Raw genomic sequence first — 144,179 nt, 5'->3', positions numbered from 1 at the left:
AAGTGTGCACCTTGAATGTGGCTGAGATTACATTTTCTTAGTGGCACACAATTCACATCTGACTCTTTGGGAGAATAACTCTCTTCTGTGTCCTCCTCCATTCTGCACTCTCACGTCTTTTTAAATATCTCTGCAGTTTTGCCAGCCCAGATTCAGTATTTTTCTGCTGGTAAGACTTTCAAATCCTAACAGGCCCTAAAGGGTTAAAGGATCTAAATCCTGTTAAAGAGATGAAAAAAAGCAAATAAAAGCATTAAATACAAGGCTTTCAAGTGATTCAAATGGTATTAAGGGGGGTGCGTACACTGGCGACACATAAAGAGCCTAAGGCACTTCAGATGGAGCCTTGCCCCCTGAAGAGAAATCAAATGGAAATTGTACTTGGATAAGTGATGTACTGCAAGGTTTTGAATTTTTTGCATGCAGTACTGTATTTTACAAAGTGGAAACTTTCTTGGTATTTCACAGATAAATTATTTTAATATTTCTTACATCTTTAATTAGATTAATCCCATTATCCTTGACACCGGAATTTTCAGAGCTCATTGTAATTACAGCCGTGGCACTAAGTAAAACATGCTTTGACAGGGGGTGAAGAACTTGTCTCATTGTACAGCAGGTGTGAGCCACCTGCCTCAGTTAGCATTCTGGTCTCCTCATCAACCAGCTATTTCCCTTTCTGGAGAGAGTCCATATCTAAAATTGTCTTGGGTACTGAAAAAAATATTGCTTTATATGTACCAGAAACTACAAATTCATTTTGAAAATATGTATTTCATGACTAAAAATGGCAGCATATGTATTATAATATCTTCCAATGATTCAAATACATTCATTTTTTACAAATGCAGATTACAAAACAACTGTTATGGATTTTTGTTATTGTTCATATGAAATCATGTTTATGAATTTGCAGGTAAATGGACCAGAGTAAGGAAAAAAACAGGAAAGGGAAGATCTGCAACACTATTTAAAATCACATTCAAGCACAATTCTGTATTTTGGAAAAGTAATGTTTTTCTTTGCAAACTCCATTTCATTAACTAATTTCAACCCACCTGACAGCTGACTTTCCACTGGGCAGAAGCATGAAACTTCTGTCAAACACAAATACACCACTGAGCACTTAACCATGAAGATGGTTAATTGTATACTGTATGTAATGGTTATTAAATCTGAGGAACAGTGGACCAGTGCTCATTATGTTCAGATTACAGCTTCATATTTTCGGTTTCAGTTTCTAAATACAGTACATGTTGCATGTTTGCTTCTATTTAAAATAGAATAAATAAAAAAAAACTTGACACATATTACACAGACTTAATTACAGAGACTGACATAAAGCACACTGATGGCATTTGACACAAGAAGGTATGAGTTTAAAAAAACTGCCCGTGTTCTCGAAATTTCCTGTGAACATGTTTCATGACTCATCTATTTCAAATGGCCGACATTACCAAGCTGAATACTGGGACAGAATATAAAGCATTCTTGTCTCCCTTCCTTGTCTTATATTGCAAATTGTCAGAAATGAGAAAAGGGAGGGAAAAATTCTGAAAGCCAATAGGTGATCCCCTTATTTTGGAAGCAGAGAAGGAGCAATATGTAATTTCTTTTTATCCAGAACTAGTGGACCGTTATGGAATTTCTGTAATGAAATCAAAGTTTAAACTTTACCTTGACATTTTTATCATTAACATTATTTAATTTTGGTGTACTATTTCCATCCGGTAGCTTACTGTATGTCTCTTCTTCATGGACTTTATCGAATCAAGGAGGATGCCATTAAACAAACGTAGTTCTAAAGAAATTATTTATCATTTCCTTGTAACCAATTCTATAGTTGGATTTTAACAGATTAAAGGTTTCCTTTTTATGTGTTCACATTCCACATGCATTGATCTGGATGACACACTGAGTAAAATTCCAATATGGTTATCTATCCTTTTTCTTCAAGGAAAGATAGGGATTTGCCATATTGATAACACACAGGAAATAATGACACAGGGTGATTGGCAGAGTATGATCAATTTATTGCCCAGGGTATAAAGCGACAGGAAAGAGAGAATGCCATGGTTAATGTAAAGCAGATGGTACCTACCTGGAGCTTCAGAAAGTCATTAGCAAGGAAAGATTATGCAGCATCTGCCACATTGGCCCCAGTTTAATACATGAGCCTTGATTGTATGATTTACAAAACACTGGATTGAAAAATGACTATGAGCACCTAGATAGGAAATGAAGTCTAATGTTTATAAAAGTGCATTTGGAAACAGGGATTATGAATTTCTGAATGTAAAGTACTGTACATCTACTAGTTCAGGTGGGTAGCTGCGTCAGCATTCGTAGGCTGGAAAGGAACAAGTAATAGATTTATTCCATGCTGAAAAGATTAGAAAGAAAACACAACGTTTCGGCCGTGGAGCCTTTTTTGGGTGTAAGAGTGTAAGGTGTAGCTTACACCCGAAGAAGGCTCCACAGCCTAAAACGCTGTGTTTTCTTTCTTCTCTTTTCAGCATGGAATAAATCTATTATTTGGTCCTGTACAGTACATATACCGTATATATTTTTTAAATAGATCTGTTCGTCATTTTTGTTATACCCATGATGTTTCATGTCTTGGCTCTCAGCTTCAAACCCTGCAACCCCACAGAGGAGAGAATGAGGAAGTCCGGGCAGACTTCTCTGATCTGCCCACCTTCAAGCCACTCATCTTACAACACATCAAAGGCTCATTGCCCATCAGAGGTTCAGTGCCCATTGAGCAGAGGTGCATCCCTGACTGACAGAACCATATCTGCAAGTGCCCAGAAGGCTGCTGGGATCACCGTCTTGTTGAGAGCCCCGAGACCCCCGGCCATCTAAGGCCCACAATTTAAAGTACTGTACATACTGTAGTTGATAACTGAGTTGAAGATTCCCAAATTCTTATATTTATGCAAAAGACTGAACATACAGCATGTTTCCTTTTCCTGTTCATTGCTTTTTACCCCTAACAATAGTGTGCACAGGGTCTGGATATGTGCATCTTCTACTAGCAGCTATAAGAAGACATTTCTTTTCAGAAGACGTCCTGTCTTTTCAGCCTTATGGGAACACAGTATAATTGTCAACTGTTTCTCACTAGTTTACTCCTCATTCCACAAAAACTATCAAATGCAATGACAGCAATAAACTGACATCTTATACCACATATGGAAGTGAACCCAACCTACAGTAGTGCTATGTTTCTTAATAGTAATTATTATATCTTCATGCTGACCCATGTCATTATTTTAAAGTAATCATGGACATCTGCATACTAGACAGTGTCTTTAGAGGTTTATGGTGCAAGATGGATGTACATGCTTATAAAGGAATTTGATGGAAAGGAACAGTTGAGCATTTTACTTATATGAAATTTATAAGAATTTGATTTTTCTCTAATGTAGTTCACCAAATCCCTATGCTTGGGATTCAAAAGGATCAACATTAATTATTAGGACAAGTATCATATGTTAGGAACAATGGTACAAGGGCATCCTACAGTACTTCCTAAGACACCATTAGTTGTTTAATAGACGTATCCTTTGTCCTATGCTGTAAAATTTAGTTAAAACTGCCTGGTTTGAAGCAACTGGAAAACTAACACAAGAACAAAGTCATCATCTTACTTTTTGAACAGCAGTGGTCCATCTGCTCTTCACAATGCTGTTTGTGCAGATAACATCTTCCTCCCTGAAAATGGAACAATAAACATTTCAGCTCTTAACCAATAAAGCTGAATATGCCCATACATGTACACTAAGTACAATGCAAATCTAATTACATCTAATGAATTATTAACAGGGTGAAACAGCAGCAGGATGTTGCTGGAACAGAATTGGCGTATGTCTTGCAGGTGCTAGACAGTGACTGTGGGGAGGCTAGAAAGGAACAATTCACACGCATCCACAAATTCAGATGAATTGATCTCATGCAGTTCATCAAAACAATGCATCTTATTTTTTTTAAATACCGTTGTGGCTTGATTTCAGTCAAAAGAGCTGCTTATTTTTACTGAATCAACACAGTACTGTATGTCATTTAAGCAATCACTGCCCCACAGCCTTGCTTATGCTTCAGTAACAGTTCAATTAACATTTTCCACAGGATCTTCTCTTAAACATGACTGATTAATTTCACACCATGACACACTTTCATCTAGGCCTTTTCAGTAAATGAGTAGATTACTTACATCAGTGACACAGTTCAATAAATACAAAGTTGATAAATACCAATGTGGACTATAATCAGACCTACTGTATTTTCACAGGGTTAAAGTATTCCTTCAAGATATCATCACCTCTGTGTAGCACACTTGGTGTGGCACTGAATTTCTAGAAGACAGTAGTTTTGACAGATTCTAAATCCTTGCCTACCCAGCTAATCCGCTCATCAACACATAAACAATTTATCCTGGCTTTCTGTAATCTTGGGCTAGCTGCTGTTGAGATTAGTAAAATCATGCTGGCTCTCCTTGCACTGTGGAAATTGTAACAGTACTGTACCTTTCGCCCACTGTTCACACATCACACCCCCTCTGTTCTCTGTGAAGCGTGCTCATTCTGCTGTTAGTAATGGCAGACCCACAAACATAATTACCTATTGTTCAAAATTATTTGTCATTATTTATTGTTTTTAAACACCCCTCTAAATCACGATTTGACCACAAACACCCCAACAATGAACAAAACACTCTTAAGGATAAAACTGACAGTACTATAGAATGGTTAAGAAGTCTTATTACTTCAAAAGCTCAGCAGGCAGTATTGCTACTGTATTTCAGTGAAAACTATTAAAACTATACACCACATTAACTAGTAGTAGATTAATAATAGAATACTTTTATTTCTACATTGCAGAAGTAAGTTTTGTTTATCCCAGGTGCATATTATCAGCTTTGACCCACACAAATTGAAAGAAACCATCACTGTTCTTCTGCTGTTGTATGAAGTGTGATGAAGTATATTATTCCTGTGGGTGTACACTTGCTATGGTTTGCCACAGTGTCAGATGGCAAAAATACAAGTTTGTTTTAAATGATTATAAAGCCGTAATCTGTTTTTTATAAGCGCATCCATTTAAAAAAACATGTCCTTTGGAAAATCTGCAGAGCTTTTTTTTACAGGCCAACCACTGGAGGTACACAATGCCAAAAGAAAAAAAGCATTTGGATGCTGTCTGTGCAGCCTGATTTGAAAAGCCATCTGAGGAATGAATTACAGCTGATTGAAAGGTTGCAGAAAGCTGCTCCGTGTTGATAACTTCGGCTTTCAAAAGAAAAAAGCTGCAAGCAGCTCTTGCAAGGATGGAGTAGAAGCCATGCAGAGCAACGAGTTAAATTAAAATGTCTCCAGCTTTAGTCTGATAAAGCAAACCTCCGCCTTTGAAACAGTGCTGCATAATTAATTCTACAACTATGAAATGAATGAACACCTGCCAAACAAAAATAGATGAGCATTAGCCACAGACCAAATAATACACCAAGAATATTTGTCAAGAATAATCATTTTCAGAGTGTTTTTTTTTTTCATTAAGGTCACCAATTTGTCCCATCACTGCTAAAATCATGTTGTTCATTGAAAGCTGCACTGTATCACATTTGTTTTCAGGCGCCTCAAATGATCACCAGGTTCTTATGATTCACCTCCCACATGGCTGATGTTACTGCACCGATCAGCAGTAGAACCACAGCACAAGTCACACACAGAAGCTGTCAAACAAAACCAGCTAGTGACTCAGGGGACATTCTGAACATCTCTACACCTGGACAGATACACAAATGCAAGCAGTGGGACACAAAAATCTGTATTTCTGTTTCTATTATAATAGTTTAACTTATAGAAAATAACCACCAAGAATGCCAAGTGTTTAAAACATTTGCAAAGCCTATCTCAATTTGTATTTTAATAGGCATTGCTCTGATGCCTCTTTTTTATCAGGTTAATATGCCATATAAGAGACATTTAGTACTTTGCCGCAGGATAAATCAGAGCCCGTGTTCTATCTGTACTCTCTTCTACACAGGGGCTGGATTTATAATGCCAGCCACACCTGACCATGCATCAGAACACAGGTGGAGTCTAGGATAGGATTCATACCAGTTTATCTGGGAGACTACAGAAACCGTCAAGAGCCTTCCTAGTATAACAACCCCATGTTTTTAGTTTGATTCCCTCCTCACTGTGTTTTCTCTCTAGACCTGAAAACAGTTCAATCATTCTGATATTAACCTAGGATAATTTTCTTTTTAAAATGCTTTTCTCTTCACACCATCAAAACCCTACAACACATTTCGATGCACTGCCATATTTTCAAACACCTTTTTATTGTTCCCAGTGAAAAATGTTTTTGCTGCAGTTTCAAATGATGATGAGGTTTCTGCGTTTTGGGATGAATGAAACAACTTTGCAGTGCTGGTAAAAAAGGAAATTAAAATGGGATTCTGAAATAGAATGGAAATTTATTTCCAGTAAATATTTTTTTAAAGCAAAACTTTGAAGAGATAAGCTTAAATGCAGACATACATTCTTTAGCTGCTGTAGTAATTAAGAAAGCTGCAAAAGCTTAATATCAATTTAATTTCTCAGGATTTCTTCTCCCCAGGCCCATCATTGCCAGTTGTTTGTGCAATGGATGTTGCATTAAATTCAAATAAAGATCAAGCAAAAGTAATGCAGTAGATGTGAACACAATTTTGTGACTTAAACAGGCAACATACAGTATGCCTTTATTAGAAGATGAGATCTTTTCATTATATACAGTAAGATCGATTTCTTCCTGCAGGTGCATCAGCAGAAGAATTTTGGAGAGCAGAGGAATTGGGTTCCATTGCTTTGAATTCTGGACTGATATTGATGTTTTTCAGTGAAAGATTTCACCATGGATATTCAAAAATAGTGTAAATTAGCTTCAAAGCCATATTCTTCATATTATCATATTCACCCATATTATGTGGCCCAAATAAATCATCTGAGAAATTTTAATCCAAAGATATTACTATAATTTAAGTGGTATAAACCACAAACTCAAATATTGATCAACCAGAATATTATTACTATTATCAATACTCATGTATCATAAACACTAGCATTTTGATGTCAAATCACATTAAGCAATTTCCAATACAGTGAAAACCTATTCTCTCTTAGGAGTTCAGTGATATGACAGCTTTGTATGCATAAGCTCTGTCTCCCTGCAGGCAGTTAAGGCAAATGGCACTTCTCATTAAACTGAAAGAGATTGGAGACTGTTTCTAATTTGGCTTTCCAAGCAAAGAAGAGGAAAACAATGGTGAATTAAACAAACTGCCAAATATATATCTAACACAGATAAATGTCCTCTCCTAAGGGATTCTAGAGCATTATTTATTCACAAGCCAAAAAAGTGTCAATAGAGCTTCATGTTGGAAACACACCAATTCTATAAAAGAGATTTTCACAAGTTGAGGTCAGAAATAGGGTGTGGACCTAATAGTTATGATAGGTGTTTCCATAAAATTGGATTAGCTTCATTAGTGTCAGAGCTGAGTTACAGTAAAGTTGGTAATAAGCTTCTTTTTGAGGGCAGAGTCTGTTTAACTGGTAAATTTGGGCCTCGGACAGGAACAAAGTCAGGGTCATGGTTAGGGATTCTGTTAATGTAAAGTTATACTGTACATTCTCATTTTTTACCTTCTGAACAGGCAAAAACTCCAAAGCACAGCAGACTAGGTCATGACAGACATTTATGGTTTTGTCATGTTTATTTTGAAGCAAACACTGGACATGTACTGTAGAAACCAAAGCAAAGTTAGTTTCCATATAAATATACTTATGTTGAACCTTAAACCTAATTTTCCCCCATTATGTTCACGTCCCGCTGTACTGCCTTTACACCACAATTTCTCTAATAATTTTACACATTAAATAGATTTTAAAATGGTGCAAAGCTGATGGCATTCTTCTGTCGTTAATGTGTTATGAGCACAGAAGCAAGAAAAATGCTCACAAATTAAATAATTTTTTTACAGTTTCAATCTTTCCGCTGCCAGCTGTTGTAAGAGTTACTGAGAATTAGAGCACCTTTCCCTCAGTACCTCACTAGACCGCTGTAGACAGCCTCATTGATACAGAGGACAGAAAATGTAAAATGCAAGGCTTATGCTAGATTGCAGCTCAGTGAAGGGACAGCGATCTTAAATGCTAGAAATGTTATTTCTTACTGGACCAGCAGGTAGTCAAATAGTAGGTTGAGCTACAGCAATGTAAAGAACTGCTGCAGCTCATTGAGTCCGCTTAACACGAGGAGCGATTAAAAAGGATAATGAAACCTGGTGGAAAACACCACAAAAAACACAACAAAACTACTACCCATGTGGAAAACAGCAAAGTTATTTCCTTGCAGTTTTCTTCCAACTGCACATGTTCCTATAAGTCAGTGTATATTGTAATGAATTCGGGTTTGGTGAGGACGAACACAGAGACTCAGACTTGTGGAGATAAAAAACAGCACTTTACTGTATTTCTTTCTCCGTCACCACCTGCCAGCCAGCACTCCAGCCCCCAGCCGAGAGGGAGACACAAGAGAGCCCGCAAAGAGAGCAAGCGAGCCAGAGACCGAGCCCGAGAGAGAGAGGAACACCCAGGGGTGCAGTACCAGGGAACTATTTACATGGAAAACGGGCGATCTCCCCAGACGGTACGCCCGTTTCACGGTTGGAGAGCTGCACTGGTCAGCGGCCTTCCTAAACCCCGACCTGACCACTTCCACTCCTGTCCTGCCCCTCACCGCGTACCCCAGCCAGGCGCTCTTCAGCCGCTGCCCGGGGCGAATGTGATCTTCTGATCAGCATGTATTATGCCACAACCTGTTGGATGTATTATTTCATATCCAATTGATCAGATCTAAATGTGAATTAAAGGCCCTGTTGTAGTCATTTTAAATCATATTAAATGTCTGTGCACATTTTTTATATAAACATCTGTTTATACAGTATATTACAGATGAGTTTAATCTGCACTCTCAGAATTATTTCACACCAGTACGGTAAAAGGCCATTGCACATCATGACTGCAATGCACTTAATTTCACATCCTGTAATTGCCTTGTGTTACGCTATAAAATATGATACAGTGAAACAGCGCTGCAGATAACTACAGTAGATGAAGCATCTGTTTGATGTTGCATAATACCAAACAGCTGGCAGAAAACAGAAAAAAATGGTAATACTTTCTGTATAAACTGAAATCATGATGAAGAATGCTTTGTGCACTCTTCACTTTGTATGTTTTTCTCTAACAAAACAAAATAAAAACTTGACCTATGTTATTTATTAATAGCTTTTTATTTGTAAAATGTATTATTTGTTACATGCACTTAAGAGAAACCCATGCTTATAATTTCTCAGCACTTCTAAACCAGGAATTCAATGTATTGTTTTAGACTTGGGACATTATGCACAGACTTGGAAATCATTGTCAACAAATTGTAAGTAGCAGATCCCTTTCAACCTCTATTGTGTCTGAAAAAAACTTCTCACAAGGAGTAACAGTTTAATCTGATAGCAATATCATCTTTAAACAATAACATAGCTGGTGGCAACCTGACAAATTTGTCTTCCAGGAGAAAAGTCAATTACAGGGAAGTAGGCTCTAAGCGGCCCATTCTTTTGAAATACTTACTAGGGAATAATTGCCCTTTTCTTTCCCAGCATCCAGCAGAGTCATCATGAACTAATTATATCCTCTTTCATCGTCTATTGAGAACGTTTATATTTACACTGTCCAACTTTTATTGCATCTTGCACTTCACTTTAAGAAATGTAGTCCCTTCCTACGGTAAATGTCGCTTATTTTTAAAAGAATGAATTAGGAACTTTAAAAAAAATCTCCATTATTTTAACTCCAGAGAAACTTTCAAACAAGAAATTCACCAAACAAATACATACAGTGTATCATCAACAAAAATATTTTCCACATCAAATCCTATCAAATATGATCCTATTCAAAAACATTACACATGAATCCTGTAAACCCCCCTCCAGTGTTTACTTACTATTGCTGAACAAAAGACTTGGAGAACAGATGGAAACTAAGAAGAATGCCTGGATGTGATTTTGAGATCTATTACTGTAGCTACTAAAACCAAACAGGCTAGATCAGCAGACTGGACTTGTATTTGTAAATTTCTTGTTTTATGTTGAGACAACAAACGCACATTTTACAAAGTAGTATTTCCCCAATCCTGGTCCTATAGTTTTCATTCCAACTGCAATCTCAATCAATTAAGCTTATTGAGCCCATAATAGAAATTATCAATTGATTATTCACTGTTTTCTGCACTCAGGACTCAATGTCCTTTTTAGTGACTTTTCTAAGACATGATGTGAGTCTGTTTCAATTTGATTTAGAATTGGAACTCCCCTGTAAACCCGTACTGTTTATCATTTAATGATGTGTATGTAGGTGGAAATGACCACTTCAAACACTCTCATAATAAATGCTCTGAGTGCTGTGTGGGCCTATAGGTTAAATTCAACTAAAAGTGTGCATCTGGCAAAGGTTTCACGCCTATCCCTAAGCTTATCCTACTGTTTAAGAACTGAAAAGGTTTTGAAACTACAAGCAAGCTGTTAGTCAGTTAGGCTCATCAGAGCCCTTATACTGAACAAAATTCAGTTGGAATGAAGACCAGGAGACACAGGTATCCTCCAGGACTAGTATAGAGAATATTTAATGTCTTTGTTACTATTCATTTTACTCTTTTAAAACAGAGATGGAAAAAAAATAAAATTTCTGAGGCTTATCAAATTTAGTACAGACTTCTTTTGTTGCTAATGATTATGAAATGTTCTGCCCTTTTCCTTGCCGAGGAGAGATTAAGCCCTGAATGGCAACCAAGCACATCAAGTACAGAATATGATTTTAAAATAATTGAACGAAAAGGCGTTCTCCACCTGAGAACAAATCTTTAAGTAATACAGGTATTGATTTTCACAGTAGGGGTTAGTTTGCTTATAATGCACTGTATTAAATGCCTGTTACTAAGTTGTAGTGTCTTATTGCTGGCCCGTCATTATATCACTGCTACTCTACAGAGAGACTTTCTTAACAGTGAATTGCTTATTGTCTGCTTAGCAGTCTCATTAATACCACAAAAATCAGGTCTGGTGTTTTTTTTAGCAATGTTCACTGGGAACCATGCTGTACAACCATCTCATTTTTAGAATGTTTTTGATCAATATCTGTCCCTGAATGGGATCAATCTAGTGACCTTCAAAATGTTTTAGTGTAGGCTGCCTACATCTTAGCTTATATGTCAGAGAACTTTTATGCATTTTGCTTGCATATGGTTTAGAAAAACTGTATTCATAAGATCACAACAGTTACTGTATGGCTGAAAAGCTACAGTATATGACCAATAAGTCCACATTGTCAGCTTCACCTTCACTGTATATCTCTGAACTTGCAAACATTTTGATTTTGCACCATAATTATGCCCTCAGGAGTAAATATATGAATATATATATAGAGCATATATTTAAAGTGCCCATTTTTGAAATGTCAAAAGAATGTTTCTTTATCCATTTTAAAAGACAAGTGCATACCTAATTAAAGGCATCATGACTACTTTGCTCTTATCACAAAAACACTATTTCAATCTGTATGCTGTTCACATTACATTAGGAAAATGTATTTGTATCTCTGTGATTTTCCATTGATAGGTCTGAAACACAAATTTGTAAGTTTAAGATTAAAGTCTTGTAATGTACAATCACCTTGGTTTTATGAAAAAACGTCAGTTTGATAATGTGTCATACAGTACATGTACAGTAGTACTACATGTAGGTTATGTCTTCGAAACACCTACATAACATCAGCTGAAAATGTGGACTACTTTCTCTGTAATATGACAACTGCAGTGCCACATCTCTGCAAAATGTTCAAAATATAATACAAAAAGTTACAGAAACATGGTAAATAAAAAAAGTTACAGAAACAGGGTATTTTAACAGGTATTAAACATTTGCATAATAGTGAAGTTGGCAGTATTTTTTTTAATCATGAACCTGACTAAACCTCAATAAACGCCTGACATATACCCAGTACAACTTCACATTGATTGATGTGGCATCTGCTTTAACCAATGATCAGGCACAGAAAAAAGTAGAGCTCCAAAGTATTGATTTAAAAGCAAAGATTAATGCTCTCATTAGACATTAGTTCTAAGCCATCTGTAAACATATCATCAGAAAGAAGAAGCAGCACGACTACCAGCAGCTTCATTATTTTTCAATTCTGAATCTGTTAAACTAAACTTCATACCACTAGCACCTACAAATTACCACACGCCAGTTCTTGATTAAGGACAGATGGAACATTCAGAAATGATTCCTTTCTGCTAATTTTAAAGCCAGTGACACAATCCAATGGCTACAACTATTCAGTATTTTCAGTGTTATTTGATTTTTGTATCTTGCACACACATCAGTGTATTACCAGTATAGGAACTCTCGCGAGCTGTCAGTGCAGGAATAAACAAACAATAAAACCGAGATATAAGAAAGAGTAGAACTGAATCTGGCAAGGGGACTGTTCATTTAAGTTAAATTCTAAGCAGTTCTGCCAGTGTCAGTGCTAGCAATTCTATTCTAATATTAAACAAGTATACGGTATATAATTGTGTTCTTGGCTAGAATATGTTCCAATAGAAACTAATTCAATCAAACCTTCAACTTTACATGCAGGGGCTGATGGGACTCAGCTTGGGCTGGAGTTACAATCAGATCTGATAGATTTTTTATAAAAGAGTGAACAGACAAATGGGACAATCAGAACTGAAAAGAAACTGAAGTTGAAAAAAACTGAAATTGAATTGTGCATACAATACTAGTGTTTCTCAAAAAGAGGCCATTCATATACATGTTTATACTACAAATAGAGTTTAACAGCAGTGTGTTGGTTTCTAAGACATTTGCTCAAAATTAGCTAATGACTCGATTAGGTGTTCAGTTAATTCCTGCACCTCTGGCATTCCAGTTTACATGGATACCTGCCAATATTTAAAAAGAGCTCAAATTGCCAATAGAAACTGATGGAAAACTCATCTACTGTATAATTTAGAATCTAAGAAGATATAACACAACTAAAAAAAAACTTTGCTTACAGTATGTGAGTGGAATTTTAACATTCTTCCCTTGAAGCCAGTCTCGAAATAATTAGTGCAACTAATGGCAAACCTATACCACTAGCTCATCTGTTTCATCAATAATTAAATGTTTTTTTGTAAATCACCATAATAAATCATTCCTTAACATGTTCTGTTTTTTAAATCTCTGTCTCAGTCTTGATTGTCCAATCTGAAAGTCTAATAAAGTTATCGTCAGTCACGTAGATTGAACAAAGCTATTTTGGGAAAAAAAATGTTCCGTGCTAACTACAGTGAAACACAGTAAGAAAGTAACGGACTTTGTTCAGGGATACTATAATTTTTTAAAAGACGCTGAGGATGCAGTTAATTTTTCTAGACAATGGCACTATTTAGATTCATTTTCCACATCCATTAAAGTTACATTAAAATTCTGAAAGACTAAAAATATGAACATGATAGGATTATATTTCTGTAGACTAACATGGATTATCACTGTCATGCTTTTCTCTTGAGATGTTCGAGTTCTTTGCTCATCATTATTTTGGTCTCTAATGGTTTTGTTCTGTCTCCCACAGTGACTAATTTATAAATCCTTTTAATGGCTTTGGTCTTTTCATTGGCCTCATTTTCCCTTCTATGTCTTTCCCCTATATCCTCTCCTCCCAAAGTCATAAAAGTTTGATGCATCAAGCCAATTCAATAACCAAGCAGAAAAATAAAATGCTAGGGACAGCAGATTAATCCTGGTCTCACCACAGCATTCATTTACTGTTCAATGCTAATTCTTTTATGTGGAAAGAGTGAATTTGTTTCCATTCTATGGGTGTAATTTAAAAATGAAATCTGTTGATTATTGACAAAATAAATTACAGAACTCATATATCACTGCCTGAATGAAACCATTTTAATCTAAAGTAAATAACTCTAATTTTCAGTGTTAAATAACTTCACTGGATTTATTTTAATGAAACAAGCAATAAAGGTGAAATTTGCAGTTTTATGGTTATAGATTTTTTTATTACTATCAATCAAGAACAGATAAATTGGTTTATCTTCACAACCCTCAACAAAGCCAGTTATTGTAAAATCTCTGTATATAGTATTACCTAGGAATGGCACTCCTTATAGATACACAGTAGAGATGATGTGGCTCCAGGAAGATGGTGTGTATTCTAATGGTTATTCAGTACCAGGAGGGACCCTGTTCAAATACTGACCTGGACACAAATGCTCTATTGCAGCAGTTTTAATTGAACAATTTGTACTTATCATAACACTGCTCAAAACATTTTAATCTCTTCATAAATACCAAGCATGTTACATTTCTTCTAGATCCATCCATTTTTCACCTGCTTTATTCAATACAGGGTAACAGGGGAGCTGGAGCCTAACCTGGTAAGCAATGAGCACAAGGAGGGACACACCTGAATGGGACGCTTGTCCATTGCAGGGCACACACAAACACCCACATGCAAAAATTAACTTATTAGCATGTCTTTGGACTATGGGAAGAAATTGCAGCACATGAAAGAAACCCACATGAAAACAGAGAGAGCATACAAACTTCACACACATACTATATTTCCTCTAGATAGCTGAGATAAATGCATTTGATGCCTATTGTGACTTACATGTAAATGTTTACAAACTGGTTGCATAATTTATATACAGTAGCTTGCTTCGATGCACAGGAATGCTACTCTGTAAACTTCAGAAAAAAATGCTCTTTAATTGAAACCTACTAAAACAGAGCCATGTTCTCTTTCGATGCCAAGGTACAAGAGGAGCATGAAGAAAAAGTCCACGAAGAATAAAGATCGTTTTTAGAATAACAAACAGCTCCAGGGTGATGGGAAATAAAGGGATCAGACTTGGGTATAATATTGAATTATTGTACTGTATATGAATTATTATTAAGATTCTATATCCTGATCAATTAGATATTGTATATGATTTACAGTAATAAGCCTATACAATAAGTCAAATAAGAAAATATACTGTATAGTACATATTGCAGGCACATTCTGATATAGTTTTGAAATACCAAGATTATTTTGCACTCTAATATACTTAGTACAATCTTAAAAACAACCATTGATTGAACTGTTTTATTAATATCTACTGTAATGACAACATTTATAGTCTAAGGCTTTTTTGACCTTCCTCAGATTTATCTAACAGGCACAAAGCCACTAGAAAAGGGGCAACACGATCAACACGAACCTACTGTATATGAAACAGTTTCCATTTTAAAAATATTATTTTGAAATCGAAACATTTCAAGAAGTAAAACCATTCCCCATGTCAGTGCCACAGTGCCCATGCACATACAGGTACGTACTGTAACTAATCATTTTAAATGCTTCTTTTAAACTTCCTACTACAAAATACTTGGAAAAATTCACTGCATTGCACTCTGCACGGATATTACATTGTATATATCGAATCTGTTTGTAAAACAATACAACGCTTATCCAGACTTTTTACACTACACAGCAAAATGTGAAAGGACAAAGCTAAAAAGTTTAATAAATGGAGATATTGTCCAAACTAATCAGCACTCTCAGGCTGTAGTGTGTGAGCGGCGCTTCCTGCTTCTTAAGTAGTTCAGGTTTCAATGCAAAACCTCATTAATGTGTTAACAACTTTAAAATTGTCACATTTATTTGATTAATTAAGAACCAGAGAATTATAGACAGTAATGGTATTTAAAAAATGATACATATTACACATATAAAAAAATACTATCATTATTTTTCATTATATATAAAATGTACATTCCCCCCAGTTTAAGAAAAGTGATTAGAAAGAGGATGTAAGCTGATTTTCTGAATTTCCTGAACAATTTATTTCATAGGAATTTTTCCATGTGCTATGGCTTTTGAAAATTACCAAAAAATATCACATACTGCAAAATATACAGGAAGGAGTGTAAAGAGTTTTTCAGCAGTAAATAAATCTATTGAACCTATTGTTCATGCAACAAGACTAAAGACCTTTTTCTGACCTTCAAACCTCTGGATTCAGCCATTAGATTATAGCCATTAAAATGAGATTACTGAGATCATGAGGACTTATACTGTATCTTCATTGCCGATGAAAAATTAGATGATTATTTGTGATATTAATCTTATATCGACATTTTATTTTAATGCTTTTTCTAAAATGAACAACTTCAGTAGGTAATCTTCTAAAGTTTTTTTTAATAATGTTTGCTACATTTAAAGATTAGACGTAAAGTGATACAAATTAAGTATTTGTGTACTGTATTTCAACTGTAAAACTTTTTTTTTCTTTTCACCAAGATAAGAAGAAAAGACACGAAGTGGCTTTATTTAATTTCTTTCTGTCTGATTTGCCCAAATTACAGTAAGTCATGAACTCAGCAGCAGCTCTGGGAAAGTTTACAGTACATCTCAATATTGAACCTGTTGTCAATAAAAACAAACACAAAAGAAACAGCAAAATGATAAGAATTTCTGGACAGCTAACTGGTTTCCCTTACCCTTGGAGAGTATGCAATAAAACTTTCTCAAAACTTTTTTGAAACATATTTGTTTAGAATATGTGTCTAAAAATCGAGATTTGCTACTGTATATTGAGACACGAAACCTCAGGGTTACTGGTGAGACTGACTTACTTTTTCACCTCCCTTGACACCCCATTGCCATACGTGACCTCGTCTTCTCCACTGAACGTCACCGGGTCCTTTGAGGTGCAGCTGCAGCTGGAGGAGCTCCTGCTACAGCATGTGCTCTCTTCATGGTCACTCTGAGGCTCAGGGGAGAGGGGCAGCAAGCTGTAGCTTGTAGTCTGAGAAAGGTGGCCATGGTCAGCCACATTGTTATATGTGGAATAACTCTCGCTTGCTTCTGAGAAACTGGCTTCCGGGGTGACCTGACTGAGAGTCGCTGAAGAAGAGGCCCTGCTCTCCAATGAACAGCTGAAGAAACAGAAAAGTGGTGTTCAGTGCAGGAATTACAGGACCAAAATGACATCTTTAAAATATCCCATGTAAACAAGCATACGAAACCACCGCACTGAGATTTTGGGGAAAAACGTGGACCCTTGTTTTGGCCTCTTTAAGGATACCACTGTTTAGTGTGATGAATGTAGGCAAGAAATCAAGCTGAGGTGTGATAACATGCTGCTCACCCAGCTGACTCTGGAACACAACCAGCTTGATACCTCTGAACAAATGACTACCAGTGATTCATAGACTCCCTAACTGCTGAGGAAAGGTGTCACTTCCCATTAGAGAGTTACATCTCTACAGGGATGGGGAAATGTGGTGCAAATGCTGGGTGAAACAAGTAAACCTGAAAGAGTGCTACGACATGCCTACTTAACTGGTTTGTCATCAAACAAACTGCACATTACGTTGGTATAAAAGCATGTTGTGACACAGAAGTACTGTACACGAAAAGATAGACAACTACTGCCACACAACCTGGCACATATTAAAATTCAATACCTTACCTCCTTCCTGCTATGACCAGAGTTTAAAATAAACAAGAAAAGATTAAAAGCAAATAAGAAGTAGAATGCTGGTGAACAATGAAGACAAAACCAAAAAGGTAAATTACTTAATTCCTTTAAATCAATTTTGACACCAGTAAACCACAGCCCAGGAGAGCTCTAGTTTTACAGTCAACACTAAAGCACTGATTTCTAAAGACTTGGAATGATTTCACTGTGAACAATAAAGCATAGATTTGTTACATTAATAAGTTAGAGATGCGCTAAAATCTTAAGGACCAGAGTTCTCTTAATTGAACAGATTAGATAATAAAGTATTATCTATCTATTACTTTGATTAATTTAACCCCAGTTTGTTTTATATGACCTATAAAACAAACTGAATTGGGAGTCTCCAGGACAAGGGTTGGAGACCCAGGATCCTCTGACTTGTATAAAGAAATCAAAACCAAGAGACAGAAAAGAATCTGCAATACAGTACTTATTTGGTCTTCATTCCTCTGGAGGTGGTTCGAAAAAGTACTGTACTGTAACTATATATGTACAGTAAAAACACCAACTAATTGTAACCATGCCTTCAAGTCTTCTCCTGAGGCGGTGATGACTTCTATCCAAGCACAAATATATTTTACCATTTATTTTAAAGTGGCAATAATACAAAATAATCCAGCAAGCAGCTCGAGAAAACTCCATTCAGAAAACAAGTGACAACTGGGTTCTGTCAGTAATTAATTCTCCAGTGTCACACTGGAACTTCATAAGGAAAACAATGCATTTTCTTCAGTACTGAAGAAATTCTAAGCACAAAATACTCTAAAAGAATATATAAACTTAAATTCTTTACCAGTTTCTTCTTACTGTACATCATAGTTACTTTAAAAAAATAGAAATCGGTATAGTATATGCAAATATACTGATGGGAAGCACACTGGCACAGCGGTTATTATTACTACCTAGCAGCACTGTGGCCCTGGGTTCAATTCTTGACCTTGGGTGCTATCTACATTGAGTTTTTTTGTTCTGTCTGTCTTCGTGTGGGTTTCCGTCAGGTGCTGCACAGTTCAAAGACATAGTGGCAAGTTTATTGGCTTCTGGAAAAATTAATCCGAATATGAGGACCCTAGTATTGTGCATCCCACCTGTGTAGGCTCCAGCTCCCTTATGACCCTGAACTGGATGAAACTAAATGGATGGATGTATACTGATGTACAGTGAAAATGTAAAAGTCTTACATCAGGAAACTCAAGCTGGGCAGAAAGTGGATGCTTCAACAAGACAACGATCCTAAACATTCAAGTAAGTCCATTACAGAATGGCTTAAGAAGAAGAGGTTCCGTGTCCTGGAATGCCCAAGCCAAAGCCCTGACCTGAATCCTATTGAAATGCTGTGGCAAGACCTGAAGTGGGCTGTTCGTGCAAGACATCCTTCAAACCTCACAGAGCTGGCGGAGTTTTGCAAAGAGGAGTGGGAAAAATCCCTCCAGCAAGATGTCAGAGCCTGATAATTGGTTATAGGAGGCGACAGTGTGAAGTTATTGCTGCTACAGGAGGTGCCACAAGTTACTGACTACATTTACTTTTGCACACAAGAATATCTGGTGATTCGTTAAATATCACATTCAGTCCCGTTCAAATCCCTTTTTATGTTTTGGAAGTCTTTATTTAGGATATTCATTCTATATATTCATTAAGAGTTCAGGTTCATATAATATCTCTATTATATCTAAAATAATGACCACCTTGAAGGGTTCAAGCATGACTGTAGCATACTGTATAGAGGCATAGTGTACCTTCTTTACTAATGGATTATAATTTAGACTACATTCACACAATCTATGAGAATTTAGTCAATCGCTGACCCTCAGCTATGCTAACATTGACATATTGTTCTTATTGCTTTTCAGTGCTAAAGAGATAGTGTTTAATAAAAAAATGGATTCCTTCACAAGGGAATCCATTTTTTATTAAACGCTATCTCTCATGCCAGTAAGCTGAAAACGTACCATTTCATAGAAGCACACCTCTTAGGATTTTACAAAAGTGAGATTACTATTTTATTATTGAAATAAGTTTTAAGTGCTAATAAATATCTAAGACATGTAGCAATACAAAGATGGCACATTACTTATTGCTGATGAAAGGCAATAAGTGCCCAATTAGCCTTTATTCTGAAGCCAAGATGCCCATCATTCATTAAGTGTTAGCATATCAATCACATGAAACATGTCTTACATGTGTCTTCTGTCCTGAACTTATCAAACACTACCACACAGAGCCTTGGTTACAGAAGGGGTTAGACTTCACTGCTCCGAAACAAACATTGTAAAGGCCCCTTTAATGCTTAAATGAAACCCAGAATACTTCAGATTCATGCCAAAACTGTCAGTATCCTGAGAAAAATCACTCAGTGCACAAACCCTAGTTGAGGAATCTCATAGAAAGAAAACAAGTATGCATAACACAGACATAAGCTCTCCACAGCAAATCGCAACAGGAATTTGATTTCCATAAAATTCTTAAATGGAATCATCACAACAACTGATCATCACAACTCAGCACCTATATGTATTTGTTCGTATCACATCTAAATTGTTGATTACAGTATACTGCTTAATAAAGCCATATTACACTAAACACCCTTGAAATATGTATTTCACAAACACTAACTTCTTTTGCATTCATTCATATTCTTTTGTCAGGGATGAACCATACCTTATCTTCTGAATAACACTTAATGAAAGCAACTGTACAAGATAATCTAATTCATTATAAACAAACATCATCAGCTTTTAACCATAAGTAATATCCCAAAATAATACAGTAAATATATATATATACTGATCTGAATTTAAAATGTTGAAAAGAAAGCAAACTGGTGAAAAAAGAATCCACTACTTCATAGAGCCTATATATTAAATTACCCTTAAGATAACTGTACTAAGAGTTAAAAATACATACCTCATTTTCAGACTGTCAAGGGTAAGAGAGCAGGGATAAATTAAGCTGATTATAAAATGTAGCAGATGACAGACTCACCGCTATGAACCTAAAACAACCCTGACAATGGATTCCCCTGCTGAGAAGGTGCCTATCTTATGCAAAACTCTTCCTGAGCCAGCTGGTTTTTAACAACTGGAATGACAGTGTTTTGTTTAACTTTGAACATTCATTTGCATAGTTTTAGACTGTTCATTATGTTTAGTGCAGAACATGAAGGATAGTAAGAAATTAAAAATGTAGAAATGTAGAAGCACAACACAAATATTGCTTGCAAGACATCATCATTATTGTGTATTTATACACAGTTGTTACTCTGATGTGCGGCATGGGGACACAGTATTGCTACCTCACCGAGCTGGGGCCCCAGGTTCAATTCCAGACCTGAGGTGCTGTTTGTGTGGAGTGTGTATTTTCCCCATGTGTTTTCAAGGTGCTCCAGTGTCTTCCCACAGTCCAGAGACATAAGGGTTCAGGGAAAATTGGACATGTGAATGCATGTACTGTATGTCTGTGTGTCTGCCCTGTGATGGACTGGCATCCCATTCAGGGTGTACCATGCATTGCTGCCAAATGAGGGCTCCGGCTCTCCTGCAACCCTGAATTGGAAGAAGCAGTTAGAAATTAGATGGATGTTACTTTCATAAGTAACATCCATTCAATATGTTTCAGGTCTGTTCATAATAGGACTTCTAAAACCATAATTTAAAGTGTTTCAAGTGGGTAGCTGTATCAGCATGCGTAGGCTGCAGAGGAACAAGTAAAGGTTTATTCCATGCTGAAAAGAAACGAAACACAATGTTTCGGCTGTGGAGGCTCCAAGGCCGAAATGTTATACAGTAATTGCAGTATTTTATACTGGTGATCACACAACATACAGTCATTTTGCATATTGCTATTTACAGACACTCTCCACTGAGTTTTGGGTTACATTTTTGTCTGTCCATACTGTATATGCAATTGCCTTTTCTTTGCAAACAAGAACTCAGATATGTATTTATGTGTCACGATCAGCTGAAAAAACGCTGAAGCAGCTTTATCATTAACTGCTCCCATTTACAGCTCACACACAGTGCTGAAACAAGCACAAATTTGTAGAACTGCTTCTAGTACAGTAGAGGATAGTCCCAATATGTGACTATCTGGGTGCAGATTAATATAAAAATATCAGCAGGGGCTCCAAAGCTCCAAAGTAAGTAAGAACGGGCAGCTGCAATTAATTTCTGAAGAGTGGATGATTTGTAAGAGATCAGTTTCACAGAGGGCTCTCCCCACCACCATTGAGCCTTGACCTGCAGCCATCAAAACTGGAGGTTACAAGGATGATGGGCTACCATGATCAAACAACCTGAGTGTTCGGCATGTCCCTGGGGATTTCTGCCGGGCAGCAACAGAGCAGATTTGGTCTTTTATGCCTCTGTTCCGACTCACCTGTCTGTCAGCCCCAGTAGGGGCCTGTTCTCCAGTGACGGCTGAGAGCTGGGAGTCAGGCTGCAGGTTGAGCAAGACTCCACATCATTCCTGTGGTTCTGAGCCAACTTGACATGATCTGGTTTCCTGTCAAGTGTAGAAGTGTAACGCCTTCATCTCCAGATCATTCTTTACCTTAAGAATTTCAATAAGGTTTTGTGGTCCATTCATATACAGTACTTCCTCGGCAGAATTGATTTCAAATATAAAAATCAGAAAGACTCAGTGGCATTTTAAACAGCTGATCTTGTTCCACTCTACATCCTTTACACTGACAGACTGTAGCTGTGCAACAGAAATGTAGGACAAATACTGTATATCAAGATATATTTTTATATCTTTGAAATCTTTAAGTCTTTGTAAGTATGCAGGCTTTATACTTCAAATTCCTGTATCTCTTCTTTCCCTTTACAAGTCTTTGCCACATCATTGTCGCAGAAAATTTACTTATCACCTGGTTATGACGGATGTTTGCATTTTTTAAAGAAAATTGCAATGGCCTTATTACACAACATTCCTTCCGCTATCTCATAGGGGCAGTATAATGTTGTGAGTAAGCTTCTGGACTCATGACTGGCAGCCTGAATCCATGCCGCAGATACATTTACTGCTGTTGTACCCCTGAATCAGACTACCAGACCCAGAGAGAGTTTTTACCCCTGCACTATCAAACTATTAAACTCCCAGCCTCTCTCACCTAGGATCTGAACCCTTACAGTGCCTTCTCTATCAAAACTCAAACGCACATTGAAATCTACTGTACCTCTACCTCACATTTCAAGATGTTCACTCCCCATAATTTTGTACCCTTTATTTCATTCTGTTGACGTATGATTTTGCAAACTGTTGCTGTTTTGCACATTACCTGTTACCTGCTACTGTTTTGCACATTGCCTGTTGTCCCTGTCTTTCTTTTCTTACACAATTGTATTGTTGTTTTTTGTACTACTTACTGTCAGAGAGCTAGCTACTGTAAATAGCATTTCGTTATACCATATACCTCTGTATGAGTATAATGACAATAAACTGGAACTTGAATTGGGAACTTTACCCCAGTAACTACCAGCCCACCCTGCTGTATGACTAGAGGGACTAGAGGGGGTAACTCCTGCAATGCACTAGAGTTCCACCTAGGGAGGGAGTGACATTCTCTACTGTTCATTTAACAATATGGAGCCCAGGATAATCTCTGATTTCATGAGCTGTTGTGACTCTGGTATGGACTTTAACATTTTTACCACAGTTGCTCTGTACTAAGTAAAAACTTCTTACTGTCATTGCTGGTGTAACAACACAACATTCAGTACAAATGAACAAGTAACTCTAGTGGAAAAGCTATCCAGCTCTTCCCTTATCAAACATGACACTACATTGCCCAAAGAAAACCAATGAGTGGAATTTTTTAATAAGTCCTGTCCTGTGGCAAACAATTTGTATCTCTGTCTGTGAATACAGCACAGGAGTGTCTTATATTCAGACAAATATAAAACCAGAAAAGCAATTATTTCAATGAATGCCCTGCAGGGGACTGCTTCCCTTTCAATAATATTTTAGCTTGTCCCACTAACAATAAAAGTATGCAGAAAAGCCAAGTCCTCAAGAGTCAATTGTTACATTCCAGCATACAAAATGTTTCAGTTGGACATCACAATTGTAATTAGCACATTATAAAAACCATTTAAATATTCATTGGGCTTTTGGAAAAAAATCCAGAATTAAGTTTTATAACCAAAGCCTGAAATAATTTGTCATGTTTGTTTAAACTTTGAAAAAAAAACTCAGAAATATAATAGGAATTAAAAAATTGTCTAAAAGAAATCCATACAAAAATTGTTTTCCTTTGCTATATATTAGATATTTCGTACGCTATACTGAAAGACCTGTGGATTCAAATAATTAAATTAAGCAATAGTCCACTATGTTCCATTAAGTTAGAGTTGAAAAATGCATCTATCAATGTAACAATGCTGTGCTTCTATTTTTTTATTAAGCTCCTCTGTTGTTAAATACAGTCTTTTGGTGAGGAAACAACTACAGTATAACCCATGAACATCTGTACAACAGACCACCCACAAAGTGACAGTTGCTGTGAGTGTACTGACACAAATTGTCTTTTGCGGAGGAAGCACTTACTTATCCTTAATGAACTACAGTGACATGCTGCGATTTAAGTTTTAATTACAAAGCCATAAAACTATTTTAAAAAATAGCATACTTTAACCAACCTCCAAGCCTGCTGACAAATATGCGTAGATCAGTCCCTAATGCGATATGCAGTTACCCAGCTGGTACCTCTGTTTACAGTTTACTGCACCAATAATCATATAAATCTTGAAAATTGAAGTAAAAACATTATTGACAACAATACAATATTTTTTTCAAGACTTGCTCTCTGCTTGGACTCACAGTGTGGTAGATTAGGATATATTTAAGATCAAGTCACTTCTGCAAGCTTTCTTCAATTGTATTACCGACATTAAAACTTCAAAGGTATATAGGACAATATTAAACTAGTACAAAAGGAAAAGAGTTCTAGATGAGTGATCAAGCTGAGCAGTTTTCTGGTCCACTATAAGAAACTGAAAGCTCTCTGTGGATCACTGGAGCATTTAATTTGCGCAGAAAGAATTAGGTAACACATATGGGGCTTTGTTTTTGCTTGGGAAACGTCTGTAGTTAGTATAGCTTTTTGCAAGCTTTTGATGTATGGATTATATTGTGCCTGTTTTGTAATCTCAACTCCAGATGAAGATCAAAGATTGATTGTGGGAAAACCTGTATTAATCTGTGCATCAAAGAGACTGCATTGGAACTAACTTACATTAAATGCTCCAGAGCTATAAACATAACAACAGACTATCTCTAATGTGGAGCAATGTTTATAGTCACAATAAAAGATTGCGGCTATAATGTTTATAGGCACAGTATTGCACATTGCATTAGTAATCTATTTTTTTAATTGTTTTTAATATGAACTGTGAACTCTAAGGTAGCACTGGCTAAAAGACAATTACAGCATACAAAAGCATGTCCTTGCACTGCTATCTATAGTTGTAACTGTCTGAGCTACAACAAACCTTTACAATTTTTCTGTTACACTGCATTTGAAGACAGGACAGCTTTGATCTTATCACCAGAAGGTTCTTCCATTCAGTACTCATATAGTACTTCCACAACCAAGTGCTGGGATATACTGAAGACATACTGTATGATAAAAGAAACTACATTCTTTCTTCTGGCCTTTGCATGAATCCTTTTATTTGCTTTATTCAAAAGCCTTTCACCTTTCAACTGATTTCCACTACAAATATATCTGTCACACAGGCAAACCCCAGAATGCTTAGAAGTGTAACAGCACAGCAGTAGTTTTTTTCATGGAAACTTTGAGGGAGGGAGGAACAGGTAGCTCCTCTCCATTTATTTTGTATTTTATAGAGCACACCACAATTTAAAAAATGGGTTTACATCCGAATATCACACCACAGTAATTAAGAGTCTATCTTTTGCATAGAAACCATGAAGTGCAATATAGGTAATGTATACAGTATACAGTATAAAAAGGTAAAGCAAAAAAGGTACTGTATCTTTCAGTCTAACCAAACTGTATACAGAACAGCAAAACAAAATCAAAAGCAAGTCAAAACTATCCATACTGTATCCACGGAGAGTAGTTACCTGTTATTGCTGATGGTGGAACTGTGTTTCAGTATTGGGGTTTCACTGTCGAATACTGGTAAATGCTGAAGATTACTGTGGAGTGCTGTTTGCCAGTTTTGCACAGCAGTACTGTGAGCACTGTGATACTCTCTGTTCTGATCTTCACAAGCGATCTTGGATGAAGCTGCAGGATAAGGGGATGGGAATACAGTTAGGTGCAGCTATCTTATAAGGAGATATACAGCACTGCTTGATAAAGGTTATTTAAAACAAATTAAACCATGAAGGAATTAAGATGGAATAAAAAGTTTAATTTCTTTGAGAATGTTGCTAGTGGCAAAAGAATATTTATCTTTGCAGAGAAATCATGATAATCGTGTTCATTGCGTCTCATGGTTAACCTCGAAGGCAAATTGTGTTCAGATAATTTTGAAACGGTGCTGATAATGAAATTTAAATGTCTTTCAATCCAAGATGAATAAAACCAAAATTAGTCTTTCACTGCATACACGGTTATTCATTTGAAGTGAGTAAAAATTAGGATTCTAATAAACAACCAAAGTTCTGACACAGGCATTAACTGTATTGACAATTAAGCAGTTAACTAAGTTAAGGAGTTTAAATTCTGATCATTTAAACTTAGCATTCTACAAAGCAAAGGCCTCAGTTTATACTCATACCCTTGCAGCAACAAACTCCTATGTTGCTTGGTCTGTCATGATCAAAGTGACTTTCAAATGCTGGTTTAGCTGCAGTAAACAATTTTGCAGTGGGGAAAAAAACAATACAATAGAGATGATACAGAATAAAATTTTAACCGTGGGATCATACCTAATATTGACTGAGGGGACAAATACAATTAAAACAACCACTCTTCTGCAATCAAAGAGAGGATGCAGAATAAAATTTTAACTGTGGGATCATACCTACTGTAATATCGACTGAGGGGACAAATAAAATTAAAACAACCACTCTTCTGCAAGCTTTCTGGAAACATTACAGAAATGCCAACAATCTATTAAAGTTCCCTTGGTGCTTGTCATGTTTTACATAATTTCTCAAGCTAATCAGGCCTGAAGATACAGATATACAGTGAATTCATTTCCCCAATGTGGAGTGTTTTTTTGTTTCTTTTTTTTCTGTTTTTGTCAGTAGCCTTTCCTTTTTGTGTATTTTCACTGCACACACCGCGACTTCCGAAAGAGAGGAAACCCAGCCGGCAATCCGTCATGGCAGGTTTCTCCATGAAGACACACTCCTAGTTGGAGCACATACTGTAGGCTGCCAGGGCACAGCAGAGCTTGTTATGGTGTCCAGAGCTGAATCCTGGGAGCTGAATCCAACACCCTTTGGGAATCAGCAGACCTTGTGGGATTTACCCCTTTTCCAGCATCCCTGCCTCACAGCTAAAATACATATTTTCCAGTAAGCATGATTGTGACAAATGGTAGAATACTTTTCTTGCACTTTTTTTTGTAGAAATTAAATATTTGAACAAATCTCACGAAAATATTAAATGTGACAAGAACCACTCAGGATATGGAATCAAATATTTGACTCAACTCAACCACATGATACAGCAGACAGGAGAAAAAAGTTCCAATACTGATTTTCTTTGGTCTGAATAACCATTCTTCTGGTAACAGTAATTAAAATTCCAGGATATTATAAGGCATGGAGAAAAAAACATGGTCAATGCTCTGTCATGCATATGCAGTGCTTTAGTGGCCTCTAGTGCTAAAAGATAAGAAAAGCACACTGAATTAAGTTTTCATAAATGAATTGCACATTTCTAATGGATCTCATATGTTAAAATAAAACTTGTAAAGGAGATTAAATTTTATCTTCCAAATGTTGATCCTACCAAGAGGCAAAAACTTTTCCTGAAATTCATCTTGCCTAACTTGTTATACTAGTACATATTTTATGGAGTCATGGTGTTAAAAAGAAAGCTCAGCAGAACAACTAATCATTTAATACATACAGTACAGTAAACATAGCATCTGTTTTCCATATGGCAAACATAAACTAAAAATACAAAGCATGAAGAAAGCTCAGAAAGAAAGTTCAGCTATGTGGAAAAACAGCTTACAACATAAGGAGATGGAGCCTTCAATGTAACCCATTTGATTGCTTGTGGATTTAGTGATATTTAGTCTCTCTTTGGAGCCCTACAGATAAAAAAAAAGAAAATGAGATTATGAGTTTCCAGTTAGTTCAACACTGATTTCTTAAATCTACAAGTGTAAACCGAGAATGGTCCTCATCCTGACATATGCAATGATGTTATAACAATAATAATACTGTAAAACAAACATTTTAGAAAAATCTTAATCCAAAGAACACCCATTTCATCTCAACAATTGCTGCAATCTATAAATGTTACAGAAAAAAGAACGTATTTTATGAAAATCAAATTCGTCTCACACAATTATTTATCAGTCTCTAATTCTCTATCCTGTTTCTTAAGAATTGTTTTGAACACAAGATAGAAAATCATGGGCTACTACTAAATTAGAAACCTCTGAACAAGCAAACAGGTATCAAAAACAATGTTGTGGTCCACAAAGGAATAAATAGTTTGTGCCTTTGAAAAGAATTAATGCAAAACAGAAGACCACATTAGCAAACCACAAGTAAAACATGTTTACCAGTACCGTATTTCACACTTCAAACACTAACATACCCAATGTGTATCTTCATCTGTGCCAAATGTTTTTAGTCTTTGTACTAGAAAATGAGCTTCATCTTCAGGGATTTCTGAAAGGTATGAATTAGAAATCCAAAACAATGCATTTCAAATTTTTATCAAAGACATTGCAAAAAGATTAGAAGACATATTATACTCATAAGTATTTAAAGTAATTTGAATTATTATAACAAACTGAAGGACAAAATATACCAAATGCTGTAATTAAACTAATGAATTCACCATTTCCAACAGTGCTAACTGTCTTATATTATTATATTACACTATATATATCTTTCTTAAATCAATGTGAATTGCTTCAACAATATCAGACCAGTGTATGTTTTAGCACTTTTTTAGGATTGATCCTTCTCTACAGCATCAGAGTTTTTAAAATTGTGTGACCACAAACAATTACTGAAGGGCACATTTTTGCCCTTCATGTTTAGATTCAAGCTCAAAAGAGATTGATTCTTTTGAGCACACTACTACGAAACATGAGATGGCACTGGGAAGCAGCAGTTAGGGTTCTGCACTCATAACTTTGGTGGTGATTGGTTCAAATCCAGGTGGAAAACTATTGCTCTATCTTTGAGAAAGGTACTTCAGCTGCTGTGTACTGTGAAACACTAACATTTATATACAGTAAATCGGCAGAAATGTTTGCTGCTTGAATAAAAGCATCAGGCAATCAGTATCTAGTATTAAATTAGTCATGGATAAAATTTGCAGCCAACTTTGTTCTATTTGCAGTGCAATAAAATATTTTTCTAAGGCATTGACATGTATTATTTGTATAGACAACTATTGGTGTAAAGACGCTGCCTAATCAAAAGTCAGGCTTTTTTCAGAATCCATTTCAGAAAAATATCTCCTGAAGTTCTTGATTTAAAAAAACATCACAATAATGTCAAAACTAAGATTAGCTGCGGATGAATCTTCAGATTTAATCATTTTAATGACTCCTTTTTGCAAATTTTGTTGCCATGTTAACAGTTTACTCTAGGTGTTATTCCTGCTGAACTATGAGAGCAGCTCCAGAATGTAGTGCACCTCGTGTTTGAAGTTGCTGCTCAATCAGTAAGAAATGAGTGGTACCAATATCTTTCTTTAATTGCCACAGCTTGCAGAATGAGTACTGTTGTTCCAAAATGCCACAGCCTACTGTACATGTTAACACTTCTAAGTTTTTGGAACAGGTTTATTTTTGCTGTCCCTTTTAATTAGCCCATTTTTTGTTTTCTTGTACATTACTCAGTAAGAAGGGTACAGCGTCTGAACAATGGAAGTGCATGTTTTCAACAAAAAGGAGAATTTCTTTAATGCTTTGTCGCTGTTTAGCTGTAAGCTGTCTCAATTAAGGAATGAAAGCAACTGTCACCATTATTATCTGCTTTAGTTCTGATGTACAGTACTGTATGCATGGGCATCTCAATACCATCGCAGCTCCTGGCTGGAACCAGATTGAAGAACAATTTTGGCAGCAATAATGTGTGTTCAATCCAAGTAATTGTAATACCAAGATTAAGATCATTTAATCTAGTGATTTTTTAAAGGCTTCTATCCTGAAACACAGTTTTCCCTTATGAAGGATTAGTGTGAATGTATATGTGCTGAAAATAAGAGGGTTTTTGGTATGATTCCATTAACAGCATTAAAAGACACATTTCATTTCCTATAGAACAGTCTCTGACTTTGTATTCCATTATGCAATAATGAATTATTTTTACAGGCTTTTCCATTACCCTTCGGATTATTTCATTTCCCACACAAAGGCCACAAATCATGTACACCATACTTAACAAGAAGATGTCAAAGTGATTAAGCACACAGAAATTAATAATTTCTAGTGTTGACAAAACACAATTAACCGTTTGTAACCAGAAGATCAAACGTTTTCAAGGAAACTACAATTACACATGTTGTGGTAGAAATAACCCATAAACGGTGTATGTTGAATACAGAGCCCACCTGCAGGTAATTCATAGTAGACATCTAGCAAGATCTCATGAAGAGTTGGGTTTTCAACACCACAGATTTCACTTCCTTCCATAAGGACATCAGTGTTTAATGGCCACCACTCTCCAGGGCCTTCCTAATCAAATTTGCAAAAAGGGAACAGAGCAACAGATAACAAGAAACTGTTTTTTTTATATACTGTATACTGTATGCAACACTTTACAAACAAATTGACAGCATCCAGTATATTCCTGAAGCTGTTTTTTTTAAACCATCACTGTTTTTTTAAATGAACTGCAATTGTCATACTGTATAAAGCACATGCAATTTACCTGTGCTGCAGGCCCAACACTTGTCAGAGGGATCCACACAGAGCCCAGAAGTGAGTCCCATAGTAATCGTTTATCCCAGACCTCTACTATCAGACCCCTCTGCATGTCATTAATTTCACTGGAAGAACAGGACACGACCACTAACACATTTGATCACGTACAGTACAATTTCAAATTAAACACTACATTTTCACTTTCTTTATGTTAGTTTTCTATTTTCACTTGAAATATCGAGGTCAACTCAAATAAATATTTATTCTGTAGTATGTTATGTTTCCCTGTAAAGCTGAGGTTAAGACTAGGCTTTTAGGCCATTTAGGGTGGAAGGAACACACATCAGCACCTCACCTCATTGCTCAGGTGAATTGTTACCTGAATTATTTAACTTACTATTGAAAATGATGGAACAAACCACTGGCCTGTGTCTTGTTCCTACAGTATGGGATTATTACTTATTATTGCTGTTTCCCCAGCAATAATGAATCATACAACAATACATCAGACCTCAGGTGTAACTAATAAAACAGAATAGTCCAGGTATTCCTTATCACTGTCTGGAATGCTAACATTTTTTAAAGGTCTGTGCCAAATAACTTCCGGATTTGGTTGGGAACAGCGGACGTCACTGTCCTGCTTTGTGATGTTGTGGAATAAAAAGAGACAGAGAAAAATATTTGATATAATGGACCTGATGATCTGCAATGCAGGCTTACTTACAACATGTAGTCTTGTTCCCAGCATGGTTCGTTGCCTCTTCTTGTTATGGTTGTACTCTTTAAATTCTGAACTTTTAAGATCACATAGGTATTGAATTTATCTAGGTGTCATAGAAAAAAACAAACGTTTTATATAAAACCACCCAGCAGAATAAACACTATCACAGACTACAGGTGCAGATGAGTTCTTGTAGAGTACTCTACCAAGTGGAAAAATATATATTTTTTGTTGAAGAGTACTTCATCACTGTAATGTTTAACAGACCGCGGAAGAACCTCAAGCTTCTTACATTTTCAGTAATGCTGAAGGTTCAGGATCAAGTCTTCTTCAAATTAGTCTACCCTCTTGACACTTGGCAATTTTGTTTTACTGTTGCCCTCCAGTGGTCTTTCCGCTTTAAACAACTCACTCAAGTCCTACAATTCCTTACACACTTGTAAAGTTAACTTCACCCCTATGTCTCGGCAATGTAGTCAAAGAACTTCTACAGTATATAAGGGACAGATTATTAAAGAACATAGTACAAGGCTACAATATTTATCTGAAATCCTTTTCACATTCTCAGCGAGTTGCTTAGTGATTCTGCTCACAGTAGAAGAAGATTCAAGAGCCAAATGTCTTTGATGTTAAATCTTTCTGTCCATCAACACACAGCTTTGTAATTAATAGCATAACCATAAAGTAGCTATGGTCTCAAAGTGAGAAACATAAAATATTAATCACACATTTCAGTGAACTTTGATTCACTTTAATATTTCTTCCTTCCGTAATCAATATTCTAAAAGTAGATTTTAAGAAAACATTAATCAGCAGCAGAAAAAGAAAAAAAATGGCTTTTTTCCCTTCAAAAGCATTTTAAAATCTGTTGTTCTTTATATATTCCAGTTTTCATCAGTTATTTAAGAAAATACAATGGTGTGCAAAAGCATTAGACATTTTAAATTATTGTACAGTTTTCTTTCAGTTATTTCTTCTTTATGCAGAAACGTGTCTGTGTCAATCTTCTACAAAATTCCTTAAAATCTACATACTTTAGTGTCCCAGTTGGGAAATTTGCTTTGCAGGCAGGTAAAAGACATAACACATTAAACAATACATTTAACACAGCAATGAACCCAACAGTACATTTAACACTTCAATGAATCTACGCTCCAGTATTTTTTCTTTTACTTTATCAGTGTACACTGGCAGATCTGGATGTGAACAGAGGCGTAGATGAGGCCGATGACAAGGTACAACTGACAATGAGCCAATTTGATTTGATTGGTACTGTACATATGATGGATCTGCTTCTACAACACTTTGTTTGGCCGTTATGTAAATGTTACCGTGAGTTGAAGCAAACACATTTTGAAGAGGCAGTTCAAGATGAATTCAAATTCTCTTTAATTATAGATTTTTATTGTTAATTTAATACATTTAATTTCTTCTTACCCAAACCAAGCTGTATTAATAAGTCAACTTTGCTATAATGGTAAAAAATACTAGTGGACACATTTGGTGTTCATGTCAAAAACATACTGCATGTACAGTATATTGTCTCTAGGGCATCTATGGTTTCTGCACAGCAGTGTATCACAGTACATGGTATTTGACTTGACAATTTTATATGCCTAGCAGGCATGACTCAAGATCTGCTTTTCTTTCATCTTAGTCTCTTAACACTAAGCAAACAACTCACAAGGAATTAAACCACAATCATTACTTACATACTTGCTTCTTCTAGTCAGCCATTTCTCTCCCACTTTTAGCTCACTTTGTCCCGTACACATTTTAGTTAATGCTCTTTGATGTTCAACATTAATTAAATTGAATTTATTTTGGTAAACTATTTGAAATAAATCTCAAAGCTGATTTCATATTTTGATCCCAAAGCGAATGTGACACATTTTACTTTGGCTCATCACAGTTTCTAATTTCTTTAGAAGGCACTAGAGCCCTAGACAGGCTCCATTAAAAGCCACAGGTTCTTCTTGCTCAGTCCCAGGAGGCGCAGATGCATATTTCATAAGTAATTAGACTTATTTAGAATAGTGTTGAGCTACCAGCTGCATCTGGCATGTCACCAAACAGTAAATACAAAGGGTTTTAATCTACTTGATTTTATACTTACTCAGGCTAAGTAATATAAATCTAAAAGTCTTTCACTTGTTCAAATAAGATTGTGTTTGCATATTGACTCTGGGAAGTTTTGATATAGCTCACTATCATTTATTTTGCTTGAGTTGTAGTATGACAGACCCACGATAGAGTGTTATTTTTTAAATAAAATAATAAGGATAATGTACAGTATGCACACATCTAGAAGTTAAACTAAACTAAAGAAGTATCTAATGAAGATTTTAGATTTCCTTCTTTTCTATAACGTGGCATCAATATTAAAGATGATCCTTTAGAATTTATTGGTAAAAATCTTCAAAAGGCCTCTGTTTATCATAATACCTCCTGTAGATCTTATCTTTTTGTTACAAAGTCACCAATTACAGAAAAATCTGACAATATGCATTTTAGTAATTAACTATAATCTAATTATACAATCCTTAAAGTTAATAATATACAGTAAATGGAAATAAAATGCATCACACCTACCTGGTGGTCCATTCAGTTTTCCTTTCTTCACTACAAAAGAAGGAGGAGTCTTTGAATTACAAATCCAAAAGTTCAACACTACAACAGTGATTTACAATAACATCTGTGTGCTACCAGTAAATAAAAGTTAAAAAACTTAGGGACAGAACAATTTTATACCTAGTAAAAGAGACCCTTTAACTTACACCTCGCTGAGACATGCTTCAAACATAATTTTTTAAGATTGTTGAAGAAACAAAAAAAACATATAATAGACAAAACACCTTTCATCCAATCATGCAGAATGATAATCACTTTTCTTATTTTCTCTTAAATCAGGATCTAGATTTGGCACTAGAATGAAAGGAAAAAAATATGCAGCACAAGACAGCCCTTAGAGTTTGAAGGTTATTTTGAATGCGTCTGGTTAGTCTAGGAGGCGTGAAATATTTTCTAAATATTTCCATATTTCCCAATTATTACAATACTGTACATGCAGTGATGCGCAAGAATCCGAGAATAATTAAAGGATTGTATGTAAGAGTTGAGAATACACTCAGTGAGCAAGTGTATGAAACATGCTGATAACCCAAACTTCAAAAGCTTTCCAGAATATCGATCTGGCATTTTTGTTAAATGTCAAAAACGTTATGAATAAAGCATAGTTTTATAAAGTTGTCTCCAACAACCTTGAGGAAACTCGAATTCGATATTCTTTACCTTAACTAGACAAAAAGTAAGTTATATTAAAGTCAATAGCTTTAGAAATTAAAGCTACTTTGTGTGTGAATTATGAAAATACTGTACATTGTTTCCAATCAAATGAGAAAAAAAACGCTGCATATTTTATAGCTCATAGAGTTTGATAGTCATCTCCTTTAACAGGATACAGCAAGTTACCACCTCGAAAACTAACAATTAAAGGCTTTTGAAGGAATCCTTTTTGTCTGTATCTCAGTCGTTATATTAGTGTTGGCTATAGTACGTTTGGTTTTACGATTATAAAATAGGTCAATCAAAAACCATTTAATTCTTAGCATCCACGTCATTCGTTTTTCAACCGGACAGAGCGAACTCGGGAGTTTTTACCTTTTACGCAGAGCAGCGACATCTTCACCTAATCCACGCACTTCCCCGGTTCCTGGAAACTTTATATTGCCCAATTAACAAAACAGTTTCTCTATCTTTCCAACTGTTCTCCGGAGTCGATGGCACAGAAGGAAGGAAGAAGTAATGAATTTAATCTCTTTAACAAAGTGACATAATCTTCAACTAATCCCAACAGCAAGCGGAGAACCCTTGTACGCAAAGAATACAGTTTAGTTCATCAATCCACCCGGCGCAGCTGTATGCGTTATCAGTGATTCGCCGATCGGCGAAATCTTGAGAGTCCATTTTTATTGGTGTGCGTATCCGACATGACCTTTTTTGAAAATACACACGGATGAGTACACAAAGCAAACTTTATAGATTATTTTTTTATGACTGGAGATTGATTACTTTGGATATTTCTTCTGCAAAGCATAATGTACGACTACTGGCGAGTCAAAATTATCCTCAAATATTAGTGATAAAATACCATATACTGTAGTCATACACAAACGTGGTATATCCTTAAAACAATACAGCAACATTTTTTCCACTTACTGTATGTATTGTAGAAGTCACATACTGTATCAACTCCTCCTTCAAAATACACACGGTCTTTAAATGTCAGACCAATGTAAAATACATAAATAAAGCCACTGCTGACAGTGTACAGTATAAGTTTAGTGCTTGCTTGACTTTTAGTTAACGGGGAAAGAATTTCGGTTTCAACAAACTATTCAGTAAATAGTTTTGATAATTTCACACCCGAAGAACGCTCCACACCCAAAACGTTGTTTCTTTTCTTCTCTTTTCAGCATGGAATAAACCTTTACTTGTTCCTTTGCAGTTTACGCATGCTGACGCAGCGACCTACTGTACTGTACTTGAATTATATGTGATAATGTCAAGCAATCGTGAAGACGTTTCTCTTTAACACAAAGTCCCAGATTAGTATTTACCATTAGATCAATGTGTGTAAACCGTTAATATGAACATTACATTACAGAGACCATTTCATTTTTAATGGTTAAAGGTTAAATGCACTGGGTCAGTGGTTCCAGTCTCTATCCAGCTAAATGTACTGCAAGTGTGCTTTATTGTACGTACATACTGTAAATTCCCAAAACCAAGGTGAAGAAATACAGAAGTCTGGTTAAAGCATGTTTTATTATATGCAACAATGCCACAGAGAGACTGCAGCAGTATTGCAGAGGTTTGTACTGCAGCATTGACTCTAACAATACATGGCTGTTGTATTTGCACAAAGTTTACAAGACTAAAGGGCAAAGGTACTTTAATGTTTTTAAACCTGTAGTACAGAATATCATCCAGATTGGAAAAGTAATAATAATATCCCTTTAAGATGCTCTGGCTATGAACATAACCATCTACTGTATCAGAAATCTGCTCATTCATGGACAGGGTTGTGGTGTTGGAGAGACTATGATTGAAGCACAGGGCCTCCTGGAGGTGTTATACACTTGACAGAATGCCATTCAATCATAACCCAATACAATATATAGAGAATTCTTACAATATCAGCAATTCCCACTTAATTGTCAGCCTTGGAATGTATGGATTTGCTCAAAACGTCAAATTAATTTAGTTGTATTTATGATTCCAGCATGCAACAGATCATCTCAGAATTGGCATGATCACTGCATTTTGCAAGTTCAGAATAATAACCACAAAGTCCTTAGGCTTTACTTGCAGCAAGGCAACAAAGCAGCCATCACCATGAAATACAGTATATTTGGGATTGCGGAATTTCTTCATACTGAATGAATATTGTTTTTTTATGAACCTGTTTTGTGGAGCCACAAAATCATGTCAAATTCATTTGAAAGATTTCAATAACCATAAGCTTCAGCCAAATCAAGTGCAAGACTATAAAATAAAAACATGTTATCAATCCTGTCACTATACCACAGTCAGCTCTGGGAGCTTTTACATTTTTAATGCTGATATACTATTATTTGTTCAAACATTTCACGGTTGCTGAGTAAATAGCCTCTTACAAGTAAGGAAAGATTTCCTCTAAGTGAAAGAATGATTTTGGGTTAAGAAACTGGTATCAAAAATCTGCTCAAGAAGGACTCAGTGTTTAAACATAGCAAACTAAAACAGGAGCTTAACAGAAAAGAAGTGAATATTGTGAAGAAATATTAGTTGTGTCAAGAAATATTAGTTGTAGTCAAAAATAACTACAAGCTCACAACTGTGTCCAAGAGATTGTGGCACACCAAGCTGTGTTTTTTTAAGTTTACTTCCAGGAAGTTAGTTTTCGTTGTTTTCCTAGAATAGCTGATCAAAACATAACTGACTAACATTATTAGTAATATTTCTTCTTGGTTGATGGCTTGGCTATTTTTATTTGTAATTTAAGAACCTCATAGGCTTGGTAACAGCCATAGTTTTGCCCAGCTGAGTTTAATTAATGATTTCCTTCAAGTTATTTGGCTTTCAGGGGAGTGAAAACCAGAAAAACCTGTGGCTCTGCAGGACCTGGAGTTGGTTTCCAGGACCATGTTACTGTTCAGGAATAAAAATGGGACTCATACCAGATGCTCACAGTGGGTTAAGCAGCAATTTATAAAAATCAACAGTACTGATCCAAAGACATTTTAAACACCTGAATTGGGAGTCAATATTCTAGCAGTTTCCACCTTCATATCTGACTTCAGCTTTAATAATTAACTGTGTATTAACCTATAATAAAATTACTTAAAAGTTATGTTTTGATCCATTACTGACATAAGAACAGTTTCAAATCAAGTTTCCTTTGGTTACCCCTTTGTCTTTGTTCCCCATGCAACTTCCTTTTGGATTTTCTATGCTCCCCACACATCAGAGTGATGAAGCCAACTTCTAGATGGGGACTATTAGGAGGCCATGATTGGTAAAGACCAATGGGAAATTTGGCCAGGACGCCAGGGTTACACCCCTACTCTTTTTGAGAAACGCCCTGGGATTTTTCATGACCACAAAGTCAGTACCTTTGTTTTACGTCTCATCTGAAGGACGGCATATTTTTACAGTATCGTGTCCCCGTCACTATACTGGGGCATTAGGACCCACATAGACCACAGCGTGAGTGCTCACACTATGGCCCCACTAACACCTCTTCCACCAGCAACCTTAGTTTTTCCCAGGAGGTCTCCTGTCCAGAAACTGACCAGTCTCACACCTGCTGAGCTTCAGTGGGTTGCCAGTTGTGATTTGCAGGGTGATATACTGTAGCTACTGGCAACCTACTTACTAAGGTGGTCACTATCCCTGTCACTCACTCAAACCAAAATAAACTCTTTCCCTTCTTCCCTTCTCAATGTAACACCCACTTAACCTTGATCTTGTTCAGTATCTCACTGACAGATTTTTTGTGGTTCACTGTGGCAACTAACAACAACTTGAGAAAAAAAATCAAAATAGTTCAACTATTGAACTAAGTGCCTTAGCTCAAAGTTAATATTGGCCAGTTTCTTACAAAACTGAAAAAGAGGTATTTCTGCCCCGGAGATCTTCCTTCTAAGGATCTTCTAAGGATTCATCTTACCTTGTAATCAAGATTTACAGAAAAAACTTTTTATACTCATACTTTAGCTCTTAGGCTATAAGAGAGTATTGAAAATGTGCATTGGATTCTGGGTTTGAAAGGAACCAGTTCCCTTGGTTTTTCAATCATTCATCTTTGCAAACAGTTAAATTGAACAAACTGGTTCTTTGTCTATTGGAATGATTGGTGCTAAAGCCCAGCCCCTTGTCGTAAGGTGTTCTAGGATTAGATAATAGGTGTCGGTTTCAGGAAATCCCGGGGGGGGGGGATTAGTTAGGGAGGAAAGCTAGAAGTGGTGATATATTTTTTTAAAAATCAGTGGTTTTTAATATGCATGTATTTATTAAGTGAATATGAAACCATGACCATAAATAAGGAAGAAAGATCAAAATAATAGAAATGCACTGAAGAATGATTTAGCTACAGCGCACAAAGATTTAGATTTTTTAATATATCGTAATCCTGGTCAGCAAGCTTTGATAGAAACAATGCAAGATTATTTTTAAATACTGCAAAAAGATCAAATACATGCTTAATGCTCAAGACTCAACGCATTTCTAGGTAACCACTATGGAGAGATTTAGTACTTGTGGCATCAGACAGATGTCTACACAAAACACAAATAACTAAATGGAAACAAAACAAATGACACAGCTAAGTAATTCCTTCCCTAATGTTTTTCCTTTCATCCACTTATGAAAATTTAAGCTGGTGCACTGCAGTCACGCCTTCCACCATCAGCTGTTCTACAGGAGGTTAGGTGTAGCCCAGAGACCAGCTTCAGTGTGACACAAAATAAACCCAAAACAGCAAAACAAATTCTCAAGTTACATAAAACAGGAAATGAGCAACGTGAATGATGCAGTGCCATTTGTGTCTTTTCTTAAATAAAATGTGAGTTTTTTTTAAAAGTTGCATAATGTAGAGTGACTATTAAGAAACATTCTGCTCACTATTTTTTATGCGTTTTGTACCCAAAAGCATCTGTAAAGATGAGTATTGTTTACTTGTATATCGGAAGAGACACAGAGGATGTGATTTTGAGGTGTTATGACTAGTGCATCCTGACCAGGGTGTAGTCATGCCAAACCCACGTTTCCAGGATAGGACCCCTTGTTATTGGAAACCCATAACTCCTGCCAGAAATAAAGGTTGGATGGAAGACCAGTGCTTCATGAAAAATATATACACCACATAAAATGCAGAAAACAATGCACAGTAGCTGCATATAGTTACAAGGTGTAAAGGTCTGTATGTTAGAGTTACTAAAATATCAGTGCACACCTCCATTATGATTTAGCAATGCTGAAACCCACAGTAATAAGACGGCAGGTGCTCAGAAATCCCTTAAAACACAGCTTTCCAGTGGATCTCTTCTCCTGGCCATCAGATGAACACAGGATCACACCTTTAACATTCAGAATAACCACTTCCAGCAATGTGACCCAGGGGACCTTGGCACATGAACTCCTTCACAAACTGATGGAACTGAAAGGTCTAGGAGCAGTACCTGGCATTTGTAACAGCTTAAAAAATATTCTGAAATCACATAACTGTCACGAGTGTCGGAAAGGACGAACCGTGGAATGGCAGGAGAGCGAAAATAGACCCTATGCGTGGCAGCGAGACGGGGGCTAGCCCGGCTCAGCTGTTCAGGAAATGCCGTATAGAAACCTATGCCCTCAGGCCAAGGCCAAGGCCAAGGACAAGAGTGACCTGGTGCTAGGCAGGTCTCAGGACATCTAAACCTCAATGCTGAGCGAGGAGTAGAGCAGAAGCAGGAAGTAAATAGGCTACACAACAAGACACACCAGAAACACATGAATAATCACAGGGAACTACTGTAGGAACAGGAGAGAAGTAGAGCGCCCTCTAGGTGTACTGGGCGTGATAATAACAATGACTTCTGTAGAAATGGGTTTACTTCAAAGTGGCAAGATAAAGACAGCCCTTAGATACAGTACAACAAATGTGACAGGCATCACGGGGCAGACAAACAGACATGCACACACTCACACCTAGGGCCAATTGTTCCCAAAAGCCAACTAACCTCAAACTATGTTTTTGGACTGTGGGAGGAAACAAGAGCATCTACTGTATACAAAACCCACACAAACTACACTCGGATAGCATCGCATGTCTGGAACTGAACCTGGGGCCCTATTGCTGCAAGGCAGCAGTACTAACCATTGCGTCACCACTACAATTAAATAATTAGCAGACCAGTGAACGATTTGTTGCCCATAGTCTGAACTGCAGCTCTGGCGGCCAACTACAGTAGTGGCAATCTTTGTGTCACTGTAGACCCTCAATTATCAATTCATTACTTTTAATTATCAGTTACTATAAATATTATAAATAACGCGTTTTCTGTAAATTGTATGACGACATATGAATTGAGACAAAACTGTCCGTATTTGACTATTTTATGTTTTTTTTTCTTGAAGTGATTGAAGGATTACAAAGAGATGCAGCTAATGAAACAGACTACCATATCTCAGAAAACTAATTCTGCTGCAAATAATGACATGACAACGTGGTATCTGATTATGCCTACTGTATATTTACACTGGGGAAAAAGAAAAGGCACTATGCTTATAAGAATATATGGACATGACATAGCAACTCACGAGTTAGCTTTATTATTTAATCCATAGTGCTTTCCAACAGCCTCAGGAATATTTCGCATTCCACAAAACTGACGCTGAAAATATCCGCAACCGCATTGCTTCGCTCTACTAAGCAAAACCTGAAACTCACTTACTGTAGATGAGAAAATCCCCTTCTGACCTTCATGACTTCCAGCAAAGCCAAGCCATTTTTTTATCGGTTCAGTATACCTGAATGACAATTACACTGAAAATTATAAATCGCCACAAGACTATGATACAATTTACCGCATAAGGATTCGTTCCAGTATTAATCGGTACTAGGAATTGAATCATTGATTCAACCCTATAAACGAGTATGGCTTATAGACACATTTTATTCAGAAGGTTGTGTTTTACAGGTAAAAATAAAAGCACTTTTTGTAGTTCTAGTATTGTTCTAGAACAATTTCTTTCATTTTAGCCATTTTTAGAATAGAGTGTCAGCTAAATCTAATTGCATGTTCGATCATTATCTGTACTCCTGAACACATACTGTACAGTACAATACAATATGTGACATTAAGTAACTGATCAAATATTAATTTGCCACGGGAAATCTAATGTACGATTTCTTACATGAGAAGGTAATTCAACATTGATACAGTAGGTATCCCTTATCCCAATTACATACTGTAGGAAACTCGTCTGGCATCTTAAATGGCGTGTTCGCTTTATAAGTTATAAAATACGAACTAAAGAATAAGGTAGAAAAAAACAGAGCTTCCGCAAGTTAAAAGAGCAATTCCACAGCTGGTGCCTCTAACTTCAGGGTGACCTGTTCTGATTGTGGACTGGACTGGATCTGACAAGGTCGTTGTTATTACTACTAACAAAAAGTAACATGTTGTCTGTTGTGCTGCATGAACTGGTTTCACAGGTGGTGAAATCGCCAAAATATCGGGATATCGGGATCCGTTGGTGTTGCGATTTCAGAAGTATTGTAGGTACTGAACGTATTTTACTTTTTTTTGTCGTCTTTCAAACTATAACATGTATTGAAAAAATATCCATAAGACAAATGGTGGACTGAGATTGAAATGCTATCAAAACGTTTGCGAGGAATGTTTTAAAAAAGTACCATCATTTTAATGCAAGTAGAAGCTGTGTACAATTTTTAATCTTTTTGTTATTCCGTATTTAAGTGATTTGGGAAGTATAATAATCATCATAAAATATTCTATATAATAGGGGAGAGGATTACGCTATGTCAAGAAATACAGTAGTATTGTTTTTCTATTTTCTAGTTTTTAACTATTTTCTATTATTTAATTCTCACAAAATAAAAAAATATGATCGCAAAAGCTATTTACGGCATACGCACCGTGGGACAGGGTGCAGTTACATAAACGTATTCTTTGCTTTCTTTGAAATACATTTTAAATAAAGTATACCCACAATTCGCACTTACTGTAGGAAAGCTCTTTGTTGACAGAAAGTGAACTGAGGCGAATTACTGCCACACTCCGGTGAGTCTAAATAACTGCACGCTTCCCTGTCAGTTTAAAAATACAGTATACTGTATCAGGTCATTTTTAAACGCCAAGTCCATTGAAAAGAAAAAAAAACACTTCTGTGTTAAACCAAGTCTTTGAGACTTTGATATTCGCAAAGTCATCTAGCAGGTTAATCTAAGTTTTTTACACTGTTTTTTTTACTGTTTTTTTTTCGGTTGATCTTTTTGTGAAAAACAACACAACTGCGGAAATTAATGCAAGTTCCAAATCTGCAATTGTATTTACCGGTTTAAAAGATTTAAAGATTAAGCATGCTTTCTGTGTGTCAAAACGTTATTCACAGGACTCACCAGAAAATTGATGTTCATTTTACTCTAGTTCACAATTCAGTCACCATAATCATTAATCTGGGTAAAACCAGTAATTTCTCCATGACCAACCAAAGAGACACTCAGCTCAAGAGCTCTGCTGACTTTATTTATTGCTGACTGATTTCATCACTGTTTTATCCTAGGATTGTCATTTGAGGATCAGAGTAATTGTTTGTTTTCCAAAATGATTATCATTGTTAAGCAGATTAGTACAAGGCTGTACACACTGTGTACCGTATAACACAGCTAAATGACAAAAAAACAGCACTATTGTTGTTTGGTTTCACAAACTAAAAAGTTTGTTTTAAAAGTGTTGCACCTTTTTTTAACATTCATAGTGTAGAGACCACTATCCACAAGGCTTGGATTTGCAGGCTGCTACGATCTTAGGTCTGGGTAAATTGTATGGCTGTACAAGATGGTTCAAGTATCTTTGATAAAACAAATCATTATTATTAATGTTTGCTTTTCTCTTTGATTCCACATTGTTTCGTGTTAAGAAAGCTAGCCTTTGGTGACAAAACATCTTTAGAGCCCTCTGAAATGAGCTATTTGTAATCATATTCCTACCTATCAGACTAAATAATCTGGTTTGAGCAATTGTACCCTAACAGAATTAACCATTTTGTTGTGCCATTTGCCTCATTCAAACAAAAAGAATGCTAGAAAGTTTGTTCAACAGTTATTGCTTTCTGAATGGCTCTAGCGTCACTGTCCTTTTCTTTCTTGCAAACAGTGTCCAGTGATGAAGAGCTCAGAGCAGTACCTGACAATGTGGAGCAAAAAGCCTCCCTCTCACTCCATCACTGCCATCATGTTGGCAGATGACCAAGCCACCATTGTAACAGGAAGCCGAGAGGGGCAGATTTGTCTGTGGGACCTCTCCAGTGATTTAAAGGTCTGATTTCTAATAGGAATATTTCATGAAAATGTTTTTTGGAGACCAGAGAAACTGTTTGAGTTTTCAAAAGCGTTTCCCTTTGTTAAAGAGATTAATGTAAGGCAGGGCATGCTTTATGTAATGGTAGCTACTGTATGTGTACAGCCTACTCAAAATGACTGATTTTCTTATTTATTGTACGATATACTATAATTGGATTCAGTGCAAAACATCCAAACTTGTGGTTGCATAAAAGGGGTTGTATAAAACTGAAGCAAGACCTCTTCTTCATATCTGGTAGAATCAGTTGGATATTTTAGGATTAAGTGCACAATGTTAGGCTTTGATTTCCTCCCACAGTCCAAAAACATACTGGTAAGTTAATTAGCTTCTGGGAAAATTGGCCCTGGTGTGAGTGTGTGTGTCTGTCTGCCCTTCGATAGTCTGGCATCCCGTCCAGGGTGTATCTTGCCTTGTGCCCATTGCTTGCCGAGTTTCGGGTTCCCCGCAACCCTAAACTGGAAAAGTGGTTAGAAAATGGATGGATTTACAAAGTTTGCAGAATGCAGGGAATAGAAGAAAACCACTTAGCTGAGACCAAGTGTTATTGCTGCATTGGAATGGCAACACAGCACAATAACCATTAGAGGTGATATGTAAAGCAACACGGTTCTTGTCTCATTAATTACAAAAAAAGGAAGTTGTAAATTGTGGATCTTCACTTTCTAATTTTCTGCACATAGTCTTGAATTCTCGCATTCTAGATTGCAGAATCTGTATTTACAGTGCAGTACATTTTCTGCAGGACTCACCTGTCTCTAAGCAGAGGTTAGACAATGAACTGAGGTGACATGTCTTTTCCTCTCATCATTTGTACTGCAGTGTTAGCAGAGAAGTAAGTAGCCAAATGAAGATCACTGGATACCAGAAAAGTAAAAGGAAAATAATGTCCCTCTTCACATGTTTTTGACTGTAGCACCTGTGTGTGAAATGTGCTTGTTCTTTTTTTTACTAGATTTCACCAAAAGCACTTCTTTTTGGCCACACAGCCTCCATCACATGTGTGGCAAAGGCTAGTGAATTCGACAAGAAGCCTTATGTAGTCAGTGCTTCAAACAATGGGTAAGTTAAAGGTGTTTTAAAGCCGTAGCCCTGCATAGTACCGTCACAGTTAAGCTTTTTCCAAGTTTGGAAAGAAATATATTTTCCAGTTGGCCCTAATTCGAGTATGTAGATCTTACTTAAGTATAGTCCACATCCATAGCTATTAGGGTACAGCTGTTTCCCAAGAAAGGAAGAGCATTTCATTCTGTGAAAGATAAAACATGTAATATAAGCAATTGGTGGTGCAGTGGTGTGCATTGCTTCTTCAAGTCACTGGAGTACTGGGTTCAGTTCCTGGGGTGCTATCCCAGTTTGTATGTGTTCTCATGGGTTTGCACCAGGTGCTCGGGTTTCCTTCCACAGTCCAAAGATATACTGTACTGATAGGTTAATTAGCCTCTGGGAAAACTGACTTTACTGCTGTAAGTGTGTGCGTGTTTGTGTTTGCGTGTACCCTGCAATGGACTGGGTGTACCCTGCCTTCCTGTTGCTTGCCAGCAAAGGCTGCGGCTCCCCTGTGACTCTTGGGTGAAACAGTAAGAAAATGGATGGAAGGATAAGCAAAAGGTCTTGACATCTGTCTTTCTTTTACACAGGGTACAGAAAACAGGAGCAGTCAGTGGTATCTGTGGTGGATACTGGTTTTGTTTAAAAGCCGTTCATATTCTTTTGTGAATTTAACTTCTAAACAAAACTAAATTGTTTCATTATTACGTAAGAAGGGGCACTGTTAGGCGCATTGTTGTGCAGCTGACTTCTCTTTGTCAGCACCCCAGGTACTGTATGTTAGAGAAGACGTCCTCTAGGTGGCAGTGTTGGTTCATCTTAATGGCAAAGTGTCCATAGGGATCCAAAAATAGTGGGATGAAGTGCTTACTAGATGCATTATGGGTTCAGGATTGTGTTTACTTTGGAAGAAATGAGCCATTTTCAGAGGATGTCAGTCCAATAAATGATTGCTAGGGTGACACTTTGACTAGCTGTAATGGCAGTATCCTTACAATTTGTTGTAGTCAAAATGTAGGGGAACAACCAGGCCTTAAAGGGAGGTTTTCTGCCAAGCGGCAGGGAGCAATTACCTCCCACAGCAAGAAACAGAAATGTCATTCCTCTCAGCAATGGCCACAGTGCTCTCTAGCCTGACAATTTGTAACAATAAGTCACACAAGTGAACAGGCTGCACTTAAGTAGGCAATAGCTTGAGTAAACAGGACACCTGAAGGCAGGTTATTATTGCACCCAATCTGATGTGAAATTATTATGAATAGTGCTGTGGTGTCTTTGGCAGGGAGATGAGCCTGTGGAATGTCTACAGCGGGGAGTGTGTTGAAAGCACTCTGCTGCCCTATGTGCACATTGCTATCTGTGTAAGTATTTCTGGGGCTGGATGTGACTGTAATCTTTTGAAGTGTGCTGTCTTTATGTGCACAGTTCATTAAAACAGATTGGAGACAAGTGTTCAAGAAAGAAAGCTTCATGTTTATGTTTCTAACTCCTTGAGAAAGGTAACTGTTATGAACATGCATAAAAAGCTACGTTTTATGCTTCGGAGGCACATACAGCACTACAGTATGGTTTGCTTTACTGTTTCACAGAAAGGCACAAAAAACATATCTTTTCATGTACTGTACATAACGCAAACAACAGGGCGTAGTGCTATGAAGGGATAAAAAAGACTGGCCTGTAAAATTATTCCAGGAATGAGCATTTGTTCTGTGAAACCATTATATAGTAACAGTTTCACTGCTTATTTTTATACATGTAACATTGAGAGAGCTGTTTTTATCAGCTATGTCATTTTTTTCAGGCTTTAGTTCCATAGCTTGTTTTCTAGCTTTGAGGATAGCTCAGACGTGGTCACTTTAAGGCACTGAGGTCAAGAATGAATGACACCTGTTCTTCAATGATAACCTCAGTTTCTTCCAGTACATTGTATTGAGCAGTGCCTGGTTGCCTGTTATCGAATATAAATCAAGTACACTGAAGGTGCATATAATCTACTGCTGAAACTGTTTATACACACCTTAGATTTCATTAACTGCTAATATTGCCTAGCAATTTTTCACCACCTACAATCTTTCATCATGTATTGATGTCTAACAGGGCGATGCCCCCGTAAAAAAATATTTAATTGTCAATCTCAAATGACAAAAAGGGTATAAAATAAGGAGTATGATATAGGTCAAAGGAAGGAATGCTCTAATAATCTGTGTTTTTGGCTTGTATGGGATAGTCAGTGTTGGTTTTTTTTTGTATTTTGTTCCTGACATTTTAGTATTACTACTGCTCTTCACGTGTGGCAGGGGATGGGTGGCTCTTGTGCTGTGGAGAGTACCAAGATGTGCTGCTAATTGATGCCCAGACACTGCAAGTTCTTCACAATTTTTTTTCACGGGATTCCTCTGACTGGATCAGCTCACTATGTGTCGCCCACTCACTGAAGACTCAAGGTACCAAAACTAAGGCAAAGAGTATTAAATGGCATATAAAGGATTCATTCTGTAATTGACTCATTGAAGAATTGACCCAGTGCCTAAATCCCACTTACCTCTTTCTTTTGTGTGTGTGTGTTCAATAATGCATCAGAAAGTGTTCACGTTTGTAAGGAATTTACTTTGGCTAGATGTGCCATTGTATCAGTTGAATATATTTGCTTTGGAAACAGTTGGCTGGAGACTGCTGGAAACATATTCATTTTTTATTTTGTTATAAAGAAATCTTTAATTCTGAGATGATGCATCCCATCAAATAGTGCTGGTATGGTTTAAAGGTAGGTCATTCTGATGAGAGTTACAAATGACTTTACCTTATCAGATCAGGAATATCAATAAAATAACTGCTCAAGCCAACAGCTATACAAATTTGCAAAAGTAAACAGAAAAAGTGTACAGAATGTCAATGGCTTTTTGTTTATAAACTTAGTGATTCCATTCCTACTAATTTGGTAATACATTATTTTTCCTGTAATGATTCTTTTATAGAAGATTCACTGCTAGCAATATCGGTGACTGGGGTTTTAAAGGTTTGGAGCTTATCTTCATCTGGAAACAGTGTACAGGTTGGTGTACATGTATTACAAAATAAAGGTGTGCTCTGTTTAATTTGGCTGCTGTGCATGACTCCTGCGCTGGCAGCCTGTGAGTAATTTCCATCATTAACTGTCTGACACTGGTACTGCCTGACACTAGAATGAAGAAGTACAAGTGCGCATGACACATTGTTTAAGTTTTGCTGAATTACTTATTTCTTTTTAGGAGAAGAGCGCAATCTATGAATCTGAGTCCAGGAGTCTTCAGTGTTTCCAGTGTCAGGGGGTCTCCTTCTGCAAATACACAGAAAGACGACTGCTGGTAGTTTGTTCAGACCGTTGGCAGGTACTAAAATTGTACATCCTCACTATACACTATACACTATACACTATACACTATACAACGTGTATATACTGTATATAGTATACTGTATATACACTATAATCTTCATGATAGTATAGTAACTAGACAAATATGAAATGGACAAAAGGAGCTTTACTAGTTGCAAAATGCCACTGCCAAAGAGAGCAACCCTGCATTTCCAATGACTGTAAAAAGTGTAAAATCTTATGCTATGTTTTTTTCAGAAGCTCTCTAGAAAAAAAACCCAATATACTGTACTTTAATGAGGCAGGATGGTGGTGAGAGCTTCTGCTTCTCAACTTCTGTGTTCAATATGTAGGTCCGATTCCCAGCTGGGCTGCCTTCTGTTTGGAGCGTGCCCCTGGTGTTCTCATGGGTTTTCTATGGTTCTTTAAATTCCTATCTCCTTCCAAAACACACTGGTTATGTTGAGTTCTAAGTTGCTCTAAGTTGTGCACATGTGCAGTACATGAATATAGTACATATAGTATGTACTGTATGTGGATCCCCCTCAGGCTGTAGTCCTGCCATGAGCCCGTTGTTTAGGGATAATTTCTGGGTTGCTACAGCCCATGCTTGGAATAAGCTGCTTTTTAGCAACGATATAGAGTACTGTATTATATTTGAATAAAATATAATTACACCAGCAGGGGGCAGTGTTGGGTTGCAGATTTATTTCAGACGGGAGTGGAAAAAGAAATGGACGTTGAAAGAGATGTCATCGACCTATCATCAACTCAGCTCTTTCATGTGCCAAAAATTTAACTTGTTGATTTTTTTATAATCTCATGTCTGTCTTCCTGGAGATACTTGTGGCCTGCCTTACTAATGATTTTTGATAATCGCCTATGTGGTGAGGATGTTGCAAAAACAACTCGGTGAACTTTGCTGTGTATGCACAGAAGATTTACATACAGTACCTTCATCCTTTGTGCTGCAACATCAGCAGTCTGAGCTCTGGACTTGCTCACAGATAAGCCTGTGATAGCAGGAAGAACACTGTGTGCAACCAATTGATTCACATATACGGACAAGACCGTTTTTCATCCTCTATGACAGACATGGTTGAATCTGTGTAAGAGATTTTTCATTTTATTTTCAGTCTCCGTTTCCTGCGTTCGACCCTCCAGTATTCTGAAAAGCTTAGAAAAGCCCCGTGTTTGACCGTTCTGCCTCGCTCTGTATCAGGAGATGAGTTTTTGTATGCAGAACTGTAAACAGTTTGCCTACTGGATCTCACTGAATTGGGTGCTTTGTTGTGGCAGTGGAGAAATCCAGTCTGCTTTCAGAGAGAAACATGTTAAAGGTTTTCTATGTTGGCCTTGACCGTTGGCTTTGCTTCAATGCCACTAGGTGGAAGCTTAACACCACTTCTGGACACTGCAACAGTATTTGTTATCTTACATACTTCTGATTCAACCCTCATAGTATTTGCATGGATTTTTTGGGCAGGAATTCTCCTCACTTCCTTTCATATTATTTCTGTGCCTTATACTGTTAAAAACAGCTTTGATTCAACCACCTTACTTTTCAGAGTGATTGGTGAATTGATTTTTTGAAGAAGATTTAATACTCTGTATCTCGCTCCTTCAATCTAACTATATAATTAAGTTATTCTGAAATTCAATATCTGTTTTAAATGTTTGAATAGTATTTGATGATACTTCTATGCTGAAAATGTAAACCTGATACACGGTATAATTTTTCTTTTGTACTCTGTTTTTGTTTTAAATGTAATTTTGGTCAGAATTTAGATTTTAGTCAGTCTTAAATTCCCTCAGATGATTTTAAAGAAGATTTGTTTTCTGTTAGTTGTGTTGAAGTGATTGTAGAGTACACTTAGTTCTATACTATGATCATGTTCCTGCACAAATTTCGGTCTGAGAAATCCTCACCTCATTCATATTGCAGCAATTAACATTTAAGACACTGAACTAACACTTAACACTTGTATTTTCTAGTCTGTTGCTCTGTGATTGATGACAGCATACATCTACTGTGCATATCAGGCTTATCACGGTGGAAATTTGAAAAAAGGACCTTTTATTTTCTAAATGAATGGCACATTACTTTAATGTTTCCGTGCATACAAAAAAGTAAATTATTGGACACAACTTAAAAACATTAATAATTTAAAGAATATAATGTAGTGGAATCACCACAGGAAACAATTACAGAATAGAAAAGCACTAATTAGAACTCCTTTGGAGAATGAGCCGTTGCATTACTGAAAGAGTGAAGGATCATCAGAGATGAAAAACTTCTTCATCAGCAGTGCATAAACCTTATCAAAATATTTTTTCAGGAATGCCTTTTTTTTCCTGTTGTGTGTTGTAGCATTGTGTACTTTAAACAAGATATACATCTTTTCATTGGTACTGCCTGGACACTATTCCACTATCTGCACCTCATCCTTCAAGTATTTAATTCCACATTTTACATGTTTGCAGCCATATTAACCTTACAAATGCTTTTTGTAATTGTTTTTCCTTGAAGTGCAACTAAAGTTAAATGCTTTTTTTTTCATCTACAGCGGTGTTTGTATCTAAAGATGATTATCTCTCTCTAATTGCTTCTGTTAGTAAGAATTTGGCTTTGTTACTTTTTGAAGGTGTATGATTACAGTGATTTCTCCTTGCTGTGTGTGGTATTGAGCAATGCTGGGCAGTGCTTTGCTGGTGGAGAGCTGCTGCCAGCGAACAGACTCATCGTCTGGTCCAAGGACAGAGACAGTTACATCTACCAGCTGTCTGACAGGTGGGCAGCCCTTTTAAAAGTGCAGGTACAAGATGAACTTTGGGAGGTTTATTAAAGGAAATCGCACCATGTCACACATGATCAAAAGGCCGAACAAAAACACTTTAGTGCTCAAAGATTTGTCTCAAGCTTGGTAGCACCAGTCCTTTGTATAGAACAGCAGGAGATGAAGAAATAAGATTATCCATGCAGAACTGGGCAGCTGGGACTAGATCTTTTTTTTTTTGTAAAAAAAGGAGAAAAACATCATGAGAAATTACAACCTACCAATTATTAACATGCGGATTAAAAGTAACTGCTTTTCCCATAAACCTGTAACGAGATTCAGATCTTTTAGATTGACAAAATAATTTCCTATCATTTAAATGATAGAATTTAATGACTTTGTTCATATGGATTGTAGAGGCTTTTCTATGTAACCAGGGGTCCCTTAAAACCTAAATTCTTTATACTACAGAAATCTGAACAGCAAGGAGATCTCTGCCCATATCCTGTGCTACACATCAGAGAGAAAGGTAATGCTCTCACAAGTGAAAAGAAGTCTGGAATGTCAAATTCATGATGTCTGGCATTGAAATTTGAATGAATAGTAAGGGAAAAACTGCATGTTTCACTTCTTTGTAATTATAATACATTATACTTCAATTTGAACACTTATTATCAAATCAATTCTATGTGTATGAGTAGAATTTGTTTAGGAATGGTATTTTTCTTTCTATATGAATAATTGTTTGTTTTTTTTAGTTTACTTCTGGTATTTTGGTATTTAAATCTGTGGCTTTTGTGTATTTTCTCTAGGTTTCTGCACCAGTAATGGGATTTTTAAGCGAAAGAAAGGAACCTTTCTACCAAATTCTTTTCTGTGGTGACGAGCAGGGAAAAGTAACACTGTGGCATCTCCCTGATGTCCCCAGGTTAAATTCTAATGGCCTTCCAGAAGGTAAAAATACCAGATTTTCTTTATCAAAAGGAAAACTACTGCAGATCTAAATCAGATGAGTAATTAAACCATAAGGTTTTGTCAAAATCTGTTCCGGATTGAGGTTTATAACAACCTATATTTTAACACTGTAAAAAATATTGTTGCTGGATTGTTTTCTATGATTTTGTTAGTTGCTTGTTAATTTTAAATTGTTTTATGGTTGTATTGCACTGGCCACTATTTTCAAATTCTCCTCATGGCTAAAATGTTTTTTCTTGTTCTGATGTTAGGCTGCAAATATGGGATGTTGCATTACCTGTAAAGAATATCATGCTTATACAATTGACAATTGTCATCCGTTTTTAGCTCTCTGTCATATAATTTCTCGTAATTTTTCTCTGTATCTTCGGTGACAAGCACATTTCTTCATTTGCAACAGAAATTACAGCATGGCTTTCCATAATCAGAAATGAGGATTTTTCTGCTTCATCATTTTGTTTTAGAAATAGTTGAAAGTGCAGAGTGTCGTTTTGAGGGCTGCCTGGAGAAGAATGTGCCGGGAGAGATCACAGGGCCACTCAGAGGGCACTCTGAGGGCCTGGAGATGATAACTGTGACCGCTAGCGTTAGCATCCCCAGCTACCACCAGCTGGTGTGTGGCTGTGATAATGGCAAGATCATTGTGAAGCTGGCTTTACAGGCAGCCCAGGCACAACTGCTGGGGGGAAGCTCTCAATTAAAAGGTGAGTTATGTCCTTTAATCCCTGAATAGTTGTGCTGCGACACACGAGATTTTACAAGCTACAAGTTAGTTTTTTTGTCTCGCATCCATTGATCACTTTTGTGAAATATATTCTCGAGTGCAGAGCATATGTGGACACACGCCATAGTGGATGTTCGTTTCACAGTATATTTAGGGGTTTCCAGTCCCTTGGGAAGAGCTGAAAAGTACATTGAAAAAATGGGAAAGGAAAGTAGAAATGTTTGCTGGGAGCTCTGCCCCTGTTCTCACAACAAACTCTATTCATTGTCATTACTAACCATACTTGCTCCAAAATGTTCTTATACCACTTATTAGAAGTACAATATATTGTATAAACAACAATTCAAAAGCTGCTAAATCATTTTTTCTTCTTTTCTCTTTGTACAATATTTAGCATTTTATCTTTGTCATCATAAAGCATTGCCATTTTTCACTGCAGGTCTCAAATGTGTTTCTGAAACCATGCAGTGATTTGAGCCACTGCAATGCTCCTGTGCAGATAATTGGTTGCCTGTTCTCATTTCCTGACGTTAAAACAGTCTCTGAAATGTCCTGTAACATCTAAAATTAACACAGGCTATACAGTAATTGTGAGGAAAAATCTTGTAATGCTAATTCTTTTTATAGCTAATTTATCATAATTTATCAATAAAATACAAAAGGTTGTGTACACTTACATACAGTACTGTTTAATATATTGTGACATATAATATACAATCCAAAAATAATCAAAAATATTACTGAAATATAAAAATACAGTTTATTTACACCATGAGACGTTTTACTTTAACTTGTGATGACAATGTCTCTAGCAGACATTATTCAGTGTAACATGCAGTCTTAATATCTTAATATTAATATTAATCTTAAAAATTTTATCCTCATGCAACAAGACTTTTACCCCAGGCCTCCTCTGCCCCCTACTGGCAATATGGTCTGTATGGTATACAGTCAAAATCTCCATAATATATGTGAGTTATTATTATGAAAAATATAATACTCCATAAAAATATATGTGTAAGCAATTATTATTATTATTATTATTATTAATAATAATAATAATATCCAGGAGGCCAGGAGAGGGAATGTGGAGGCTCCCGATGTAGCAGAAACGTCTTTCAGCTAGACACTCAGATATGTTTCTGCCACTGTAAGAGAGCTAGATTAGTATGTTCATCCATCCAAAGAAATAAACGCAGACTATCCCTATTTAGAATAATGGACACACCAAAAGATACCTTTTTCCAAAACGTAACTTCTGTGTACTCCCAAACCATGTGCACAAATGTGCCATCATTGCCCTCATGACATATGGTAGAGGACAAGAAACTGTCTTTGGAAGGAAATTTGAATGATACGACGTAAGAGTTTAAGAGTTATACATTTGTCAATCACTGAAACTCTCTCAATTTCTCTCTCTTTCCACTGCAACACTTTAAGAGAGGTTAATATGGATTCCCCTCTCCTTTTCTAGGAGATTTTATTTTTCAGTGTAATCTGACTGATTTTTGGATCTGTATTGGAGGTAGCAGCTGGCTTGATAATGCCTCACTCTACTTTTTCTCCTCACATTTCAGATGATCAGCCTCTTAAGACTCTTCAAGGCCACATTGGCGCAGTCACTTCTCTCCTCTACCCCTACTGTAAGTCTGAGAGGTTCGGTTCCAGTTGGCTGCTCTCGGGAGGTCAAGACTCCCGTGTCATCTGGTGGGATCTGTTAACAGGAGAGATTCTGCATACGTTTACACTGCAGGCCGGACCAGTGAAGAAACTTCTTGTACTTTCAGAGGAATGCAGTGTAAGTTCCAAAGAAACAGAAATGATTTGTTTTGATAGTGGAAATTGTTATTGATTTTTCTTTTTTTTCACAACCTCGCCTCAGAATGATTTAAATGTTGGGTGCAAATGTTTCTTTTGCCATGACGCACAAAAACCTTGAGAAAAAGGGTAAAGCAAGAAAAAACTAAAAGGGATAAAATACTAGGGAATTAACCCAAAGCAGGAAAGAGGATAGATATGTATTTTCTTTAATTCTTCAAGGTCCCCTTTCCCTTTTAAAATATTCTTCTAAGTTAGATTAGCGGTTCACATAGACATCATGCAGAATTCACTCTTTAATTTGGTAGAGCTGTTAGCTTATCTCAGGTTGTACTTATCAGTATAATTAAGAACTCTATACAACAAGTTTTAATAATACTGTGATTTTTTCTGTTTTAAATAAATTAAGAATTGCAAACTATATTTTACATGCATTGCCGCGAAGGTTTGTGTACCCTCAATGGATGTTAAAATGTCTTACCATGGCACCCTTGTCAATCATAACCAGACTTAAACAAATTTTCTTTCATTTATCAAACATTTACCAGAATCAAATGTTTATGATCTCAAACAAAACTTAAAATTACGATTAACTTAAAATTAAGAATAAGTGTACGGTATGAGAAAATTAGCATTATTAGCACATGTGGGACAATTAAGGGCATAATGGGAATTAAGGTAGTTAAATAATTGAGTAACATTAAAACAAGGAATACATTTGAGTACTCTGGTCCTACAGTATTTTGCAACATTCAGTAATAGTATTCCAAAAATGAGTCAGATCAAAAGTTGTACAAAAGCTTGTTTTTCTGGGTAAACAGAAAAAGTGCAACAAGAAGTATCACTGCACTCAACATTACTTGGTTCTTGCAACCCTAACCCTACACTATCTTGAAAGGTACTGTCATTTAAATACAATTTAAACAGTTTTCAGCTGATTGAAAAATTAACTTAAGATGACACATGATCGAAGAAGTTAAGCTTCTGAGAGCAGATTTTAATGGTTTTGATCATTTTAGGCTTATACTTTGTGGTTTCAGAAACATTTTCAAATCTGATGATTGGATGGCTTTAGGGACAGGTTGCAGAATTGCTCATTTGAAACCCAATCTAGGGATAGGGGTAGAATTCCCACATAACTTAAACATTTTTTTATGCTAAGTGCTTGATTATTGGCCCCGAGGGAACTTTAGGACGAGTGATAATTTGCTATCTGCAACTTCTTTTTCGAACAATGTTGGTCCCCTTTTTGTATATTGCAGCATTCAGTAATTGTATTCCAAAACTAGGTCAGATCAAAACCTCTAAGACCTGTTCTACTGGATGAACTCTTTTAATTTTGTCATTTCACTTGCAACTAGATCTATATCCAGAGTCAACATTTAATGGTCCTTGTAACCCTGACCCAACATTGGCCTGAAAAGCATGCGTTTTCAATACTGTATTTTCAGCATTTTTCAGCTGATTGATAAGTTGCCTAAATAGGATATATATTTTAATCCGATCAATATTCACAAGCTTTTTTCAGTATTTTTCTTTGTTTTAGGCTCATATCTTTTCATTTGAGGAACATTTTCAAATATGATGACTGGAGGGCTTCTGAGACTTACTGTAGGACTGCTCTGTTGAAACCCCAGCTTTGGTTAGGGTTAGCGTTCCCACACTACTTAGACATTTCTAAGGCTCTGTGCTGGATTTTGGGTCCTGAGGGAACATTAGGAAGAGTGATAATTTTCTGCTTTCTGCAACATTTTTTTCGGACACTTTTGGCTGCCTCCTTCGTACATTGCAGCGTTCAAGAACTGTGTTCCAAAACTGACTCAGATCAAAAGTTGTAAGAAAACCTGTTCCACTTGGTAAACGCTGTTAATTTTATCATTTTATGTGCAACTAGATCTATATCCAGAGTCAACATTTAATGGTCCTTGTAACCCTTACCCAACAGTGGCCTGAAAAGCTGGTATTTTTAATACTGTATTTTCAGCATTTTGCAGCTGATTGATAAGTTGCCTAAATAGAATATATTTTTTTAACCTGATCAATGTCCACAAGCTTTTTTCAGTGTTTTTCTTTGTTTTAGACTCATATTTTTGCGTTTTAGGAACATTTTAAAATATGATGACTGGAGGGCTTCTGAGACTTATTATAGGACTGCTCTGTTTAAACCCCAGCTAGGGTTAGGGTTAGTGTTCCCACACTACTTAGACAGTTTTAAGGCTCAGTGCTGGATTTTGGGTCCTGAGGTAACATTAGGTGGAGTTATAATTTACTCCTATCTGCAACCTTTTTTTGGACACTTTTAATTGCCTCCTTTGTACTTTGCAGCGTTCCATAATTGTACTCCAAAAATGACTCAGATCAAAATCTGTTCTACTTGCTTTTAATGCTTTTAATTTTCTCACTTAATGTGCAACTAGATGTACTGTACATCCGGAGTCATCATTTAATGGTTCCTGTAACACTTACCCAACAGTGGCCTGAAATGCACACTCTTTCTATTCTATTTTTTCAGCATTTGTTAGCTGTTTGGAAAATTGCCTAAATAGGATATATTATTGAAGCCGATTAATTTCCAAGAGCTTTTTTCAATGGTTTTGATTGTGTTTCGGCCCCAAGTGTCTAGGGGTAAAGGGGTGTAACATTTAGGATACTTTTTGGAAGCAGGTGGGTTCTGGTCTGGGACTTAGGAAGCGCGACAACAAGGGTTGGTGCAAAAGTGACAATTTTAAGGTCAATAAGTGACTGGTTTGTAATTGGACACAAGAGCACACTGGGTAAGGGAACTAGAGCGGAGCCAAAGGAAAGAAATTAACAAAAAGGAGCTGACTAAGAAAGTGAGGGAAAGCTGACCTGACTACAAAAGAAAACCCGAAACACATGGTCTTCGGCATCTTCAAACGCCCTAGCTAACCTTCACTGACTACCCAAAACTATACAGGACAAATTGCACTCACCCTTACTAAGTAGTGTTACTAATACAAAAATCAACTACGTGTGTAGAATGTACCCAACGACCTAAACTAATCCTATACACAAAGGTTCACACAAATACAGAAGTGAACTACGAATACAAAACGAGAGTAGACACAAGTAACAGGGTACAAAAGAACACAGAGGTTGAACACATAACACGTTAGGGCAAAGTAATGGCAAAATAAATAATAAACACAAACAAACAAAAGTACAAGGAAAACACAAACCAACAGAGCCAAAGCTATACGAAAACACACACACACACACAAAGCCGAAGCAAAACCAAAAATGAAACTAAACCAAAGTCGAGCAGAGCAGGACCAAAGTCAAATAAAAGGTCCCTTCATTCAGAAAACCTCCAGCTTATATACTAAATAAGCTGCAATCTGATTGGCTGAGAAGCTGATTGACGACGTCACAGGGAAACAATGATGTAATGATGGACCAATGGGGGAGGGAGAACAATCAAGGTCTGGAAGTGTGGAACATAGAAAACACACATGGACCACAAACTGGGACATAGCAATTGTTTTAGACAATTGTTTTTTTCATTTGAGGAACATTTGGGTCCCAAGTGAACTTTAGGAGAGTGATAATTTCCACCTATTTTCAATTTTTTCCTAATGTTTTGGCTGTTTATATTGTACATAGTCAGAAACCTTTTTTGCAGCTCAGGGTTTTCTGTACAATTTAGTGGAATCTGACTATCAATTGTCATGCTGCTATCAAGAGAGATTTCATAGGTCCATAGAAAAAAGTTAGTTAATGCTTTTTATTCTGGACTGCATTGCAAGGCCATTTATAAGCATCCAGGGCTCCAAACATCTCCGATCAGTGTAGAAAGAGAAAATATTTAAGACTACAGAGACACTTGGATGTCTCTGTAGGATTTCCCCTGGAGCAACCTGGAAATAATTAATTGAGCTATAAAGTAACATTTTTCTTCCTTTGGGTAATGTCAGTATCCATGCCTCAACCATCAGGGTTAAACTGAATAGGGATGGTTTTCATGTGAGGAATACCATCAACAAATCAGTGCTCTTTGAAACCCATCTCAAGTTTGCCTAAGAACACCTGGAAAATCCAGAAATGTATTTAAAAATAGTCTACCTACATACAAGTTAAACGTTGTCAGGTTTGGGCCACAAGAAGAAACTTTGTGCAAAAACCAAACACTGCCTTGCAACAGAAGAACCCCATCCTGACTCTCAAGCACATTGGTGGGAATATCTTCGTTTGGCTTTGCTTTGCTGCCTTTCATTGACAGGGTCGTGACTTTGGTGTCGTATCAGCAAATTCTCAAGAAGGAAAATGGGAGGTTATATTATTGTCAGCTGAACTTTAGCCCACAGCAAGACAGTGATCCTACACATACAAGAAGACCTACAATGAAATGACTGAACAACAAATTTAACATTTTAGATTGTCTAAGTGCAAATACAGACCTAAACTCCATTGTACAATTTATGCAAGGACCACAAGCCACCAGCTCATGCAAGGAGAATTTAAAATGTTACCTAGTTGAAGTTCTGCATAGAAGAATGGTCCGAAATTCCTAAAAGCTGCTGAGCAAGACTGATAAAGAGTTACCGGAAATTATAGTAGATAATGATACTGTACTACCGCTCAAGGAGTTGCCACCATGTACTGAATCTGAGGGAGAGATTCACACGAGGACATTTACTGTTGGATTTACTGTTTTTGTTAATAAAACAGTTTATAACTTATGTGTTTGTGTTATATTTTTAATCAGATTGTCTTTATCATTTATTAAGACTATCATGAATATCTTACTATGTTTTATGTGTAATATTTGAGAGAATATATACCACCCTAGGGGGCTTGTAAACTTTTTCTCTGCACTTTAGTTCACTCAAAATAATTATGTTCACATTACACAATGTTAAATCTGTTAAACTAAACCCAGCAAATTCTTATTAAGCAAAGCAAGGTATATTGTAGAAGGAATATTTTCTGGTTAATTATTTCTTGTGTTTCAGCCTAAAGTCCATTTGCGTGTCTGTTGCTTGGCAACTGATAACTCGATCGCCATCTTGAACCTTGACGGTCCCGCCTGTATCCTGCATGTCAGGAAACATCTCTTTTCCGTGAATGCAATTCTGTGGCGCCCTGTTGAAGACTTTCTTATTGTTAGCTGTGTGGATGGATCGGTGTACGTCTGGGAAATCGAGAGTGGTGAGTAAACTCTAACAGATTCATGTTGGCGGTTTTTGAGTTTTTGTCAGTGAAATATCAGGAGCAAAGTAAACATTTCCCCCTTTAGACTGGTACAATATCTTCAGTATCTCAAAACACAAAGGCATTGCATGAGCATCTGTACTGTACATGTTGTTCTGTTAGGACCATGCTAGCCAGCACAGTTGGTATAGTGTGACAAACTAATGTTTAACTAATGTTAACAGGCAGCAGCCATATTACCCTGCATTTCATAACTGGTCAGTACCTGGATGGGAGACCTCCAGGGAAAAACTAAGGTTGCTGCTGAAAGAGGTGTTAGTGGGGCCAGCAGGGGTCGCTCACCCTGCGGTCCATGTGGGTCCTAATGCCCCAGTATAGTGACAGGGACACTATACTGTAAACAGGTGCTGTCCTTTGGATGAGACGTAAAACCGAGGTCCTGACTCTTTGTGGTCATTAAAAATCCCAGGGTGTTTCTCAAAAAGAGTAGGGGTGGAACCCCGGAGTCCTGGCCTAATTTCCCATTACCCTTACCAATCATGGCCTCCTAATAATCCCCATCTATGAATTGGCTTCATTACTCTGCTCTCCTCCCCACTAATAGCTGATGTGTGGCTGCCGTTACAGTATGTATGTTTTTTTCATTTTTTGTTATAGGAGTTCTTGCAGAATTACATTACATTTACATATAATAAAATGCATCATTTGTATCTGTATGAATTACCTAAACGTTTTTAATAATATTACCACATAAACTTTGTTTGGTTAGTTATGTACTTGTAACAGAGCATGTGCTGGGAGCATGGGTGACCAAGGGGTCATTCATTTCCTGTTGGGTCCTCTTAGTTTCTTGCTGCACCACAACTGCCCGTATCATTGCTATAATAGCGGCCTCCATTTTCCTAATCCAGCAAAAATTATCCTCAAGCCCGAAGAAAAACGTAAGCGTCACACCACTGCCATCAGACATGAAAGATTCCCCTTTCTGATAGCACAGTAAGGGATTTTCTGTAATTGTATAATTCCGCTGACAGCAGTGGCAAGAGCCTCATTCAACAGTCTTCTTGTTTACAGGCGTACCAACCCAGAAAATCACAGAAGCTGCTACTAATATTACGTAGCTATAATCTTTCCGTGATTAGTTGTACAAGAAGATCTCTAATTTCCATATTTTCCGTATGGTCACTGTTCTTCCTAACCATAAGGATCTGTGTAAAAGACAACCCCTGACTGCCTCAGGAACTGCTTTTATAGTGAGTTAGAGATTCCAGGTGCAGCCAATTCAGTGACTTTCTCGTGAGAACTTGACGAATACGGCTCCCCTAAATAAGATGACCCCGCCCCTTGGTGATTCACCTGTGCTCCCAGCAGTTGCTCTGCTACAGAATTGTGTGTTTTAAAGGACATATAAGATAAGATCACTTTATTGGCCATATACAATTTCTTGTATAAGTAATTCGTCTTTTCGCATACCCCTTGAGACACACAGACAGGAAGAGAAGCCTGGGGTTAGAGTGCAGGGTCAGCCATTTATACAGCGCCTCTGGTGCAGCTGGGGTCAAGGGCCTTGCTCAGGGGCCCAATGGAGTAGGATTCCTCTGCTGGCCGTAGGCTACGCATCCGGCAACCTTCCAGCCACAGGTGCAGATCCTTAGCCACAGAGGCACCGTACTGCCCCCATACAATCACACAGCACCCCTATAAAATCACATTTATAGAATGTGATTGACAATGTAATGGTGAGTGTAGAGGACAGTGGGATAGCCATTAATCATATTGATTATTTAAAAAAATACTTGCTTATTATACATTATAACACTTTACATCTCAAAGAATCCCAAAGAGCTTTACATTTAGAAGGAGATCTGATTCATCCCCCATGAAGTGAAGCCCCCACTCAGGGGGCACAGCAGCCAAAATATATCAGCAGCCCCACCGGACAGCAGCTCAGGTGGAGGAGTGACATCACCGACTGAATTATAGGAATGATTATCTTTAGTTAGACCAGGTTGTGAAATATTGTCCAAATACAGGAGATAGAACCTCAGCTCTTCTTCAGTATCATGCCATATTGGACCAAGAAGACAGGAATTCATTTTAACATCTAATCCTACAGAGTGGGACGCAATCTAAGAGTCGGACATCCTACAGCACAGTGTCCAGGTCTAGAGAGAAGAGAAATCACCTGCTGGTCCACTTGCATCATTTACAGCACTGACCGTGTTTATCTTGGTGACCTCCTATTCTAATAGTGATCAATTCTAACCCTTCTTAGCTTCTGAGATCTGAAGAGATCAGACTATAAGATGATAATGTAATTTCTTCCAGGTCTTTTTAATTAATTTTTTGTGTGAAAAGGTAGACCTGTGCTGGATATGGATCTGAATACTGTATGTTCTACCAATGTAGTTTTTGTTTGCTGAACATCATGAAAAGCACAGTACACTTTACATCAGTCTCTCCGTAGTGCAGTTTTTCGAAAGTGTGGGGCAGCTGTGCTGACATTGCATGAAATAAAGAACAAAGATGTTTATCGTATCCATAATAAAAAAAACTAGCTCCTTATAATTAATTATTAAGTGGAGTAAAATTTACAGCCCTCCCATCTTCAAATTATATAGTTAAATTCTGCCTTGTTCAGCGCACTTTAGTTTCTGTAGCTCTATTTCATCCTAATTGATGAATGTAATGTTAATAATGGACTTAAATTAATTGCTTGGCACTTGTTTCACCAATGTGTTAGACAGGCAAAACAAAGTACAGTCCATAGGCAGTTGTTTTTTAATGTGCAGAAGCAGCCATTAAATAGCTACTTTTTATTATGGGAGAGATTAAAGTAATATATTTTTGTCTTTTATATTAAGACATGCTTAGAATGCTTTCCTGTGTATCCTGCTGAAGTTATGTTCCAGTAATGCCTAAACTACACTAAGCAATCAAAATATTACCAGGTCCAAGAGATTTTACAGTTGGGGTTTTCAGCCTCTAGCTGTGCTTAGTTTGTGAATTTCAAGGTGTTAGACCTCAATGTGAAATTGAGGACAGAGTGGATGGAAAAGGGATAATGGAGGTACTGAGTACTTGACTCTTACTTACACATTGCATCAACATTGTGCACTTACAAATTGTCAAAACCACCACTTTTACACTAACATGGTAACTTAAAACATTTTCAATTAGTAATTTCAAATACCAGATGTGTTTAGGCCTGCACTGTATTTGAAACAGTTCCACACTGTAAGACCTACTGTACCATCTGATCAGTAGGGTTAGCATTATGGTGATCTGCCACTAACCTGTACTGAATGTATAACAGAGCTCAGTGCAGTCATCTCCCACTAACCAATGCTGTATATGAAACAGTAGCCCAGTGAGCTCAGTGCACTGAGCATGTTACAGATCTGACATCATCCCTCTTGAAACCTACTGTAGATGTGTGGAACTGAGCAGTGGCAGAGATGAAGGCTAGATCATCTCTGTCTAGACTCTGAGCCCGTGAGCAACCATGATTAAAACTCAGCAGGTGCAGAGCAGAGGTATACTGTATATACAGTAGCTACTTATGTAGTCCATGGGTAACAAGATTGACAGAAACATCTAAGTTGTAGGATAAAATTAATCTTTTAATTAATCTTTTAGGTATACGTACAGTGTATTCACATTTTAGGTAAAAAAATTAAGATACCGTATAAGCAGGTTTCATACATGATTTGGCATTACCATGCCAAATTTTTGGAGAGTACTGTCCTACATTTTGAAACAATCTTCTAATTTCTGAGGAATTGTGTTGTTAAGTATTTTAGCATATTCAGCACTGGAATGCAGTCCATCAATTTCAGTTCCTGACGATCTACACTGACAGAATGCACAGCATGACAAAGTGAGGTGCTCTGCCTCCTGTTCTAGTTTTTGTGCTTCAAGTCTATTTTTAAGGTGCTTTCAGACAGTGAGCAAATATGGATTCACACAAGGGCCAATTTTCCCAAAAGCCAATTAACCTCTCAGTTAGTCTTTGGATTGTGGGAGGAAACCAGAGTACCCAGAGTACACCCATGCAAACACAGGGAGGCCATTCAGACCTCACACAGACAGGACCCCAGGAATTGAACCCAGGGCCACATCATTGTAATGGAGCAATGCTAACCACTTTGCCACCACCAACTTATTATAAGAGCAGAAATAAAGGTAAGGTAGATGTGAACTAAGGTTACTGTAAATTCAGTGATATCATTTTTATTTTGTTAAAGGAACTTTCGTAAGAGACAGTACCCTGTACACATGACTTTACCTGCTAGGACTAATCAATAAAAGTGTCAGCCCTAAATGTTACACAAGGTCAGTGTAATCCTAAATGAGGTCTTTGAAAGAATGAATTTGCCTTCTCTTCTGATCATCAGTTTTGCCATTTGACAGAAATCCGAGGTCAGTATCCAGCAGTGTATACTGGCAATTTATTACCAAGTGTCAGAGCAGTTTGGCTTTCTCTAACTTTCACTGTTTTTCTTATACTTTGAATGTTTTAAATGAAAGTGATATTTTATCGTGACATACAGTACAGGGCAAAATTCTGGTTATATGTGCTGGAGTCCTTCCAGATTGTGAGGCCTTTCATTTTTTTTAATGTTTTGGTATTAATGTCTTTAATATTATATATTGCCTAACTCCTGGAAGGGTGAATGGATTGTATCTCTGTGCAACATACCAAATGGATTCTGTTGCAGACGACAGTACTGAGATTCTATAATTTCACTGATTTTCACATGTTTTAATTTCCAAGTTCATTCTTTTCTCACTGTCCCTGTATGGTGTTTGTGTAGACCATTGCTTCAAGAGAGTGAATAGCTCAAAGTCAGACTAGTTGCTTTTATTTTAAGCTCTGCTTTTTATATAATGCACAGAATCCTTTATTTGCTACCATTTTCCACTTTATCTTTGACTCTGAAAATAGCGTTACCTTTTTTGATTCCATGCAGTTGTTGTCAGCGCAGACACTGTCATAGTAATAATAATAATAACAATAATAATAATAATAATAATAATAATAATAATAATAATAATAATTGCTTACACTTATATAGCTCTTTTTCTGGACACTCCACTCAAAGCGCTTTACAGGTAATGGGGACTCCCCTCCACCACCACCAATAGTGTCTGTGTAGCTTCCTTGGGCTCCACTGCTTCAATCATACCAGCATTTACTAAAGGTTAACTTGCAATGGTCAACCATCTTGTCCTTTGTGTTTCTTTAATACTTTAGGACAAAGAGGGTGAGCCTTTTGTGCTCATTAAGGGTTTTTGAGTTAGTATGCACTTAACTCTTTTTTTCCTTCCACAAACTATATGGGAAACCTACAAGCTTTCTAAAAGCCTGCAGCTTTGGTCTTTTTTCTGATATTTCAGACAACATTCTTGACTACTTTAATAAGACGAACCTAAACAAAGCTCTAGGGGTGTCATCCTACAGTAAATCCAGACAATATGGGGTAAGCAAAACCTCTGTCTCATTCTCTCCATTTCTGCATAAGTTCTTGATGCAGATATTTACTTGATGTCCAAAGCATGCTGTAGTAATTCCAGCCTTGCCATTATAAGAGGAGCTGGCCTGCTTCATTCCTTCGATGGCATTAAAAAGAGCTGGCTGTCAGTGCCAGACAAATACATAATATTAGGAGGCTGTGCTGTGTATGTGAAGCCAGTTGTTATGGAAACTGAAATAGATCCATTTATTTGGGTCGATCATGTTAGACAGCAGGATCCTTGCTGTTTGTTATATATACCACCTACCTGTACATGTGTAGTGTTGAAGGTTTTGTGTTACCATAGATTTTTCTTTTAATTTTAGTGATGTGTTACATGAAATATATAAATTTCTTCATAGCATGATGTTTTAGGAGCATTCTTCAACTTGTCTTTATAAATTAAATTTGCTCTCAAGTGATTTACAGTATTTAATTAGATATGCAGTTGATTTAAGAGAAAATGGATGCATCTGAGTGGACAGTCCATCTTAATTTATGAGTTCTGAAATAAACTAGTAAAAACACTGTTGGTGATGACCGGATTTATTTCTCTGATACAACATTTCATTTGGCACTCATTTCAAATTGTATGTGGTGCTTGCCTGGGTATTTAATTGCAGTTTTATAACCTTCAAGCATTTACAGTCAGTCTGAGATTTTCATTGTGTATTTAACTTACCAAGTAGGAAAATTGGAACAAATTAGTGGCTTCTAAGCTTCAAAGCACTAATACTAAATGCTTATCCTGAAGATAAGAGTGCATTTAAGAGGGTTAAAATAGAATTCATTCATTTTTTTAAAAAAGTTAACTTCTAAACCATAAACTATGTAGGACTTAAATTGTTTAATTATTTTAACAAATCTAGGTTGTAGCACTGGACACAGTCCAATTTGTTTAATTATTTGGTTATGGTTAACAATAAAAATCTGTAATGTCCATGTTGGCATTAGTATTGGGACATAACAAAGGGAGACATACTGTATAGTGTCTTGCAGAATTGTAGTTATATACAGTAAATCAAGTTTTTCAGATAAAGTTTTATTTTTTAACTGCATGACTTTTAACTATGTTTGACATTTGAATTTTAAACACAATTTGCATTTTTAAGGGCAGCTTAAAGCTGACGTGATAAGGAGATCACAAATCTGTTGATATAGCATTATTGCTTCCTGCTTCGTATCTGGCCATGTCCTGTAACCAACTTGTAAATGTCAACATGATAAGGTTTAAATTAAAGCCTACCTATTTAGCGTTAAGCATTTCCTGAATGGTTTAGATCTATAGTGTGTGCTTAACATGTTTAAAGCTAATTTGCTAAAATAGCACAACCTGTTAGTTGTTCAAAGGTTCCCTATCAATTAGTCTAATGTCTCGAGACCAGCTGTTATAGGTAAGAACAAATACTTGAGTCTCTACACGTTCAGTGATGGTGATGACTGTACATCCTACTGGGTATTCAGAATACACTTGTGCCTTGAAAAGTAATAAGTCATGAAGATGCATAAAAGCTGAATTTTAGGTTAGGTTGCTTTCAATTAGGTTAATGCAATTAAAACGTTTAGCTGTCCTTTATTAGAAAAATATATAAATCATCAAGGTTATTTGACTATGCTGAACCAATTGTAGATGTATCCTCCTTCAACTGCATTTTATTTTACATAAATGTTACATTATTTTACATAAATACAATGTTTCTCTTGACTCCAGAGTTTTCAGTGACTCAGGTAGCTCTGCACTGTTTTTAAAGATCTATAATGTTGCCTGTAGGCATGGTACAGTTTGGAAAACAATGAAATCATAACTTATTAAAAAAAAAATATGTCACATACTGTATGTGATGTGTAGTCTAACTGAGGAGATCAGTTATCACTCAACATAACATTAAACTAAGATGCAATTCTGTCTGAGAAGTGGGAGTTGAAATGCACAGTGTTGTAGAGTATAGAACATTAATGCAATCCTTTCCCTTATGTAGAAAGGCCAACTTTTTTATATAGTTATTGGTTTAGAATTCTAATATTTGTTGCCTAATAAGCAATTTTTTCACTTAGAATCAGCTACCTACTCAGTACTAAATTCCTATTTGTACTGGATGTCCAGTTTAAACAAGCCCTGTTTCATATTATTCTTTGCTAGATCACTCTGAATTAATTCCTCCCTCCCCCCCGTTGTTTCTTAACTTCTTGAATCATATCTCAGTCTTTAGAAAAATGTTTGTTCAAGGTAAATCGCCAAATAGATGATGGCCTATAAATAATTGCTTAATTGCTGAATAATTGTTAATTGCTGAATTCTATTTGTAATACATAATCCCTTTACCTGAGCAAATACTGTAATTGTATTTATATCAAACACCATCAAGTTAAAACATGACATTTACAACATCTTACCATAAAGCTGTGTAAGTTAATCAATAGCAACATATGATTTATTGCCAACCTCTATGCATTGCACCCAGCCATGAGGAAATCACTTAGTTCAAACTAAACAAGTGTTGTTTGGGTTGCCTGATTTTTATACAGGGCCAAGGAAAGGCTTCTGAGTGTCATCGATTGTTTTCTTTATTTATCAGCGCACGTTTTTAACCCATTCATGTATCAAGCCGTGGGAGGAATCGAAAAACGCAGCATTGAAATTTCTTTTTAAGCACCAGAGTGAACTACACTACTATGGGTGTTTTCTCAGAACACTCTAATCTTTTGAATTGTTTGAAGTGCAATATTATTACTATTTAAAACTCTAGGGATTGTAAGCTTTGTTGCATGTTGACTTCATACTTTTCTTCTCTTCTAAAACAGTTAACATTTTCCTTCATTATGGAAAAATATTTTGTGTACTACAGTTCAGATGAGTGGCTTATTTCACCTGGAACCTTCCATTTGAACTATTATCACTAAATTGAGCGTAGACATTAAAATAAAATGTGAACATACTGTACTTCTCCTTGTGGGTAAACTAGCCATATAAATAATAGTAGTCTGAACATTACTTGAGAGTGCGTTACCTTTTTTGCTCCCAGTTTGTTCAAAGAGAAGAGGTGTCCTATGAGCTCTTCCTGTTTTTTTTTCTTAAAATCGGGTTTGGGACACCACAAATAGTGGCATCTTCAGTCTGAATGTACTTTGAATGTGATTCCACCACTGTAATTTACAAACATTCTTCCTTCAAAGGTAAAACAAAAAAATAAGGGAATGCATTACAACCTTATTAGAAACATCAACGGAATGCCGTTTTTTGGGGGGTTGCAGGATTATTATAGTTTCAGAAATGTAATTTCATCACTTTGACCCCTTTGTCCTTGCAAATTTTAGTGATTTACAGTCTCTATCAGCTGATCCCTCTCCGCCCATCTCCAGGTCAGCGGTCAGAATTATATTTTGAGTGGGTGAGTGTGGCCCAGCTGATAAATCCTGCCATTGCCATTTATGTGCTGGAGGCTATAGTGAAGCTGGGGTCAAGGTCGTAGTGGTCACTGCCATCTTTAAATGCATTTTTCATAGCCTGAAGGTTTGGCCGCATGTAAAACTCATTAAGAGCTTATTAATCTGTTTAGGATCCCATGTTTCCATGTAGGGACTGGAGAAAAGCAAAAATAGGTCCCAAAGTGTAAAGAATTTTTAATGCAATATAGATACTTAATCTTAAATATTAAATTATCCAATCTGGCTTCCTTTTATCATTTTCTGTTCTTTAGAGTGCTTGACTATTTAACTAGTTATGCTACCTTTGTGGGTATTGAGACTAAGTAATCTAAAATGTTTTTTGAACTTAGATGCAGAAGGCAAATGGATTTCATTTAGAAGGGCACTCTAGGTCAATCAGTATTATTCTTCTAGTCTGACAATGGACTTCATCTGCAGCTGATGACAAATGATAGCCATTCCAACAGGGCAAGTGACCAGTCACAATGACTGACTGATTGACTGACCCAGTGTGTCTTCCTTCGGTTGCAGTTTTGTAGCACTATTTTTAACAAAAAAATATGTTGTGTTCTTCTTAAATTGATGCAGTATAATATTGTTTTAGATAATTACACAACAGCATCATAGAGATAACCTAAGAGAAACTAGATTAAGTGCTCATATGGTTTGGATCCAAAAAGAGAATAACGTTCATCATCAAAAAGCCAGTTATGCCTAGTACCAGTAGCAGTACCCCAGGGTCTATCCCAGAAGGACAGCAGGAACTACATCCTGAACATGACATAGTTCAATTGACATACTCAGTTTGTTTTTGGGAGGTAGAAAAAAGAACAGAGCAACTACAAGACATCCATGTAATCCATGAAATCCCGGATCCCCAGGCTGAAATTGAACCTGGGACACAAGAGTTCTGAGGTGGCAATGCTGCAAGAGAGGGTCAAGATTATTTAAAAAGTGTTTTAGCATATGTGACAAAGCTTGAAATGTCTTTCATCGGATCATACAGTTGTGGGGCATGAATGCAGCTAACTGAAGTAATAGTATTCAAGATGCTGTATTCAAGAATAGACTTGAATCATCTTCTTTCAGTTATTAAATTGATTACCTACAGATGAGAGCCATAGTATGAAAAAGATTCTTTATTCTGTAACCTTTCAACAGCTCCTCATATGCAGAAGCTGTACACTTGTTAATTTTTCAACCTTTAATACTTTTTAAAGGTTTTTAAATAAAACAAGCTTTTTCTTAAAAGTTACTTGAGCATCTCAGTCTTCATTGCAGCACCCTCACTTGGTATGATTGTGTGATTGTGATACAGACCAGTAGCTGTTTAAGAAGGCAGAATAGTGATGGGTCTTTGGGCTCTCCCTGGTCCTGTCCTAGATAGTTTTAAAAATGCAGCATCGCCTTTTGAGCTGTTTTAAAGAATTTGACAACTGAGAAAATGTTGTAGTTTTTGCCACAGTAGGTAATTTCCATATCCAAGCCACATCAGCTCACAGGGCCAGAATTAATTTTATTGTCCATGGTGAAAAGTGGATCGATCATGAGACCCAACTGGATGGAACACCAGTCCATAGGAGGGATTATCCCCCACCAGTGCTGGTCCCCCTCTTCCAACTGGGCAGACTGGAGGAATCTCTCTGGATACAACAGAATGCTATCAGTGGGGAGTGGAGCCCACAATCAACCAATTACAAGACCAGAGGCCTATCAACTATGCTATGCTGCCCTCATTTTCAATGTTATGGCACAATTTTTACCTTTTATTTTCCAATTAATAACGTAGTGCCAGAAAAGGCCTTCTCCCTCCAACCCACCTTCCAAAACCAATATAAACACACTTGCATCTAGATAACATTTTGAATAATCAAAAGAACAATTGAATAAAAAAACAGAGTGAAGATGGCAGCAATACAATCAATTATACAGTATGTACATGTTTATTAACCACCTGATATACTTTTTTTTCCCCCAGACTTGTGGAAGTTCCACCCTAAATAGTTGTGCTGAATAATAATGTACTCTTAGAATAAGCAACAAATAAATGTCAATCATGGTGGACAGGCTGGGTCAGGTGACCACCTATAACCCTCCAAGTATTTTAAAATGGGAAATGCAGAATGGACACATCTGTATCAAAACTGTAACTACTACCCTGGGGTGTCCTGTGACAATACTCACTTCCTTTCTAATGTTAGTATTGATTGATTTGGTAATAAAATTACCATCGTGTTTCACAAGCCCCAATGTAAAGTGAAATAAATGTTTAACTTGAGATAAAGGTGCAGTGTATGTAATATGGACAATTACAGAGAGCTGTAAGTGTTGTATTTCTGGGAAAGGAAACATGTGGTTGATCAGCATTATGTTAGTTGGCATAATTCGTAAAAAATAGAAATCCCATTGAAGATATATGCAACATTTTTACATCAGTTCAATTTAATTGTTGTCTTTTTGTTAATTAAAGGATTCAATGTAAAGGCTGCTGTACAGTATCTTGTATGTGACATTTGAGGCCGGCAAACAGAGCACGGACGATTAAAATGCAGGTTAATTATCTCATTTCACAGCAGTTAGAAACTCTTATAGACATTCAAAAACCTGTAAGAGGTTTACAATCCACTACAGTTCAAATCTTTATGGGTCTCTGGCTGGAGCAAAGAGCATCTTTCATAAAATATAAAGAGCCGTACAAAGTGAATGTGATTTCAGTAAAGCCTTTGAAGTTACTGACATTTTTCATCATTAGCAGTGTAGATGAAAAGGCTATTGACGTGAGTCTGGGATTTTAATATTTTTATTAAATAAAAAGTCACTCAAATGATTTTTTATGTTTGGTCAAGGGAAAAGAAGGCTGAAGTAGAACATTTAGAAGGAAAGATTTTTTTTACATCTGTAAACCAAAATGTACAACATAAATAGTTTGGTCTGTATTAATTGAAAAACACGACATTGGTCAGAAATGTGAAAATCCCTGGTGGCCTTCATAACTATTGTGCTCATCCCCTTGTGACCTTTACATTATTTAGAGTATTTTGATTCCAATATTATTTACTGAATTTTAAATGTCAGAGAGGAAACACTAAACTCCCCGGCAGCCAACTGCACTTCCTCTGCTCCCTCTGGATCCTGTATGAGAACAGCCACACAAGTTTGAATGGAATCTGGATGCTTTGGCAGTTTCATTTTCATACCTGTTCAGATTAGCGGGAAGAACTTTCAAGCACTTTGATTCAGCTTCCTCACTCTTTAGTTAAAGCACAGGCCTGCAGCTACATTGTCATTTTGTTCATTTTATGATTTAGTTGTTTCCTTCACGTGGGTCAAACCCCGTTGTCTCCCTGTCTGCTTCTAAAGACTGTTTTGTCATAGCTATTTTATGTCCATGTTCTCTTGTTTTTGTAAGTTACATGGATAAACATTGTAGAAGGTTGTCTTTGCATTTTGTCTGATTTATTTTATTGTAAATTTAGTTCTGTCATTAGGAGTACAGTAATTTGGATGTACATACACATGTTGTGTTGTGACATGACTACATCTGGAAAAGTCTGGACAACTGCTTTTAATTTTAAGACCTGTATTTTTCCTTAAAATAAACAAATGTATGAATGACAGTATACAATATGCACGTGGTATAGGAAATAAAATTAATGCATGTTATTAGTGCTATAATTTTAATTTAAAATGCTGCATTTTTAAATGATTTGAACATTTTCACCTGCAAGTCACATTCACATTTGATGTGTTGCTGCCAATATAAAAGAAATTTGCCCCTCTTAAAACAAAAGCTTCAGTTCTTGCGTGTTTCATACTTTTGCTCAGGTACTCTTGATCGACACGAAACGGGAGAAGTAGCCAAGGCAATCCTCAGCTCCTGTGATGAATCCCAGGCATTGCTAATTGATACAGGGGTTCCCGTACCTACAGCAGCCAGGCCTAGCCATCTGCATAAAGCACATCCTGAGGATCATAACCCTGCAGCTCCATCTCAACCAGAAACACCAGCTGCAAACTGCAAACATGCTGATACTGATCTTGATAAGGTAGGTACAATACTTTGTCCACGTAATCAATTTAGTTTCATTTGCATGATTAAGGGATGCAGTAATAATAAGGGATGCATAATAAGTAATAATAAGGGATGCAACTGAGCAAAACATCAACACATACTGTACACTCAGGCATGTGTTTTTCAAAGGGCTGAACAGCAGCATGAGGCACTGATGCAGATCAATATTATTTTCTTGTGGTTTCTGAAAAAATCCAGTGCCAGAGCCTGTGTCCTTTCGGTATGTAGATCCTAATACTGCAATGCAGAATAAAGATTTTGGCCACTTGTGCATTGCACAATAGTGCACCATCACTGTGGAGTTACTGTATGTAAGAAAGTTGTGGAATTGATTCATGTGTGAATATTAGTAAATGGATGAATGTGCTCTGAACAAGATTACCATAATTTATGGTGTTATATGAGCCTTGGATCTGGCTATTAATTATTATGTGGACATTCTTAAGAATTCTGAAGAATTCTGATTATTTATGGAGCATTTTTTTTACATTTAATTTCATTGTTTCCACCTGTTCTTAAGGGGCCGACCCAAAATTCTCTACTGGCCATTTCTGGTTGACATTATTATTGTACATTTATAACTTTTATACTTACTGTAGCTCTTTGTTTGTACAGGTAGTTGCATGATAACAACATAGCAGCAGTACCTGTCATAAAACCATAAATATATAGATTGTGTTTTATGCTTTCACAAACTAAAACAATGTCCCCTTTTAACTGGTAAATATCCAAGTCCACAAACTGCTCAGTTTCCCTTCATTCAAATGAAATAAAATACAGTATTTTTCCTGAATTTCTCACATTATTCTGTAAGTAAGACATTTTATAAAATATATCTCCAATGATTGCAGATCCAATTTAGTTATACTGTATATACAGCACACTAGTTTTATGCTAAAATTTGGATATCGATCACTTATAGATTTGTCTGTGCTACTGTATATCATGAATTGTATTAATTGGGAATCTCAAAATCATTAAATTGTACTACAAATTGCATTGCTGGTGACAAATTGTGGTAAGACAAAAGTATAAAAAACTATTTTAAAAGCTTTCATGTACAGTATTTGTTCACCACTAACTCTTTTCTCTGATCCACTCTTTGTATCATTCAGATAGTCTCCATATTACTATTTCCTGCTCTTAAAATGTTTGTCTTTTTTATCTGTATACATTTGTGTCCTGTTATTATAATTATTATTATCATTATCATTGTTTTTGTTGCATTATTCCAAAATTATTCCTCAGTCTGGCGATGGTATGTGAAGATTTTACTTGCTAATGTAAAGTAAAGTTATTATCAAAATTAGTTTAAATATCATAGTTTCCTTTGTTTGATGGTAACTGTATGAGTTTGTCAAATTTTTAACGCGAAAAAGCCAAAATCTTTTTAATAACTGTATTAAATAATACATGTTGAAAAATATTTTAAATCATTTCAAAATGGAAGCTTAATTTTTATACTACACCAACCTGGGGAACACAGTTCTGACTGTGAAGTTCCAGTCATCTTCATGGGTTTTTATGGCTTATTCTGCATTCTTGACAAAGAAAAAGAAACACTTACTGTACATGACGTGCAGTATACTGTATGTCTAATCTAGAGTATCAAAAGAACAATAATGGAAAATTCCTGCTGTGTAATTAAATCAGAATTTTCAATATTTTTTCCTACAAAGTCCCTCATGTCTGTACGTACTATTCATATCTTTTAACACCTTAAAGAGTCATTTAACTTCAGATAATCGGTCAATATCCCTGTCAAAGCCTATAGCTTTAGATAATGAAGCCCTGCTCTTTGCTAATATTAAGAAAGAGGTTAACAATTTTGTGAGCCTAATGCTATAGCTCAGCCTTGTATTTACCTCTATTTACCATTTACAAGATTGGCCTGACCTATGATGTTTTCAGATATGAAGATGTACTGTATGTATTTGTTTTAACAATGAGCAAGTAGTTTAGCAATATTATTTTTTGTAATAATAAGAAGAACGTATATTACAGGAAAATTGTCATCTTAAAAAGGTAACGTTTCAGGATTTAATTGCTCTGGCTTTAAGGGCTTGAATGCTGGTTGTTATAATAATCAATACTGCAACTGATTAGGATAAAGTAATATTCATTTCTAAAGGAAAAAATGCAAAGAGCCTTTGAAAAGCCATTTTATTTTATTTTCACTTTGCTAAACACATTGGTTTGTATTTTAAAATATTATTGTTAAAACTTTAAAATGTTTTCCAAGCATGAGTTTAAATGCTTGGTCATTTTGTTGCACTGGTTTAAAGAGCTAAGTTAAAAGGACAAAAATTCAGCAGTCAATTTGTAAATAATGTGAAGACATTAATGGAATGCTAGTATTTATTTGTTTATGCAATAGAAGGAAAAATCATTCTGCAAGAATTTGAGATTCTCTGTGCCCTAAATCACGATGTATTTTTTGTGACAACCCAAAACCAAAAATATTGCAGATGTTTGCAAACTTTGAACTTTTATAAGCAATTTCATAAAAGTATATAAGCTGCATTTGTTGGTTTGCATTTTATTACAATCTCTTTAATACGTGGAAAATTGTTTTTTTTCAAATCACACCATAAAAACAGAAATACAGAATATATTCAAACTGCAGCACATCACATCAAGCTGTCTGAAGAATATTACGAAACTATTTCATTATTGTCTGCTGCACTAGAAATATTTTTTTACCGACTTCCACTTTTATTTTATTCGATATTTGCATGGTGTGAAATTATTTGTCAGCAAAACTTTCAAAACCTAACAAACAAATTTCCAGTTCCAAAGTCCCAATAACATATTCATCATTAATCTCGCAATGACCTCACTCATGCTGGAGCCATTTGTTAAAAATTATTACTGGGGCATTATCCTGCTAAGCATCTTGGAAGGCAGATGGTGCTCTGATAGGGCACTGACACAAAATTTGATCCCACTATTACCTTATCAGCAAAGCTTATTTCTCCCTAGATAGTTAACAAAATTGATTGTAGTGTGCATCCAGAGCAATGCTAGGTACTGTACATAGCCACAATGAGATTCAATGTGTGAGTGCATGTGTGGAAGCATTTCAATATGTAAATGTCCTGTTATCTCTTGCCATGGCTTAATTTCATATTAATTTTGCAATTAGCTTTGTGAAAAGAGATCAGTTCTTGTCATGACGAAAAATTGAGTAAGTTATATTACAGTTGTGATTCGGATTACAGTTATGATGCTCCAGTAAAGCATATTTATGTAATAAGTGTTATTGTCCATGTACCAAGTGTTATTGTACCTGAATCCATATAAATATTTTTGTTTAATATCTGTTTTTAATGATACAGTTCCACGTCTATAAAATTTGAAAGCCAACACTACAATGTGCTTAAATTGTCTGGATTTATTTAAAAGGGTTGTAATTCCCAAAAGAACATAATTTAACTTCTTAAATACTAGAAGTATTTTTAATGTATTTTAAGTGAATTAGTACATAAAAGTATTCATTATAATTATATATTTAAAATATTAAGTTTTATTAAGTATAAATTGTTTAAAATAATTAGAATAACTCATATTCAGGAATCCAACTAGCTATGACCTGAAGTGAAAAGTACAAATAGAAAAAAATAAATAAATGTGTGAACTCAATTTTATTGTTGATGTTTTGGCCAAAGTTAATGTAATTAGCTGTGTTTTAGTTTGAATAGTACTTTTTCAGTTAAGATTATTTTAATGGTTCAAATTTAAAGTCTGCTGGTACAATTGTTAAATATGTTGTTATGAAAGTCATTGTCAAAAACATTTTTTTTATAAATGTCTGCATATGATGAAAAATGTTATAGATAATGTGAATGTTTGTATTGTTTAAATTAAAACAATGCCATAAAATTAGAACTCTCAGTAGAGTAGTCACAGACATGTCAATTTCATGTCAAAACATTGCCAAAACCCCTCAGTGAAAGTAAATCTAACATAAATTCTAAAATAAATATTATAAATATAAAATAAGTTGATCATGTTTTCCTTTATTTGTGGTAAAGAGATTTTATGTTAGATTTACTTAGATTTTTTAAAGCGATCATTTATAATTAATGTTGGACTTCAGCTAGTTGAATGTTTACTGGTGATGTTTGTTCAAACTGAAATTTTAATGTTTTTTTTTTTATTGCTTCTGCATGCTGTACGTTTGTTCATGTTGCAGAATGCCTTTCATTTAGAGTCTGTAAGACTATTATCACTGGTGATGGCTTCAAAGACTTACCAGTAAGGAATCATTTGTCGTGAAATAAATCAGAAGTACAAAGGAAGAATGCTTTGATTTCATGCTGCTCTGGCAGTTTAGTTTGCCTTATTGTACTGCACGTGCCGGGCAGAGCGCTGGTGACAGAGGAGTTCTTTTTGGTCTTGTGTGACAAATGCAGTTGACACAGCGTGCATGTTAATTATGGAAAGTTTGCAGGCATAAAAAGCATTTTGTTACTTTAAAAGCCAAAGGGATTGTTCTGCTGACCAGGCAAAGACATGCATGCTCCAAACACATTATAAAGATGAAAACTTTGGATAAGCTTTTGTTGTGGACATAGGATATTCATCAAACTGGTGATTTATACGGCAAGATGCCATTTGAATAGTGTATTGTTAGAATACTTATGGTCCACTTGACAAGGGCTCTTGCTGTAAATAGTGCAATTTGACTCCAGCTGGTGCAGAGTGGCTTTGACAGCAGCCAAATAGCACTGCACCACAGAAAAATCAATATTGGGCTCTTGTTCGTGGCAACCTGCTTTTCTCTGTTCTGATGATTTATACAAGAAAAGCTTTAGTTTATCATAAAAGAAAGGCTCTGTTTGTATTCATTTAAATTTTAACTTGATGCTGCATACTTGAAATACTATAATCTAATCTGAAAAAAGACATAGAAATGTTATTATTTTTTAACAGTCATATATTTTGTCCTGAAGACTGAAAGGCTTTTCAAATGAAAACTGTTGTTAGCTGACTTTATTTAGGAAAATTTCATTCTTAATTTTACATATTTGAAAGTGTCTGTAGACTTCAAACCTTGCCTGTATTTCCTTGGTCATGCTTGTGAGATTTGATGTGGTTAACATTCTCTGATTACCTTTTGCACCACTGTCTGTAATTGCTACATCACATTGTCCCTCTGGTTTTTCAAAAAATATTGCTCAAATATTATTTTAAAAGCTTTTTAGCATTAGTCAGTTAAGAGAACTTGTTGCTGTGGCAATTACTTAGGAACAGATTTACCTTCTTTATTAAAGTTCTTTATTAAAGAGTTAGTCCACTAAATCTTCAAAAGTACTTTAATAAAGAGTCTGGCTTATATTAGCTCGTAATAATACAGTAATAATAGAGTAAAGGCCAAAAGCTTGCTTTTTAAACCTTGCCTGTTTCCAGTATGTAAAAGACCAAATGTCAATATACAGTATATATAATCAAATAGTACTCACAAAGAAGCATGCCCAAATGCTAAAAAGATGTCTCTCAGTTATTATATATTATGTATTATATACCCAATACGTTATATCTAATACAACAATTTATACTTGTATTTTTAGGTTTCAGGTGATAGAATATCATTTTCGAAGAAGACCATGCAAATTTACTTTAAAATCGATCTTGTTGATGGATTTACCTGTACTGTACAGGTATTTGTTTTTATTCAGATGAACAGAGCTGCAGCATCTCATTAATACACTTTTTTACAATGACAGTGTTCATTTAAGGCAAAATAAGAAAAACTTTGAAATCATGACAGGTAGGTCTATATTATTGTACTTGAAAGCCTGTGTTTTGGGGATGGAGAGCAATGAAGATACAGTAACTAGTCCATAATGAAATTATGTAGTCCAGCTAATTAGTCTAGGATAATTTTAGCACAGAATTATGGTGTCCTTAAAAGGGGTCTTTTTCTGGACAGGGAAGATTAGTAACAAAATAATGCAATGGCTGCAAGTTGTTCTAAGAATGAAGGGAGGGAGATGGTGAAGAATATTGATTTTAGGGGCTCTCTGAGGCTTTGAAATGACTATCAAGCAAAAGACAAAAAAAGCAAGGAAAATCTAAAATGAGGCGATAATGACTACCGCTTTCACATCACCTCTGAAAAGAACACCTTTGGCGTTCTACACTGTCAAATAAATAAACTACACTGGGGCATGCAAACCCCTTTTTCTTTCTAAGCATGCAATAAATTAAATTTTGCATTTAACAATAATGAACATCCAAAGACGATGGATGCTTTCCTTCAGCATCTGTAAAGCAAAACAGTTTTTCTTTATCATTATTGTATTTTGATTTTGTGAAAAATGTATCGTTATGACTAGGCAAATTTTCTTTTCTTTAAAGTTTTATAGCTGTGTATATAACACTAGTAATATAGTTTCATTTAAAATAATTGTGGGAGATGATTTCTTTGTGTGTAATTCTAGGATTAAATTAGCTATTTATGAATAAATGCATAGAAAGTGACATCAACCTTAAACTGCAGGTAAGAAAATGGCGTTCTTTTCATGGCCAGCACTAATTAATAATGCCAATGTTAATATTTATAAAAGAAGGAGCTGCTTCTGTACCAATTGCTTTTTTCAAAGGTAAAAGAAAACAAAAGCTGTAATGGAAATTTGTATTTGGAAGCATTTGCTTTTTGTAATCAGTTCATATAAATAATAATATTGTGACTGCATGCTTATGCACACATTATTTTTAAAGGAATTACTTACTAGATCATATATAACGGATTCATAATTTTTAAATGCAATAGTTTTGAGGCTATTGAGCTGTCAAAACTGTAACATGCTAGTACTTTCTCTTTTCTTAATACAGCTTAATATGTTTCTTTATCGTGTGAATAATATTGTTGAACTAAATGCTGAACTATCCAACAAAACACTAAAAACTAATTTGATAATCAAATTAACTATATAAAACATTTTTTTCCATGTTACTGCCAAATAAATGATGCATTGCTATTGATATTCTCTATAGCAGTCTTCCTGTACAATTTTACAGTTAATAAAATCATCCCTGCAATTGTCTTGTGTTAATTTATCTTTCATGGGAAAACAAAATAAGTGGGCAGAAACCTGCTGTTTTCTGAGTAGCAGGTAGGTGGCATCTAAATCATTTGGGGAATAAACAGCTGAAATATCAAGCTGAGTCAGTCGTTGTTCAGCTTTTAATTAGTGCTGGGAACAAGAGTCTGAGAGCAGGGGATAGGACCATCATGCTGCAGGTGTGTGCTGTACTGTATGTTCAGGTTCTGCATAAACATTTACCCACCTGCCGCAGACCAATAAGGTTTACAAAACTGTCCTTTGTGTGTCCTGTGTGTCATGCTATGCCTTGTGAGCATGTGCTGTGCAATATTATTAGTCTAGCTTGCATTTTGTAGTGGATTTTCTCTAAAATGAAGCTTCACACATTCTTGAAAAAAAAGCTTTTTGATTGCTTCCCAGCCAGGACAATTTTTCTGTTCATAATTCATGGACATGAAATTTTGTTACTCAAAAGACACCAAAGAAAGTTAAACAGTTTTTGCGGACAATCCTCAGACAAACCGACGAAGCATATTAACTACAGCATTCTTGTTTTTACTTTGCTTGCAGTTCATTAACATGGTCAAAGAATATTGACCCCTGAAAAGTTTGCAATAGATATATAACATATGCAGTTACTGCAAAATTATTGACCCTCTCCAACAACGACCCTCACCCATTATCTAAAATGTGAGGTGTATTTCATTTTCATCGTATGGGTAAAAGAAGTCAGCAAAAACTGAAAAATCACACATCAAAAATATTTTGATCATCTAAATGTTTGCCAGATTTTCTATGGCAAACCTAAATTAGTTCTGGTACATAAATTTACTTTAATACAATTGACTCTGTGAGCGATGATAATGGTTCAAATGATTTCAGAAAAAAATACATCTGTCTTTTGCCACTTGAATAACATTTAAGGCTTATTTGCAGTATCATTATTGCTACTAAGTAAAGGTAACTGTTGATGCAGATTAAAGAAGTCTCAAACTCATTAACCATTCAAGCAGTAGCAATACAATTACTATTTTTATGAATGTTAATCTGGTATACTGCAGCAAGAGACATTGATATGGTTTGGAAAAAAATAGTTTTGAAATTTAAAGTACGTTTGTCTTGGTAATGGTTAACTGTTGAAATGATCTTTTGATCATTTTCTTTCCATACCAATTTTAGGAAATGTAACTCACATATAAAAATAAGACTTCTGTATTTAACTCATATGTAATAGCAGATGATTTTATTCCTTTTTTGTAAAAAGTGTTCAGCCTTGTTTGTATTGATGTAAGAGTCATGTATTTAAAATGTGCTAGCCAGGAAACATACATATATTTCTTAACAGAAAGGAAAATACTTCATTTCACTTCAATGGCACTTCAGGAAAAAATTCAAAGTGCTGTGTGCATATAGACAAACATCTTAATTAAGTGCTGTAATTAGATGAATGCCCTTTTAAGATGAAGTCAATTAACTGGTCCCTGAAGTGTTCATTTATATTTTAATGAACATAAGATCCACTTAAAGTGGTCATTAGAAAAAGATTGTAATGCTTAAACTGTAATCTGTAGGGAAACCTAGTCAATTATTATATTATTTAAAAAATACATTAATACAACCCTTCAAATCTTGTCAGTTATTTTGTGTGTTTAATGACAGAAGTATTTTCTTCATTTGTGATCACTGCCTTTGACTTCCCAGTAGTCAAAACAGCCCTGTGATTTCTGATGTACGCTGTACAAATGTTTCATACACAAGCATTGGTAAATCGTTGTTCTGGCTGTGTGTCATTAAGACAAACCCTTCTTTATTTCAAAGTAATAGACTTTACTGTTAGCCCAGTTAATGATGAGGAATCCTTAATTATCAGTGCAATATGGTATTCATCACCTAAATCATTCTGCTGTTCTGTTTTTCTTATAATAATTATTTACTCCTGAGAGGTGAATTTTGAACTGTTAGTGAAATGTGCAAGTGAAAACAGTGAAACTATGGGAACATTTTGTGTTTTGAGAATTTTATCGTTAATCTGTAACTGTTAACAGTTTACTCTGTAAAAAAAATCATTGAGACCTTTATGTCCCTTATGTATCCTGAGGCTTTATATTTTTGTATGATCCAGTGTAAATTTACAGCAAAGATGCAGCAAAGATTTTTTTCCTAGCCAATGTTCACCATAGCAATGTCATCGCTGTCCTGTTTTCATGGGGGATTGCAAATGAATATTAGCTTAGCAGGCAATCTAATTGCCTGGCCTTTCAGGAATGGATTGAAAATATTGAAAATATCCTTATTAGATAAGTTGACCTCAGATGCAAATTTTATTCCGATGCATATTTTACAGAAACAAATGTCTGAGTACCAAAGAAAGGATAAATTCGTATTTGTCTTATGATGAGAGCCTTCTAAACTAGTGGGGTACGGAAAATGTGCGCTACATTATTATTATTATTATTATTATTATTATTATAGAAATGGATGTGTGTTTTCCATAATGCATAGGAATCAATTATGCTTATCAGGCTGGCATGTCATTGTACAAATGTCTCTGGGAGTCACAACTTCATTATCAAAGATTTTCTACCAATATTGACTCCTGTCATATTCTTCAGAGTAGAGAAATGGGGATACTGATATTTTTCTGTGAGTGGGGATTCTATTAAGGGGGTCACCGAACCATATTTTACCCTCGTAAACCAGTTTCAGAGCCAGGTCCCAGTTTCATTTATCTTTAATTTGGAGGGTTTTATGGAGAGAATGGAAGGAGTTGTCCATCTGTTCACCTGAGATTGCACTAAATAGCAACTGGCCAGGCAGCCTTAACTGACAGAGGTCAAAAGAGCCTCTTGACCCAGTGGGTGGGAGCTGTGGTGATCGGAATGCTGGGGCTGAGGTGCAGCTGCATGGAACTGACCATACTTTAATTGTCATTGATAGCCAGAGCTAGCCACTCGGTCATCAGGAAGGGAAAACAAAAAGTATCCAATATAGTAATTTATTACCAGGCACACTCTAGGATGTTTTACCCCTGCTGTGGTCAGAGAAAGCAAAAAGGTACTCTAACACTTAACTGAAAATGGGTGCCCTGCTGCTCTCACAGACGCATGGTGGTCATATGATTGCCTGCGCCATTAGCTTGGTAATGTTTTCCTTCATTGTAAACCCCGCTCTCTCCCTCTTCTTCCTGTGCATCAGCTGCAGATTGAAGGCTCTCTCGTTTGTCTTCTATTTGTGCTGCCAATCACTGAGCTGCTGTCCAATGTGTGTGTTTGGAGGAGGCAGTTTTTTACCTATTGTCAGGCATCTCCAGCTCACAGGACACATAGGTTTCAAAACAGATTACCAGCCCTTTCAATCACAATTGACAATAAGTAGATTTTTTAATACAATTTTGAATCTTTTTCTTTCACTGGAAGGAAAATCTATACATTTTTAAAACCCAGTTGAACACAGATTGCCACTGTAGGAAGTATGATTAGAATATGTGAGTTTGAATTTAACTAGTTAGGTGGTATTAATAATGATTACAAGGACAAGAATGTTTGGTCCTTTTTGCAAAGTGTAAATATTTTGATCCCAGTTCATCTTGTGAACTTCAAAATGTAGTCGGTGAGAACTCGTGATATGCGTGCTGTTCCAAATGTCACTGTCTTTTGGAGTTAGAAAATAAGGGTTAAAAAATCAAACCAATATTTTTATGGCCTTCCATGCTATTGTTTGATTTCCATGTTGTAAGAAACAACAAAAATGTGTTTATTGAGATTTAAAGGAAATGATTTTTTTAAATTACTTTGTTACTTAAGCTGAAGAAGAGTGCTGAATGCAAGCTGGGGCTCGTCTTTCTCTTTTGCAGCACTGGTGTGGTAGCGAGGAAGAATGCAGTTTATGGTTTGGGGGTGGAGGTGGAAATTGCAATGCAGAGAGAGAACGTGAATTGATGAAGGCATCGCTGATTACCAGGAGTCTAGAGCAGTCATAGATAAACTTGCTCCAAAAAAGAGCGGTAAGAGACAGAAATGAGATTTATGGAGAATAGTTGATGATAAATGTGAGGCATTCAGTAAATGTGACGCCTCGTGACTTGATGCCTGATAACCCAAAAGATGCAGTGTGTTTCAGGTACGTTGCATGTGTCTCAAGTATCCCACCAAAGCTCTCTGATTAATGAACAGCTGTTTGATGGAGTGGGCTGGTGGGAACTGGTACTACCTTTCCCACAATGCAGTTTCAAGCCCTGTTTGTGTGAGGTGGTAGCTGCTCTGAAATGCGGATTGAAGCCACCTGAAAGTAGATCAGTGAACCTTTGCTGTGAACAATCAAGGCATCATCACTTAACTGGAAAGTTTTTTTCCAGATTACTGTAGCTAATATTGTGGCCACTGTAACCTTACAGTGGAGTCAGCTTCTTACACTGAGCCTACGTTTTTATTTCTTGATGTTTTGTTGTTTGAAGTACTTTTTATGAAGTACATTTTATTACATTACTATAGTATATAAAGATATAATTCTTTATTTTTGAAGATAGTCTACAGTATCCAGTATCCAGTAGGCAATGCTTTTGTTTTACACAGAGATGCTAAATTGTTTCCTTTGGTGTTGGTATTGTTTTAAGCTATACCCAGCACCTAGAAATAGCATAATGTAAGGTACAGTCTGCAAGCCTACCACAGTTTTCAAATTATTAAATGCCCTGGAAAGCCATTTGTAATACAGGATTATAGGCATGTGTGCTCTGCTACAAATGCCAAGCATTTTATATCCAGTGTAACTCTGCACACATTTTCTTTCAAGCCAAAACAATGGAAGTGTGTATGTTCCTGCTGTTTGGATGACTTGCCTTGGCTTGCTTTTATGTGACTCATGTTGCTGTAACCTTTTTTTTTTTGTTAGGTGCCATAAAGGGAGGAAGACAATGCAGCATCTGCTAATCAATATTTTCGTTTTGTTCTTACAACCATGAAAAGGCACAAATTCAGCATCTTACCTGGCTCGCTCTATGTTAAGCCCTTTGTTTATCCTTTTCCACGTCGAGATTGCAGAGCAAACAAGTTACAGGTTCTGGCACAACTCTTTATTTTGAATTGTGGAAAAGGGACAGATGTCTGGAATCATAAACATGTAAATACCACCTGATTTTACATTGTCGTTCCCTTTTTATCCCTGAACATTATCTCTAGGAACTATTTTATAAAATCAACATGTTTTTTCAACATGTTGCCCTCTTTCTTCTATTTCTTGTTTTGTTATATTTAATGGACAAAAACATTTTGGATGTTATGGAAAACAAGTTACAGAGGAGTGATCTTCATAAGTAAGACTTATCCCTGCATGAAGCTGCAGCTGTTTGACACTTCTACTTTGTACTTTGTGATGAACTGTGAGACTGACCACAAGGATTCTGAAGTCCTTCTTGGTAAACTTCACTCGGTGACCATGCAGTAACGGAGCTGCCTGTATTTTTCCAGAGAGAGTAGATGGCAGCTTGATGATGGGGGAAGGGTGCCACTATGATAAAGAAAAGCATCTTTGAAGCTGTGATCTGTTTCGATTACGTTTAATAAAAAGAAATCACTGTCCTGCAGTATCTATTGTGGCTGCCTATAGACACCCAAATGGGAAAAGTGTTTCTTCTTGTATCGAGGCCTGTGTCATAATAAAAATGTGAAAGAGCTTTTAACTTTCTTCTATTTCCTCAGCTGCTTTCACCCTAATCCCTGCACTAGGACTCTACAGGTCAGGGTCAAAAGATGGCACCATTACGGTCAAATGGACTGAATCTAACAGATTTTGTTAATTTAATTGCAAAGAGGAAGAATTACATTTCTATCACTGTGGGCCAGCTCAGAAAAAAAGGCACAAAATATCATAAATAGCTTGTGGTGAGGGCCAAAGACAGCAGGAAAATACCGTTAAAGGATACCTGCAGAAAATCATTTACCCTGACATGGAGATGTGAAAAATTTCTCCTGATACAGCTTGACATCCTCTAAATTTCATTGAGAAGTTGCATAGAAAGAAACAATTTTCAAAAGAATTTTCTTTACAAAAACCTGGCCTAAGAATAATATTTTTTGGAACACAATAAATGTTCCGATGCTGAAGCCATTCAGTCCATTAGTCAAAGAACTCATCTGGGATTTGAACTTCTCACTCTCCAGGTGAGAATCAAACTTCTAGAAAAACAAGTCTCAGCCAACTTTTTAGTTGACTGATTCCTGTGTAATAGTTTAAGAATTCTTGTGCTCAGTAATGCTGATGCACATTTACAATGTTCAGGATCGAACAAATTCAGCCTGTCAGTGTAGGGTATTCTCTTAGCCTGGGAATGTATACAATTGCTCATCTGTGGACGAATTCCAGAGCAGCAATTTCCATTTCCTTGCTAGCATATTGTCAAATTTTAACAAAATAACACTTGACTTAAAGTTTGTGTGTCCTATCTTCCTCTTCTTTGTAACCTCTCTTGCTTAACCAAGTATCACATTATGCATGTTCTTAAGGATTCTACCCTTTTTTTTATAATTCACAAAGTAAGCCAAAGAAAAGTTAATGATGGTACTAGAATACAGCATAAATGCTTCTTATTCACCAGCACATCAAGGCCTTTACTCAAAGATCTGAGTCAAATGCAAGCCGGTGAATTAATGTCTCATGTTCAGGTGTTTAATAAGATGCCACCCTTGCTAATGTGGGTCTATAGCTGAGCTGGAGAAATTTGGCATCTTGCCTGAGGTGGCCTCAGAGCACGTAGTCTTATCTCTAATAACGGACCTCAGTATTGCTTAATGAACAAGCCAACACACCTTTTAAGAGAATTGTGTCAATTAAGCTTGAGCCTGCAAATGTTTATGCATTTTCCTTGTGTGCCCTGTTGAAGTGGGCATTCCTCTGGGTGGTTCAGAAAAGCTGACTCATTAGTGAGTTCCTTGGGCTGGGGAGTTAGTGGTCATAATGCTCTCAGCATAACAGTAAAGGTGTTACAGGCTAGGCCCGGTGTTGGAAGGAAGCTGTTGGTTATTGTTTGAAAATAGCTGCGGGGAAGGTGTGCACATATGCCAGGAAGCTGTCAGAAGAGTCTTTCTGTGGAGAAGCATCTGTTCTTTCTGACAGTTTGGAAGGTGCTACCACTGTGAGGGCAGCTAGGAATTCAAAAGAATCTCTGGTCAGTTAGAAAACTGCCAGTCTCCTCACAGAAAATTCAAACTATGTGGCTTTTAAACTGTCAGATGTGTCATATTGTTAGGATTGCATCTCTAACTGAATCAAGCTGGCTGTCATCCTGCTTTCATTTACAGAGAAATCTGTTTAACTTTTCCAAACAGTAACGGTTTGGAACTGATTTTTTTTTTATTTCTTGAAGGTATTTAATGTATTTTTATTGCATTACAAAAACCAATAAGAGCACACAAGACAAATGATTCACAACTGAGTAGGACACATCCTGAAAATATATCCATGTGTTTTAAATCTAAATTCAGCTTTTGCTCAAAACATTTTGTGGAACACTTTTTTTACAGTAGGTTTCTAGATTTTATTTTTATATTACTGGATTCTTCAAATAAACATCAGATTAAGCCAAAAAAAACTCTGTTTGAGATTTGCAGTCATTCATTTTTGGATTTTTTTAAAATTACAGTACACTCTTTTTGGCTGTTTCTGATGCAAATAGCCAGCCTATTTGAAGTCCTTAGAAGTCGTACAGCTTGGAGCAGACTTGCATAATCTTTGAGGTGATCATTTTTTTTTACAATCATTTTAAACTGGTTTTATACCTGTTCAGCATGATACAGAAATGACAGGTGAGAGAAGATGTCAGGCTTCGGTTTATCCCTCATGCTTGTCAAACCACAGCAGACTTTTTGCCAAAGCAGTTTGCTATTCCTGGAATTATTCTGAATATATATACTGTACAGTGTGTTTGCCTTCTGATCGCCTTCATGGGAGGACAGGTGCTCATTATTGTCCTAGGCTAACAGTAAATGCAGTGACCTATACTGAGAATTTACTGTGTCAGTTTCCCATCATTATTTTGAATTAATTTAAAAAAGGGCAGTGGAACTCATCAGCACCCCTTGGTGATCCAAGCTTTTCATACCATCCCCGGCCGTCCCTGCACACCTCCTTTCTTCTAAGTGAAGACCCCTGCTTATCTGTCTGAACTAGATCCCAACGGATTTCCTGTTTCAGTGACCCTGGAGTGCTTCATGTGGAAAAATCCTAAATCTGCATCCTGCAAGGTGGATTTCAGCCACTCCAGATGGATTTCCTTAGTGTCATGACAGTGTGTGCTCTGATTGTTGCTTCCACTGCTCACTGCTTTTTCTATAGTTTATGCTAACTATAACGTCCTATAACTATACCTTCCTTGCATTTTCCAAAAGAATAGCTTAACTCTGGGTCATTTAAGGATAAAATACTTTAACCCAGAGGACAATGCCACGAACTTAAACCTTGACAGCTTTTCAAGTGGAAAATAAATAAAGGCTAATGCCAAGGTTACACACAAAAGACTTTCTTAAACTCTTGATTAGAGTTAATGGACAAAGTTTAACTTTAGGTAATAAAAATTGTTTGTATCATTATTATTTTTTTTCCATCTCACTCATCTCAGCATATATTAATTGGTACATGATGAAAGGAACATCTTTTCAGTGTCAAAAATGGTATATAGTACTGTAAATATAAACAATTGTGACAATTTTCCATCCAGTACTAGCAGAAAATTTAAAGGAATCTGTCGTTTTTCCATTTTAATTTTACCTGCTGTAATTTGCATTTATACACTGATGAAAATGTTTTAACTTGTTTTTAATGTGAAACTGTATTATATCTTCAAATTCAAATTATGAAAAGCAAGCAAACAAGCCATACATAAAATATTTTTTCAAAATAGAAATAAATCAACAGTTATTAAACCCTGTTATTTATAATATGGAGGGAATTGTGATATGGCCATTAGCCCTGCTGCCACACAACTCATAATTCGAAGTTTCAAAACCTGGGTTTAACTCAAATCCTGGATGCCTTCTGCATGTGATTTGTAGATCTCCTTGTGTTTGTGACACTTCCCTCCCATGATCCAAAGACACAAAGCCGTGCTGACTAGGTTAATTGGTTTGTCTCAAATGTCCTCATGTTAGTGAGGCATGGATGGATTGGCATCCTTTCTAGGCTGTGGTCCCAACTTCTGCCCTGTAATGAACCGGCGTCCTGTCCGGGGTGTATTCCAGCCTTATGCCCTGTGAGGGACTGGTATCCTGTCTAGAATGTGTTCCCACCTTGTAACCTGTGATGGACTGGCGTCCTGTCCAGGGTTTAGTTCTGCCTTATGCCTCATGTCTACCAAGATATGCTCCAGGTTACTAAGATCCTTACTGCAAAGTAATTCTGATAGTGGACAGATGTTTTAAATGTACATTATATGTCCTATAAACCACATGTTTAAATATGGGGATGTTGTAGTGTACGTTTTAAGTGTGATTTTCTTTTTGGACTTTCTATTGTGAAACATTCTAATTGGGAAACAGAAAAGAAAAAAAAAACTCCAGAAATTCTGTATAAGGTTTGGTATCCAAGGAAACTAAAAACCCTCCATCTCTAACTTGATTGAGAGTTTTCTGGGCTGAGGCTTACCTTCCTACCGGTATATGACCCTTAACCCAAACATGAAGAGGCATCCAGCTTTTAAAAAGATAGAAGAAGCTACTTATAATGGAATAGCTGCCCTAGTTACCCATTGAGAGTATAGGATGAACAGGATCAAACCTTTTTGAAAAAAAATCTACTAATGGAACCCTTCAGTGGAAATAACAGCAACAGAAAGACATTGGAGCTTGTTGAAAGACCTTTATCTTAAAGGGCAAAAAAAAATAGTTCAGTGGTTAAAATGTACAATTCAAGAGGACATTATGAAACTGAAATATTGGACGCAACAGTACTGTTTCTGTTAGTTGCTGTGCAAACAAAAAAAGGCAATCATTCAAAGGCGAGATGAACTGTCAATTGTTTGGTTGTTTTTTGCTCAAGATCATTTTCAGTTTTTTTCTGTCTCATTTATGCTGTAGAACTCTAAAAGCAAATGAAATCTAAAATGGCAACTATATGATAAATAGTATTATTTATTGCAGTATTTAAGGGGGAACTGCAATGCTATTTTTATATTTGGGGTTTAACAAATCAGCATTGATGAGTGCATTTCATTTCACACAACAATAAAAGTAAAATATACACTGTAACCTGTAATACCTCCAATTTACATCACAAAATAGAATACTTTTCCATGTTTGTGCAGCCCCATATTCTGTTATTCAGAGCGAGGTAACAAAACATCAGGTGACGTGAAGAGACCCTATTATATGGAGTTTTTAATGAAAGTTTGGGAGGAATGAAGGCAGCCGTGCTCATTTGACATGGCTACTGCGATTCTCACTAATCCTGACGTAAGCAACCGGTCTTCATATATATCAACGTCACCCTCTCCTCTTCCTCGTTCGTTTTCTGCATCCCTCTTCCACCCCCTCTCCACCTTTGCAGCTACCCAATTGGTCACATGGGGGTCCTATCCTCCCCGTCCAACGGCCGGGAGGTTGGCCCTCAGCCAAGCGGGTTACACCAAATCTCCACATCCCAATAAACGATTCTAATTTCTCCCAAGCTTTCGGCTGCTGTCATTCCTCGTGAAATTGTAAACAAATAGGCTTATGAATACATCTCTTTTAATCCGATAGAAGTATCGTTGACAAATACTACTTACTTGTTAATGCATGCAGCTTACATTGGAACATTTCTGTGGTGAAACGTCTGCTGTACAATCTGTACTCTTTTGCTCGTACATGGAATTACATTAGTCATTCCAGTGACTAGTGAGCAGGAAGGGTTGCTTCACATCACAATTCTCATAATCTCTTGCTCTCGCTTATGGCGAGACCAGGTGTTTGTGACAACATGGCAACTTGCAGTACATTCACATAGTTCCCAAAAAGTTTTCAATAACGTCAATGAATTTATTTTGTTACCAAGATTTAATCTCAGAAATTGGGACTGTGGTTCTCCTTTAGAATTGTATCTAAAGAAACACAACAAATGGACTTTGAATCCTTTCCAGCCTCAAAGATATGTAATGATCTCAGTTCTGTATCAGTCTTTAAAGTATGTCCTGCAGGTTTCTCTTCTAAATTTGATTACTGTTGAATCCCAATATAACTGCATTAGATTCAAGGAGAAGTTCTAAAAACAGGTTAAAGTTGTATATTCTTCCTTGCAATATACTGTAGCAGTACTTAAAGGTAAATATTTTGGATCCTTTCTCATCATAACATAAGAGGCTACAAATGAGAGGAAAATATTCTGCCAAGCATCTTTATTTGGTTCAATTTCTAAAAATTTGACTGTTTTGTTTGTAATAATCTTAATTCTGTTTTTCCTTCTGTTAGTGTGATTAACTCTCTGTTAAATCTTTCTGTGTTTTCTAGATCTCCTGCCATGTTACTGCCTTCAATCCTTTTTCACTAGTTCCACTTGAGGCAGGACTGCTAAACAGTGGTACCCACATTCTAACATTTTATGTTGAGGAAATTCTGGAAAAACTGGATCAAGCTTCCCAGGACGGAACCATTGCCCTAAACACATTCCATAGCTTCCGAAAACCGAAAAGAGAGCCTGTCTTTGATAAACCTGCCACTTCACTGAAGAGGAGCAAGACTATTTTCTCTCTTCAGCATGTCAATGGGCACCTGCAAAGTTTTGTCAGAGATCACTTGTTCCAGAGTGAAAGGAGCTTGGATCACTTTCCCACAGGAGAGGTTCGATTGGCAAGGCAGGCATCCCAACCAGTCAGCACGAGAGGAAGAAGGCAGCAGCCCAAGAGAGTAGTAAATATCAATTTGGCTCGAGATTCAGCCGGTCTGCTATTGTCCGGCCTCTTTCCATGGGGTACCGACAAAGAACTTGATGACTGTTGTGCAAGAGAACTGGGAATCATACCACTGCTGACCTCCAAGCCATTCTGTCTAAAGTCAAAGAACGGCCACATGTCCCTGATCTTACCAGGATGGCACCCAGGAAGACTCGGCCATATTGTAGAGGGCCAGCCTTCAAATTTAATTGCATACAGAGTGGTGGAACTAGGGAAGCAGTATGCAAGCAGCATCACCGCAGAGATTCCACTTCTAGAAGCCTTTGAAGATGCAAAGAAGGATGCATTCAGACTGAAAGTTGTTTCCTATTTACTGTCTGTTGTGTTGGTAATGGACAGTCTTATGAGGCTTACAAGCCCTCATGGGCAAGACAGGTAGGGACTGTAAATGATTAAAATTCATATCTAAGATCAAACACAACACCAGCTCACACCAAGGCTAGGGAAGTGTTTGTAATTCTTGACACACGCCTGCCGTTCCTGTAGTTTTGATCATGCTTGGCTGAATACGTATAGATTGAATGATCATCCTTTTTCCCCTGCTCATTAAAATTAAGGATGCACTGATTATTATATCTAAATATTGTTTTTTTTAAAAAACAGCAACACAAAGATGTTTGTAGTTAAATGGTCTGACATTTTTTGAGTTTACAAATCTCTGTATTAATAAATTCATGATTATCTATAGTATTATTAGTTACAGAACTGTACTGTATATTATTATAGTATTACATGCATAAAATGTATCCTGTTTAATGTCTATTTACTGTATACAAATATTTCAGAACAATAGTCTTATTAGCCAATTAATAATATAATTAATGAATATATACAATGAGATAATTAAATAATATACTCAATCATTTTTTCCTGTCTGTGAGTTCACCTTTGCATCACATTGCCAGTCCTGAAAAATCCTATTAATAATATTCTGTTTATGTAGGACAAATGAAACAGAATGCACGTCCTAGTTGTCACTTTCTTTAAAGCTGTAATATGGATTGTGCGATGTTTACTGATAGATATACACAAAACCCAAAAGTGTTGTGTCATAGTCTGAATGTAATGGGTTTAAAATTAGCAATGGTTGTTGCAAACCCATGTATGTTTTAAAGAGCTGAAATATATTTTCTGGAAAATGTGTATATTAATGTCTGGGTTACATTAAATATACAGTATATTTGGTAAACATTCAGTCTATACAGAGAACATAATTAACAATGCTTGGGATTACTCAGTATGCTTTGGTAATAATTACATTGAAGTATTATTTATTTATTTTTACTATTTTACATTAAAGTATATTAAAATACCTTTTTTAGGTGACATTTTGTTATATTTTTCAACTGAAAAGACAATGTAGGTTCTTGTAATTGAAAATAAGTATTATACGTCTGTGAAATAGCATAAAATGAGATTATAAATAGATTATAACAGTACATCTGAGTATTTATGTTCAAGTCTTTCCTGTATACTTCTTTCACATTGTCTTATGACTCTAAATTCATATTTATTTTTCAGTCAGAGAAATGGACCTGATTTACAAATGGCGAATTACCTGAAACCAGGCCATTCTACCTGTGTGGAGTTTATACACCAGCTGCTGCAGGGTAAGAGAAAAGTAACCTATTTAATAAATTCAAGAGTGTATATTTTAGCTACTTTTTAAGCCTAGTAATAAATTCTAATATACTTTGGAGGGTCCTTCTTTCCTCTAAATATCACTAGAAGGGCAACTTCATTGTGAATTTTCCAATGCCATCTGTTCAAAGTAGCAGCCCAATAGAAGTCTCCCATTTGATCATTAAAACGTCCTTTGTCTAAAGGCATTGCAGAAACCTGAAAATAACTGAAGTTGTGGTCTTTTTCACAAGTTCAGTGTCTCATAAATGAATTATTATGCTAATTTGGTAATGTATATTAATTGCAGGGCATCATGCTAACTGATGTGCTTGTTATTCTGTAGCCAGAGAAGCTGCCCAGTACCTTGTTAGAGAGGCATCGTCCTTGGAAAAGCTGGTTACTAGTTGGCAAAACCAATCAGTGGAGGTAAGAAATGATCCATTTTGCCAGCTAGACTATAATGTTTGAAAGCGATGACACACTGTGACAGCTTGAGATTTCACATCAAAATAGAATATGACATGAGCTGCCCTCATGTCAGGGTTTTCCTTTTTGTGTTTTTTACACTCTATCTTGGAAATATTCAGAAAAACAAACATCTATCATAACATATTTTGATACCTTGAACCTATTTCTGGGGCAACATGGTGGCATAGTGGTTAATATTGCTGGGTTCAATTCCAGACCTAGGGTGCAATCTTTGAGAAGATTCCCGTGTTCATATGGGTTTCCACTGGGTGCTCCGGTTCTCTCTCATAGTTCAAAGACGTACAAGTATGTTAATTGGTTTCTGGGAAAATTGACCCTGGTGTGAATGTGTGCATGTTGCATGTCTGTATTTGTGTCTGTGTGTGACCTGCGATGGACTGGAATTCAATCCAAGCTGTAGCTTGTATATATGAATTATATATTATTATATAATATATGAATAAGTGGTTTAAGCAGAATATACCCAAGAATGGCAAAATTTGAATGATATCAAAGCAATACTCCCCCAAAAAAATCAGTTCAGATATTTTTAGGCCAGGCAAAAAATGTCATAACTTGCTTGTCTAGTGATTAAAACCATGGACAAAGAAGACCTGAGAGGCAATAACAATAACGATTCCAGTGTAGTTTTACTAGACAAAACAAAGGTAAACTTTACAAGATAACAATTCACCAGTTCTTCTGGATCCACAGGTTTCACCTGCAATGGGTGAGACTGCAAATGAGGCAATTTCCTTTATCACTGTAATTTGATTTTTTAAACCACATTATTACAGTTTGTACCGTGACTCTCACGCTAGTGAGAACCAGTAATCAGTTGTCAAAAAAAGTTATACATTGAGCAAGACTTAGATATCATTACTGTACATGAAGAACCTACTAAGATAACTAAATAACAAAGGTGATTCACTGAAATTATATCATTCTGGGAAAGGGGTTTAGCCCAAAAGACATTAATTCCTACACTAACAGTTGTCATTGTTATTGAAAAAAACATTTGTCACCATTCAATTCTCCCAATTAATGTCTCTTTTTCTGATACCGTCCCTTGAATTAGAGCTAGACTTCTGATTTCACCGTTACATTAAATTTGAGAATGTTAGAAGTTTTGCTTATTCAGTTCAGTTTAATACACTTGCCTTGTGCTTCTTTGACAGGTTCTAGAAGCAGTACAAGCTGTTCTGTTGGCGGAGGTTCAAAGGATTATAAAAACCTTGAGAAAGACATCAATCAGTAGTCAAACACCGACTGTGGCAGACAGTGGAAGTTGTGAGATGCAATTGCCCAAGATTGAGGGCATGGAGCTGCTGGAGTTGCAACACACTCAAAAAATTGCCCCACAGAGTAAGTGCAAAATTTATAGATTTATTTTTCAACAGTTCTAATGGACAAAGGAGAGACAGGGGTGGGGGTGGGGGAGACTTCAATCATTTCTATGAGGAATTTTACAGTATGCCTATCAATGTATACTGTAAATTGAAAGACAAGAAGCATTGAATACCATATAAAGCTTCAAAAGTTTATTAAGCTTACTTTACCTCTGTTTGGAGGAATCACCAATTAGGATAAGTAAACTACATACTGTATAGAGGTTAATTTCCATAAAAGGAGAGTGCTTTATCACAAAGGAAAGCAATCAGTTATTATTAATTTATTTGTTTGATGCTTTTATCCAAAGTGACATTCAGAGCTTTCAGCTATGTGTTAATGTCTAGATTTTGTTTTGATACCAATAGCTACATATTAACAGCTGGGTTTGATGGGTAAAGCCTCTAGCTGAAGGGCACAACAGAAGTATAACCATATGGAATTTAAACATGCAACCCTGTATGTAGGAGTCCAGAGCCCTTATCACTGCTTTCTATTGCCACTCATTAGTGCATTATCACTGTAATTGAATTTAAAAAGGCTCGGTATTGTTTAAGTTACATGTCTAGACATTTTGCATTGGAAAAGAAAGATTTATGAATGCTTGTCAAAATGTCTTTTAGATTCCCACACAATGAACTTGAGTTTTCAATAGTTGAATCTCTAATTTCAACTGCGAGTTTCATATGACAATCAAAGCATGGACTCTAACATATTCATTTCTACTTGGGCAAAGTAAACATTTAGATTTGTCAATTGTCTGCCTAGTCAAGTTGTATTTTACCAGACTAAACATCATATTGATTCATTACTCTTCACAATGTCAAAAACCAAATCTTTCCCGACATCAAAAGGTTCATGCATTGTACAGTTGTGTAAGTTTACTCTACGAATCCAAGCTTTGCAAAGATGGAGGAATTTTCATATATCTAGGTTGAGAATAGTAATATAAGAATTGTAGGTTTTCTCTTGTGTGTCCCAATAGAATCTTTTTAATACTATTTACCCTTTTGTCACATTATAATATGTAGCTGATTCAATATATTGTTGTAGGATTTCAAAAGGATGTTGTTTCCAGTAAGGGAAAACAAATCAATTTATCACTATGGCATGGTGTAAAGTTGGCTTTTATATGTAATTGATCAATTAAGCTTTGATACAGCATTCCTTAATAATGAGGATGAAGTGCTGAAGGAAATCTGAGTGCTACGTATTTCTAAAACTGATTTCATTCCTTCTTCAAGTTATTTTACCATATAATCCCTTAATGCAACAGAAATCAGATTTGATGCGTATTTTTAAACTAAATTAAATTGAACAGGCGCCACCTCTGTCTTCCTTAGACTGTTTGAAAGGATTCTGTTCCACCAGAACACAGTTCAAGGAAGCTGAAGGAATCCTAAAGCACATTATTAATATGAGGAAAATTCAGCTACTTAGGTTCACTGAAATAAAAGGCCAGGACACACATACTATAATATTACGGCATTACTTCTAACAGCATTTACCACTGCTTGCATTAGGCTGCAGTTAAAACTTGTTCGTTCTAATGTTTAATAGAAGGTGCGATTACCGTGTATCACATTGCAACTTAAAGCTATACTTCTTATATAAACTTATCCATAAATACTTATCCATAAATCTGTATCATCATTTTTTCTATTATATGATGAATTATCCAAATGCTGTTCCTTTATGTAAAGTAATGTGTGTGATTTTCCCAGTCCCAGTACATTTCCTATGTGCTGTATGTAAAAAGTGTAGCTTCACTGTTGCCACAGAAGAGTTTCCTCTTCCTATTACAGAACATATGTGATTCAGTGACATCTGAAGCCCCATTGTTACTCACAGTTGAAACTGTCAGACTGATTTCCGTCTTTTCTTGCTTTGGACTTGCACTGCTGTCATAATTAATTGTTGAGACATACTGTAGAGCCATGCTCTATATAGAAAAGTTTGTTAGATCTCTTATGTTCACAGGACAAGAAGATATAAAAATATAATCAGTTTATTTAGGTTTTTTACATGTAAAAGACATAAGAAAACAAGTTATTTTCCTAAGCAAACAATTTTGAGAATACCCATAAGTGTTGCTGACTGTAATCTATATTTATATTTTATATTATAATTTATATTATAATGCTCACACCTGAAGAAGGCTCCATGAAACATTGCGTTTTCTTTCTTCTCTTTTCAGCATGGAATAAACCTATTACTTGTTCCTTTGCAGCCTACGCATGCTGATGCAGCTACCCACCTGAACTACTTTATTCTATTCTATTCTATTATATTGTGTCTGTGTCTCTGTCGATGTCTGCCATGCAATGGAGTGGCTTCCCTTCCAGGATGTATCTTGCTTTGCAGTCGTGCTTGCAGGAGTAGGCTCCGGCTCCCCCACAACCCGGTATTTAATACTGTGGTTAAAAAATGGATAGAAATCGAATATGGCAGTGATCTGTCTCTTAACCAATCAACTGTCATGCATGTCAGAAATAGTGACCATGAGGTTAGGTGTATCTGCAGGCTTTTTGTATTCCATCTAAGCACTTTATTACCTACTGTAAATTAGCTTATTATTGCCTTATTGACAACAATTTAACAGCTTTTCCCAGCTCTTCAGCACCTGGTCTTTTTGACAGGACCAACCTGCAGAGACGCTGAACCTCCAGGACAAAGTTTGCCCATCTCTGAGATAGATAATATTAATTTCCATATATCATGGCAACAGCAGTTTTAAAATGCACCACAAATTAGAGAGAACCATGTTAAACCACGTAAGGAGCCAAGTTACCATGTAGAAAAGGAATTTAAGCAGAACAGTTGCAGCAGAATTGAAGCAGGTAAGCTAAGAATTTAAAGAGCCCACTGGGTGTGAGCTTCAGTAAAGGGAGGTGAGAACTGAGGTGGAGGGAAACCATTTCTGGAAATCGGACACAATCTGATGATGCTTTCTTTGGTACATTTTTTTTTCTACTTTCAAGTTAATACTTTTTCTTGGCATAGTGCCTATGTGCATATACTTTTTTTTTCCTGTAGGGGTAAGGATATTACTTCAGTATTCAAAAGACTGGTACAAAACATAACAACATGAAATAATGTTAAAAATCAAAAACCTAAAAGGTATGCCCCCTTTCTGTGCGCTACCCTGGTGGTATTCTATACATTTTTAATAAGGATCAGTACAAGGGCAAGTCCATCTGGAAATGATGTCTTTCATGTCAGTGGATTTTGATTTGACCAGCCCCAGCGGACAGGTCCACCAGAAGAGGCTTGTTCACCTCATCAAGCAGGCTTTGAACATTAAAGAATACGCCCTTGTTAATTATACATTCTAGTCAAAATGCATCACAAAACATAAGAGTACTGTGAATGACACTATTTAAGGATAAAGAACATCATAAAGAATTTTTAATGGGCCACAATGATGCTTTCTTAACTTGTTTTGTAGAATATGATGATGTGAAACAGTGCAACAGAAAGGCCAGAGTGCAAGTTGCCATACAGTACAGCAGTTGTCAATGTGCATTTATAGAATTTAATTACTTGAGTGTGCTAGTGTTTTAATGCTCCATTACTAAAAATAGAAGGGAATGAGGGCAGGCCAGAAGTGGTGTTGGGTTAGGAATTTTATTCGCCCTTTTGTCATTTTAGAATTTTTACAGATTTGCATAAAGTTTATGCCCAGTCTTAAACAGCAGCAATGATGATTGCTTGATGTGAACTGACATTCCTATTGAACTAAGACTGCATTAGCAGTACCACCGTAACATTTTAAAACAAGACGGAGAATCTCATAGTGGAGGAATAGCCACCATCCTGGACACGGAAGACCATTGTTTTCTGTATAATAGTTCCATTCCACACCATTACAGATTTTTCTTTTGATCCTTTACTTTCTGCAACATTGCATGGCATGAACCTTTCAGCATATTGCCTCCAGCCCATGAGCCACCCATCGGTGTCATTGAGAACATCTGGATATGACGGTGATGAATTCTGATGTCTGACCACTGGTGTTCTACCTGACCAAATCCTCCACCAATCTCAAACACTGCTGGTTACAGGGTGTCAGAGGTTCATGGACCAGGGCTTCTTCAGGGATCATTCTCTTTTTGATGTCATTTATCATCTGGTGCCTGTGCAGGAATTTTAACACCTTTTACATTATTTTAACACCTTGCTCAAGTGAAAAGTTACAGGCCTAGCTTGGTTTAAAAATTGTGATCACCATTGGTATCTGTGACTTCTGCATCTACCACTGCACTTCTTCTTGAGTTTGCAACTGGTTTGGCTTCCAGTCAATAGATGGAACCAAGCTGAGATGAACTGAATAATTGAACGGCATGGTAATGCATTGGTCATGTAACAGGACTCAGTGGCGCAGAACATGTTTCAGAAGTGACATCACTCCTTTGAAACCTAGAAAGTGTATTTTTTGTGTCAGAAGATTCAATCTATTATTGGAGCATAGGTCAGCACTGTTCAGTAGTGGTGCTGTGTGTGCCCTGAGCCTACAAGTGGCTGTGACAGACTCCCAGTAATGGCAGAGCGCACAAGTCACACTTCATTTTCAAGCAAGTTAATGCTCTTTAATACCTTATTATGTCATTTCCATCTGGTTGTCTCTTAATTCTAACAAATCTTAACAATCTTCTTTGGTTTCGTAGCATTTTGTAGATATACTGTATAAATCTGTTCTCAGAATTCAAAACATCTGACATTGATTAAATCTTAAGCTTGTGTTTGATGTTCATCCAATATGTGAATTGTACGCTAATGGGTGGGAAGGATATCTGAGTTTGATTTTGATCCAGCAGTTTGTTTTGTTTAGTATTTTAATATGTCTAAAATAAAATTGATTTAAACTTCTCTGAAGCCCAGAACTAGTTGAACGCACTGTTGTGCACTCTATGAATGCACTGTTAAATTAATCAGAGAAGAAATACAGCCAAGCATTAAATCTAAGTCCTTTTTGTTTTGTGATCATAAAGAAAGCTGTCAATATTTATTTTCACTTGAATCTAATCTACATGAGCAGTTATTTACAAATTATTATCTTTATTTTTGTGTACAGAAGTGGCATTTTTTAAAGCCCAATATCTTTGTTTTACCTGTGATTATATTTAGTAATTTTTTCAAATATTATAAAGCAGTAGATAGGATCACTTGAGTGATGGTTTGAAAGGTATTATGAGTATTTAGTTGAAACATTTGAAACAGCATATGGAATTTCGAAATATCGCTGTAGCAATTAATTGCTGTGAGTGCCTGCCCTTTACAATCTTGAATTACAAGAGGCTTGGTACGTATTCATTGTCTTTGCTTATTAAAACCCTCTGGCAGCCTGCTCCACCCTCTCCACACTGTTCACACAAAGCTGCCTTTGGGCTGATTTTGCCTTCTGCACAATTCCACTCTGGGGACCTTTCATTTCGTGACAGAACACAGCAGTGCTGCTAGCTGGAGGAAAGCTTGGTAATACACATTGTTCTGCACTAGGGGGTGGGCTGAAGCCTCCTGAGCATGTCTCTCTGTCTGGCCACTGATGTCCAGCTGATCTTCTTTTAATGGCCAGCAGTTCTTTCTTGTGTAGGTATAATGGGACGGTAGTTGTTGCGTGTGGAGCTTGCATGGTCAAGGTGTCTGGAGAGCCATAGAAAGGGTTATTAGGGAGGGATTGATTATTGAAGAGACTGACTCGTGAGTGCTCCAAAAGGATGCAGCAGTGTTCCTCAGCTCACCTGTGCATTAAACCCACATGCACACATTCGCCCTGATCTCTCTAATAATCCTTATTAACCTATTAGTCCTATACTGCTTTTTAGGAACGTCAGCCATGCGAGCTCCACACGTAACTATGTTGGACAGCAAGCTGTCCTGTTGTAGCCACAGTTGCCACAGTAGTGCATTGTGATTTGGCCACATTTAGGCTTATAAAGGATGGCAGGCTGTTTTTCCTCCTGAATTTTATCAAAACAATTATTCACTTTTTTCTTCAACTTGCACCTACCTTTCCTTTTCCTGTGCACAACAGTTGTTGAAGACTACAAATTAAGACTTTTGTCCCCCAGAAGAGTAAAGGGATTAACCAGCTTCTGTCCAAGCTTCTTTTTTTTCCCCCTCATAAGCAAATGCACGACTGTTGTTCGGACATGTACCAGGCAGTCGCTAATGAACAGAGATTAAGACACGGCAGTTTAGTACACACGCGGACACCATTCATTATGGCACATTGTAAGGAACCAGCACGAGTCAAGTGCCACAGTCCAAAAAAGATTAACTGTTCATCTGCATTAAACTGGGGTCCCTATTCAACAGTTGCTATTGACTCTGGCATGATTTACAGAAGTGCAGCTGCCAGCAGCCTCCATTCCACCCTGCTAAGGATTCGAATCTCAGAGCTGTAACGTAGCCAAGAACGCTTTTTAATACTGTTTGCAAAGTCAAACAATCAAGATTATTTTTTAATGTTTCTATCTAGTTATAATTTGTGATTGCTTAAAAAATAAATCCTCTATCCTTATGTTACCAATAATAATAAAAGAAAAAAAAATTGTTTATTTGCATTACTTACTGTTACTGGCAAAGAGAAATCTATTTAAATAAAAATGAGAAGCTTTCCCTTTTGGTCCTGTTTTGATTCCCAACGTTGAAATGTTGTTCCATTTTTAATTATTTCTGTGTTTTACTTTCTATATGCAGTCCAGTCAGCTGGGGCTTCTAGATGATGTTTAAAATTACTCTTGGGTATAATGACCTTGTAAAGCAGTCTCAGCTCTTTCAAGTCTTATTCCCAGTGTCAGGTGTGCCCCTCTGTGATTCAGTCTTTCCCGAAGCCGAGGGGGCAGACTGAAGCCAGGTGCACTGAAGAGAAGGGGGCTTGACTATAACCGATGCTTGACACGGGCGATGCTGATGGAGGGATTTTTTTTAATGATGGGCACTGGAGGATGGCACAGAGGTTTGGTGGTTAGCATTCTATCTGTGTGGAGTTTGTATGTTCTCCCTGTGTTTGCATGTGTGCTCCATTTTTCTCCCACAGTCCAAAAAACATACTGGTAGGTTAACGGCCTTCTGGAAGAAAGCTGGCCCTGGTGTGCATCTGTGTCTGCCCTGTGATGGGATGCAATCCTTTCCATGTATCCTGCCTTGCACCCATTGCTTTGCCAGGATAAGCTCCAGCTTCTCCATAACCCTACAGTATATTGGATAAAGCAGTTAGGTAATGGATGGATGGATGAGTATTTAACAGTGAAATTAAGTACTATTGGCTGTGTGATATCACCAATTAATCTTAAAAAAGCATGAATAATGTTTCAGAGTCTTGAGCTTTAATTGAGTATAATAATGATCTAGCGTGGCAAGCTCACAATATTGAGAGTGTCCTCTGTTTTTTAAAAGTGGAGTAAGAGTACTTTAATTTACACACTGTATTGGCTGTGGGATAGATTAGGTTAAGATGGATTGACAAAATACAATTTAGACATTGCCTAAATCTTTAGTGGGACTGTCTTGGTTGTAATTGTGCACAATAAGCTTCTCATTCTCATGTATAATTATAATATTTAACTATCAGATATATCTTGTGTGGAATGCATTACAGTAAACATAAGACTTTGTTTTACATGGTTCTATTTCTGTCAATTTTCTTTCTCTCATGCCATCCCAGCACACATGGTGATTCCTGTCATTTTTTAAGGTGTATTAATCCATTATATTGCCTTCCCATTGTGGAATTAGGTTTCAGCTATTAGGAAATAACTCCTTTACTCTTCTAAAAGGGGGTAGATACAGGTCAAGCATTTAGTAATAAGCTGATGTTGTCCTAGCAAAATGTTACCAAGGTCTCACTGTCCATTTTTGTATACAGGTTCATCTCTATAAAACAATGACAGCCCTGCACCATGCTGAACATGAAATATGTCCTTTCCCGTGCTGCATCTTAAACCTAACAATCCATCTTCCCCACCACCAGAGTAATGCCACTGCTTTTTCCATCCTTTTCAAATATGTGTTATAATTGTTTTGTTTTTGTTATATTTTAGTTACATTCTTGATACGCATATATAGAACCATATTTTAATTTGCCTAAAGTAATATTGTTATAATCTCTGACAGATTATAAACTCAATTATTTTGAGTGTCTGCTTAAACTAAATATTTAATTTTAGCCCTATCTCTATTATCTGTAAAGTTGATATTTTTCTTTCACTGGGTTATCTGTGAATAATGACCACTGTACTACAGTAGTACATTTTAGAGAAAATGCTTCAAGTCTCTTTTAAAAGTATGCCAAACAAGCATGCTTAAAAGGAAATTAATAGAGCAGGCTCATACTTTAGTTAAGACTTTCCGTTCAGGATTCTGACACTCTGCATAAAGCTTTCTAGTCCCGTTTTGATGTTGGGGTCTTCACATGATGAGTACCATGACTAGTTTTTGACTTAGTGATTGGTGTGCATTTCAAGGGTATAAATTAATCTTTAAAGGGTCTGAGAGTACATCACTTCTGGGCACCTCACATAAACATTATGCTGGCTATGTTAGCAATCTAATCACAAACCTGTAATTCAAAGGACAACAATTTCTTATTGTGAATAGCATAGCAGCTTTTACTATCATTCAGGTCAGCTTGAGATTGCTGATGCACCATATGTTTCTGGCCAGGAATGATGGATGATATTCGCTGATGCCCAGCCCTAAGTGATTGGGAAGATTGAAGACATACAATTCACTTAAGCTTGCTTACTATTACATCAAGCAATCAGTGCAATGGGCAAGCCCATGCACTTTGTGTCAAACTGCCCAGGTTCTGCATGGGCATAAAGTCAAACAGACAATTTGGCAGTACTGGAATATGATGCATGGGAGCTACTCATCTAACTTCAAGTTTGGCCAACTAGCAGAAGAGCTTTATGAGACAGCAACAAAAAAAAACAGCAACATTTGATCAAACCTAATCCCATAACAATTTATTACCATCTTGTCTGTCTGTGATGCAGAACATAGATCTAAATTAAAGGAAAAACAATGAAGTTGGTAGGTTTCCTGTTTCTTTAAAAATTAATTTTCTAGTTTACATTACCTTTCCTTCATAGTTGTTCATTAAGTGTACATCACAATCTTTCAGATCATACTGTGCTGAAAAAATACAATGTAATGCATCTTTATGCTCAATATGCTTTCTGTACTGCTCATGTCAAACAGAATACCAATGGTCCAATAGCGTACCTTTTCTGCTTATACTGTAGACTCATCTTCTGCCTTGGTTCTAAACTTATTAGTTAAGAGATTTAAAAAATTAAATGATGCAACACCTAAGAGGTGTACTGTCCTTCAGAAAAGTGGGTATATACATCTATAATGAATGTGGAGTATTTAGACAGGACAAAAAACCAGATTAATTTTACAGGTGTGTGTAATGGATATGCTTACAATACATAAGATATTGAACATTTTTAAATTTTTTAATGTTCAGTTGGGGGAAAATAGGAATCAGTCCTACCTGTCCTTAATAGAAACAAAACCATCACCAAAAAAGACCATTCATTATAAGTGGCAAGGGGTGAACTCTCTACATTTCCCTACACATTTTCCTAACCATATCTAGAATGAATGAAAGCAGAGAATGTGTGAGTCTGTAAAAAGGGTGACATCAAGCCCAGGATAATCTAATTGAAGCCCTTATCCATCTAATGTAGCCTACTTTGCTAAAGAAAAAAGTTAGACATGATGAATAGTGCTGGAGGAATGAAGTACCCTCAAATAATATATTGAATAAAACAAATTTGCTTACATTATTGATGCTGAGGCTGTAAAGGGAATGGTGGAGAGTGCAATTCTTCATGTATCTGTATGAAGAGGAAGGAGAGGGAAATTGTTTCAAATCAACCAAGTAGGTTTAGAGCTTCATTCCTTTATCAGAATGTGTTGAAAATCACATTGCAGAAATAACAACTTTAAACAATTGAATAATTTACCTTTTTAAAGTGCTATAGCCATAGTAGAAAGTGAATTCTTTTAAAGCACATTATTGCAGCAGATATATTTACTTTAATACTGGGAAGTATGTGCTGTTTTTTTGGTTTTTACATTTTTAACTATTTTGTGATTGGCAAAATTTGCACAGTCTGCTTCTTTAATTTCTGCATCAGTTGACATTTTTTGTCTATTTTTTATTTGCCTTAATTTATAGTACCTTTCATCTTTCAAGTGCATATTAAGGAAGGTTCAGTGATTTAAGAAAGATAGATTCCATGGTGAGCAGAGGCCTGACACTGGATGCAGCATTTCTGCTGCTGAGTGAAGTTAACAGACTGCACATTGAGAGGTGGCTGAATATGGACTGTGTTTCAAGCCCTGGCTGTGTTGTAATAAAGTAGCTGTTCATCTGTGGTCAGAGATCATCACGGAGACCTTGGGTACCTGCTCTGCATTCTGGAGAAGGCTATCAGACAGCTTTGCATCAATCAGGTCCTCATACAGTGTTCTTCAGTTGAAAGCATCCCTACTTGGCTGTGTTTTTCACAGACAGCTCAATAATTTGTCTATGGGATGGTGATATATGTAATATGTGCTCCTGTGCTGCCTTAGGATTGGGCTACATTTCTGACACAGGCACTGAGAGCTTTGGGTTTTCACAAGGGTATCCAGGATAAGTAAATTATTTTTTATCACATGATTTTGCATCCAATAAGCTCCATTATTCCTTTTTTCATTAATCTCTTATCGATTAAGGAACAGTTTCCCTTCTGTGTGTGCATATTCGTGGCGCCAGCAAGCAGGCTATGGTTCATTTAAGCACAAAGAAGGTGGAATTGTTTGTTTCATCAGGACTGTAATGGTCATAATTAAAAGCACACACCGTTTAAGAAATAATTATTTCTTAATTACGCAATGTTATATCTTACCAATATGTAATCATCACACATTATATTTGAGATACTAGTGAAAATAATAGACATAATAAGCAAAAGTTAGATTGTGTAATTTAGAGCTAATATATATGTGATGCTTTTTTCTCTCTAGGACCTTAGTAAATCATATTACATCATTACTAATGAATTGTTAGGAATTCGAATCCAAGTTAGCTTTAGTTATCCTTTACTGCTCGGTTTATTTTTAGGGCGTGTTGAATCAATGAGTTGAAAAAGATCAGTGTCAGGCAAAGTAAGGCCTTGGCTGAGGAGAAGGCCTTCAGACCAATTCACCACATGGTGTCCCTGCAAAGACTACCATGTGTGCCAAGTGTGCAATTCAGTCTCTTTGTGGCAAACTCAAATTCTCTAGGGCACACTGAAATTTTCAAGGTTGAGGTAGATAAGACTTGATTCAATGAACAGAAATCTCTGTCAGTCATTTTGTACCATCTGGTGGTTTGATCTAAGAATTCCAGACTTAAAAAGAGGCTCAGTCCATATTTAAGGCCTTGACTGTTTCTCCACATTTTCAAAAAAGAGGAAAACCCAATTTAATAGCAACTGCAGTGCAGGGTGTCTATATTAGTAAATGAAACAGAACAATCAGAATGGTTTTCATGGCAAGTGTAAAATCAGATGAAAGGCATTGCAGTGGTTTTTTTTTATAATTCCGAGTATCAATGTTGTTTTATTAAAAAAGTTAAAGGTAATGAAAATAATAAAATGCAAAGTAGAATAACTGATAATAAACTTCTAGGTATATGGCAGATATAATGTGCTTGTATTTCATATCTAGAAACTGCATTAGGAAACTCATTAGTTCCCAGAATTGCCCTGCTGTATCTGGCTTCAGCATCTGGTGGAAAGGGTCGCTGCTGACCCTTCTCAATTTGGGTCACAAGGTTAGCAGGTCTCATTTATTATTCAGAATTGCTCTCTGACCTTTTTTCTAGCTGGGTCAGGGGTAACCCTGATCTTTAGGCAGAATTTTTATAGTCAGTCCAGATGATATCGCTAGCTCTCTTCTCCTTTGTCCTCTCACTGCCCTTTTGCAGATATTTTCTGAATTTTATACTTTTTATATCCGTCTCTTTTTTTCCAATTAAAGTAGCACTACTATTTTACGCAAGGCTGCTTACTTGAAAAGAATATGCATCCAAAAATGTTTAAACATTGTTAACGGTCCCAAATTTCCATTTGGTGAAAGAATATAACACTGTATTTTCAAGAATACTCTACTGAACAAAAAGCTGATTTACAGAAGCTCGCTAGGATAATAAGAATATTTTTCAAGAAATGTAGAAGGTCATTTCTAAAACCATATTTTATGCCAACAGACTTAAAACTTTATCGTCTACATAGAATGCATCTTTAAAGCTTTTGTTTCCTTTAAATGCTAGAATGTTATTCCCTCTAGATTATGTGGGTGAATGTAATAGAAAAAAAGTAGTCTGGGCAAGTTCATTTTTCACTAGGTATGACAAAGAAAAGAGCTATAGAGATTATGCTTGTAATGCACACAAAAAAGATATCATAGAGGCCAAAAAAATCACATTACCTTTTTTAACATTGTAAACTAGTCCAAGGATTGCCTCCCTGGAGACAGTTAAAGATACTTTGACTGTTTTGTATTAAGGAAAAAGAGTGATATTGGTGGAAAGAGGTGAAGGAGGGGGCTGTTGATCCCTCACTGGCCGTTGTGATGGTTTTAGAAATGTTTATTTTACAGTATGGTTAAAGAACAGATACTAAGAATGTGTCATTAAACATTCTTTTGACCTTTAATAGAAAAATTAATTTCTGTCCCTCTGCAGATTTTGTTTATTTTATGTAACAATTAATTACATTTTCTATGATTATGATTAAGGAAAGCCATGGCTTAAAGAAGTTGTCCAAATGCAAGCTAGTATTGATTATTGCTGTCTGGTTTCACTCACAAACAGCAGAGGTTTGGAAATTCACAGCTATTGCACGGGGAAGTCCTACTCAAAAGAGTAATGAGGCTGAAAGTGTATATAATGGTCATGATAAATTTCTTAAGGACCTTGGATAACAAAAGAACAAAAAAATATAAAAACTATACAATTCAACAGTTCCACCATTTTCCATTATATCTGCGCTTCCATACAGTATGTGACATTTTACTCCCAACAACAACAATAATAATTATTAATAATAAACGGCTTTGAAATATTTCAGTATAAAGAAATAGCCTTGATTTTGTAGGCACTGTTAATTGTGGGAGCAGTTGGGCATTGTAAAAGCTGAGCCACTGGAGCCTCAGAAATGACAAGAAGCCAAAGGTCAGTGTGGCGTCAACCCCGAAGCAGGTTATAAGAACTAGTGACCATGTGCTTTCTGACACTGAGGATGATGAATAGTCATTGTGTTATGATTTAATAAATGTCCTGTAATAATAGTATGTGGAATAGTATTGCTGCTCTGGCAGAATTAATGAGCATTTAGCAAACCTGATAGATATTTTCTTTTCATTTTAGTGACAGATTTCAGTTATGGTTGCTTGTAATTTGTCCAAAAAAAATATGTCCCATGATCTGTGTAACCGGGTATAAGTCTGTTCTCTTCTTTAAACTTACAAAAACTACAGTATATTCTTTGACTTGTATTACCTTTCATTAAAACAAATATAGTGTATAGGGAACTGTAAGCAAGAGATGCAGTAGATTTAACTTATTTTTCATGTTATCTAAAGTATTATTTTTCTGTTCATTATTTTTCTTTAAAAAAACAATAGTTTATCTCAAGTATTATTTTTCTTTAAAATTTCTTCATAATCCAGTGACAGAGGCAAGGGTGGAGACCATCAGAGCTTTTTTCTGTCTTTTCTGTTAAATTAGGACTTCACGCAGAAGCTACACAGCCATGGACTACAACTGTTTCCTTGCCTAATGACATTCAAGGACTATTTCAAGGAACGGTACAATCTCAATAGAATTTTCCTAGCCCAGGCAAGAGCACAAAAAGCTGTTCTGCAGCCAGTTGTGTTCAAGGGCTGACAAACTTAATATATCTGAGGCAAGTGTAATAATTTGTTGCTGTCAACAAGGTGTACTATTCTTAAGTTGCGGCTAGTCTGTCTAAGGAAGAATGTAATTGCAATTTCCACTTTCTCCTGTGCCTGGAACAGACATGGTCATTTCAAACATAAAAAAATAGAAAATGTTACAACCTAAATTAGGGCAAGACATGGGTGGTGGTGTAAATCAGGGCTATGTAATTCTTAAAATAAAAAGTATTGATCTAAATAAACAAAACCGAGAGGGCAGATTAAAAAAAAGTTAAATAAATAAAAAATTAAAAGGTTAATTCAATCACCTAACATTCAAAATATATTCTGCCTTTGATACACACCAGGATTGCTTTATATATTTGTGTCTCTTGTACCACCAAAGAACAATATAAATATAGAATTTGTATCAGAATACTATATGTTTATTTTTCCTAACAAATGATCATCTTTTAACCTGTTTTACTAGGGGACTATGAGGGAACTACATGCCTTAGTTTGTCTTTTAGATCATACGTGTTCAGCTAGAAAAAAGATCCCCTGAGGACACAGATGAAGTCATAGACTGAAAATCACACCATAGATTTAGGATTTTAGGATTACCAGAAACACTATAGAGAATAATGGCTTCAAATTTAGGACAAATATGGCAGAAGCCTTAAGTGATCTGTCCTTGACCTCCTCAGGAACAGGACACATGTCCAGTAGGCTCAAGAGCGTGGGATTAGACGGCTATGTAATGTGCTATTGTGTTGATTTTGATTAAAAATTAGGTAATTGGGCTCACTTGGGCCTTCCTTATAGTTAAGGAAGGTTTATTGGATTGGTAGGTGCTTGAGTATCCTTGCTTAAAGCTTATAAGATGATGATGCAGGCTGTTTTGCAAATCTCACAATGGCAGACAGACAACCTGATCATGCTGTGTCTAATTCTGAAACACTTATCTGAGTTTTTTTCGGCTCAGGCTGCGACACACACTTTAACCTCATAAGCACTAAAAGTACTTATCGCTTCCGGGATACATTTTTCTACCAAGGCTAATGTTACAGGTTCCGTTAAATAATTGAAAACCACCTTCTTTATATGTTAAAGTGGAAAAGTGATAGCATGGTCCATCTGATAGATTTACGAAAACGTGTATGTTTTAAATGTCTACCATGTACAGTACCTTTTAAATTTTTCTACTTAGTACGTGTTATTACCAGTTTGTGATCTAGATGCAGTTTTATAATATATTCTGAAAAGTTTGCTTGCTTTTGATTTTGTTTCTTAGTTGTAATATATATATATTTTGTGTACATTTCACAGTTTTTTGTGTGTGTGTCATACAAACGATTAAACACTGAAGGAACGTTTGACTGCATAAAGCTCATTCAAAGATATACAGTATATTATGGATAGAATTACATACAGTATACAAAACTGTTTCTTTGCCAGAGTATTCAGATTTCTTCCTTGCGCGGTTTTTAAATTTTGTTGCTTTAAAGCTTGCACTCGTGACACTTTGAAGTAGAAATTAATATTTGTTACATGCACAACCTACTCCATACATTCAAAGCAAAAACATAACGAAAGAAGAAAATACATAATTAATGTGAAAAAAATGAATAGCCATTATTAGATAGGTTTCCAATCCCTTTGCTATGGCAAAAAAAAAATTAATTTTGATTCACAAAATCACCTTTACTAACCAAAAATTTAGTTAAATGGGTTCTGCCTATGTAGAATAGTGGACCTGATGATTTCAGAATAAATATACCTGTCAAAGTGGCTGAGAGGGGAAAAAATGTCCTTTGGTCAGAAATATCCTAGTCAAAAAGAAAAGCTGAACCCCTGGGTTTGCAACAAAGCATCATATGTGATATTGTTATCATATAGAAAAGGGTTTTGTGACCAGACAAGCCAAAATTGTAACTTTTGGGTCTAAATGCAAAGTATTACATCTGACACACACCCTATATACAGTAGTGCATCACTCTGTCAGCACTCTGCTGCATGGTCAGGCATGGTGGTGGCAGCAGTATATTATAGTTTGGCTTCTCATCAGCAGGGACTGGGAAGCTTTGTCAAAACTGGTGAGAACAAGGATGGAGTAGGTACTGGCAAATCTTCAGACCTTATAATGGGACCAAAATTCACCTTTTAGCAGAACAATGATTCAAAGCAAAAGACCAGGGCTCTGTTGGTATGTCATAAGAATAAGCAAGTGAATGTCCTTGAATGACTCACTCAAAGTCTTGAATCTGTGGAAAAACTCAAAATCTGCTATTCTTAAGCAAGCCCCATGTAATCTTAGAGGGCTTGAGCAAATCTGCAAAGGTGTAATTATTGCAGCATGTGAGTGTGTAAATCTGGTCGACACTTACCCAAAAAGACGTGCGTCTGTAATTGCTGGTGCTTCCACTACAAATTGAGTTCAAGAATCTAAATACCTATGTGATCATTATATAGTATTATGAAGTGTTTATGCTGTTGGTGGTGATATTTTTTTATTTCATTTGACTATTTCTGAAAGAATAATAATGGACGGTTATTCTCAGAAAATCTGAAACAGCTATCATAGCACTATTTATTTCTTACTGAACAACGTGAACATTTTTCAGTTTCTATTGAAGGTGTCTTGTTTTTCTTTCCACAAGCGTCCAACAGCCATGTTGTAAAGCACAATAAATTAACAGCTTTGTCCATAAGGTCAGGTGTTTATTGGCTGGTACAGCAGGATGTCCTACTGACACAAGCCCAGCAGAAAGCCTAGTGCTGTGAGTGGGTAACTGCTTGAGCCAGCCAAGCAAGCTAGCAAGTCCCAGCTGTATAGGTTGATGTGTTCTGATTGCTCATAGTCTTCAATCTGTGAACTGGTTTCTGGGTTTAGATTCATCAAGCCTGGTTGCTGTTAGAAAAAAGAAAAGGAAAAAGAACCTCATGTGGGCAGGCATCCTAGGATACACCATTATAAGCTGTTACCAGGGGACCTTCGGAGATATAAATGGAATCTGTGTGGAGTAAATTAGTGTGAACCAGTCAATCTTTGTGTCACTGTTGAACCACATCCATGGCTAACTTGCTTGCTATCTGAAAAGTCTTCTGCCATCTGGAAACCTTGTGCCTGCTTGAAAAGATGATCCTGTGAAACATAAAAATACTGCATGCTGTTGTTACTCTCAGTTTTTTTAATGTAATTTCCATGCTAGGCTTGAGCATGTACTTAACAACATGCTCTGTAAACAACAGGTCACCGAGCTCCATCAAATTCACGGCCTGTAATTACAATGTTAGTATATTTTGCCTTTACTGTAGGTGTAATTCATATGTGCAACTGCTCCTAAAATGTGACCTCCCCTTCATGAAAAATATGTGCAATGCAATGCTGTAGCATTTTATACTGGAATTTTATCTTTAGCATTCTTTATTATAAAGATACAATTTTAAATAGATTTAATAATGATTTTAAAAAATGATGTGCAGTTACTGGAGAGTACAGACTGGCTTTAAATATTGACTGCCTGTGTGGACTCTATTTTGAGGACAGTCAGTTATGCTGTGGAAATAGTGTTTGATAGCTGACATGAACACAGAGGAATATGTTACCAGCTTGCACAAAACAGCTGTCTGTCATTTTCTAAATATTTGATATTTTGCTGAAAGGTAATCTCTTAAACTAAGAAAAACCTAAAAAATATCTCTTTCAAACTTAGCAAAATCTGTGCCTTTATTGAAGCAACATTTCTTAATCTAAAATTTAAAAAAATTAAGAACTACAATAGTTTTTGTGCTTTATATGGAATCATACTTCCCAGAGACACAACCCCATACTGTATATGATTTGAATAAGACGGGTTTGCATCTGCCTCATGATAATGTAAGCACTTGACCCCAAATGGAGGAATCTAGTTTAAGGAGCTTTGCTTTCCTGACAACACCTTGATCTCGCTTCTCCCCAGATGAAGCTGCCAGTATAGATTTTTTAATTAATTGTGCATCTGCCAATAAACACTTAAAGGATCTAGTTTATTTCAATTTATTATGTGAGCTTACAAGGTATTTCCTCGGGACTGGATAGGCTTGGAAAGAGAAAAAAGATAGAGAGAAAGGCAGAGAAAGAGGGGCAGGCTTCTTTTTGGAAGCGCATATTTTACAAAGGTTTTTGTCTCCTGATTCTTCACAGCTCCAGTCGGCCTGGTCAAGCATGACAGTGGCTCAGGCTTGGCGAAGGGCCAAGCACAGGAGGAAGTGTCTGACGGATGTGTCTTTGAGGACTCTGACAGTACAGGTGAGAGTCATTTAAAGACAGTCACAAAAGTTATTGTGACAAATATGACAGAAGCTTCAGGCCTGCAGAAGCAGTTGCAGAGTAAATTAATGGTCACAGAGCTGGGGTCAGAGTGCAGAGCTGTCACATGTTTGTAGTTTGCAACAGAGTAAAGTGTGAAGTTTTGGTAAAGGTAGTGGTCATACTGGTTACTGTTTTCTAATGAAATGGGTACAATGGAAAGAGTTTCTTCAGGTGGAGTTCTTAACACACATTCTTGAGGTCAACGTGATCTCTCTGCAAGATTTTTTAAAATATGTTAGACATGCATGATATTTAAATCAGACATCATTTTTAATGGTGGCAATGCCTATCAAATCTGATTATTTTCACATATTTCTAGTTCATCATGTGTAAATTCTAGTGGAAAATGATATCTTTCACAGGGCCTCAGTGAAAATGTGGGTGTAAAAAAATCCATAAATTTAAAAGGTAGCTTGCAGTACTTAATATTGTTTTGCATCCTTCTGTCTGAAGACATTTGTACACATTAAAATTTTAAATTAAATAAGCATTAAGTGTATTTTACTGGACTGGAAATAGCATATTGGAAAGATCAAAAGCAGAACTTTTGCTGTGCTGTGGCCATGACTGAATTATACTCCAGACTGGTATTATAAATGAATGGAATGGAGGATGCTTAAACATGGTTTTTAATTGGCGCCTATATTGTACAGTATATCTATGATTCATTCATTGGAAACAATGTATTGTAGATATAGAAAAATGCCACAGTTTTAGGGTTAAAATTAGTCAAGGTGACAGTGATGGAAAATTATTGGTGGAGTTTTAATCAAGTAATGCGGAATATTTATATTTCTTGGAGGTATTGTGTTGTACCTACAATACTACAGACTAATTCTGATACTACAAGAAATATGATATCACTCGTCTTGCATTACAGACTAATAATCAGCCATAGGTTGCAAATAGCATATGCTCAGGAGAGATCAAATGCAGAATGCTGTGGCCATGACTGAATTATACAGGCATGCTTGACTCAGACTGGTATTGCCTCCCCGCTGAGTAACAGAGAGTCTTTCTCCACTGGGGTTAGACTATGGTTGAGGCTTTGAAACATTCATTGGGACCAAGTGTTAGTACAGTACAAGAAATACATTGGTTTAACATCTTATCATATGGTATGCTATACTGGTATCACTGGTCAGCTATGTTTGTCCGGGGAATCCCAAAGAAAAACATATTGTACCTTTGGCTTTTTTATTGTGGACTGTTAAAACATTGGTTTTTAATACAGACAAAGTGCTAATACAGTATATTTAATTTAATCTTTTATCTTTGGAGGAATCATAAAATATGCAAATATTTATTTTTCTGAAATACAGACTTTTTCATAAAAAATTGGAAGAGCAGCTGGTACCAAATTATAATGGAAGTTCATGCACGACACCAGAATGATGGCAATATTTATACTTTATTTCTTCAGCTATATTTCATGTTTAATGCTAAACCACCCTCAGTCAAGTGAACATTTCATATATATTTTACAGGATAACACTGGTCTGCCAACAAAAGGAAAAGATATGTTTGGATGTGTATCAATCCACTTAAAAGAGTTTCAAGCAAATTTCATAAAATGGGGTTAAATTGAAAATATAAATGTGAATTAACCTGACCGTTTATGAAAATCATCTATCTGGAATGTGTTTTTCTTGGGTATAGAGAGTATGTTGCATATAAACATGCAAATTGATCTTTGTTGCCTCATGAGAAGTGAAAGTATAAATAGAACCAAAAGACACCCAGTGAGAGACAATCTTGAACACAAGAACATCTGAAAGTGTATAGATCAAGAAAAATTATTGGTCTTATTTTAATTATCTGATTGCCTGTAATTTCTTTTTATCCTCACCATGATATACACAGTAAAAAAACATTTAAGTATTTAATTACTACACAAACAGTAATTTTATGTAATAATAAGTTTGATAAAAATAGCATCTGTAATAATGTAAATGGCTCTTAAGTCTATTAAGGCAGAAGAATAAGTTCCTCACAACCATGAACAATTTCCATCTGTGACACACAGACTAAGTGGAAGTGTACAGATTTATTTTACTTTTTGTAATACCATGAGCCACAGTGTAAGAAGCAGAGATTAAACAGTGAGTTGTTTATTTTGATGTCTGTATATTCTGAGTGTTAGGATTCTGGTCTCTTTATGTTGTCTTGACTTGATCAGGTCAAAGGAAGGGTTAACGCTTAGTGTTCCTCTTTTCCTGCCTTGTTTTTTTTAAAACCTTCCCAGTTAATATTTTCTGAGCTCCCTTTCTCTGGTATCAGAGTACTCCTTGCATCTTTGTGTGCTGATCCGTGTATCATATTTTTGATTCATCCTATCTGCAGCCTGTCAGCTTAGTTAAGAGATTTCCAAATCTCAGGGCTGACTGTGACAGGGGGCAGCTGCAAACAGTCCCCCTGATCCTTCCCTTAGGAGAGCAGCCAAGATTTAATTTTCAGTAAAAGGGTGCAGTTTCAAATCCGTGTCAGGTCCCTCAGGTCATCTCGGAACTTAGATTGGACCTACCACGTAGGAAATATCTTTCTGTGCTCTCCTTTTTACAGAGACTCCTTGGGAGTTGAGGTCCTGCTTCCCATCTCTACTCACGTGCATTGTCTCGATTCATTTCTTCTCAAACAAGCAACAGCGTGTTTTTAAATAATGCAAGATAGTGTCTCAGGTCCCCCTACAACACAGCCTAATGATTTTTACGTACAGTATTTCAAAGCTCCCTGCACTGTGCAGAAAAAAACGAAATTGCGACCAAGGGCTTGAGCATTCGTATCTCTGCTGCAGTGTGATGGATGCACCTTTCACCTGTCCAGATTTGCTTTCTTCCGTAAGGCTTAGGCTTGAAAGCCTTCATCTGAATACAATCTAACAGGATTTCCCCTACAAGTATTTCTCTACTGAAGTAATTCATCCAAAAGATTCAGTGTCGTCTCGTTACACAGTTATCTTCCCAGCTGAGGTTTTGATTTCAGACATTCTGGAGAATTTTAAAGAGCCTCACTGGATTTGTGGAGAATGTGAACCAAATGGATATGGGAAGCCTGCGCCAAGGTTGGAATAATTTATAGTGAAGAGGCCTGACTACATTTTACAACAGTTTTTGATGACTGATGATGTATTTTTGCAAAGGTTTTTAAATCTTAATTAAAATAATTATTTTTTGCAGCATGCAAACAATCCAGAGTAAAAAAGAAGTCAACAATGATAAGATGAGCAAATACATAAAAGTACTTCGACTGGTTACATTAATGAAAAGACAGAAACCCTTTTTTTTTTTTTGTCCGGTCCTGCATCTTAGTTCATCTTGCACAGCAAGTCTGTAGAAACCTCTGGAGGTTTTACTGCTGGTCTCACTGCTATCCACAGTTTTTGTGGCTTTGTGGCTTGGTTGTGGCTTGGTTGCCATGGAGACATCGTATTTCTCCAAGAATTGCTCATATTGATCCACGGACAGGCGTGAATGGCCAAACAAGTGTGAGGAATAAAAGGGGGGAGGGGGAAGGAGGCTGGGCGGTAGTATAAAATGACCAGAGGTTACTGGTTAGAAATTAGCTAATAGCGCATACTTAGGCAAAGAGAAAAGAATCTGTTTTGCTTTTTCTCTTTTTTTTCATCCATGCAACACACTCGTACCTTTGTGTCATTGTCTTCCACAAGTAAAGACTGAAAGAAACTTGTTAGTCACTTGTCATGTCAGATCTTTGGTGCTTGTCCTGACACAGCTGTCAGCTCTCCAGCTCTTGTGCAGTGCAGGGACACGCAACAAAGAGTCACTGGCATGAATTATTTATCTTTCTTTGTGTGGATAAAATTCTATGATAAGAAATTAAGATACTTATAGCAAAACCTTTTAGTTCAAAAGGAATTTTACTGTATTGACAGTGGGGATGCATGTAACTGGAAGGAAAAAAAGAGAGATTGGATTTGAAGGCTGCAATACCCTGTTCTTGAATGAAGCCTCAAACCTTCATATTGTAGCTGCTAATCCAAATGCAAAAAAAAAACAGGGCAGAATCTTTTACTTTTTTTACTTTTCTATGTGACATATTAGGAACTACATACTGTACTTTTTTGTGCAGGTTTTGTTTTGTCTCTTCGTGGGTCAGTAATGATGAAGGATGAAACACAGCACATTACTGAAGAAACATATCTAATATTAACATGCATTAAGGGAAAAAAACTTTTAACGTTCAGCCTGATGGATTTATCTTTAAATAAACTTTTCCTGTGAAAAAATTCATTAGCGATCAAAATTAAATGACTCTGACAAAATCATTAAAGTGAGGTTAAAACAGGACGTTGATTGTGGTTTCATAAAATATTAAGGCACTGCTTGCCAGGGTCATTGATTTGTGATATAAGGGAACTCTCCAAATTTTTCTAAATTATGGAAAATCTATCTGCAGTATTTAAATTAAATTTTTATTACTATTATTATTTGTAGTGGTAGTAAAATAGCATGCTTTGCTTGAAACCATTCTGTAATTAACTGTTACTGTACTGTATGTAGCCCATATATTAAAGATATATACATTATAATTATTTTGTACACTAAAATATCATGTTTAACAATAGATGAAAATTCGTTTTTAACAAACTAACATATATCTGAACTACAGTACAGTATTACTGATTAATTACAATTATGATCAATCCAGATTAAATAACATTTATGATTTTTTTTATTTTACTTTATGAGTTCTAGAATATTTTAATAGACCAGACATGAAATGACTTTATTTTTTAATGCAATGTACTGTATATCAATAAGTATGCTTGGTGTAATAGTCAACACCTGCTTTATTTTAAAAGCTTAATTACACTCGTTATGTCCATGACAAGAAACTTAAAGACATGCGAACCTTCTCTGGAGGAAGCTAAACTTTGTGACAGGATTAAAACTAATTATCAATTTAGAGAAACCAAATCTCAGGTGTTAAGACCATTAGTTGAAATCCTGCTGCCTTCAACAAAGTTGCTTGTAGGTTTTTCCATATATATATATCCTGCTGTTGTATTGCTTTTAGAAAATTTCCCTTTGTACTTTCTTCAAAGTAAGGCCTGTGGTGTTTCAAAGAGATTTTTATTTAAGGATATTTTATGCCTGGTAAGCCTGAAGGAAATCTATCATCTCTGTAGGTGTTTCCTGTAAAATATCATCAGTCTAAACAAGAATATAATTTGAAAGATTTTGTTTTGTGCTTTGCTCTCTGAGATACAGTAACCTTCCAGTCCTGTAGCAGGGGGTCTTTTTTCTCCCTCACAGCAGTGGTCTTAAAATACACCATGCTTTCTGGGAGTGCACAAGGCACTTGAACTACAGCCTGATTTGCAGTAAATAACACGTCTGAATTATAAGCGAAAATTTAAAGGGGCCAAGGATCTATTCTTATAATTTATATTAGACCTTGCCATCCTTCTGGTGCCCGTGGGCTCCACTCACCTTGCCCAAATACCTCCTGCCCTGCGTGTGATCAATTGCTGCCATTAGCCCCTGACATTTACTGTGACTTGTAAACTCTTTGTCTGATTACTGTGGCCCGTCACCTGGACTACTTTTGCAGGTTGTAATCAGCAGGCATTCGTTTAACATTAGCATGGCGAACACTAACCTCTTATTCTCCTCGTCTTTTTTTTTCCCCCTTTTATCTCAGGAGGCCTCAGTAGAGAACAGTTTCCTTGCTGTAAAATGTGTTGAAGAAAAAAAAAACTACTCCATCCAACCCTTCCATCCACATTGTTTTTTTATGGAGGCAGTTCGTACAACCATGGGTAAATCTATCTTGGGTGCAGGTCCTTGACTTTAAGGGATGCATATGTTGCTTTTGAGTGGCAATTCTGTAGATCTAGAATTACACAGCACATGCCCCTAAGTGGCTTTTACTGCACCTACAGTATGCAAATATATATATAGCACAGATATAGTGGCTGTACACCAGTACCCAAAGTCTGTGTTTCTTTTTTGGCCACTGTATTGAGTTAGCTACACTTCCTCAGTTTTACCCATTTCCTAGCAATTTTGCCACTAACAATGTAAAATCTAAATATATTTCTAATTATAAGAGTTTTCTGCGTCTTTTATAATTCCAAATGTAATGTGATCAGTTGTTGGGCATTTCCTGTTCCTTAGTGTAATATTTTCAAAATAAAGTTCTCATGTTTAGGGCTGGGTTTATTAAAAAAAAACCATTAACGGACTCTTTATTTCATGTTTAAATGTTAATCATGAATTTTAGCTTTTGTCAAGGATGTTACTAAATAAAAATTAGATGGTTGGTTTTGTTCTAAGAAAAGGAATCTCGAAGCAATGATTTTAAACAGTGATGTGATTGGATCTTCTGTTGTTAATGAATACACTGAACACTTGCAGATGATAAATTGAGTGTTATATACAGTATATAAAATATATACAGTAATCCACAAACAGTTTTATTGAAATAAAACCAGACCTATAAATGTACCAATAGAAATGTTTGACACAACTGTATTTAGATATGGAAAAATGTAAGATACTGTGCATCTTTTGATTAAAATTGATGGGAATTGTAAAAATACATTTTGTGGTTAAATTTACTTCTTATCTTATAAATGAGTGTTCATGGTATTTTTCTATGACTTGATATACAATCCTCTGGCCATGTAGATGGCAGCAGTACTTAAGTCTTGCAGATTCCTCTCCCTGTCTGATATGAGCTGTCTGGCAGGGTAGGAGGAGCTGTTTTATTGTGCTCACAGCAGACTTTGTCAAATTACATTGAATTGCACATTTGTATTAATCATAGTCATATTATATAATGAGTGCATATTGAGATTTATATTTACATTTTTCTTTTCTGTATTTGTCTTTTTTTTCAATTTGCCAATAATAAATATGGTCCTGGAAAAAATACACACATGTATATGCCTATTTGTTTGTAAAACCATGTTTACACCTGCTTCACATAGTGTGTATATTTATGAATGTATCATATTTGTGTGTGCTGCAGCTTTCTTCTTCACCTTTTCAGTGTTTCTGGTCTCTGTGTGTACATTGTGGATGTCATGATACTAAGAATGTCCCAGGCATTTGGCTGTGGAGCAACATTCAACTGACTGATGTCATCGTTAGATAATATGGCATTACAATAAGTGCAAAGCCTTGCGTAACCCATTTGCAAAATGCATTTTCTCGTACTTAGCCCTGTTTCTTTCATGTCTTCAGTGGATCAAGTTTCCATTGCCCCTCCTCCCTGACGTTCCTAGGCCTCAGGAGATATTGAGATCTGCTTCTATCAACCCCAAGAACACCTCCAGCTACACCTGTGCATAGGCACCTACGCATTTCTTGAGTGTTCTCTGGACTGCTGTGTACTTCTCTTAAGAGCACTGCCACTTTACATCAAACTGACAGCAATTTTGAGAACAATGATGCTGAAAGCTCATTCACAAAGCAGAATGAATTCTGTTTAATACTATATGTATGTTCACGTGCATTTTAATTGGAATGTGCACATGAGAAGTGCAATAAGATAATGTCAGTTTCTTGTATTCACAGTAATATAAGTTCTGATGCAAACTGACTAAAATGAAACCCTTCACTAAGAGTGGATAGGTCTGGATTGCCCCTACTATAGAACAGCCATGTAATTTCAGAATAGAACCATCCTTGCTGCCAGTGGCTTGACTTACACTTAATTAAAGGAGCTTAATTAATCAAGGGTTTGAACCTGGGTCATGTAGCTAGCTGACTGAGACTGGAGCTCTCCAAGTGGAGGCACACAATGGGCTGAGCATCACCAAAGATGGGATCTGATGGTCTGGGCTCTCTCAGCTCACAGTAGCACAGTGCCTGTAGCTTTCAAAGGTTTTTCATACCCTTTATGTAGGGTCCAGTGCTCATTCACTGCTTAAGCCCCTTATCAGCTTGTCTTCTAATATTGTTAGAAGAAGACTATTTTATTCATGGCCATCCAAAAAAGTTAATGCATTATCTTAGCATCCATGTTCACATATGCTTGGAGAGCGGAGACAATCTCTAATCTGTTGAAAGTTACTATTACTTATTAATGGTCATCATTAGGGTGTGTGGTTTGAAAACATTACAAGCTTTCATCAAGATAAAACAGAGCCTTTGGCTTCCTGGTATAATTCACTATAGCTTGAATATTTTATAAAGCTTGTATCATTTTTATTGTCAATAACCTGATGCGCTCTGGCTAGCCTAGGCAGTTAGTTGAATGACATCGATATTTTGTCCAAAATGGATATGTTTTATTAAGTGCTGATTAAGAGGTTGAACAAATCTCTTAATATCTCAACTTTAAAACGTACGACAATGTGAAAAAAAGATCATTTTAACGGTATACACCTCCTTCAGTAAGTGACTCTTTTTCTTATTTCTGCGATATGAGTTACCGATGAACTGAGAATATTAATGAATACTGTAGCAGTGTTCCCTAGTGCAGGTATTTGAAATCATACATTAGGCAGACGTCTGGCTTTAAACAGGATCAAACATCTTGAGCCTTTTTTTTCTTTTTTTTTTTGAAAGATTAAACATACTCCCAAGTTAAAAGGCTTTACACACACTTTCATGAGCAATCAGAGAGCCCTTCAGCAAAGGAATAGTCAGTTGTGTTAAATACGGGCTCATCTAATTTAAGGTCAACAAACTTGTCTCCCCGCAACACACCTAAATGCACACCTTCCTGAAATGTTTTCCTAACACAAACACTGGACTAATTTGTATGCAGCAGATACAGTGCAAAATCATGTTCTCTGTGAGAACAAATCCCAGGAAAGGAACAGTAGGCATCACATATATACGTTTAGCATACGGTATGCAATATTATTACTGTTGTCTCAGATCTCAGGTGAAAAAACTAATCAAACTACTTAAATCAGATCAATCATAAATTAATCCTCACCAGTCACCTTTAACCCTTTGTGCATTTCTTGCAGCTACTTGGTGAAATTTGTAAATCACATGGCCCACATCCCGTCCATGCCCACAGGCCCCCACCCTTTTGTTTTTTTTTTCTCCAGGCTCACCAGATCTTATAGGCTTCTCACACAGCGACCCTTCAACATTCCCAGTCAATCTATTTTTTTTCACCTCAAGGTTGTGGACTCTGCATTGAACACAGTGTGTTTCAAGTCAGTCCAGTTGCCTTAAAAAGCAGTGCACTCTGCTTGAATGAGCTGGTAACCTTGACATAAAATCAATAGGAACCGAAGTCTTTGAAGAATCACAAATGTAATAAGTGCTGGGGCTCTCAGCTCTGCTGCATGTCTTTTCTGCCGTGCGGAAGGGTGCTCTGTGGAATAAACGGCCAGCTCTTGGGTGAACTGCATTGTGATTTCTCTTTTTTTCTTTGGTACAGTAGATTACTTTCCTCCTGGTGGTTATAGCTCGGCACAATGGAAACGTCTAGATTTTGTTTTATGTGCCTTTCCTCCCATTGCACAAGTGCTGCACTAGATCTGGGAAGTATTACACTTGGACTCATACACGATCTGAGGAAACCTGATCTGGAACTTTCTTCACCCTCTGCTGTTAGTGAGCAAACAGGTGCAGCAAACATTCTCCACATCTTAAAACAAATGCTAGTATCTTTCACAAAAACTGATTTCTTGAAAAAAAAACTTTCTTGTATGTATGCTATGTATGCTATTTTGTGTTTCTAAATTACCTGAGGCATTTATTTTAGCTCTAGAGGCTGTAATACTGTATATATCTGTTATATATCTGTTGGCAGCAGAAGGAAGCCATGCTAGGTTCATTAAGGGATGATGCCGATCTTTATTGAGATAGAGTTCACTCAGTCCCTTACCATTGCTTGTAATACTGTAGGTCCTGTAATTAGGATTTAGTGTGTGTACTAAATATTCATGGTACTAGGTATTCATGATAAGAATAACAGCTACTAGCAGCCAAGACAGCAACTATTATTCATTGTGCCAACAGTAATTAAAGGAAGAATTGAAAGATTTATTAATTTACCGTGCACGTTTTGTCCACTTAAGAGATCCTCTGAAAAAACTGTTAAAAAACTGTTAAAAAGAAATTAACAGTGGGTTGAAAATTTGTCTTTTCCTGCTGTCCTGTATTTCATGTGTCTGTTTGGTTTTAATGTTTATCTATTAAAGTTTGGTAGCAAAAATATGTGTAGATTTTAGTTTTCTTTGTTGTTTCGTCATTGTGGTGAAATGCGAATGCGAGAGGGACGGTACCGTGAATTCCAAATCAAACCAGGTTTGGAAGAGCCCTCTCCTGCCTTCCCTGAGCGTGCATCTTGCTAACACACTTCAACTGTTGTAATTGAGGAAGAAAATTCAATTACCATTCTCTTAGTAATATTTTTAAAATAAGGTCTGAAATCCGAAACTGAAAAAACTACGCTGTGAAATATATCCCACTTCCATTAGATCTGCAGTTATCCCCAATGTCTTACCTGTGGGATACTCATCATGAGGAGAGGCCAATTAAATGAAGCACTGGGCTTCCAATGCTAGCCTGTCAGTTTCATTGTGCTTTTGAACCTAGTTTAAATGTTGTACAGTGTAAGATGTAATGATTTAATATGAAGAACTGAGGGCTCTGTTTTTAGATATCTTACATTTCAGTGTAGATGAAGCGAGGCTAAAGAATTAAATATACACTGTGTACACAAAGGAAAAAATCCACTTCATTTTGTCAGTTCTGCCAAGTCAAGGTTTTGTTCTTTTTACAGACCAGTAAAAGAAAGGTTTTTTCTGTTCTGCCAGACACTCATGGTCTTTGTCTAGGCTGAATTGTGTGGTGGAAGACAGCTGAAAGAAACTCAAAGTAGTTTCATGTGTCTAGAGACATGTTTGTTGCAGTTCAGAATATCCAGTCTTCATCTACTTCTTTTAAGGCTGCACCTATAGAAAATTCACAGTTATAGAAACATATTTTCAAAATGTGACTTGAAAAATTACTTTCACATTGTGTTTCACTCTCAGACAAATAGTTCTTGCATTTTCTTCTATGCAAAGAAATAACATTCTGAATTTAGCATGTCTAAATTCATTTGTCTTTTGAAAATATAGAAAGAACTGTTACATTCTGGTACAGGTAGGGTTAACTGCAGCCCTTATTTTGGTTATCATAATATGAGACAAAAATAGTAATACAGGAAGTGAATTTTTTATGAGCATTTGTTTGCTTTGACTGGCTCTGTGTGCTGTCTCTTTTGCTTAGATCTGTGGTTCTGCTCAGCCATCAATCGTTAGTCTCTCTTAAAGACAAAAGGTATCGGTTGAACAAACTAAAACAGACAGTTTCCTGTAATCATCTCCAACATCATCTGAGCTGGATCATAGCAGAAGCTGATCAATAGTGGAGTATTTAAATATGTTAGAGCTTGAATCTGATATTCTGCATGTTGAACTGCATAAACAGATCAATAGGCTACAATTGATCTCCATTGATATTCAGCAGCTTTCAAATACAATTAAACCACCTTTTTGTGCCATTGAAAACACTTGCTATAAACAATCGACTACTGCTTATAATTTAAACAGCAGCTAAAAAGGCTGAATGGATATTGCGGCAGGTTCAGTTAGTTTGCTGTCAAGGGAACAATACGACTGTATGCCTCAGTGTTTAAGGAGACAGACTTGGAAGCAAACAGTTTAGATCCCTTTGAAACCGCCTCAACTCACTCGTTTCTTTTAAAAGCCTTTTTTTTTTGTTTCTGGACGTTGTTATAAAGCATAGAAACACATTTACCTGCTATTCTGAATCTACAGTACAGTACTATACTCTATTACCAGCTACAGTATGGTACTCCTATGAATAGTGTCATCCAAAGGACAGTACCTCCAGTATGCGGAGTGTCCTCATCGCCATACTGAAGCTCTTTGTTTGGAAATTCTGGGCAAGGGGAATGAGTGCCACCTACTGGTCCACCACACCCCTTACAGTAGTAAACTGGTTTCCCCTGGAGTCTGCCATGCCAATAATGAACTTCCTTACTTGCATAGATCTGACAAGATAATATAATGATAATTGCTTACACTTACTGTTTATAGCGCTTTTCTGGACACTCCACTCAAAGCGCTTTACAGGTAAAAGGGACTCCCCTCCACCACCACCAATGTGCGGCCCCACCTGGATGATGCGACAGCAGCCATAGTGCGCCAGAACGCTCACCACACATCAGCTATCTGTGGGGAGGAGAGCAGAGTAATGAAGCCAATTCAAGATGGGGATTATTAGGAGGCCATGATTGGTAAGGGCCAATGGGAAATTTCGCCAGGACGCTGAGGTTACACCCCTACTCTTAAAAATCTGGGATTTTTAATGACCACAGAGAGTAAGATTAGAATGTTGTTACGCTGCCAACAAAGGTGTGGATCTGTTTTTAACTAATGAGGCCGTAACTTGTAACAAGCTTGTCACCCAAGCAGGAAATCATAATGTCAAGGTGATGTTTCTGTTAATCTTATGCTTTGTCTATTTGTTTGGTTGTGATTTTTGTTTTATCTGGCTAATTGTTTCACAAACTGAAAAAAATCATATTTTTGCAAATCTTGGAAGTTTATTGCAACTAAAATGTAGGATTTATTTATTTTTCTAAAATGGTTGCTGACAAATATAAAAGGCTATTTTTCATCAATGTACTGTATTACCATAAATTATGCCCAATCTATTTTTTTTATTTGTTAATTAACATTATAATTGTAAGTTGCATTAAACTTTTATATTGCATATTGTATTTTTAAGTTAGGTTCCACTTCTCATACCTTCAATTGCTTTTCTTTACCAGTTTACTATTAATACTTTCCCACTGCGTGTGCTTATTTATATTTGGTTTCAATCTTTTTGGAAAAAAAAAACAGATTGCATGTGAGGCACTAGTTTCTTGCTTTTTAGAAATGTAGCATTGTTGTGGGCTATTCTTTGGCGAATAAGAACGTGGGTGATTTTTTATTTATCAAGTTTTCTGTTTTCAATTTCAATTCCCTTTGCACTGTGCGGTGTCCACAGCCAATTATCTGTGTCAAGGCATTTTAAGAAATGTGGGACTTGAAATTTCTCCTGTTTTATTTTGCTGTGAAAATTTAATGCTACCTTAGCATTATTGTTTTTGCTATGAAATAGGCATCTAAGCTTTTCTGTTGCTTCTGGTGTTTCCTGAATATCTGGATTTACTAGATAATTTCAACAATACATTATACTACACCTGGAGAAGGCTTCTGGAATTATTTATCTCTTCAACTGGTGTATTAATAAAAATCTACCAATATTTCTGTAGATTTTTAAATTATTTTTTGATTAAATTAAAAAGCAACTTGAAAACAGATTAAAAGCAACATGAAAATATGGGACTAGTAAGAATTGAATTTGGATTAATTGTTAAAAAAAACAATATGACTTGTCTCTTCTACATGTTGGAAAGAAAAAGGTAGAGCACTCTTTCTTGGTTTGTTTTTTTATCTTAAACCCTTTGCTTTATTTTATTTTTAATGTGTGGAATTATTGCATATGGTTAATTAATGACTTAGACTTTTTGCAGTTGGGGAAACTATAAATAGAAGAATTAGTCATAACGTTAGGTGATCAAAGTTATGAAAACACCTGGAATACAGAGGAATGACTTGGCCATGGTTACATGAAGTGCCTTTTTAACAGCATAAGGCCTGTGCTGTAATTAATAGAAATCATGTTTTTTGTGATCTGTATTCAAAGGAACAATTGATCGAGGAATACTTCTCCAGCTGCATGCATTCTGACCAGGAATGCTTTACATACCAGGAGCTGAATCTCCCCTCTTCTTTTCTTTCCCTCTTGTTCCCTCCTGTATTTAGCTGTATCCTATTTTATAGCCTCTCCTCACTTCTTATGCTTTCCTGCCTCTATATATTGATTTCCACTTACAGGTTTTCATCCTTTTCAATCCAATTTTGCTTGTGTGGTGTTTGTACCAGGAAACCCTGAACTACTTTCACCTCGCCTTTCAGCCCAATCCAGCCTTTGTACTGTATGCTACCTCTGGATCCTTTTTTTCCAACACCACCCCTCCCCATCCTTTAGACTGCAGCTGTGTAACTTAATGTCTGCAGAAGACAAAATAAATAATGAGAAAAACAACACATGGAACATTCAGTATTGTATGTTTCTTTTAAAGTTGGATGTGAAATACTAAAGTGGTCTGAATTTATTTACACTAAAGTGCTAGAGTGTATTTTCTATGATAAACATTTAATTATCATAGAATAATGGACTATTGGTAACTATGGATGAGACCTCTGATCATAATTTTATATTTAGCTTTCTAGAAATTAAATTTAAATCTGACCACGGTCATATTATGTTCAGTGTTTTTCTTAAATCTTTAGATAATTTACCTCCTACCCTGCCCCAAGGTGTAACACCCTTTTATTGACACATTGTGCTGCTGCTAACCAAACTCTCCTCACTAGTGATTTTATATTTGATTCTTTGTTAGCTCTAGTAAGCTTGTGTTTGTATATGTGCAGAGTGTCTGTAATTTATTCAGGTTCTGTAATATTTCCTTGCACTTTCACGGTCACTTGTGTAGTCATTTTATTTCCAGGAATCTGGAGCTAAGAGATTTTCAGTCATTGATCTTTAAGGTTCTGGTAATGTTTTTAAGGGGGCAGGCAGGATTAGGATTTGCAGAGATCCAGTTTCCAACCAGACTATTTCGTCTTCAAGGGATTTGTGCAATGTTCAGTCTGAGATGTTGATCAGACGTCAAATATTTAGCCACAAGTTATTAACACAACTTTAATGCTAATAATTCATTGCAATTTAATTTTCTATCAAAGCATGCTCATGGCTTCAATTGCTAAATTTATATGTAAGTGTAAAATATATTTGATTTTGGACACAATCAAAAGTAATATCCTATTTCTTGTACATATGCTGAATACTGTAAATTCTGATCAACCTTGAAGAAATGTGATTAATTGGAGGTTTCCAAATAATATAGTTCTACCTTTCATTGTATCTGTAGATTATTTACAGTCATTTTCATGTTATGTGTGGTTATGGTGGTTATTTCATAGTGAACTATTCGGTAGATACAGACACCTCCCCGTTAACTGCAGTGCATGCATCGTAGGCCACATCAAGATGGCGAACAAATTCGTCATAGTCCGATTATGCAAAATTATCTGTTAGCCCAAGAAGGAAGTAAGGTTTTATGCTGCTAATAAAACCCATCCTCAACTTCAGTACAGAGCCTCTTGTCCCTCGCTATGACAAGTGCAGTCCAACACATGTACATACAGTAAGCTTAGATGTATTAAGGTCTTCTAAGAGCAGTTCAGGGGACCATATGAATAAGATAGTTTGAGCTTGGCACAGATTTCAAATGATTCAGGTCGTTTGGGCTTTAGCACTGATGCCAGGTGATTCAGGTACTTTGAGCTTAGCACTGATGCCAATGGGTTTGGATAGTTTGAGCTTGGCACTGATGGCAGTGATTCAGGTACTTTGAGCTTGGCACTGATGCCAGCAAAGTTTTGGATTCAATTCCTGTCTGGTCCCAATGCTAAGAGGTGCCAGACACTTCACCTCATTAAGTATCCAAGATTAGAAAGGCTCTCTTCCCAATGAATGGTTAATAGCTATGTGGCTGAATGTGAGAAAAGAAATACCTTTTGGTCATTCTGGTGTCTTCAGCTGACATCACTAAAATACGTCTTTATTTCTATTTCTGAGTTCCTAAAGAAACATTGACTGGAAACCCCCTTCTGTTCTGTGTGTTGTACAAAGATGTAAAACATGTGTTACTAGTGTGACACAGTAAGTTACCGTGGGAGGGTTGAAACAATAGGTAATATTTTTTCTGTCAGGGATCTGTCTTCAATAAACTTCTTAATAGTGTCTTGTAGCTTGTCCTTTTGTGAATGTTACCAGGTTATTATCTAGATAGTATTTGCATTTCCTTAGACCATGTTCAGCAAATATCTAAAAAGAAAATGTTAACTTTCATGGGGCAGATAACATTATGACGGCATTAAGAAATGGTCAGCTGGATAACCTTTGTTCCATTCCAAATGATGTATCGGTTATTAATTTACGAGTGGAAAATAGATTCAAGGAAAACACTGCATTACAGAGATAAGTTTCTGGATTATCCTGTTCTGCCCCTCCTCGATTAGTGATAAAAAAGTGCACTTCTTCAACCAAAAGCTTAATGTTTATTAAAACCAGGCTACTTTCAAACACAGGGGCCACAAGATAATGCAAACGTTGATTAGATTTCCCGACTCCATTGTTTGCTGTCTGAGAGAAGATGTGATTTAGTCTCCAAAGGAATGAGCCAGTGTCCTGACGTTTTGTTCTGTCTGAAGAGTTATATTCTTGAACTAAGCAAAATTCCGTGTAGTGTCTACAGGTACACAGCTGTGATCCTGCAGCAAAAAAACTGGATGTTTTGCCTCTGCGTGTACTGGGAACACTTCAAAATGCATTATGCATCAAGGCCAGTCTACAATGAAGATGCTGCTGTGGGTTGCTGTAGAAAATCAAATATTTCTTGCTCTTCATAAAACAATAGAGGAGGCCTTCACAGATCTTGAAAAAAGAGAGAAGCTCTCTTGTGTCTAAAGCCTAGAAACCATAGTCCTATTACAACAATGCTGAGACATCGCCTGACTCACATATAGCATGAGGCAGTAGCAAATATCTGACCTTCACTGGTAAATGTCTGTTCCAAAATATGAAAACAAAAGTAAAATCAATAATCCAACCCTGTAAATAGAAATGATCAAAGTAATGCTTAAAAATAATCTAAAGTTAAAACAATGTTTTATAAAATGAGTAATGGGATTGCAGGTGGATGAATTATTTTCAGCTAAATGTTTTGTCTGCTCTTTTTCTATTTTAAAGGGTTCTAGAAAGATTCCATGTATTTTAAAGCTATTAGCAGGTATGTTAATACATGTGGTTTGTGTATATAACAATGCTGATGACATGAGGACAAATACCCTACAGGTATGCCCTGAAAAATTTAAAACTGTACCATAAAGTGGAAATGTCATAAAGTATAGTGATGTGCTGCTGAGCAATTAAGGATGAAACCTGTAAAAGCACTAAGTTTTATTCCACAGCAAACTTGGTATAACTGTGAGAAAACAAGCATTCAAAATATCACTGGCCATTTTGTGCTCAGTTTAGCTTTAGAAATTTTGTAGTCATACATTTGTAAGCTATACCTGTGTTTGGGATGAGAAAATTAGTGCTTTTGGCAACTGTCAGGAAGCTTTTAGAAGTGGGGTGCAGAAAGATGCTAAATGGCGGGGAATGATGGGCAGAAAAGCCATTAACACCAGTGCCAAGGTCAGATTTGATGCTTCCTTCTGTTTGTGGTGGACAAATTAAGATGCAGCTCTTTTTTCTTTCTCTTTCCCCTCAACCTAAACAGACCCCTGGGCCTTCTTAGCCTGCTCAGACTGCCCTTCCTCTTAGCCACCCATTAAGAGACTGATTGAAAGGGATGCAGAAAGGTTTAAACAGAAGAAAGCACTGGCCTGCTTACTGGAAATTCTTCGGCAGCTATCAGACCATCAACTTGCCATGGTTTTGTCCTGATTCGGGTTGGAAGGCATAATCACAGCACCCTCTTTTGCATTTTTGTGCTGTTATTGCAAACCTTTTTTAAGAAAGAGGTGTTATCCTAGTGCCTTTTCTTCCAGGAGCTGATATTACCAGCCATTTTAGTTGTACTTTACTGTTATTATCTTTGTGATGGCTGTGACATGTTGATCATATATGGCAGAAAGAAAATTGATTTCCTTCAACAGAAATGCATCCAATTTTCCAAGGACCGTAATTTTACGTCCACAACAAAATAAAAGGGTCATTTTGCTTAGGATAGAGAAGGGAATTGAAATCTTTGATAAAAACTGAAAAAAGTGCAGTTTTGATTGCTATGTCTGCGGCTTTCACACAAAAAGCCTGCTCTGATGGACAAAACAGCAAAACGTAACAAAGTAGCTGACAAGGAAGACAGGTTTAGCTTTGCAGCATAAAAAGTGCAATTTAGATAGTTTACTGTGAATTGTCAAAACACAGCAGAAGACTTTTCAAGGTTTTAAGGGATTTAATGTCATTCAGCAATAGCAGTTTCCTGTTGCCTTTCAAAGTTTACACTTTACCATAAGACATGGCAAGCTGGTATTTCTTTTGGTGTTTTTAATTAACTTTAATTAAAGGTAATTTAGTACTTAAACACTAAGAATATAAGACGTTTATGAGGAAAACAAAATATCTTTACATATATAGCAACAAGGTTGAGTTCTAAAATTTCTGATTTTCTGATTTCATTTCCAAATCTGACTCTGAATCATATTTTTTGTCTTTTGCCATAGTAACTGAAGGCCAAAGGTCTCTATTAGTGTCTTTTCCTGTCGGATCACTGCTAGTATAAAGGTCAATTAGGATTTGAATCATGAGACACGTTGCAGCTAATCAAATGGATGAAGAGTAATTTCTATTATGGAGGCTGGAATTAAAGTGTCCGAACAAGAAGGGAAGTGAATAGGGATACACACCCCTTTTCTTTCCTCCCAGGGATCAAAACACGCTTGTCTTCACGTCAGCCTCCGTCAGAGATTTTCAAGGGGAGAAAATCTCAGGGCAGAGTATAAAATCAGATCCTGGGGTTATGACCTTGACTATTGATCTGGCCTCTATAATTTCCATTGCTTGCTGGGGCCCCTCTCCCAACCTGCTGGAGTACATTAGGGTAGAAATCCATAACACAGCCATGTTCATCCAAGCACAGGAAGAAACTAAATTAAATGTTAAAAAACAATCTGGGTCCTGAGTTGGAGACAATTCATCATGATTCCTAGGTGTCAGGCAGGTGGGATGACCAAGGAGGCTCCAGCCAATAGTCTTCACAACAGAATATGAATGGACCCATTCTGCCTCATTTGTCAGGTACCGGGCAGTTCTGGTTTTTAAACACTGACACAAAATTCAGCCAAGGTCAGCTAGTTTCAAAATTACTTTAAAGTCATTGACTGGACGAAAAAGCAGAAGAAATGTGCGACTTAGACTAGAGTGCTATTATATGTGTCACAGAACAAAGCCTCTCTTTATTGCAGGTGTTTCAGGTAAACAGTAGTTGAGGTCTCTGCATTGTTATGGAATATCATTAATAAATATACAGGACAAATTAATCCAGATTAATGGCTGATCATAATAGCCAGTAGCCTTCATCTTTGTGTGATATGTATTTGTGTAACTACTTGCACTGAATCTGTGGTGTGCAGAAACTGAGAGTTCCTTCTAATTATGTAACCAGACCAGTTTGTCTATGTTGTTGGCAAAGTATGAACTTGATATTGATATCAATCAGTTGCCCAAGGCTCATGAGACCCGTTGACTGTGATGTCCAGTCTTGACCTTGAAGGACTCATTACCATTATCATGGGGTCAGAAAGTAGAATGTGAAGATGCAGATTTAATAGGAAATGATCTGCTATTTAATTTGGGACAGTTAGCTGGTTCCAAGATGTCCACCTTGTCAAATGGGAAAATCTGTAGTGAAGGTTATTTGACTATGGAAATAATTCAGTTTAGGGTTTTACTCATTTTATATCAGAAAGCCGATTCATTATCAGTGTTCTGAAAATGAGATCTTTAAGTGAAACCCTTGATTTCACGCACAGAACTTGCCTCGTTTCGATTTTCTTTTCGTTGTAACTTTCTGAGAATCCTAAATGTTACAGATGGTTATCAGTTTTAATGCAAGGAACATCATCTCGTAATGCTGATCACATGACAAAGATCAATAAATAATTTTTTGCCAGAAAAACTTGCACAAGAGGAAAGAGACCAAAAGAAAAGAGCTCCAGATATTCAAATAGCGTCTTATGTTAAAGATGTTGAGATAATTATGGCTGCTGTCTGATGCAAACTTGCTGGAATGGAAGGCATGGAAAAACCGTTCTTGTTGTACACTATTAAGTGTGAGACTGCTGTACAGAGACTCTTGTGATTGACGCTTGATAAATTGGTCTTTCCATGTGAATTTGTTGAAGCTTTGTAATGCTACCTTTGCCACTGTCAGAAAGACATGGTAGTAAAGGGCAGTCAGTTTTAACTTCTTATGTGCCCTGCAATGTGAAGAAAATAAAAACAAATTCATTGATTTATTCAATTATTTGGCTCTATTTGCTCTGAGGATTTATTTTTCAATTTTATACTAGTTAATTCATTTTCAACATTTTAAACAGACCTTTTCAGACAAGTGCAGTTGTTATTAATTAATTCAATCTTTTGTGTTATCAATGGTGAAAATTAGTAAGCCCCCTGCGTCTTTGGTAACCAGTCCTTTTTATTTCCAATATTTATTTTGTAATCAATCCTGTTTTCTTTTAATCACAGGTAACAGGCTCTGAAGTCCACACACTAATATTCTCTGAAACTTTCAGCTGTTATGCATGTAGAGTTTTTTTTTTATATTAAGAGATTAACATGTAATTATGGGATCAATTTTTTGTTTTGTTTTAAAAAATATTTTTGTCTACTGAATATATTGCTTTGAGTTCAATGGGCAACTTTCACTGTCCAAGTTGTCTCTAACTCCCATACTCTGTTTACATTTAGTTATGAATAGAATAACCTTAAAATGTGAAGCATACACAAAAGATGTACAGAGAGTCTATGGAAATTATTTAATAAGAATGTGTTATTCTATTTGATCTCAAGTTCAATAGTTTGTTATTCTAATTGTATGCATTTCAACTACAAGAAAGTCCTGAACCACAGACTAAATGTAATTCATGATGACCTCTTTAGTCATTTATTTAATGGTCGTGCTGCTTAACTTATCGAAAACTTTATTTGCTATCTGTTAGCAAAATGCATAAATTCTCTGCAAAAAAATCCCTTGGATCTCTGCAATTAATATATTTGACTGGGAGTTACATAGAGATGTGAAATCACAGAGGTCAACAAGTATTTATGGAATAGGTTTAGGTATTGCACTGCAGCTAAACCTCAATTCATGCTGTAAGTTTTGGGCTCAGATATATATTTGCACCTCTTTCACCTCAACACTACCCAACACTCAGCTCCTTCAAATTGGTCTTATTTTCTACGGTTCCTGTTTAGTTTTCTATTGAGTGATTCAAGACGGGGGGCAAGAGCCTTTGTAGGGGAAATGATTTTTTGAACGTGCGAAGAGGACACTAGAAATCATCTCCAGCAATTTTGATAATGGGTTTGAAACAGCTGCTCATATTGTCCTGTAATGATGACAAACGATGCTTGGAAAAGACATTACTATCGAAGAGAGGGAAGAGAATGGCCTTGCATAAATTGCTAGTGGAGTATTTTCTAGGGTGATTGTGGAGAATTGTACTTTATTGGCTTATTAACCAGCCTAACTTTTAGCCATTATGCCACTTTCTACAGAGAGGGTTTGAACTCCTAGATCACTCGCCTCAACTTGAAAAATTCCCTTGGCAGAAGCCGAAAAAAAGGTCTGTTGCAGGTTCCTGAGAAGTCAGGCTTGGCTTTCCTTTCATCTCAGTGGCGCTCTGTAAAAAGGCCAGACCACAATAGGAAAGGCTTGGCCCCATTGTCTGACATATTTACCAAAGTGATATTGGAGGCTCTTGAATGAGAGGCTTAGCAATATTGCTACCTGTAGGAGCTGACATTTACATCAGCGTGACATTTCGTCTTCACATGCAGGGTCAATAACTGTTAAATGCTCTTTTTTAAGGTTAATTGGTTTAACATAACTTACTCTAGTAGACTGAGATGGATATAATTGATTTTACAAACATACATATAACTTTAAGTCTAAAGCATCCTTTGTTAAAATACAGTGATTTGTCTGTGGTAATCTTCCCAATATATCTTGTTAAAGTTCAGATATCCTCCATGAAGGGCTTAAAATTGAAAGGAGAAATTGAAAATTTTATGAGGTTGAACATCTAGATATTCTGTGGCTGGAAACAGTTTTGTCATACCCAATATCTGAGAGCTTTTGTTGCTCACAGGGCATTGCTCATTGATCATGAGAATTTAGATCACAAAGTGAGATATTCTTCTGTTTTATGAAGATTTTGATCTGGTACAAAATATCAGGATTCCCATAGTCCGAAAACAACTACAAACCTGGAAAGAGTACGTAGAATTTGCCATACAAGTCAACCTGAGTAATAAAATCAGACAACGTCTGCCATGAAAGCCTCAACTTTTAGCACAATAGTCCCAAACATGTGTCACTGACAAAATCAATGGACATACAGTAAATGGACAAAACTTGTTCCCTTGTCCAGCAAGGATTTTAATAGTTCTGAGATGTTTAGTGAGTCTCCCAAGGGTTTTTGGTGTTACTGTCTCTCATCTTTGTTCGCTACTTTATGTGTTTTCAAGCAGATCCAATACCTCCCAGAACACTATGTGTTCGTGTGGAATGGATACAGCTTTTAACCTGAAGACAGACAGTCGGTTTACTCAACCTTAAATTTTAGCAAACAATAAAGATGTAATTAAATGGGTCAAATCTACTCATGTTAATTGGTATTATAATTTACATAGTATACATGCACATCAGTACTTTCTGGTTGGAAATATTGAACATCTATATTCTGAAAGCACATAGTGTTAAAGATCGTGTTTTATTCATAAAGGGATGATCAACATACTGTTTAAGGTTTCAGGTTTAGGTTGATTATTTATATCTGCTTCTTGGAAAATGGGGCTTTATGTTGTATGTTTTGATAACCGGCAAAACTTCCAGTAAATCTGGCCTTATTTCCTTGTTTCATTCCCTCTGGATGCTTTTTAGTTAGGGCCTTAATGGGTGGATATGTGTATGGGGAGTAAGACCAGAGTGAGGAGACCCAGGGGCATTTTTAGTTTGAGGGGAAAGAAAAGAAAAGACGCTGCTTCCTAATTTAAACATTGCAAAAAAGAAAGCTTTAAGTCTGACCTTGCAACTGGTGTTAATGGCTTTCCTCTCCCTGATTCCTCACTATTTAGCACTCCAACAGCAACCATCACCACTGCCATCCCCCCAGCACACACACACTACCCCTCTAAAAGCTTCCTGGAAGTCACTGACATTGTCAGTAAAAATGTAATCCACAGTGTATATTAGTTATTAGAAAAGGGTCCGATTTGTAGCGGAGGTAGAAACTGAAGATGTTTAAATTTATTATCGTTTTTTTAGCTTCAACGTGCTCTTGTTTCAGGGCAATTTTCTTTTGTTGAAAAAGAAAAATGTCGATATTGATAGAATAAAAATGGTTGGCGGACAGGATGTGGCCTCTTAAAGTCTTTTAAACACACAGAACATACAGAGATGTGGGATATATGCTCCTCCAGAAAAAATATTTCATTTCAGTCTGAAGCTAAATATATACCTATATGAAATTCAATTTCAGTTCCATATTGTGTTAAATATTATTTTGCTCTTTATAACTTTATTACCAATATTATTAGTAGCAGTACCAACAACAGTAGTATGATGTTGATGAAGATGCATAGTAGAGTGATAGTAGCTCTAATAGCAGTGTTAGTCATGGCTTTTGTAGTAGCTGTAGTAGGTATAGTATTAATATTCAGTGGTATATCATGTTCTCTGACCACTGTCTTTCCAGGAAAACTTTGTAAAGAAGATGTATCTCTTGAGGGTACTTATTCTTGCAAAATAAAGATTGATAGTAATGATGTCATGGGGTTGTATCTGAAGGGCATAAATGATACATAATGGTTGTGAATGAGATATCATGTTTATCTTCTTGAGTGATGGAAAACTTGATAAATCGAGAGTGGTAAAGCCGTAAGCGAGTTTATTGTCTGGCCTTACGAACTGAATAAAACGGTATCTTGGTCATTCAAATGTGTACCACAGGTCTGTTTAAACTTTGCTGAATGCCTCATAAAAAAAGACATCCAATGAGATTTATGTACAGAAGTACTGGATATTGCATGGAATTGTTTTGAATTTAACTTAGTTTTTATTAAATTTTATAGGGAAAACATAAAAACATGAATTAAATGTGCTACAGAAAGATATTAATGATCCCTTTAAATCATATAACTAGCTGTTTTTTTTTGTCTTTATTGTGAGGAAGTATCTGATTTTTTAATTACAGTATACAGTATTTTGATTTTTTTTCTACTCTCCTCATACATGATAATATTTATTATGATTTCCAATTGAAAGAAATGAAACATTTTATTTTTATTTTAAATTTGTTATGCAGGAATAAAATTCAGCTTCTTGTACATTATAGATTTTTTTCCCCTGTTCCTTTTATGATACAGAAAGTCCTGGAACTTTAAACAGTCAACTCGTTTTTAGCACTTGCCTTCATTTACAAAGAAATCTATTTATACTGTATTTACAGTATATGCTATACTGTATATTGCCATTGTTGCTGTATTCGGGAAAATCACATTTCTGTAATAATAAGAATTTGCATTATTTTGCAGGATATCTTCCATAAGCCTTTATGAGGTCAGAGTTTCTTATAAAGTGTGAATCAAAGATGGAAGAATGAAGTGTTGTGTGAAAGGCCAGCATCCCACTGGTTAAGCAATCCCTTACTAGCTTTACAGTTACTGCTTGACAAATTGCACTGGAGCAAAATGGTCTGTTTTTCAGGCTTGTAAATACGTGACAAATGACAGTGCGAAAAGTATTGATTCCAATCACATTGATACAGTGTTTCATACAGAAGCCTGCTGTTGAGAATGGAAATTATCACTGACAATAGATGCACAGATGCTACATAAAATGATAGCTTTTCACAAATCTACCCATATGCTCAACATACAGTATCTCAAAATTTACTTGCTTTTGCATGCTTTATGTTAATTCTTCGGAAAGAGATTCAAGGCTGTATGTTTAGATAGAAGGAGAGACAGAGGCAATGGAAAACAGTTATACTATTTTGCCCAGCCCCTCCTTTTTCTTCGGCTTAATATTGTTAATATCATATATTAAATTGAATGTTGCTCATTTTAAGTTTTCTTAAACAAAATGGAAGCGGCCTCTCTCTGATCCGCGATCGAATGACTTTTTTTTTATATTTGGCTTGCAATCAAAAAAGGCAGATTATTAAAAAAATTAGAACTGTAAAGATGGCTCCAAGGGTTGTGTGATGAAAGGCTAAAGCCAGATTTGCCAAGCAGTGCTCCAAAAAGTGCTGCTGGGGGTGTCCCCCAAATTACGGATTATAACAAACTCGCCCTTAAGGTTGCCTTGGTATGTTTTATGCAGTTCTGACCTCAGGGAGAGCTCCTGCATGCTGATGTATTGACCTTCTCTCCAGCAGCTTAAAGAAACAGGCCATCTGCGGAACAGCACAGCCTGACAAGGAAGTCAGGCTAACTTTGCTGGGGTTTTTTTTTTTATCAGGTCAGGGAAGGATTAAAACAAAGAGATACTCCTTCAGGATTATGCTGCAGCCTCACCGAAGGATTAGTTAGCTTTATTCATGAGAGGCCTGTGTAGTTCCAGCTGAGGCCTGGGCCTCCTTGCTGTTTGAGTCACCCACACACCTATTATTTTTCTCCATTAAAGTGTGATACACCAGCTGGCAACAGGAAGGTCAGGCAAGCATCAGCACTGCAACCAACCCCTCATTATGAGGTAAGGCTGCTGGGCAACACTATAATTAGATGGGGGGTTTGTTTGTCCACAGCCATAGACAAACCCTATGATTGGCCTATTCAAGCCAGGTCAAGGATCATAATTTTGCTTCCTCTAAGTGTACACTGTTTTTTTAAAAAAAGGCTGGTAGCCATTTTAAGGGATGGGGAGATGCTGACAGAAGTCCGTTGTTAGCTGTTGTTTTTATTTTAGTGGTGCTGGTATGTTTTGTTTTAAGTCTCCTTTGCCTGGCACTCATACAACCTCTGGTCATTGTCAGTCGAATAATGAGCTCGCACATATGCCCTCCCATGTGTGTTAGCGATGGTTTTTTCTTTGCCGCGCTGGAAGCCATTTCTGTTGTTTCACTTGGCTGATCAGTGGTCACATCGCTCAGTGCTCATATCGATGTGGGCTTTATCTTAGATAACGTGGTATACAGGAGAAAACATCAGTCTCAGGATTCCTTGCCCTAAATTTAAAGACATAATGATTCCCATCAGGAGCAGATATTTTAATCATAGATGCCAGAGTTTGAGGGGAGGAGTGGTTATCATTTTGCCTAAATGTCAGGCATTGCAAAGAGCAGATTGACAATTGTCTAATAAATGAAACCCTTTTACTTAATATTATATTCTCTGTAATCTGCACATTATAAATTGAATTAGTCCATTCATATTTTCTACATTTTCAGCAATGTTTATTTATTTTTTTCAGAAATTGGCCTTATATCTATGATTTATTATTACCACATAGAAAAATTAAAAAATTCATTTTCTTCTTCAAATTTCAAAGAGCATCTGTTTTGCAATTACCATACATTTTACATTCCTTATGTGCAATATGTTTATTTTAGGGATCAGAATGGTTTGGTTAGTTCTGAGAATTTTACAACTATCCCTAATAACTGTGTCTGTGTATGAACACTGTATTACTGTCACTCATCATGGAGAATTTCATTAGAACATAACCTTAACAATATCTTATGTAGCCCTTCTTTAATCAGTTGTGAGATTTGTGCATTCAAAAGCCTTGTAATGTTAATCCCTGCAAAATGCCGTAGAGACACATAAAGGCGTCATTTCATACAGGGACGATCTATTCATTCATACATAATGGGATTACTCTACTGTATACAAAGGACTGCCTGTCCATCAGTTCTCATTCGGAGTACCATATTTAAAAAAATGGACTTAAGTGCACACATCAGCTACCTATTATCTAATATTAATTTTTGGAACATGTGTTGTATTCATGCAATTGTTTCACACAAGATTAACTCTGAAATGAGGGGGATGGGAGTACTAACAATTATGTAACACTTATCAATTTAATTATGCCTGTTGAGTCACAGCAAATTACAGCTTTTGACTTCTCCCTCCTCCCCCCGGTGTGCAACAGATAAAAATATTAATAAATGCCTTTTTATTATGTAGCTATGCTGTACATGTCCGCAGGGTGTAATGGCAGGCCTTGTGTATTTAGTCACTAAATATGGCAGGAAGGAGGAGGAGGGGTAACAAAGCAGAATGTTCCCACAGAAGAGGCATGACACCTCTCACATCCACAACACTCTTACATGCTCAGCTGGGTTCTAATTTTTAAATACGCTACAGAACTCGCTTTTCATCTGTGAATCTACGGAATAATATATCAGGCACTGACTGATTCAGCTGTGACCCAGCTTTGATTTTAGCACTTTTTTTAAAACTCTTTAAGTTAAGATAGGTCAGATGACAATTTTTTATTTCAGGTGTTATTCTCCCACAAGATTGCATCTCTATCATTTCTTACCCACATCCCTTACATAGGTTCTTGTAACTATAATATAAATATAAAGCACCTGGTTTGTGTAGCCATCTGTTATAGAGAATAGTACTAAATAAATAAAGGATGTGGCGGTTTCTTAACCAAGCCAGTTTAAATTTATATAAATCACTATTATATATTATGAAATGTTTATAAAAGGATGCTGGGTATGTTGAGCTTTGGGGGTACAAAAATGAATGACTAAAGAACAGAATATTTCAAAAACTTACTGCACTGTTTATTTTTTCCTATAAAGCTGAGTATGCGCCTTTAAGAATTTCAGTCTTGTGTGCATCACAAAAACATATTTCAGTCTTACATACGGTATACTAATGCACATATGAATACAACACTCTAAGTAGCACAACAATAGCTTATTTAACACATTCATAATAATATTTATACTTTGTGGTACTGTATGTAAGTGAGTAGATCTTTGTTCTTGGGATAACAATGAGTTCCACTTGTGATTTCATAAAGTCATCAGGTGTTCTGTTTGCAGTATGACTTTTGAGTTAAAATTGCCAAAATTGAGTGATTAAGATTCTTTATAAAGTCTCACTCAATGAATGAGTGTTAATGAAAGAGCACTTAAAGATACAACCATGCCCTGCCTGAATAATAAAAATTGCCTGCTTGCTATTGATGTGATTGTAGGTGGTTTCTGAAAGATGCCGTCTGGGGAAATTAAAATGTTAGCAGGCTAGTCCAGAAAAAGGATGGGGCTCTATGAGGGACGGGCCATGACTATGAAGAACATCATATTCTTCTGACCCCACTTCATAATGATTTTCGGACTGCATTGACTACAACACAAGAAATTCTAGGATTATTTAAGGCGACTTTGCCACTCTGCAATACATTGACTACATCTTTGAACTAACAATGTTTCCAACCACAAAAGTAGATCCATAAGATATTGTGATCTGGGTATGTGGTCCTAACAGGGCTGTGCTCTAACAATATGCAACCAGACAACTAGACAACTAGACAACTGAACTAGCGATGACTGCGTCGATGTGATACAACAGTACAGCTTCAAGAAAACAATGTTGAAGTGATAAAGTGACTAGCCTTTTCTCCTGATCTGAATCCAGTAGAGTACGGGAAAGTACACCTGATGCTAAATTTGACATCCTTTTATTTTTTTTTTGGCAGTGTGCCATGTTTTGTACTGAATGCTTACTTTGAGTTTCTTTATTTGTATTTGTGGGTTTTGTTCAATATCCACATTTATTATATTGTAATTAATTCTATAAAGATGCTAGTGTTATTTTTATTTTGTGCATCTGTATATACAGCATCTACAGAGACAGACACAACATACTAAAAGGCAAGACTTCAAAATCTCACTACTCTTACTATTGTTCATCAGTTCACCTATTCAACATTGAGTGCCAATGTGTCAGTCCTGCATCACTATGGTCATTCTGAGAGAGTCACAAAGAAGAAGCAGAATTCCATGAGAACTATAAATCAAATTACACATTTGCACCTATACCTGCAGCAAAAAGCTAAAAGTGCAATAGGTTATGTTTAGGAAAACACTTCTAATACATAGTAACTGCTGTGTGGAGCTCAAAAAGGCTTTTCTTTAAAGAGTAGCGTCCCCTTTGAGATATAATTTAGGCTGTATCGAACCTCTGTATATTAACTGTTCCTTCCCACAAGACAGTTTGCCTTTTTCAAAAAAAGAAGTGTCTGACTCCATTGAAATATCTTCATTTCAGATTGAATATCAATGTGTCTCTAAGTCTGCTGGGTAGTTCAAGGGAACTAGTTCTATTTTTTCTTTTACCTTCTGAATGTTTCATGCCCCAGAAGTGTTTGATGTAAGGTTTTAAAGCAGTTATTATGTCTTGCCTCTATAAATTATATTAGGATGTCTGTTCCATAATGACTGTTCATTATCATACCTTTGTCTTGAAAAAAATAATATTCTGATGCTTTAATAAAATAGCTATGTGGAAGAGAGCTGAAAAAATTCAGTTAAGGTTTTGGAAGTGTTTTGCATCAATAGCATTGCCATTTGTTGCAAATTTCCACATTAAAAGAGTACACCTGTACTAACCAATTAACTTGGGTAGTACTGGTGTACTGAAATCAAACATTTCTCACCAAGACTCATTTAATAGTATTTTTAAGGTAATCACAGACAACTCAAGAATACAGTGTTCATTCTTAAGAAATTTTCACTTGAAGACTGGTTTTAGAAAAGACTGAGGTTTAGAAAAAATCTACCAATTCAAACAACAGACCAGAAATTCAGAAGCCTAATAAAAGATGTTTTTGTTCTCATAAGGTTTTTGAAGTAGATAAAGACACAACTTCCTGAACTAGCGATGACTGCATCGATTTGAGCTTCTCAGTGTTCTCAAGGCTCACAGAGTCTTAAGGGAAGTTTGTATTTAAGGCCAAACAAAGTAGATGGACCAGAACAATGTGCTCTACAGCCAAGACCCAGCTAAGGCAATCATTTGCAAAACATTAAAACCCCAGCAGGGGAGCAGAAGGATGCAATGCTTATAAAAGAGAGGTTTACTAAGGGGAATCTTTTGAAGTTTATATATTTTTCTTATTTATCTTCCATCCTAGCCCAGATGTGTGTCTGAGGTATAGCAAAAATAGTTGCTATATCAGTATGCAGGTGAATGCATAGCGGTTATGGAGAAAAGGTGACAGTCACCTAAAATAATTTTATGGTTTGTTCTCTGACCTCTGTCATCCTTGCAGATTCTGAATCAGAGCAGTTCCAAAGCCATTGTGAAACCTCCAGACCTCTCTAAGCATTTTAAATCAATTTGCTGTAATTATTTTACTGCATTAGAGGTTTCTTGGATCTCCATTGATAAAGAATTATTGGTTGAGACTCAAATTAAATACAATGCCACTTCATACAGGCTGATTAGTCCATTTAAAGTCATGCTCAGTATGCCTTTGAATGTGATCCGAAAACTCAATAAAATGCAGGACTGCTTGAGCATATTAGTTTCAGGAAAGCACATGCATTGTAGAAACTCAAATCTTTCCTTTCATCCTTTTATGTATTTCAATGTAAAATGAC

General features: G+C 36.3%; 2 protein-coding genes across 3 annotated transcripts; one reads left to right on the top strand and one right to left on the bottom strand.

The window, feature by feature from the left end:
• Nucleotides 1-27,571: 27,571 nt before the first annotated feature.
• LOC148659018 (protein unc-13 homolog B-like) lies at nt 27,572-35,565 on the bottom strand. The gene is made up of 7 exons (XM_088640913.1): nt 35,110-35,565; nt 34,042-34,071; nt 31,453-31,552; nt 30,736-30,853; nt 30,416-30,539; nt 28,442-28,515; nt 27,572-27,926 (listed from the first exon to the last, which is right to left on the bottom strand). Exons 1-7 carry the CDS (start codon nt 35,129-35,131, stop codon nt 27,810-27,812), a joined length of 585 nt encoding a protein of 194 aa, XP_088497039.1. The 5' UTR covers nt 35,132-35,565; the 3' UTR covers nt 27,572-27,809.
• A 6,414-nt stretch (nt 35,566-41,979) lies between these two features.
• Nucleotides 41,980-120,587, top strand: LOC148659017 (WD repeat-containing protein 72-like). Of its 2 annotated transcripts, none has more exons than XM_088640911.1 (20): nt 41,980-42,253; nt 43,875-44,036; nt 45,034-45,140; nt 46,411-46,489; nt 47,398-47,572; nt 48,104-48,180; nt 48,377-48,496; nt 51,126-51,271; nt 51,729-51,786; nt 52,070-52,211; nt 52,697-52,936; nt 54,534-54,754; nt 59,748-59,943; nt 72,714-72,934; nt 91,484-92,301; nt 93,448-93,536; nt 93,893-93,975; nt 95,196-95,382; nt 113,519-113,623; nt 119,351-120,587. In XM_088640911.1, the coding sequence occupies exons 1-20, from the start codon at nt 42,155-42,157 to the stop codon at nt 119,392-119,394; spliced, it is 3,369 nt and encodes a 1,122-aa protein (XP_088497037.1). In that variant the 5' UTR covers nt 41,980-42,154; the 3' UTR covers nt 119,395-120,587. The 2 variants fall into 2 exon arrangements, with proteins under 2 accessions (XP_088497037.1, XP_088497038.1); XM_088640912.1 differs by having other exon boundaries at nt 41,981-42,257.
• Nucleotides 120,588-144,179: the final 23,592 nt, after the last annotated feature.

Source organism: Lepisosteus platostomus, chromosome 7 (assembly GCF_059453375.1).
Source record: "Lepisosteus platostomus isolate fLepPlt1 chromosome 7, fLepPlt1.hap1, whole genome shotgun sequence".
Taxonomy (NCBI): Eukaryota; Metazoa; Chordata; class Actinopteri; order Semionotiformes; family Lepisosteidae; genus Lepisosteus; species Lepisosteus platostomus.
This window is presented reverse-complemented; position numbering and strand designations above follow the sequence as displayed.

Coding starts and splice junctions, on each gene's coding strand:
- LOC148659018 (XM_088640913.1), bottom strand. CDS start 35,131: ATGTCGCTGCTCTGCGTAAAAG. Junction 30,540..30,735: donor GTGTTGGGCCTGCAGCACAG/GTAAATTGCATG, acceptor AAATTTGATTAG/GAAGGCCCTGGAGAGTGGTG. Junction 27,927..28,441: donor CAGATGAAGATACACATTGG/GTATGTTAGTGT, acceptor TTTTATCTGTAG/GGCTCCAAAGAGAGACTAAA.
- LOC148659017 (XM_088640911.1), top strand. CDS start 42,155: ATGTTGTCTGTTGTGCTGCATGAACTGGTTTCACAGGTGGTGAAATCG. Junction 47,573..48,103: donor CCACTCACTGAAGACTCAAG/GTACCAAAACTA, acceptor ATTCTTTTATAG/AAGATTCACTGCTAGCAATA. Junction 48,497..51,125: donor TTTGTTCAGACCGTTGGCAG/GTACTAAAATTG, acceptor TACTTTTTGAAG/GTGTATGATTACAGTGATTT.